Source organism: Neoarius graeffei, chromosome 9, assembly GCF_027579695.1.
Source record: "Neoarius graeffei isolate fNeoGra1 chromosome 9, fNeoGra1.pri, whole genome shotgun sequence".
Classification (NCBI taxonomy): domain Eukaryota; kingdom Metazoa; phylum Chordata; class Actinopteri; order Siluriformes; family Ariidae; genus Neoarius; species Neoarius graeffei.
Genome location: NC_083577.1, coordinates 94182963 through 94327141, shown reverse-complemented (window position 1 = coordinate 94327141; position 144179 = coordinate 94182963). Strand labels below are relative to the sequence as shown.

At 44.4% G+C, this 144179-nt stretch overlaps 1 protein-coding gene across 6 annotated transcripts; it reads right to left on the bottom strand.

Moving 5' to 3' along the window:
* Window positions 1-33839: 33839 nt before the first annotated feature.
* On the bottom strand, window positions 33840-114521 carry LOC132892100 (histamine N-methyltransferase-like). 6 transcript variants are annotated; one of them, XM_060930496.1, is made up of 8 exons: window positions 114324-114521; window positions 85640-85783; window positions 77489-77548; window positions 68842-68894; window positions 68129-68236; window positions 67782-67912; window positions 67009-67102; window positions 33840-34482 (listed from the first exon to the last, which is right to left on the bottom strand). In XM_060930496.1, the coding sequence occupies exons 2-8, from the start codon at window positions 85774-85776 to the stop codon at window positions 34127-34129; spliced, it is 939 nt and encodes a 312-aa protein (XP_060786479.1). In that variant the 5' UTR covers window positions 85777-85783; window positions 114324-114521; the 3' UTR covers window positions 33840-34126. The 6 variants fall into 6 exon arrangements, with proteins under 6 accessions (XP_060786479.1, XP_060786481.1, XP_060786480.1 ...); XM_060930498.1 differs by having other exon boundaries at window positions 114329-114521; XM_060930497.1 differs by having other exon boundaries at window positions 114334-114521.
* Window positions 114522-144179: the final 29658 nt, after the last annotated feature.

Genomic DNA, 144179 nt, shown 5'->3' with positions numbered 1-144179 from the left:
AGCCCATCAGGGTCACTTTCTGGGCAAGTTCCAAAAATCAAGTCTGGGTTCCAAAAATCAAGTCCCTGGGGCTCCAGGGGCCTTCCCCAGCCCATCAGAGTCACTTTTGGGGCAAGTTCCAAAAATCAAGTCTGGGTTCCAAAAATCAAGTCCCTGGGGCCTGGCCCAGGGCTCCAGGGGCCTTCCCCGGCCCATCAGAGTCACTTTCTGGGCAAGTTCCAAAAATCAAGTCTGGGTTCCAAAAATCAAGTCCCTGGGGCTCCAGGGGCCTTCCCCAGCCCATCAGAGTCACTTTTGGGGCAAGTTCCAGAAATCAAGTCTGGGTTCCAAAAATCAAGTCCCTGGGGCCTGGCCCAGGGCTCCAGGGGCCTTCCCTGGCCCATCAGAGTCACTTTCTGGGCAAATTCCAAAAATCGAGTCTGGATTCCAAGAATCGAGTCCCTGGGGAAAAAGGCAATTCTGGGGTCCAGAAGTCATGTCTCCTGTCCCAGCCTACCCCCTAGAGGCCAACAGACCCAGATCCTAGCCGATTATGCTAAGCTAGCCAAATTCACAGGACTAGATTCTTGGATTCCAACTTGCCATTACGGATGAATGGTTGTAATCCGTTGTGACCGCTAACATCGGTTTGCGTCCAAATCTGCAGTCCCGTCAATGGGGAGCGTTCCACAAATCGAGTCCATTCGCCTAACCCTAACCCTAACCCTAACCCTAAACCCTAACCAAAAAAAACCCCTAAATCCTAATTTTAACCCCAAATCCTAATCATAACCCTAACCTTAACCCCAAATCCTAACCCTAACCCCAAATCCTAACCCTAACCCCAACCATAACCCTAACCTTAACCCTAACCCCAACCACAAGGAACCCCAACGGGGTCTCGCAATAATAATTCAAATACACATGGTGGTACTTACCTGGCATCTGTGGGACGTCGGGGATGGGACTCGGGAAGGACAGTGCACAACACGTCCCTGGCCTAGGCTAGGACGTGGATCTTTGTGGAAACCCTAACCCTAACCCTAACCCTAACCTAACCTAACCCTAACCTAACCCTAACCCTAACCCTAACCCTAACCCTAATTAGGCGGAGATAGGACAATAGACTCTTAAGGTGGAATTGGATTCCACAAATCGAGTCCGAAATTCCGAAAAGCCATTAAACGGTTTTCCTGTGGGCTGGGTCGCTTTTTGGGATTTTGCAGAGGGTTATTACAGATTTTATGACACCCTTGGAATTAATTTTGGACCTCCCCACGATTTTATACCGCGATAAACCCCCTTATCCCAAGTTCAGCTGCAGTACCGTTCCATGACACCAGGTGGCTATTTCCCAGACTTGATTTGTGGAATTGGCCCAAAATGGGGAAATTCCACTGCAGGGCCATGCAGACTGGTCTCCCCTGCCGCCCTGCAGGGTCTGTGGCCCAGACTCGACTTTTGGAATTGGGACTATGTTTTTGGAATTGATACCTGGGATCCTGGGGGGAATCTGCAGTCAGGGGCACCTGGGACCTCCCCTGGCCGAGCTATGGGCCTCCAAAGTCGGGCTGGGGCCTCGGACATGACCGCCCGTGCTGGTTCCCTGGGTGGAGGTCAGGGGCATCTGCCTGCCAAGCCTGGGGCTCCTGGGACCTCCCCTGGCCGAGCTATGGGCCTCCAAAGTCGGGCTCGGGCCTTGTGTATAACCGCCACCTGAGTGGAGCCCCACGGGGAATAACGGCCCCTGGCGGGGGGCTGCCCGGGCCTTCGGGTGCTGGTTCCCTGGGGAGAGGTCAGGGGCATCTGCCTGCCAAGTCTGGGGCTCCTGGGACCTCCCCTGGCCGAGATATGGGCCTCCAAAGTCGGGCTCGGGCCTTGTGTATAACCGCCACCTGAGTGGAGCCCCACGGGGAATAACGGCCCCTGTCGGGGGGCTGACCGGGCCTTCGGGTGCTGGTTCCCTGGGGAGAGGTCCCAGGCATCTGCCTGCCAAGTCTGGGGCTCCTGGGACCTCCCCTGGCCGAGATATGGGCCTCCAAAGTCGGGCTCGGGCCTTGTGTATAACCGCCACCTGAGTGGGGCCCCACGGGGAATAACGGCCCCTGGCGGGGTGCTGCCCGGGCCTTCGGGTGCTGGTTCCCTGGGGAGAGGTCCCAGGCATCTGCCTGCCAAGTCTGGGGCTCCTGGGACCTCCCCTGGCCGAGCTATGGGCCTCCAAGTTGGGGCTCGGGCCTTGTGTATAACCGCCACCTGTGTGGAGCCCCACGGGGAATAACGGCCCCTGGCGGGGGGCTGCCCGGGCCTTCGGGTGCTGGTTCCCTGGGGAGAGGTCCCAGGCATCAGCCTGCCGAGTCTGGGGCTCCTGGGACCTCCCCTGGCCGAGCTATGGGCCTCCATGGTCTGGCTGAGGCCTTGTATAAAACAGCCAACTGAGTGGGGCCCCACGGGGGATAGCGTCCCCTGGCTGGGGGCTTCCCGTGCTGGTTCCCTGGGTGGAGGTCAGGGGCATCTGCCTGCCAAGTCTGGGGGTCCTGGGACCTCCCCTGGCCGAGCTAGGGGCCTCCAAGTTGGGGCTTGGGCCTTGTGTATAACCACCACCTGAGTGGAGCCCCACGGGGAATAACGGCCCCTGGCTGGGGGCTGCCCGGGCCTTCCCGTGCTGGTTCCCTGGGGAGAGGTCCCAGGCATCAGCCTGCCAAGTCTGGGGCTCCTGGGACCTCCCCTGGCCGAGTTATGGGCCTCCATGGTCTGGCTCAGGCCTTGTATAAAACAGCCAACTGAGTGGGGCCCCACGGGGGATAGCGTCCCCTGGCTGGGGGCTTCCCATGCTGGTTCCCTGGGTGGAGGTCAGGGGCATCTGCCTGCCAAGTCTGGGGGTCCTGGGAGGTCCCCTGGCCGAGCTAGGGGCCTCCAAGTTGGGGCTTGGGCCTTGTGTATAACCACCACCTGAGTGGAGCCCCACGGGGAATAACGGCCCCTGGCTGGGGGCTGCCCGGGCCTTCCCGTGCTGGTTCCCTGGGGAGAGGTCCCAGGCATCAGCCTGCCAAGTCTGGGGCTCCTGGGACCTCCCCTGGCCGAGCTATGGGCCTCCATGGTCTGGCTGAGGCCTTGTATAAAACAGCCAACTGAGTGGGGCCCCACGGGGGATAGCGTCCCCTGGCTGGGGGCTTCCCATGCTGGTTCCCTGGGTGGAGGTCAGGGGCATCTGCCTGCCAAGTCTGGGGGTCCTGGGACCTCCCCTGGCCGAGCTAGGGGCCTCCAAGTTGGGGCTTGGGCCTTGTCTATAACCACCACCTGTGTGGAGCCCCACGGGGAATAACGGCCCCTGGCTGGGGGCTGCCCGGGCCTTCCCGTGCTGGTTCCCTGGGGAGGGGTCCCAGGCATCAGCCTGCCAAGCCTGGGGCTCCTGGGACCTCTCCTGGCCGAGCTATGGGCCTCCAAGTTGGGGCTTGGGCCTTGTGTATAACCACCACCTGTGTGGAGCCCCACGGGGAATAACGGCCCCTGGCTGGGGGCTGCCCGGGCCTTCCCGTGCTGGTTCCCTGGGTGGAGGTCAGGGGCATCTGCCTGCCAAGCCTGGGGCTCCTGGGACCTCCCCTGGCCGAGCTATGGGCCACCAAGTTGGGGCTTGGGCCTTGTGTATAACCACCACCTGAGTGGAGCCCCACGGGGAATAACGGCCCCTGGCTGGGGGCTGCCCGGGCCTTCCCGTGCTGGTTCCCTGGGTGGAGGTCCCAGGCATCAGCCTGCCAAGCCTGGGGCTCCTGGGACCTCCCCTGGCCGAACTATGGGCCTCCAAGTTGGGGCTCGGGCCTTGTATCGAACCTCCAACTGAGTGGGGCCCCACGGGGGATAGCGTCCCCTGGCTGGGGGCTTCCCCAGCTGGTTCCCTGGGTGGAGGTCGGGGGCATCTGCCTGTAAAGTCTGGGGGTCTTGGGAGGTCCCCTGGCCGAGCTAGGGGCCTCCAAAATCGGACTTGATATCTGGAATCCTGGTGGAATCTGCAGTCAGGGGCTGCTCAGTTATACCATGGGCAGTTATAATATGGGCAGTTATACCATGGGCAGTTATACCATGGGATTCAGGCTAGGGCAACAACTTAGACAGGGTGGATGGACCAGGGACTCTTCCCCCTGTCCATGCCCGATTAGGAGAGCTCTCTGCTGGGAGGAGGAAGACTGCATCCCCCACTGGAAGTGCTGCTGCGCACCTGGTGCTGCAGAGAGGTGCCATCGGGATAAAGGGGATGAGTGGGCCTGGGAACCCATTGAGACTTGATTCATGGAATCCTGGGTCTACCGTCCCCCTGGCTGGGGGCTGCCCGGGCCTTCCCGTGCTGGTTCCCTGGGTGGAGGTCAGGGGCATCTGCCTATGAGGTCTGGGGGTCCTGGGAGGTCCCCTGGCCGAGCTAGGGGCCTCCAAATCGGACTTGATATCTGGAATCCTGGGGCTGGCGTCCCCTGGCTGGGGGCTGCCCGGGCCTTCCCGTGCTGGTTCCCTGGGTGGAGGTCAGGGGCATCTGCCTATGAGGTCTGGGGGTCCTGGGAGGTCCCCTGGCCGAGCTAGGGGCCTCCAAATCGGACTTGATATCTGGAATCCTGGGGCTGGCGTCCCCTGGCTGGGGGCTGCCCGGGCCTTCCCGTGCTGGTTCCCTGGGTGGAGGTCAGGGGCATCTGCCTGCCAAGTCTGGGGGTCCTGGGTGGTCCCCTGGCCGAGCTAGGGCCCTCAAAATCGGACTTGATATCTGGAATCCTGGGGGAACCTGCAGTCAGGGGCGCCTGGGAGCTCCCCTGGCCGAGCTATGGGCCTCCGAGGGTGGGCTGCTCAGTTATACCATGGGCAGTTATACCATGGGATTCAGACATGGCCAAAATTTTAGACATGGTGGATGGACCAGGGCACTCTTCCCCCTGGCCGTGCCCGAGGAGGAGAGCTCTCTGCTGGGAGGAGGGCGACTGCATCCCCCCCCTGGAAGTGCTGTTGCGCACCTGGTGCTGCAGAGAGGTGCCATCAGGATACAGGGGATGAGTGGGCCTGGGAACCCATTGAGACTTGATACATGGAATCCTGGGTCTACCGTCCCCCTGGCTGGGGGCTGACCGGGCCTTCCCGTGCTGGTTCCCTGGGTGGAGGTCAGGGGCATCTGCCTATGAGGTCTGGGGGTCCTGGGAGGTCCCCTGGCCGAGCTAGGGGCCTCCAAATCAGACTTGATATATGGAATCCTGGGGCTGGCGTCCCCTGGCTGGGGGCTGCCCAGGCCATCCCGTGCTGGTTCCCTGGGTGGAGGTCAGGGGCATCTGCCAATGAGGTCTGGGGGTCCTGGGAGGTCCCCTGGCCGAGCTAGGGGCCTCCAAATCGGACTTGATATCTGGAATCCTGGGGCTGGCGTCCCCTGGCTGGGGGCTGCCCGGTCCTTCCCGTGCTGGTTCCCTGGGTGGAGGTCGGGGGCATCTGCCTGCCAAGTCTGGGGGTCCTGGGAGCTCCCCTGGCCGAGCTATGGGCCTCCAAGGGCGGGCTGCTCAGTTATACCATGGGCAGTTATACCATGGGATTCAGACATGGCCAAAATCTTAGACATGGTGGATGGACCAGGGCACTCTTCCCCCTGGCCGTGCCCGAGGAGGAGAGCTCTCTGCTGGGAGGAGGGCGACTGCATCCCCCCCCTGGAAGTGCTGTTGCGCACCTGGTGCTGCAGAGAGGTGCCATCAGGATACAGGGGATGAGTGGGCCTGGGAACCCATTGAGACTTGATACATGGAATCCTGGGTCTACCGTCCCCCTGGCTGGGGGCTGCCCGGGCCTTCCCGTGCTGGTTCCCTGGGTGGAGGTCAGGGGCATCTGCCTATGAGGTCTGGGGGTCCTGGGAGGTCCCCTGGCCGAGCTAGGGGCCTCCAAATCAGACTTGATATATGGAATCCTGGGGCTGGCGTCCCCTGGCTGGGGGCTGCCCGGGCCTTCCTGTGCTGGTTCCCTGGGTGGAGGTCAGGGGCATCTGCCTATGAGGTCTGGGGGTCCTGGGAGGTCCCCTGGCCGAGCTAGGGGCCTCCAAATCGGACTTGATATCTGGAATCCTGGGGCTGGCGTCCCCTGGCTGGGGGCTGCCCGGGCCTTCCCGTGCTGGTTCCCTGGGTGGAGGTCAGGGGCATCTGCCTGCCAAGTCTGGGGGTCCTGGGAGGTCCCCTGGCCGGGCTAGGGCCCTCAAAATCGGACTTGATATCTGGAATCCTGGGGGAACCTGCAGTCAGGGGCGCCTGGGAGCTCCCCTGGCCGAGCTATGGGCCTCCGAGGGCGGGCTGCTCAGTTATACCATGGGCGGTTATACCATGGGATTCAGACATGGCCAAAATCTTAGACATGGTGGATGGACCAGGGCACTCTTCCCCCTGGCCGTGCCCGAGGAGGAGAGCTCTCTGCTGGGAGGAGGGCGACTGCATCCCCCCCCTGGAAGTGCTGTTGCGCACCTGGTGCTGCAGAGAGGTGCCATCAGGATACAGGTGACGAGTGGGCTTGGGGAACCCACTGAGGCTTAATATCTGGTATCCTGGGGCTGACGTCCCCTGGCTGGGGGCTGCCCGGGCATTCCCATGCTGGTTCCATGGGGAGAGGTGAGAGGCATCTGCCTCTAGGGTCTGGGGGGCCTGGGAGGTCCCCTGGCCGAGCTATGGGCCTCCAAAGTCGGACTCGATATCTGGAATCCTGGGGCTGACGTCCCCTGGCTGGGGGCTGCCCGGGCCTTCCCATGCTGGTTCCCTGGGGAGAGGTGAGAGGCATCTGCCTGTAAAGTCTGGGGGTCCTGGGAGGTCCCCTGGCCGAGCTAGGGGCCTCCAAATTGGACTTGATATCTGGAATCCTGGGGCTGGCGTCCCCTGGCTGGGGGCTGCCCGGTCCTTCCCGTGCTGGTTCCCTGGGTGGAGGTCGGGGGCATCTGCCTGCCAAGTCTGGGGGTCCTGGGAGGTCCCCTGGCCGAGCTATGGGCCTCCAAAGTCGGACTCGATATCTGGAATCCTGGGGCTGGCGTCCCCTGGCTGGGGGCTGCCCGGGCCTTCCCGTGCTGGTTCCCTGGGGAGAGGTGAGAGACATCTGCCTGCCAAGTCTGGGGCTCCTGGGAGCTCCCCTGGCCGAGCTATGGGCCTCCAAATTCGGGCTCGATATCTGGAATCCTGGGGCTAACGTCCCCTGGCTGGGGGCTGCCCCCCGTGCTGGTTCCCTGGGGAGAGGTCCCAGGCATCAGCCTGCCAAGCCTGGGGCTCCTTGGACCTACCCTGGCCGAGCTATGGGCCTCCAGGGGCGGGCTGCTCGGTTATACCATGGGCCAGTGCTACTGCTGAGGTTTACCATGGGCCAGCTCGACTGGCCAGCGGGGCTGAAGGTCCTTAATGCGGGGTGAGGAGGGCTTAAGAGTGGGTGCCCAGGACCGCCTGGTGCACTAGGCGTGGTGGACGGACCAGGGCACCTCCAAAGTCGGGCTGCTCGGTTATACCATGGGCCAGTGCTACTGCTGAGGTTTACCATGGGCCAGCTCGACTGGCCAGCGGGGCTGAAGGTCCTTAATGCAGGGTGAGGAGGGCTTAAGTGTGGGTGCCCAGGACCGCCTGGTGCGCCAGGTTAGGGTTAGCTGCCCGGGACTTCCAGGGGAGCCTGCCCCAGCCCTAACCCTAGCTCCCCCGCCCTGGGAGTAGGGTTAGCTGCCCGGGACTTCCAGGGGAGGCTGCCCCAGCCCTAAGTGGAGCTCCCCAGCCCTGGGAGTAGGGTTAGCTGCCCGGGACTTCCAGGGGAGGCTGCCCCAGCCCTAAGTGGAGCTCCCCAGCCCTGGGAGTAGGGTTAGCTGCCCGGGACTTCCAGGGGAGGCTGCCCCAGCCCTGAGTGGAGCTCCCCAGCCCTGGGAGTAGGGTTAGCTGCCCGGGACTTCCAGGGGAGGCTGCCCCAGCCCCGAGTGGAGCTCCCCCAGCCCGGGACTTCCAGGGAGGCTGCCCCAGCCCCGAGTGGAGCTCCCCCAGCCCGGGACTTCCAGGGGAGGCTGCCCCAGCCCCGAGTGGAGCTCCCCCAGCCCGGGACTTCCAGGGGAGGCTGCCCCAGCCCCGAGTGGAGCTCCCCCAGCCCGGGACTTCCAGGGGAGGCTGCCCCAGCCCCGAGTGGAGCTCCCCCAGCCTGGCACATCCAGGGGAGGCTGCCCCAGCCCTAAGTGGAGCTCCCCAGCCCTGGGAATAGGGTTAGCTGCCCGGGACTTCCAGGGGAGGCTGCCCCAGCCCCGAGTGGAGCTCCCCCAGCCCAGGACTTCCAGGGAGGCTGCCCCAGCCCCGAGTGGAGCTCCCCCAGCCCGGGACTTCCAGGGGAGGCTGCCCCAGCCCCGAGTGGAGCTCCCCCAGCCCGGGACTTCCAGGGGAGGCTGCCCCAGCCCCGAGTGGAGCTCCCCCAGCCCGGGACTTCCAGGGGAGGCTGCCCCAGCCCCGAGTGGAGCTCCCCCAGCCCGGGACTTCCAGGGAGGCTGCCCCAGCCCCGAGTGGAGCTCCCCCAGCCCGGGACTTCCAGGGGAGGCTGCCCCAGCCCCGAGTGGAGCTCCCCCAGCCCGGGACTTCCAGGGGAGGCTGCGCCATCCCCGAGTGGAGCTCCCCCAGCCCGGGACTTCCAGGGGAGGCTGCCCCAGGCCCGAGTGGAGCTCCCCCAGCCCGGGACTTCCAGGGGAGGCTGCCCCAGCCCCGAGTGGAGCTCCCCCGCCCTGGGAGTCGGTTCCTCCGCCCGGTACTTCCAGGGGAGCGAGGCCTGCCTCTGGCCCCAAGAGGAGCTCTCCCTGCTGGCTTGGGAGGCCTGTCCCACCGCTCGGTTTTACCATGGGCGTCAGAAGTCCGTGGGGCCTGGCCCAGGGCTCCAGGGGTCTTCCCCAGCCCATCAGAGTCACTTTTGGGGCAATTTCCCAAAAAGTGGTCCCAGTCCAAAAACCAAGTCCCTGGGGCCTGGCCCAGGGCTCCAGGGGCCTTCCCCAGCCCATCAGGGTCACTTTCTGGGCAAGTTCCAAAAATCGAGTCTGGGTTCCAAAAATCGAGTCCCTGGGGCCTGGCCCAGGGCTCCAGGGGCCTTCCCCAGCCCATCAGGGTCACTTTTGGGGCAAGTTCCAAAAATCAAGTCTGGGTTCCAAAAACCGAGTCCCTGGGGCCTGGCCCAGGGCTCCAGGGGCCTTCCCCGGCCCATCAGAGTCACTTTCTGGGCAAGTTCCAAAAATCAAGTCTGGGTTCCAAAAATCAAGTCCCTGGGGCCTGGCCCAGGGCTCCAGGGGCCTTCCCCAGCCCATCAGAGTCACTTTTGGGGCAAGTTCCAAAAATCAAGTCTGGGTTCCAAAAACCGAGTCCCTGGGGCCTGGCCCAGGGCTCCAGGGGCCTTCCCCGGCCCATCAGAGTCACTTTCTGGGCAAATTCCAAAAATCGAGTCTGGATTCCAAAAATCGAGTCTGGATTCCAAGAATAGAGTCCCTGGGAAAAAGGCAATTCTGGGGTCCAGAAGTCATGTCTCCTGTCCCAGCCTACCCCCCAGGGGCCAACAGACCCAGATCCTAGCCTACTATGCTAAGCTAGCCAAATTCCCAGGACTAGATTCTTGGATTCCAACTTACCATTACCGATGAACGGTTGCAATCTGTTGTGACCGCTTACATCGGTTTGCGTCCAAATCTGCAGTCCCGTCAATGGGGAGCGTTCCACAAATCGAGTCGATTCCCCTAACCCTAATTCTAACCTCAACCCCAAGAGGTACAAGCTGACTCCTAACCTTAATCCTAACCATAACCCCAATTCTAAATTCTAATCCTAACCCTAACCCTGTTGCCCAAGTGGAAGCCCAGATACCGTACTTCCACCTGCCCAATCGCACACTTCTTCGGGTTGGCTGTGAGACCCCCTCGCCTCAGCGACCTAAGGACGGCCCTCAGGTGTTGAAGGTGCCTTGGCCAGTCATTACTATAGATAACGATATCGTCGAGGTAGACGGCCTCATAGGTGGCGTGGGGGCGGAGGACCCTATCCATCAGCCGCTGAAACATAGCGGGCGCCCCAAACAGCCCAAAAGGAAGTGTGACAAACTGGTGTAAGCCGAACGGTGTGGAAAAGGCCGTTTTTTTCTCGGGATAATGGAGTCAAGGGGATCTGCCAATAACCCTTTGTTAAATCCAGTGTCGAGTAAAAGCAAGCTGTGCCTAGTCGATCGAGCAACTCATCAATACGAGGCATCGGGTACGCGTCGAATTTAGGCACCGCACTGACTTTCCTATGGTCTACACAGAACTAGACCGACCCGTCAGCCTTGGGTACCAAGACCACCGAGCTGCTCCAGTCACTGTGGGACTCCTCAACGATGCCCATTTCAAGCATGGCCTCGATTTCTTCCCGAACCACTTTTTTCTTGTGTTCAGGTAGCCTGTAAGGGCGGCTACGCACTACCACCCCTGGGGGCATCTCAATGTGGTGTTCTATGAGGTTGGTGCGGCCGGGCAGAGGCGAGAATACATCCGAAAACTCGGTCTGCAACTGGACAACCTCCGCGAGTTGGGTCGGGGAGAGGTGGTCTCCACAGGGGACCGGAGAGGTACGTGATGCCAATGCTCCCTTTTGAACCTCCGGCCCCAGCTCCGCCTTCTCCGGAACCACTGACACCAACACCACAGGGACCTCCTCGTTCCAGAATTTGAGCAGATTGAAGTGGTAAACCTGTAGCACCCCACCCCTGTCCATTCGCCTCACCTCATAGTCAATGTCCCCGACTCGCCGTGTGACCTCAAAGGGTCTGTGGATGCAATCAGTTAATTATTGATATTAAGTGATCAATCTCATTAAATCAGTCTCATTAAATTTGAAGGTTAATAATTAAAATGAATCAATCCCATTGAATCGTTTACTTTGACTCGTTTGAATTGAATCATACCATAGAATCAGTCTCATTCGAAGTGAATCATTTAGTGAATCGTTCAATGAATCGTTTAGTGAATCATTTAGTGAATCATACCATTAATCCTGGTGCTTAATAATAAATTACCAAACAGCTAAATTATGGTATATTTCCAAATTATTACAATCACTTACCACATTACATAACTTTTATATGCACCCTTTTGAATTCGAGGGAGATTGGGGACTTCATATCGTTCACACAAATAAACACAGTTTGTTTAATAAATGAATTTATTATAACAAAGATAAAAATAATAAATCAATATATACAAGCAGTGAGGTGTGTATATACATGTGTGGTGTGTGTGTGTATGGCCTAGCTTGTTGCTAGCTAAAACAAAAGAATGTTATCTAAATAGAACAAAGGACTAGCTCTGTTGCTAACGTGTGCTTGTGTGTGTGTGTGTGTGTAGGACTTGACCATGTTTTTAGCCTCGTGTAGCTAACTACACGTGGTGGAGGCCTAGATTAGCCTTGTGTGTTTGTTAGGCCTGGTGAGGCCTACTGAGCATGAGGTAGCTAAAGACAAAGGGAAGCTATCTAAAGTGTTTCAGGCCTGGTCAGGCCTGTTGAGCACGTGTTTTCTCGGTAACAAAAAGATTCCACACTCATAACATTACCAAACTCACTGAAGCCTTGATAAGGTCAAAATGTATGATAAGGAAATGAAGGTGTTAGTCAGAATAAGAAAGCATGCACAGCCTATCTATTAAACAATTGAGAGAACATAGAACCAAAATAAATCAACATGCTGCGTGTTTTAACAGTGTAACAATAAACCTGGGTTTAGATTCACACTATTTCAAATAAAAGCAAATTCCTAAGACTATCCTAATTATGCCCAAATGCCAAAATCTTACTTAATCCTGCCTTTAGCAAGATATGAAGAACTATTCGCCGGTGTAGTCTCGGGCCTCGCCGTGGGAGCACGTGAGCCGCTCGTGATGGAGGTGTAGAAACTTTTGGGTCCAGCGGAGCACTTGGGTGGTTCCCGTGGAAAGCAGAGGATTCTTGGTCCGAACCTCAGCGTTCGTGAGGAAAAGTCTCTGATCAGAATCAGATGCACAGCGCTTTTGAGTTAAAAAGGATTCAATCGCTTCTTAACTCTTAACTGCCTGGGCTGCAGTCGTGACATCACTTCTAATACAAGTAAACTGGTTGTAACTCAGGTTGAGTTTAAAGATCGCGCGACTCTAGAGTTTACCTTTGCCAAGGGTAAGAAAGAAAATCGTGCTGAGTGATGGATCTTGCAAGAAAGAAGACGTCTTTTTGGGTGGAGGGCATCCCTTTATGCATCCAGACTCCTTGAAAACTGGACGCGAGAGACAAAGATGGAAGCATTGTCCCATTGTTTTATGCTTCCTTGTATGATGACGTAGATGATCCCGCCCCGGTGTGACGTAGGTCAACGCGGAAGTAGGCTGATGGGAAATGTAGTTTCTTAAAGAGACAAAATGGCGGCATGATATCTACAGGGTCCTTCCAACTTAGTGACTAATTTGGAGCTCGATGTGGGCAACAGTACGAGTACTTTATCTCCTGGTGCGAACTCCCTGAGGCGCGTACCCTTGTCATACAGGCGGGTTTGTCGTTCTTGGGCCTGCCACAAATTCTCCTGGGTTAGGTGGGTGAGTGTGTGGAGTTTTGCACACAGGTCAATAATGTATTGGATTTAATTTTTACTTGGTGAAGGTCCCTCCTCCAAATTTTCCCGCAGCACATCTAGAATGCCACGCAGCTTACGCCCGTATAACAATTCAAATGGGGAGAACCCCGTGGAGGCTTGGGGGACCTCTTGCACTGAAAACAACAAGGGTTCGAGACACTTATCCCAATTACGTGTGTCCTCACTTATGAATTTTTTAATTATATTCTTGAGGGTGCGATTGAACCGTTTAACTAAACCGTCCATTTGTGGGTGATACACGCTGGTGCGGATCGGCTTAATACCCAACAACCTATACATTTCATTTAGTGTACGTGACATAAACGCGGTGCCTTGGTCAGTCAGAATCTCTTTCGGGATTCCAACTCGGGAGATAATGCAGAAGAGTGCTTCCGCAATACTGCGTGCTGAGATATTGCGAAGAGGCACTGCTTCCAGGTATCGAGTTGCATAGTCCACCAGAACTAATATAAAGCGGTACCCTCGTGTTGACTGATCTAATGGCCCGACGAGATCCATCCCAATTCTTTCGAATGGGGTCTCGATTAATGGGAGAGGGTGCAAGGGCGCTTTTGGAATGGCCGCTGGATTTATTAACTGGCATTCGCGGCACGCCGTACACCACCTACGGACATCGCCGTGAATCCCTGGCCAATAGAACTGGGCCATTATTTGGGCTAGTGTTTTATCCTGCCCTAAGTGTCCAGCCATGGGATTAAAGGGAGCCACCTGGAATACCAATTCCCGGCGGCTCTTCAGAATCAACAGCTGTGTGACTTGCTCTTTACGGGTTAGGGTTAGTAAATGAGGGATAGCAGCTGGTTTTCACACAAGCTGCTTAGGGGCATCACCAGTCAGGACTGCATTGACTACGTCATTGTGGGGGATAAATTATCTGCACTGACCAATCGGCAGACAGTCAAGAACCAGTCAGGGGACGGGCAAGGGCCTGCACAGGGCCAGTCACGGAAACGTGGAACAAATTCAATGGCTGCCACTGTAGTTTGAGTGTCCTGCATCACTTGGTATAATCTATCCTTCATAATTGCGAAGTAGGGGGAGGACGGGGTGGCGTTTGGCTGGAGCATTTGACCATCGATTACTCTCACTTGGTCAAATGCATGCCGCAGAGTCTCGTCTCGCAACTGCTCTAATGGAAAATCCGCGAGGGATTCCCCGATAGAGAAAGGAGGAGCCAGCGGCTCCTCACTCTGACACGGAGCTGACGTAGACGGCTCTGTGACAGCTGCTCCTGCCAACGCGACACCAGGTCCTCCCCTTATTAAACTATGGCAGGACCCACTCTTCACTAGGTGACTCATTAATTCCCCAAATCCCGGCCAATCCGTCCCCAAAATTATCGAGTGGGTAAGGCAAGGATTAACCGCCATCTTCACTATAAATTTTTCCCCTCGAAAAAAAATGTGGACTGACACTAAAGGGTAGTTGTGAACATCCCCGTGCACACACAACACCTTAACCAATTGGGCTCCCCCAATGCCTCGTCTTGCACCAGGTTTTGGTGGATTGAGGTCTGATTACAACCAGAATCCACCAACGCCTGATGTGTATCCCCTTGGATACTCACCGGTATGCGATACACTCCGGCCCGATCGAGGGCGGCTCCTGGCGCATCGGGGATCCGAACCACCACGCCCACCTCCATTACTGAGCACTGCTGTTGGAGGTGGCCCAGCTCCCCGTAGCACCAGCAAACCAGCCCGTGCTTCCTCTCTGCACTGGTGCTCTGGGGCTCACTCATCTGAGGGGGGGGAGAGACAGACACAGAAGGGAGAAACGGGAGGGCACCACGGGTGCGGCTGGCCGGCTGGGGTGGGGCTGGCCCCCGCCTCCACGGTGGGGGAACGGGGCGAGGATGAGACACAGGAGGAGAGAGAGAGAGAGAGAGAGAGAGAGAGATGAGAGGGGAGAAGAGGTTGTCTGCTGTCCTGCCGTCAGGACAGCCGCCAAATGGTCCTCCGCCAGCTCGACTGCCTGATCCAGCGACGCTGGGCGGTGGCACTGGACCCACTCTGCAGCTCCGGCTGGTAGACGCGTGATGAACTGCTCCAGCGCCACCTGGTTGATGATCCCCTCTGCGTCGCGGTTGTCGGCCCTCAACCACTGCCCGCAGGCGTCCGGGAGTTGCTGGCCAAACGTGAACGGACGGCCAACTTCCTCCAAGCGCAAAGCACGGAAGTGCTGCCGTTGTTGCTCGGGAGTGCGCCCCACACGCTGGAGGACGGCCCGGCAAAGGTCCGCGTAGGCCAGCTGGCAGTCGGCAGAGAGCTGTAGCGCAGCCAGCTGCGCCTCTCCCGTTAGCAGGGGGAGGAGGCGTGCCGCGCACTCTTCCACCGGCCACCCCGAGGTCTCTGCTACCTGCTCAAAGAGGGTGAGGAAAGCCTCGGGGTCGTCCTGCGGGCCCATCTTCGTCAGGGTGAAGGGGGACGGCCCCGCGCCGGTGGACCCCGCCGACGCGAGGAGGTGCCGGAATGCCTGTCGCTCTTCCTGCTGAGCCAGCACCAGGGCCTCAAACCACTGTTCCTGTTCCTTCCGGAGGGCGACTAGTGCCTGGTGCTGGCTTTATTGGGCCGTGATGAGGGCGTGGACCAGCTTGGCAAAAGGGGAGGACTCCATGGGGCTGTTCTGCTTCGGCGCTCCAAGTCCCGGGTTTCAGCACCACTGTAGCAGTTCGGATGGGTGGGTGGATCACAGACGGATGGCAGGCCAGAACTGAGTTCACAAAACCCATTTATTTTAGCTTTTCAGCCTTAACTGTACACATACACACACACTCCAGTCGTCTGGTTGGGGAGAGAGCCCTCTCTGCTCTCGCTCTCTTCCTTAAATAGGGCGCAGTCACTGGGGAAGACACACAAACACATTAATCAACCTCAGGTGCAGTGATTCTGCCACTTACCTTCCCCGACTCCACCCTCTGGTCACAGACCGATGCTTGGCCATGCCCCCGCTGCCACACACACCAGTTGATGAGTTGGTGTACCTCCTCTCTGTAGGCTGAGTCGTCGTCGTTGCTGATGAGGCCCACCACTGTTGTGTCATCTGCTAACTTGATGATGTGGTTCGAGTTGTGTCTGGCACAACAGTCATGGGTCATCAGTGTGAACAGCAGAGGACTCAGCACATATCCCTGGGGGACCCCAGTGTTCATGATGGTGGTCTCTGAGGAGAGTTTGCCAACTCTTACTGTCTGTGGTCTGTTGGTGAGAAAGTCCAGTAGCCAGTTGCATAGCGGGGTGCTGATGCCTATAGCACAGTTTATTCACCAGGTGTTGTGGGATGACTGTGTTGAAGGCGGAGCTGAAGTTGATGAACAGCATCCGCACGTAACTGTTTTTGTTTTCCAGATGAGCCAGGCTGATGTGAAGTGCTGTTGCTATGGCATCATCAGTGGAGCATTTGGGACGGTATGCAAACTGGAATGGGTCAAATGTGGTGGGTAGGCTGGATGTTATATGGGCCTTGACCAGCCTTTCAAAGCACTTCATCATGATAGGAGTGAGTACTATGGGCCGGTAGTCGTTCAGTGTTGTGGGGATTTCTTGGGTAGCAGTATGATGGTGGTGGTTTTGAAGCATGCTGGTAAAATGGCTTGGCTCAGAGAGGTGTTGAAGATCAGGAAGGTACGGTGTTTTCCCAACAATAAACCCTGGGTGACCTCTGAACTAAAAGCCCTATTAAACGAGAAGAAGAGGGTTTTTAAATCTGGCAATAAGGAGGAGATGAGGAGAGTGCAGATGGAGCTGAAGAGGGGGATAAGGAGAGGCAAGGACAGCTACAGGAGGAAGCTGGAGGAGCGCCTCAAGGGGAGTAATGCCGGAGAGGTATGGAGAGGCCTGAAAGCCATCTCTGGCCACACAAAGGACAGTGGGAGGGGCCCTGTATCTGGAGGCCAGGACTGGGCAAATGAGTTGAATATCTTTTTCAACAGATTTGACTGTGTTGCCCCACCCTCCCCCACTCACCATAGTCCTGACCTATTTGTGATATCACTCCACCCCCCCTCATAATACCCCTGACACTAACAGCTCCCTCCTCGCACCACATCATCCCCCTCCGCTCCCTGCCAGATCAATCCACACACTCCACCCCCGACCTCATTCTACAGAAGTCACACCTCGGCTACACCCCTCGCCTCTCCATAACAGCTGATCAGGTGTTGAAGAAGCTGAGGAGGATCAAGACGAGGAAAGCTGCTGGCCCTGATGGTATCAACTCCAGACTGCTTAAGGACTGTGCAGATCAGCTCTGTGGGATACTTCTGTACATCTTCAACCTGAGCCTCAGTCTGGAGAGAGTTCTACTTCTGTGGAAAATATCATGTGTGGTTCCAGTTCCCAAGACTGCACACCCCAGGGAGCTCAACCACTTTAGGCCAGTAGCTTTAACCAGGGATGAGAGTGGGTCCTGATGAAAAAAAGCAGAAAATCTGTAAAATGTCCTGAGGGCGCCGAAGGCACCCGAAGTAATAAGGGGGGTCCAGGGGGACACCCCCCATGAAGTTTTTTCAAAATGAGACCTTACACACCCTATTTCCTGCAGTCTGAGCTGTAGTTAATTAAAACACCTGATGCCTATTTTCATACTTATTGAAATAAAAACACTATTATATAGAACAATACGTATCAAAATTCAAAATAATATGTACATTTTATGGGGACTGGTTATTACTCATTGTCAACATCACTTGTTTTTCTAAAAAATGTCCATTAAAATTCATAGTTATTTACAGTTCCATTAATAATTCAAATTTTCATATATTCAATATATTGAATTAAATAAAAACAATTTATATATCTTATCAAGACTGACCTTTTCCTAATGTCCACATTACTTGTATATGATTTCTTCACAATGTCTAAACTTTAAAGTTATACAGTTATCAACACTGTCAGCTATAATTCAAATTATCATATATTCAATGTATTGAATCAAACAAATGCATATTTTATGGGGACTGTCTTTATCTTATTGTCCACATCACTTGTATGTTTTCTTCAAAAGGAAGAGCATGTGTCTATTCACACTTTTTACAGTTAAGTTGTTTACAGTTCCCAGTTATTTTTAAACAAATTTTCATTAGATAATTTAGAATTCTTCTTCAGCTTCTTGGCCAAAGCCAAAAGCTCATCAGTCCTCTCTTTTTTCCTTTTTCTTTCATTAGCCAGCTCATCCTGTGTTTTTACATGCTCTAACCTAGCTCTCTTCTGCTCTCTCTTACACTCCTCTCTTGCTTTCCTTTTGCTTTGCTAAACTTGTTTTTTATACCAGCATCAATTTCACGTACCTTTGCTTCATCTTGCTTGTCAATAGTATTCGGCATCTTGAGAAAACACACCGACTAGAGGAGTGTATTTTTGATATGCAGCTCACGAACATGTGTAAGTTTTGATAAAAGAAAGCGGATGTGGGTGTCTTTGTAAAAACTGTTTTGATTGGCTATTATGGTCTCAACATCGATGTTTTGACCAGTAACAATGTAGAGAACACGAATTTTACATCACATTCAACGAGATTAAACGAGACAAAAGATGGCGACTTACAAATAATGTGCAAACATTGTTGGAGTTAATTAAGTTTGAACAACATGAAGGAACATACCCCAACCCCCCGAAATTAATTAAAAAAAATTCTCAACAGATTTGGCATAATATAAAAAGGTTGTTTTTTACTCAGAAAAAGTGGAAATCCGCCGAAAAGCAGAAAACTCTCATCCCTGTTTAACGTCTCACCTGATGAAAATCATGGAGAGGATTGTTCTCTCCCACCTCTGACACCTGGTGAACAGTGAGATGGACCCCCTGCAGTTCGCATATCGACTGGGCATTGGTGTGGATGATGCTGTCATCTACCTGCTACACCGGTCACTTTTACACCTGGAGGTCACTGGGAGCACTGTGAGAGTCATGCTCTTTGACTTCTCCAGTGCTTTCAGCACAATCCAGCCATCACTGCTTAGGGGGAAGCTGGAGGGAGCTGGTGTCAACTGCTACCTGGCTGCATGGATCATCAACTACCTCATTAACAGACCGCAGTATGTGAGGCTCTGTGACTGTGTCTGATGTGGTAGTCTGCAGCACGGGGGCTCCACAGGGTACAGTGCTCTCTCTCCTTTCCTCTTTACACATCTGACTTCAGCTACAACACGGACAGCTGCCACCTCCAGAAGTTCTCAGATGATACAGCCATTGTTGGACGTGTGTCAGAGGGGGCCGATCTGGAGTACAGAGAGGTCATCACCAACTTTGTCGCCTGGTGCGAATTGAACCACCTGCACATCAACGCCAGCAAGACAAAGGAGGCGGTGGTCGATTTCAGAAGGACGGCTCCTCAAATTGCACCAGTGAGCATCCAGGGTTTGGACATTGAGATCGTGGAGGAGTACAAATACCTTGGTGTTCACCTCAACAACAAACTGGACTGGACAAACAACACAGATGTCCTGTACAAGAAGGGCCAAAGTCGTCTCCACCTGTTGAGAAGACGGAGGTCTTTTGGTCTGTGCAGGACACTGCTTAGGACTTTTTATGACTCTGTGGTGGCATCAGTGATTTTCTACACTGTGGTCTGCTGGGGCTGTGGAAGTTCAGAGAGGGACAGGAAGAAACTTAATAAACTGGTCAGAAGGGCTGGCTCAGTCTTGGACTGTCCTCTGGACTCCATTGAAGAGGTGGGTGAGAGGAGGATGTTAACCAAGCTGACATCAATTATGGATAACCCCTCTCACCCCCTACATGAGGCTTTGGGGGCCTTAAGCAGCTCTTTTAGTAGTAGACTGCTACACCTATGGTGTAAGAAGGAGAGATACCGCAGGTCATTCATACCTACTGCTGTCAGACTGTATAACACCCACAACTTGTAATGTAGCACCAATAACCTGTTTGTCATTATATTTGCACTACTTCACCACTACTACCTCTGCCATCTCTCATCAATGCAATTATTATGTGCAATAATATAGGTCTTAAACCATTTTTATACATACTTATATATATTATACAGAGTCTACCTGTAATGTGCAATTTTTTTCCGAGCCTCTCAATAAGGCAATATTTCTATACTTTTTTGCGGTAGATAATGCAAGTAGCCCTCTGTATTTAATCTTTCATTTGTCTAATTTTTATTTCAGTTTTATTTTGTTATCTATATGACATTTTCTTGCTACTGTAACACGTGAATTTCCCCAATGTGGGATCAATAAAGTGAATCTAATCCAATCTAATCTAATCTAATCTGTCTGTGAGAACATCTGTAAGTGAGTCAGCACAGTCTCTAAGCACATGCCCAAGTATATTGTCAGGACCAGCAACTTTCCTGGGGTTCACCTTTTGAAGGGTCCTCTGCACATCAGCAGGGTCCAGGTGAAGTGTTACATTGTCCGAGCAGTGAGGGGCTTTTGTTGGTGTGGTGGTCTTGTTTTCTTCAAACCAGCTGAAGAACCGGTTTGTTGATGTAAATGGTGATATTTCTGTACATACTGAGGTAAAGTTTGGTGTTCCACATTGTTCTGTCTTAGGCCCACTGCTTTTTTCTTTACACACACACACAGAGCGCCCCCCACAATTATTGGCACCCCTGGTTAAGATGTGTTAAAAGCCTTAAAATAAATTCAATTTTTATTGCAGAATCATAATCTCACACGGGGCGGCACGGTGGTGTAGTGGTTAGCACTGTCGCCTCACAGCAAGAAGGTCCGGGTTCGAGCCCCGTGGCCGACGAGGGCCTTTCTGTGCGGAGTTTGCATGTTCTCCCCGTGTCCACATGGGTTTCCTCTGGGTGCTCCAGTTTCCCCCACAGTCCAAAGGCATGCAGGTTAGGTTAACTGGTGACTCTAAATTGACTGTAGGTGTGAGTGTGAATGGTTGTCTATTGGGGCTTTTCCACTACCAACGCGGCTGAGTTGGGCTGTCGAGCTGAGTGGGGCTGTTGGGGTTGCATTTTGACTACAACCGCGCTGAACCGTGCTGGCTGGAAGTGGGTGGACACATTGGGTGGAGTTAGCAAAAGTGGGTGAACGTCATGTGATGTCATTAGGCGGTGCAAACAGTGACATCAGTGACCTTTTAAGCGGTAGTCTCACGACCCAGATAGTAAACAATAAACATGGAGGACACGGAGTCGTTAGTGTTGCTGGTCTTGGTGCTGTGGCTTGTTGTCACCGACAATGCCAACAGATACTGGAAAGAGCGTATAGATGAGATGAGGCGCATAATTTGTTGTAATTCTTCTCCTTCCGGGTTTACGGTGTTTACAGATGGTGGTTCCCAGCGTACTCGCGGGGCGTGTGTGGGCATGTGAGGACACTCCTCCTCACCAATCAGTGCACAGGGGAGTGTCTCCTCACGCCCCTAGCCCCACTCGGCTCGGTTTGGCTCACTTCAGACCCACTCCAAAACCGTGCGAGTTTTGGGTGCTGAGTAAGGCTGAAGTGAGCTCAGTCGTGCTGCTCTGAGGTAGTTGAAACGTGAGCTGTGTTGGGCTGAAGTGAGCTGAAGTGAGCTGAAAAAGGGTAGTGGAAAAGGCCCATATGTGTCAGCCCTGTGATGACCTGGCAACTTGTCCAGGGTGTACCCCGCCTTTCGCCCATAGTCAGCTGGGATAGGCTCCAGCTTGCCTGCGACCCTGTAGAACAGGATAAAGCGGCTAGAGATAATGAGATGAGATGAGATGAGATGAGATGAGATGAGATGAGAAATAAAAAAATCCCTGACTAAGAAATAATTATTTTTCATAAAATCACCTGTTCCACAATTATTGGCACCCATAACAATTCCTAGAAAATAAATGTAATTGAAGCATTTCTGTCATTTCTACTGTAGTTTATAAAGTTGATCAGAGTATCTAGGAACCTTTAATTAGTAATTCATCACAACCAGTTTCCCTGGGGTATAAATATCATGTGACACAGAGGCCTATTTCTCTTATCCACTCTTCAACATGGGAAAGACAAGAGAACACACCATTCAAGTAAGGCAGATGTGTGTCGACCTTCGTAAGTCATGCAATGGCTACAATAAAATAGCCACTTGCCTACACCTGCCCATATCTACAGTCAGAGGAATCATCAAGAAGTTTAAAACAACTGGACCAGCGGCAAACAAGCCTGGATGAGGATGCAAGTTTATCTTTCCACCATGCACAGTGAGGAGGATGGTAAGAGAAGTAAAAAGTTCTCCAAAGCTCACTGTTAGAGAATTGCATCAAAGATTAGCATCTTGGGGTCACAAAGTCTCCATAACAACCATCAGGCACTATCTACATGCCAACAAGCTGTTTGGGAGGCATGCACAGAAAAAGCCTTTTCTCACTTACAAGCATAAACGTAAACATCTGGAGTTCGCCAAGCAGCACTGGGACTTCAGCTGGGACCATGTGCTTTGGTCAGACCAAGATAGAGCTTTTTGGCAACAAACACTCTAATGCATCACAAAAGATGAGTATGCAGAAAAGCAACTCATGCCCACTCAGGGCTCTATATTAACTTTTGAAACCACTTGTCCTGTCGGGCAAGTTGAAAGGAAATTTACTTGTCCAAATGTGAAGTTGACTTGTCCAAAGAAATATTTGAGGAAAAAAAAAACCACACAAATAAACTATTTGTAACCCAACAATCTTTATTACCTCCACCAAGGAGGTTATGTTTTTGGTAGCGTTGGTTTGTTTGTTTGTTGGTTTGTCTGTTAGCAACAGTATGGAAAAAGTTATGAACGGATTGCTCTGAAATTTTTTCCAGAGGTGTGACTGGGCACAAGTAACAATCCATTAAATTCTGGTGGTGATCCAGATCATCTTCTGGATCCCGGATTTTTTTTAAAGGATTCTTGGCGGAGGTCTGCGCTCTCCAAATGCTTTTCTAGTTGCATTTGTTTCCAAATTCACAACATATGCATAATATATATGAATCAAAAGTAATCAATACTTGATATACTGAGGCAAAAGTTCAAAAATATAGTAAAACAGACTGATTGATACCATAATTCACCAATTATTATGCTGAAGTTCAGAAGCAATATATTCCAATAGAGTAGAAATTATGAACATAAAATTTTAAGAACAAAATAACTATACTATGAGATCCAGAAACACTAACCATTATATATATACACACACACAAATCAGTACTCTGCAGTTCAGTAACAAATATCACAAAGTAACGTTATCATAAAATTTATGACTTGATGAGATATCACTAGTTTGGACAAGAGAAACAAATAATGCTACAAATAAAAACTGATAACAAAATTGACTGATTAATACTGTAAATTACTGATTATTATACACTGAAATCTAGTTATCAAATGACAAGATAATATATCTTGTTATGAAAACCTCCACACCTCTCTTGACTCACAGATGAATGGATACAAATAAAGTTTCTATTCATCTTCATCTATCAACCCTTGAGTTCTGCGTGTTTCCAAACTAAAAAATTGGACTCCATCATTCATTAATTTATGAGAAATTGAAAACCAGAAAATTAAAAAATTATATTTTCATTTTTAAATTATTAACTTTGAATATACACTGAGTGCAGAATTATTAGGCAAGTGAGTATTTTGACCACAACATCCTTTTAATGCATGTTGTCCCACTCCAAGCTGTTTAGGCTTGAAAGCCTACTACCAATTAAGTATATCAGGTGCTGTGCATTTGTGTAATGAGAGGGGGTGTGGTCTAATGACATCAACACCCTATATCAGGTGTGCATAATTATTAGGCAACCTCTTTTCCTCTGGCAAAATGGGTCAGAAGAGAGATCTGACAGACTTTGAAAAGTCTAAAATTGTGAGATGTCTTGCAGACGGATGCAGCACTCTTGAAATTGCGAAGATGTTGAAACGTGATCACCGAACAATCAAGCGTTTCATTGCAAATAGTCAACAGGGTCGAAAGAAGCGTGTGGGAAAAAAAAGGCGCAAAATAACTGCACATGATCTGCGGAAAATCAAGCGTGAAGCTAACAAGCAGCCATTAGCATCCAGTTCTGCCATATTCCAGAGTTGCAACATTCCTGGAGTGTCAAAGAGTACAAGGTGTGCAATACTGAGGGACATGGCCAAGGTAAGGAAGGCTGAAAAACGACCACCACTGAGTAAGGCACACAAGATAAAACGTCAAGACTGGGCCAAGAAATATCTTAAGACTGATTTTTCTAAGGTGCTGTGGTCTGATGAGATGAGCGTGACTCTTGATGGGCCAGATGGATGGGCCTGTGGCTGGATCAGTAATGGGCACAGAGCTCCACTCCGACTCAGACGCCAGCAAGGTGGAGGTGGAGTACTGCTATGGGCTGGTATCATCAAAGACGAGCTGTTGGACCTTTTCCAGTTGAGGATGGACTCAAACTCAACTCCCAGACCTACTGCCAGTTCCTGGAAGAAACCTTCTTCAAGCAGTGGTATAGGAAAAAGTCAGCATCTTTCAAGAAGAACATGATTTTCATGCAGGATAATGCTCCATCTCATGCGTCCAAATACTCCACTGCGTGGCTAGCCAGTAAAGGTCTGAAAGGTGAAAAAATAATGACATGGCCCCCTTGTTCACCTGACCTAAACCCCATAGAGAACCTGTGGTCCATTATAAAACGTGAGGTCTACAAAGAGGGAAAACAGTACACCTCTCTGAACAGCGTCTGGGAGGCCGTGGTTGCTGCTGCACACAATGTTGGTCGTGAACAGATAAAGAAATTGACAGAATCTATGGATGGAAGGCTTTTGAGTGTCCTCATGAAGAAGGGTGGCTATATTGGTCACTGATTTGTTTTTGTTTTGTGTTTGAATGTCAGATATGTTTATTTGCAAATCTGGAGTTGTCATATCAGTGTACCTGGTGAAAATAAATAAGTGAAATGGCTACATATTTGGTTTTTATTAAGTTGCCTAATAATTCTGCACAGTGAAAGTTACCTGAACACATACATATTCTCCTAAAATGGCCAAAACTAAAAACGCCCCACTCTAACTTCCATACATATTCAGCTTTGATATTTATGAGTCTTTTTGGTTGATTGAGAACATAGTTGTTGTTCAATAATAAAACTAATCCTCAAAAATACAACTTGCCTAATAATTCTGCACTCAGTGTATATCCTCCACTGATTAATTGTTGTCTAATTATTCAGTGTGGCTCCTGTACGGTATTTAATGGTCAAAAAAGGATAATTAATAACTTCAAATAATCCATAATTATATCTAAATTATAGAGCCCTATGTTTCAAATCCCTAAACTCCCATTACTAATTAGTTCATTAATACAGCCGGTAACCTAATTAGCAGCCATTTGACAGCTTGGTATTTCATAGATAACTTTCCCCACTCCTACCTCACTCCGTCAATCCACACGCATGCAGGCGCACATTCCAAGCCCAGCCGATTCAAAGATGTGGAAATTACCACATACTCAACGTAAATATACAGTTGAATAATGATCCTGCCAACAGAAATGTCAACAAATCCACGTGTACGACGCGATTAAAACCAATCATAAACGACCGTTTACTTTTCAGCTCAAATACGCGAAGCGGTATTGGCCGGTTTCGCAGGTGGAATATTGCGCATGCGCACATCGCTCTTTCCGAATGGAAACATCCGGCGATTCACCAAAACAATATGGCAAGTGAGATGCTTCGGAAACCATGTGAATAAACTGATAAATTCGATATGTAACCCGAATATCGGCGTATTTTGGCACTTGTCCAATCGGACAAGTAACTGAGACGATGAACTTGCCCGACATACAGTATCACTTGTCCCGGACAAGCGGACAACCGTTAATGTCGAGCCCTGCCCACTGTGAAGTATGGGGGAGGATCGGTGATGTTGTGGGCTTGTTTTTCTTCCAAAGGCCCCGGGAACCTTGTTAGGGTGCATGGCATCATGAACTCTTTGAAATACCAGGACATTTTAAATCAAAATCTGGGTCGTCACTTGGTCTTTCAGGAAGATAATGACCCTAGACATGTGGCCAAATCTACACAAAAATGGTTCACCAGACACAAAATCAAGCTCCTCCCATGCTCATCTCAGTCCCCAGACCTCAACCCAATTGAAAACCTGTGGGGTGAGCTGAAGAGGAGAGTGCATAGGAGAGGACCCAGGACTCTGGATGATTTAGAGAGATTGTGCAAAGAGGAATGGTTGAATATCCCTCTCTGTATTCTCCCATCTTATGAAATGTTATAGGAGAATATTAAGTGCTGTCTTGTTGGCAAAAGGGAGTTGTACAAAGTATTAACATTAGGGGTGCCAATAATTGTGGCACATATGATTTCATGTAAAATAATTATTTCTTAATGTGGGATTTTTTTACCACTGAATAAATGCACTTGAATTAAAGGTTGGATTTTTCCAACCAGACAACCCTGTGGACACATTTCTCTCGGTTAACCCCACATCTAGAGGTATTATGTCTAACCTTTTCAATCTTATTTCCAAACTGCAGTGCTCCTCAACGGCAGCTATGAGATCTGCTTGGGAACAAGACTTGAATTGTACCTTTACCGAGGACACATGGAACTCGGTACTTGATCGGATACACTCCTCTATGTGTTCCCGACATGCACTTTTGCAATTCAAAGTAGTGCATCGTATTCACATATCAAAAACCAAACTAGCGTGACTGTTCCCTGATGTTGACCCTACATGTGATAAATGTCAGGGTGCACCTGCCTCACTTTATCACATGTACTGGACATGTCCTTCTTTAGGTAACTTCTGGTCGTTAGTCTTTCAGGCGATTTCAGAGACCCTTCATCACCGAATCGAGCCAAATCCTCTGACTGCTATTTTTGGCATTGCTCCAGATTTAGATGTGCCTAAAGCTCTGCTCAACTTTGTGGCTTTTGCCTCCTTACTAGCTCAACGAGCCATCTCACTTAAGTGGAAAGATCCAGCTCCTCCTTCTCATTCACACTGGCTCAGAGACATGATGTCCTGCATGAACTTAGAAAAGATCAGATACACTATCCGGGGATCAGAGAATAAATTCTACAGAATATGGCACCCCTTCTTAGTATTCTATGAAAAACCCACAACCAAAATTTCTGAGTAGCCCCCCCCCTCCTTTTTTTTTTTGTCGGGTTTCTCTGTTCACAATTTATACTGTATTCACTTATATTTCCTATGTACTGTTGTTGATGATTTTTATGTATTTTTTCTCTTTTCTTGCTCTGTCTATTCTCAATTTTGTCAATGGTTGCCCGTGTTTGCCCATGTTTGGGCATGAGACATGTTGTGACTCGGGTGGATGCTGTTTGGAAAAACAAAATTTACTTTCCTGTATGGTGACCGTATTATTCATGACTTGCTATCAATAAAAAGACCTTTGAAAGAAAAAGGAAAAGGTGCACAAGCAACAGAGATGACTGCAGCCTTGAGAGGATCATCAAGAAAAGTTGATTCAAGAGCTTGGGAGAGCTTCACAAGGAGTGGACTGAGGCTGGTGTCAGTGCATTAAGAGCCACCACATTACATTCATGGCATTTAGCAGACGCTCTTATTCAGAGTGATGTATAACATGTTGTGCCTTGCTCAAGTGCACTTCAGCCATTCCTGCTTGCCCCGGGAATCAAACCAGTGATGGGTCAGCCTTGGGCTAGGGTGCCCTTGAGTGAGATAACTAAACCCTAATTGCTCCCCGGGAGCTGTCGTGTAGCTGCCCACTGCTCTGGGTGTGTGCATGTGCGTGCGCATGTTCACTGCTTCAGATGGGTTGAATGCAGAAGATGAATTTCACTGTGCTTGAGTGTGCATGTGACAAATAAAGGTTTCTTCTTTCTTTCCCCAAAGCTACTTCTCTAACCATTCAACCACAGACAGACATCTCCAGGAAAGGGGCTACAACGGTCACATTCCTAATATCAAGCCACTCCTGAGCCAGAGACAATGTGGTCCAAAGTCCTCTTTTCAGATGAAAGTGAATTTTGCATTTCATTTGGAAAATCAAGGTCCTACAGTCTGGAGGAAGAGTGGAGAGGCACGGAATCCAAGTTGTTTAAAGTCTAGTGTGAAGTTTCTGCAGTGATGATTGGCTGCAGCTGTGTTTCTCTGAACTTATGGCTGGTTTTCTATCCAACAAAAATCTGAGGAATCCTACTTAAAATTCAAAATATTTGCTGCTGTTTGAAGTAAGAAGAATCTAATCAAATATCTACAGTAAAATTGTTGGCCTTTGTATTTTGTGAAGTGTTTCTGGGACTTTACTGCTCAATCTTCAGGCCTAGTAGGCGTTGATCATCAAACAATGCCACCTAAAGCTTCTAACTACACCACCGAGGAATATGTTACTATGGCTCAAGTGTGTGAATTATTGGATCAGCAAAAGGACTTTTACAGAACTTTGCTTGAACAACAAGAAAAAAGCTTCAAATCTTGTGTACAGATCATAGTTGATTCTTCTAATAAGAGGATTGATTATCTGTCAAAGCAAGTTTATGATTTTAAGGTGAGTCTGGAAATGACTCAAAAGGAATTTGATGATTTTAAAATCTCTTGTGGCACTTTGTCTAAGAACTGTAGTGAAATCAGGACAGATTTGGACATAATTTGTAAAAGTTTGATTTCAGTCTCAGACAAGACTGAATATCTGGAGGGACAGACAAGACGGCATAGTATTGTTGTGGATGGCATCAAAGAATCCATGAAAGAAAAGGTGTCTGAATCTGAAGAAAAAGTGAGAAAACTATTCAGTGAAAAATTACAGCTGGATCACTTGAAAATAGAGCTGGACTGGGCTCATAGAACTGGGAAGCCAGTGACACCATTAGAAAAGCCCAAACCCATTGTGGTCAGATTCCTGTGGCTGAAGGACAAACTTGCTGTTCTGGATAAAGCTAAAAACCTGAAGGGCTCCAGCATCTTTATTAATGAGGATTTTTCTGAAACTGTCCGACAAAGAAGGAAAGATCTACTCCCTGCAATGAAGGCAGCTTGAGAGAGAGGTGACATTGCATATTTGAGATATGACAAACTTATTGTTCATCCACCTATTCAAAACCCTCCACAATAAAGGAGGGCTAATACTCAGTAGTGCCCATCATGACTTATTTTACAGTACTCTGATTTTTTTTTATGACATATCCACAGTATATTACATTTACACCCTATGGACTACTGCAACACATCTGATTTTGATGACTATATTTTTAAGCCTTTTGATTCCTCTGAAATTGACTCTTACAGTTTTGATGTTGACCCAGATCTACATTTTTTTTTCATTTGATGCCATTAATCTTTGTAGATTTTATGTTGAAACTCAGTTTAATGACTTATGTGTTTCTCATCTCATCTCATCTCATCTCATCTCATCTCATCTCATTATCTCTAGCCGCTTTATCCTTCTACAGGGTCGCAGGCAAGCTGGAGCCTATCCCAGCTGACTACGGGCGAAAGGCGGGGTTCACCCTGGACAAGTCGCCAGGTCATCACAGGGCTGCTTATGTGTTTCTATGCCTTCTAATGTATTCTCCACTTTCCACCCAAATATAAGAAGTCTTCCTTGCAACTATGACAAATTTATTCATTATTTATCTTCACTTAAACATAATTTCTCTGTTATTGCCCTATCTGAAACATGGTTTACAGAAGATTCTAGAGAAATATTTAAATTACCAAATTATAATTCAGTTCACTACGTGAGAGAAAATAGATCTGGAGGTGGAGTACCTTTGTTTTTTCTTGGTGACTATGAATTTAAAGTTAGGGATGATCTCTCCCTGAAGTCAGTTAGGGTTGAGGTGGAATGTGTTTTTGGTGGAAAAAAATGTTATAGTTGGTGTTATTTATCGCCCACCTGATTTTACTGTCAAAGATTTTAATGAAAGTCTGTCCAGTTCTCTTCACTTGATAAACAAGGAGGATAAACTTTGTTATATTTTAGGAGATTTTAATATAAACCTCTTAAAAAATTTAGATACATTAACTACAGATTTTCTCAATATTCTTTATTCTAGTTACTTTTTTCCTCTTATTTATAAATCTACAAGAGTAAAGGAAAATTCAGTAACTTTGATAACATCTTAACAAACAACTTGAGTGAAGGAATGAAATCTGGGGTTTTGTATTTAGATGTCAGATCATTTTCCTATATTCCAATATTCTTTAATCAAGTCTAATAAAATTAAACAAAATAAGAGAAAGATGCACAAAAGAATTATGAGCAAGTCAAATATTTCTAAATTTAATGATATGCTTGCCAGTATTTCATGGAATGATCTATATAAAGAAAATAATGCTCATTTTGCATATCAAAATTTTATGAAAGTTCTTAGTTCTAGTTTCAATGAATGTTTTCCAATAGGCAGTTTTACTAGGAAATGCAGTCAGGATTTTAGTAAGCCTTGGTTTACAGTTGATTTGCTTAAGCTGCTGAGGAAAAAGAATAAACTGTACAGAAAATATGTCTCAAATCCTACACCTCTTACTCATGGTGTTTATAAATCTTACAGAAATAAATATACTCAGTCCATTAGATTTGCAAAAAAGAAATATTTTTGTGAAAAATTTAAGAGGTGTTCAAATGACACTAAAACCACATGGAAAGTTATAAATCAGTTGCTGCATAGAGAAAAAAAGACTCACTCAGAGTTACCTTCAATTTTTTTAGATGGTGTCAATTCTTTTAACAATTCATTTGATATAGCTCAAAAATTTAATGATTTTTTTTGTTAACATTGGTTATGAATTGGCTAATAAAGTTCCTGCTTGTTGTGGAAATCCATTGGATTTTATTACAGGAAATTATCCTTCTATCTCTTCTTTTAAGCCTCCTGATGTTCAAGAAATAAGTGACATTACTGATGAACTAAAAACATCTTCAGCTGGCCATGATAACATTTCTGCATTCCTTGTTAAACAGGTCAAGCAGTCAATTTTGAAGCCACTGGTTTATATTTTTTCTCTGTCTATGAAAACAGGCGTTATACCAGAGGATTTAAAAGTTGCCAAAGTTATTCCTCTGTTTAAAGCGGATGATCCGTGTTGTTTTAATAATTATAGACCCATATCTATTTTGCCATGTTTTTCAAAAATATTAGAAAAAAACTATTTACAAAAGGATTATTTTTCACCTAGATTCTAATTAAATTCTTTACAAACATCAGTATGGTTTCCGGAAAATCATTCTGCTTATATGGCTTTGCTTCATTTGATTGACAAAGTTACCTCTGCATTAGAAAATAATGAATTTACCTGTAGTATATTCATTGACTTTTCAAAAGCTTTTGATAGTCAACCATCATATTTTATTGAAAAAAATGCATAAATATGGTTTTTATGATTCTACATTTGAATGGTTGAAAAGCTATGTCTCAAACAGAAGACAGTTTGTTTGTATTAATGGATGCTATTCCAACAAAGCTACACTACTTTGTGGGGTCCCACAGGGGTCCATTCTTGGACCATTATTCTCATTTCATTATCTCTAGCCATTTTATCCTGTTCTACAGGGTCGCAGGCAAGCTGGAGCCTATCCCAACTGACTACGGGCGAGAGGCGGGGTTCACCCTGGACAAGTCGCCAGGTCATCACAGGGCTGACACATAGACAACCATTCACACTCACATTCACACCTACGCTCAATTTAGAGTCACCAGTTAACCTAACCTGCATGTCTTTGGACTGTGGGGGAAACCGGAGCACCCGGAGGAAACCCATGCGGACACGGGGAGAACATGCAAACTCCGCACAGAAAGGTCCTCACCGGCCACGGGGCTCGAACCCGGACCTTCTTGCTGTGAGGCGACAGCGCTAACCACTACACCACCGTGCCACCCCTGGACCATTATTATTTCTTATTTATATTAATGATTTAGGGCGGCACGGTGGTGTAGTGGTTAGCGCTGTCGCCTCACAGCAAGAAGGTCCTGGGTTCGAGCCCCGGGGCCGGCGAGGGCCATTCTGTGTGGAGTTTGCATGTTCTCCCCGTGTCCGCGTGGGTTTCCTCCAGGTGCTCCGGTTTCCCCCACAGTCCAAAGACATGCAGGTTAGGTTAACTGGTGACTCTAAATTGACCGTAGGTGTGAATGTGAGTGTGAATGGTTGTCTGGGTCTACGTGTCAGCCCTGTGATGACCTGGCGACTTGTCCAGGGTGTACCCCGCCTTTCACCCGTAGTCAGCTGGGATAGGCTCCAGCTTGCCTGCGACCCTGTAGAAGGATAAAGCGGCTAGAGATAATGAGATGAGATGAGATTAATGATTTATCAAATGTCTCAAATATTCTTTCTCCAATAATGTTTGCAGATGATACAACTTTAGTTCATTCTCATTCAAATTTTAATTCTCTGATTAAAAATGTTAATGTTGGTTTAATTACATATGCTGCATGGTTCAGATTAAATAAGTTATCTCTGAATATAAAAAAAATCTAATTCTATAAATTTTTTGTGGTAAAAAAATCATATTCTAAGGACTTTTGTAAAGTTACAATTCAGTCTGTTGAGATACCTCAAGTCTCAACAACAAGATTCCTGGGAATCTTTGTTGATGAGAGTTTGAGTTGGAAAGCATGTATTGACTGGGTTAGCAAAAAAAAATACATAAATCTATCGGTATAATTAGGAGGATTAGTAATCTTGTTACCCCAAACTGTCTTATACTTTTATTATAGCTTAATTTATCCATATCGTTCATATTGTAATATAGTTTGGGCAAGCACTTTTCCTACTACACTTCACAGAATTTTGGTCCTGCAGAAACGTTTTGTTAGGATGGCAACCCGATCTGAGTCATATGCCTCATCTGTACCTCTTTTTCAGAAACTTCAGATACTATTATTTATGATATCAATATCTCTCAAATGTGTTTTTATTTATAAGGTATATTTAAGTCATGAAAAATTTCCAGAGCACTTTAAGACTTAATTTAATTCACAGATTTATTTTTATTCAACTCGACAATCTTTTGATCTTCATCCTCCAAGATTTCTTACGTGCAAAGGACAATTTACTATTAAATTTAGGGGTTCCAAATTATGGAATAGTTTTTCCCATTTGGCAAAGAACTGCCTCTCTATAAAATGTTTCAAAAGATGTTTAAAAGCCCATTTAACTGCTGTTTTGAAATTCTAATTCATACATAACGCATTTTTATTTCATTGTTCATATTTTTATTTTTAGCTATTTTTGTTTGTCATTATAACTTCTTGTTGATGCTATACATTTTATTATTAGTTTATTTTATGTAGTTATATTCTTTGTATGTTAATTTTCTATTCTTTATAATTATGAAATTTTAACTATAGGTGGAGGCTTTTAAATAAGCCCATTTGGGTTTTTTGCCTCTCCCTGCACTTTATATTATTGTTTATTTTTTATGTAACTTTAATTGTGCAAAAATTAAAGAACTGAAACTGAAGTGATTTAGGGTGCTGTGTCATCTGCTGGTGTTGGTCCACTGTGTTTTATAAAGTCCAAAATTAATGCAGCTGTCTACCAAGAGATTTTAGAGCACTTCATACTTCCATCTGCTGACAAGCTTTATGATGTCGATTTCCTTTTCCAGAAGGACTTAGCACCTGCCCACAGTGGCAAAACTTCGACCAAATGGATTGCTGACCATGATATTACTGTGCCTGACTGGCCAGCCAACTCGCCTGACCTGAACCCCATAGAGAATCTATGGGACATTGTCAAGAGGAAGATGAGAAATACCCGACCCAAAAATACAGATGAGTTGAAGGCCGCTATCAAAGCAACCTGGGCTTCAGTAACATCTTAGCAGTGCCACAGGCAGGTTGCCTCCATGCGACGCTCCATCAATGCAGTAATTTGTGGCAAAGGAGCCCCAACCTAGTACTGAGTGTATAAATGAACACACTTTTCAGAAGTTCGACATTTGCGTTATAAATCATCAAATTAATCAAAATTAAAACAAAAAAGGCTTGAAATATTTAACTTTGTGTAATACACAAGTTGTTTTAATTAAATTACAAAAAATGTTCACAATATTCGAATAATTTGAGATGCACTAGTACACATTAAAGTGACTTCAAAATCTATTAATATATCCATAGTAAATTGTGTATATTTGATAAAGTTCTTGTAAACCCATCAAATATGTAAAGTAATTCCTACAAATATTGAGCCTTTGAAAAGGCATTCAGCTAAAACTAACAGCTCATTTGCTATGTGGCTGAATCATTGATAACTCCAGATATTTTGATTAAATCTTTCATTTTTTGATAGTCTGTAAATATCATTGACCATGACCAAAAAAAAAAAAAAAACACCGAAACACACAACTGTTTATAACTGATGGCACAATTTTTTCCCCAATTTAATTGGATTAGTTGATTTTTTTGCCAAATACAGTCACAGTCCTAATTTATAAACCATAATTTACAGTCCAACCAGTTTAAGAAGGATTGCTTTTCATATTCTATGTTGCAATTAAAGCAAATACAATATTTGTATTAACAATTTACAGACATCAGACAGCTAGTGACAGATTTGCCTAAGGTGCTAAAGTTAAAATCTAAAAAAAATTAATTCATGAAATGTTTTTCTTAGTGTGTCTTTATGATTTGGTACTATGGGGTGAGCACTAAGGCCTCGAGATTGTTGTTGAATATAATCCTCCCATCCACCTCTCGGCTGCAGTCGGGGTGTTTGAGGAGCTCCAGCACTCCGGCCTTCAGCTCTGGGGAAGCGGTCTTACTGAACTCCATCACCTCGGTCAGGAAATCCAGCAGCAGCTCTCCTTTCTCATCTCCAGCTGTGAAACACTCTGTGATGTCCAGCTGAGATGGGAGTGTGTGGCTCTGGTAGGGGATTCCTTTAGCATCCAAGAAGTTCCTGATGTCTCCGGTTGTGATGCACTGACTGATGTCACTCTTGCACAGCTGAGCTTGATAGGTTCTCCATAACCTGCCCCAGCCACTCTGTCCTGCAGGGGGCACAGTGAGTTAGTAAAGATTAAGGTAATTTATACATTCCATTACCATTTTATAAAATGCACTCTTGCTGACTCGCCCTCCTCATTTCATCTTGAGTAGATCACGGTTGCAAATGTAAGGGGCATCATTTTAAATCACTGGCTCTTTGCTGTTTTTACTTGGAGGAAAAAAAAAAGATGACTGCCCCTTTAGCTTTTTTTTTTTGAGTGACTCGTTGCATAGCCCGACGTGAAAAGGTGGAGCTCCGACACAAAATGTGTAAAAGACTGGCAGGTCTGAAGTGCACATTTATGTTCCACAGCTGAAACACACTACAAGAAGTCATGAAAGGAAAGTCAGTCAGTCAATGAGGGCTATTTTGAAAAACGGACATTTCACAGCTTAAGACCCTTGATTTCTTCACTACCACACCCAATTGATCTGTTGCTTATTAGACAATTACCATTTAGCTAATTCGATAGAAAGGCACACAGGGGCAGAACATGCATGGGTAGACCTGCAAGACTGCAGCTGTGAACCACTGCAAAGTCAGGGGAAAAATATCTTTTTAAATGAACATACAAGGTTATTGATTTTTACTTTAAGTCCCAAATGTCATAAGCACAAACAGTTACACTTGTGATAAATTTCCATTAAAGATGTATTTTCCAAGATGTCATCAACTGCACCTTAATGCACACATCATTAAATCACATAAGCATCAATAAATTATTTTATTAAATCCTTTTTTTCATTAAATATTATTTTACTGAAAAATTGAAAGGCACAAGTCCAGTGATGCATCTAAATTATAGCAAATTCACATTAATCACAAACCACACAAAACAGACAATGGGGTAGGTTAAAAAAAATTGTTTACAAAAATATACAGTACCAGACAAAAGTTTGGACACTCATAGCATCATCATCACCACTCATAATGGTGGTCATGCTCTTGATCTGATACTAGCACTCAGATATAAATCACACTTCCACAGTCTGAAGTTACCTCAGATCATCTCATTCGAAATGTCTTAGGAATAACATATGCACCTTGCCATACTACTGTGTCAAACGTAGTCACGTTAACTACTGCACAAAGTTTTATTAATAATCTCCCGGAGTTATCAACTTTGATTGGCTCACCATCAGACCCCACAGAATTTGATCAGGCAACTGAATGCTTAGAATCAAATGTTTCACTATACTTTAGATAACGTAGCTCCACTTAAAAGATTAATGTTTGGGGGGGGCCTGGTATAACGATTACACATGCACTTTAAAACAGACCACCCAAAAATTAGAACATAAATGGCATCAAATGAGGATGGGTTCCTTTCTGAGTCGGGTTCCTTTCAAGGGTTTTTCCTCATGTCATCTCAGCGTTTTTGATTGTCGCCATCGCCTCAGTCTTGCTCATACAGATAAATTTATATGTTCAAAATTTACATACTTCTGTCAAGTGGCCAAAAATGTATATTGTTAAAAGCGCTACACAAACAGAATTCACACACACATTCTCTCCCTCTCTTACTGAAGAGCTCCTGTAGCACAGTCTGCTGAAAAATTTAATGCCAACACCTTTCTGTTTTAACCAGCATTAACTTTTTCAGCATTTTGTACTACAGTAGCTCCTCTGTGGGATTGACCCATATAAGCTAGCCTTTGTGCCCCATGTGAATCAAGGAGGCTTCGACACCCATGACCCTGTCGCCAGTTCAAGTCAAGTTTATTTGTATAGCGCTTTTAACAATAAACATTGTCTCAAAGCAGCTTTACAGAATTTGAACGACTTTAAACATGAGCTAATTTTATCCCTAATCTATCTCCAATGAGCAAGCCTGTGGCAATGGTGGCAAGGAAAAACTCCCTCAGACGACATGAGGAAGAAACCTCGAGAGGAACCAGACTCAAAAGGGAACCCATCCTCATTTGGGCAACAACAGACAGCATAACTATAACAGTTTTAACATGAAGTCAGTTTCATTGATGTTATAACTCTTCATTGATGGAAACTTGAGTGCAAAACTGTTCATGACAACTGCAGTCCTAAAAAGTTAGCAAGTCAACTGTAGTTCTCAGCCATAAAAGCATTATTGTAAGTGTCCAGAGCGTCCTCCAAGTGTGACTTTCAACTGTCCACATGAGGCCGTCCTCCACAGGAGCGATGTGATGAGCCTCCAACCAGACACAGGGCACCAGGATGGATCAGGCAGGTCCGAGGAGCAGAAGAGGTCAGCACCTCGATCCCAAGACCGACATGTAACTCAAAAGGGACAGATTTTTTTTTTGGGGGGGGGGGGGGGGGGGGGCACAGGTTGTTAGGTATACCCAATGTCACCTGAATAAGTAGGAACAGTATACATATTGCACTAAATTTAATTTAGCATAGCTGAAAGGGGAGAGCCAGAAGGTAACACAGGCATGAGGGAGCCCCGGGACATAAAGCAGCCAGCCACTACACCGTCAACAAACTCAAGTGAGCAAGCGAGTGGGGCACTGACAGCATCCATACATCCCAGCTTACCAAAACGCTATGTCTGACGACCCTCCAGATCTACTCCTTTACCTCATAAACCAGTTCACCGGTTGTTCTTCCTTGGACCACTTTTGGTACAAACCACTGCATACTGGGAACACCCCACAATATGTGCCATTTTGGAGATGCTCAGACCCAGTCGTCTAGCCATCACAATTTGGCCCTTGTCAAAAGTTGCTCAGATCCTTATGCTTGCCCATTCTTCCTGCTTCTAAACACATCAACTTCAAGAACTGACTGTTCTCTCACTGCCTAATATATCCCACCCCTTGACAAGTGCCACTGTAATGAGATAATCAAATGTTTTTCACTTCACCAGTCAGTGATCATAATGTTATGGCTGATTGGTGTATACAATTTTGTATTTTTTTTTTTTAAACAGAGACAGTGCACAATAAAACATTAACCTTGTATAAAACAAGAAGAGATGCATTTTACCAGGTTTTAGCAAGTTGCTATTTTCCACCTGTATGTATATACAGTGTCTTGTAAAAGTATTTTCCCCCTTTGTGTTTGCCTTGTTTTGTCAGATTACAAGATTTTTGGGGGGTTAGCACCATTTGATTTACACAACATGCCTACAACTTTAAAGGTGAAAATAGTTGTTTTTTTATTATTTTTTTTTATTGTGACACAAATGATAAGATTTAAAAACAAACAAAAAATCTGGAGTGTGCATAGGTATTCACCCCCCCCAAATCAGTACTTTGTAGAGCCACCTTTTGCTGCAATTATAGCTCCAAGTCTCTTGATGTATGTCTGCATTAGCTTAGCACATCTAGCCACTGGGATTTTTGCCCATTCCTCAAGGCAAAACTGCTCCAACTCCTTCAAGTTAGATGGGTTGCGTTGGTGTGCAGCAGTCTTCAAGTTCTGCCACAGATTCTCAATTGGATTGAGGTCCGGGCTTTGATTAGGCCATTCAAAGACATTTAAAAGGTTTCCCTTTAAACCACTCCAGTATAGCTTTAGCAGTGTGTTTAGGGTCATTGTCCTGCTGGAACGCGAATCTTCATCCCAGTCTCAAACTTATGGCTGACTCAAACAGGTTTTCCTCCAGAATTGCCCTGTATTTAGTTCCATCCATCTTTCCTTCAGTCCTGACCAGCTTTCCTGTCCCTGCAGATGAAAAACATCCCCACAGCATGATGCTGCCACCACCACACTTCACTGCAGGAATGGTATTCTCAGGGTGATGGGTTTATGCCACACATGGCATTTCCCATGATGGCCAAAAAGATCAATTTTAGTCTCATTTGACCAGAGAATCTTCTTCCATGTATTCGGGGAGTCTGCCACATACTGTTGGGCAAACTCCAAACATGTTTTCTTCAGCAATTACTTTTTTTCTGACCATTCTTCCATAAAGCCCTGCTCTGTGGAGTGTATGGCTTAAAGTGGTCCTATGGACAGATACTCCCATCTCTGCTGTTGATCTTTAGAGCTCCTTCGGTGTCTTTGCTGCATCTCTAATTAATGCCCTCCTTGCCTGGTCTGACAGTTTTGGTGGGCGGGGCCTTCTCATCAGGTTTGTAGTGGTGCCATATTCTTTCCATTTTGCTATAATGGATTTAATGATGCTCTGTGGGATATTCAAAGTTTGGGATATTCATCATCACCCAACCCTGATCTATACTTCTCCACAACTGTATCTCTGACCTGTTTGGAGGCTCCTTGGTTTTCATGTTGCTTGCTTAGTAGTGTTGCAGAGTCAAGGTCCTTCCAGAACAGGTCGATTTATACCAGACATCATGTAACAAATCATGTGACACTTTGATTGCACACAGGTGGATCTTAAATCAACTAATTATGTGACTTATGAATTTAATTGGTTGGACCAACTCTTATTTAGGGGTTTCATATGAAAAAAGGGGGTGAAGACCTATGCATACTCCAGATTTCTATTTTTTCATCTTATTGTTTGTCACAATAAAACAACAACTTGCACCTTTAAAATTGTAGGCATGTTGTGTAAATCAAAATGGTGCTAACCTTCCAAAAATCCATTTTAATTCCAGCTTGGAATCTAACAAAACAAGACAAACACAAAGGGGGATGAATACTTTTGCAATAATTTTATACAGTGTCTTGCAACACACACACACACACACACACACACACACCAGAGGTGGACAGTAAGTACATTTACATGAGTACTGTACTTAAGTACATTTTTTGAGTATCTGTACTTTACTTGAGTTTTTTTTAAACTTATGACTAACTAACTTCACTACATTTGAAGGGCAAATATTGTACTTTTCACTCCACTACATTTCTATTAAGGTCCTCGTTACTAAGAAGCAGCTTTGAAAGTGAATGTTTTTTTTCTTTTCTAAAACATGATTGGTTTTTTCACAGGTGACACAGAGACAGCTTAAAACTGAGGAACGTGTAAAGGACTTTAGACACTGGATCTTTATTAACTTCCTTCTACTTAACTCTGACCAGACGGAAGTAGGTTTTCTGATTACACAGTAACTCTGTATGGCCTTTGTTTCTTCACATGCAGCAGTAAAACACCTTATGGAGTTTCTTTTGAAACTCATATCGATAATATTACCCAGATAGCTTTATCTGATCTCAGAAATATTGCTAAGATTCTTATCCAGCACTCGGCCTATCAGCACTGGTGCCCCCCAAGGGTGTGTGCTCTCCCCACTGCTCTTCTCCCTTTATACCAACGACTGCACCTCAAGAGACCCGTCTGTTAAAACTCCTGAAATTTGCGGACGATACAACGGTCATCGGCCTCATCCGAGATGGTGACGAGTCTGCATACAGACAGGAGGTTGAACAGCTGGTCTGGTGGTGCGGTCAGAACAATCTGGAACTGAACACGCTCAAAACTGTGGAGATGACAGTGGACTTTAGGAGGAGCCCCTCCACTTTGCTGCCCATCACCAACAACACTGTGACTGCTGTTGAAAGCTTCAGGTTTCTGGGTTCCACAATCTCTCGGGACTTGAAGTGGGAGACCAACACAGTCACTATTATCAAAAAGGCTCAGCAGAGGTTGTACTTTCTGCGCCAGCTCAGGAAGCTCAACCTGCCTAAGAAGCTGCTGACACAATTCTACACTGCCATCATTCAGTCTGTTCTTTGCTCTTCCATTAATGTTTGGATCGGTCACCAAACAGGAGAACAGACTGCAACGGACAATAAGGTCTGCAGAGAAAATTATTGGTGTCAACCTGCCCTCCATCCAAGACCTACAGTGGGGCAAAAAAGTATTCAGTCAGTCACCAATTGTGCAAGTTCTCCCACTTAAAAAGATGAGAGGGGCCTGTAATTTTCATCATATGTATACCTCAACTATGAGAGACAAAATGAGAAAAAAAATCCAGAAAATCACATTGTCCGATTTTTAAAGAATTTATTTGCAAATTATGGTGGAAAATAAGTATTTGGTCAATAACAAAAGTTCATCTCAATACTTTGTTATATACCCTTTGTTGGCAATGACAGAGGTCAAACATTTTCTGTAAGTCTTCACAAGGTTTTCACACACTGTTGCTGGTATTTTGGCCCATTCCTCCATGCAGATCTCCTCTACAGCAGTGATGTTTTGGGGCTGTCGCTGGGCAACACGGACTTTCAACTCCCTCCAAAGATTTTCTATGGCATTGAGATCTGGAGACTGGCTAGGCCACTCCAGGACCTTGAAATCCTTCTTATGAAGCCACTCCTTCGTTGCCCGGGTGGTGTGTTTGGGATCATTGTCATGCTGAAAGACCCAGCCATGTTTCATCTTCAATGCCCTTGCTGATGGAAGGAAGTTTTCACTCAAAATCTCATGATACATGGCCCCATTCATTCTTTCCTTTACACGGATCAGTCGTCCTGGTCCCTTTGCAGAAAAACAGCCCCAAAGCATGATGTTTCCACCCCCATGCTTCACAGTAGGTATGGTGTTCTTTGGCTGCAACTCAGCATTCTTTCTCCTCCAAACACAAGTTGAGTTTTTACCAAAAAGTTCTATTTTGGTTTCATCTGACCATATGACATTCTCCCAATCCTCTTCTGGATCATCCAAATGCTCTCTAGCAAACTTCAGATGGGCCTGGACATGTACTGGCTTAAGCAGGGGGACACGTCTGGCACTGCAGGATTGGAGTCCCTGGAGGCGTAGTGTGTTACTGATGGTAGCCTTTGTTACTTTGGTCCCAGCTCTCTGCAGGTCATTCACTAGGTCCCCCCATGTGGTTCTGGGATTTTTGCTCACCGTTCTTGTGATCATTTTGACCCCACGGGGTGAGATCTTGCATGGAGCCCCAGATCGAGGGAGATTATCAGTGGTCTTGTATGTCTTCCATTTTCTAATAATTGCTCCCACAGTTGATTTCTGCACACCAAGCTGCTTACCTATTGCAGATTCAGTCTTCCCAGCCTGGTGCAGGTCTACAATTTTGTTTCTGGTGTCCTTTGACAGCTCTTTGGTCTTGGCCATAGTGGAGTTTGGAGTGTGACTGTTTGAGGTTGTGAACAGGTGTTTTTTATACTGATAACGAGTTCAAACAGGTGCCATTAATACAGGTAACAAGTGGAGGACAGAGGAGCCTCTTAAAGAAGTTGTTACAGGTCTGTGAGAGCCAGAAATCTTGCTTGTTTGTAGGTGACCAAATACTTATTTTACCGAGGAATTTACCAATTAATTCATTAAAAATCCTACAATGTGATTTCCTGGATTCTTTCCCCCCATTCTGTCTCTCATAGTTGAAGTGTACCTATGATGAAAATTACAGGCCTCTCATCTTTTTAAGTGGGAGAACTTGCACAATTGGTGGCTGACTAAATACTTTTTTGCCCCACTGTTTCCTGACTCTGGACAGGTATAAGGGCAGGTAACATCTCTGCGGACCCATCACACCCTGGTCACAATCTGTTTAATCCTCTCCCCTCAGGGAGGCGATATAGATCATCTCATTCTCATTATCTCTAGCCGCTTTATCCTGTTCTACAGGGTCGCAGGCAAGCTGGAGCCTATCCCAGCTGACTACGGGCGAAAGGCGGGGTACACCCTGGACAAGTCGCCAGGTCATCACAGGGCTGACAGACACAGACAACCATTCACACTCACATTCACACCTACGGTCAATTTAGAGTCACCAATTAACCTAACCTGCATGTCTTTGGACTGTGGGGGAAACCGGAGCACCCGGAGGAAACCCACGCGGACATGGGGAGAACATGCAAACTCCACACAGAAAGGCCCTCGCCGGCCACGAGGCTCGAACCCAGAACCTTCTTGCTGTGAGGTGACAGCGCTAACCACTACACCACCGTGCCGCCCGCGATATAGATCACTGTATGCAAAAACAACCAGACACAAGAATAGTTTTTTCCCGTCAGGCTGTCTCTGTGATGAACAGCTAAAATCCAGATTCATATATCAGTAATATCACTTGTAAAATATCTGCACACTCATACCGTAATTCTGTGCACACTGTATACTTTATATTTATCTATTCCATACTTGACTTACCTGGATTACTTTGCACTATGCAGCCATTTTTTTCTTTGTTTGTTTGTTGTGTATACGCTTTTTATCGGTTTTATACTATGAGAGCTAAGTGAAACCGGAGTCAAATTCCTCGTCTGTGTCCACATACCTGGCAATAAAAGTGATTCTGATAAGAAATAATGTCCCTACATGATGCAGAAAAACTAGTTCATGCTTTTGTTACCTCTAGATTGGATTATTGTAATGCCTTACAGTGTGGATGTTCCAATAAGTGCATAAACAAGCTCTAGTTAGTTCAAAATGTAGTAGCAAGAGAAGATATGACCACATGGCTCCTATCGTAACCACACTGCATTGGCTCCCAATCAAATTTTGCATTGATTGTAAAATACTACTGTTGACCTTTAAAGCACTGAATGGTCTTGCCCCACAGTACCTGAGCAAACTTCTGGTCCTTTATGTCCTGCCACACCTACTTGGATCAAAACGTGCAGGCTATCTGTTGGTACATCATATAGTAAAGGCTACATCAGGGAGCAGAACCTTTTCTTACAAAGTTCCATGGTTATGGAACAGCCTTCCAAGTAGCATCTGGGACTCAGACAGACACAGTCTCAGTGTTAAAGTCTAGGCTGAAAACATATCTTTTTAGTCAAGCCTTTTGTTAATAGTTTTTTTTTGTTTTGTTAGGTAAAGGGGAACATCTGGAGGGTCCTCAGGCATAGTGTTTTGGTAAACTGGGATGTATGGATGCTACTGGCCCCCCACTCACACATTCACTTGGGTTTCTTGATGGTGGAGTGGCTGCTGCTTTATGTCCCAGGGCACCCTCATGCCTGTCTTAAGGCCCGGTCACACAGCGCTTTACGGCTTTATCACGGCCAAAACCCGTCAAAAAGTGCTCTCCCGTGAAGCAGACGATATTGTTCGTGTTGATGTCGAAGTTAAGACGTGTTACAGTCGATATACAGACGTGACAGGACGCAGGGGAAAATCGGAACGGCGTCGGACGCGGCAAAAAGTTTTGGACTGCTCAAAACTTTAGACCGCGGACAACCACGGCCGGCACACGTGGTAAAGACATGCAACACAGGTGAAAAACACGTGATAATCAGTGTCCCGGCCGTTATTAAAACTTGGGGAGATGTGGTAAGACGCGAAAGTTTGGCGGTCTATCACGGGCAGAGCACGGTCATCGGACGGGTGTTACGCGTTGGTATCACGGGATATAGCGTGTGTTTAGCGGCTTATCACTGAGAAATGGATTTTTCCGCGTACATAGCACTGTCTAAGCCCGTTAAACGACGTCTCAAACAAGTTCTAAATTCGATTGATCACTGTCTAATCACTTCTGCATCACTTCTGATTTGCGGCATGTAAATACCGTAATTTTCTGAGACCTCGGCACTTGCAGTCTAGATGTCAAGGGGTGAACATGAACTCTCAATGCTGTGATGTCCTCATCTTAATGCTCCAGCACCAACAGAACCAACTGATACAGGCTCAACATATGCGCAGCAAGCCGCTCTTCCAACGACGCTGAGCCGCGGTTACCCGTGATTTGGCAGTGCTATGGCAGTGAAACAGCCGCCGACGGCCATACCCCGTACAAAGCACGGCAAAGCCAAAATTGACCAAAAATTACCACTTACGACCACGTCCACCAGATTTTTGTATCTTTTTGTACGTGATATAGACGCGGAGTGCTGTGTGACCGGGCCTTTACCTTCTGGCTCTCCCTTTTAGTTATACTCTCATAGTTAGTCTTGCCAGAGTCTCTGCTTGCACTCAACACACAATGTATACTGTTCTTAACCATTAGGTGACACTGGGCATACCTCACAACCTGTCCTCCCAGTCTCTTCCTCTGTCTGTCTCTCTGTCAAGTTACATGTTGATCCTAAAACACCAGTGGTGCTGACTACTTCTGGTCTTCAGACCTGCCTGATGCATTCTGATGCTTTATGTCTGGCTGGAGTCTCATCACATTGCTCCTGTGGAGGACAGCCCCATATGGACTCAACTCAACTTTATTTATATAGCACTTTAAAACAACCATAGTTGAAAACAAGGTGCTGTACATAAAGACATAAAACAATTAAAAGCAATGAAATAAATAAAACAGACAGTCGAACAGTTGTTTCATTGTTTTTAAAAGCAATTAGAAACAAAACAATAAATAAAAGCAAACCATAAAACACTAAAACAAGAGCAGAGTCTCATGCGGAGTTAAAAGCCAAGGAGTAAAAATGGGTTTTAAGACTAGTTTTAAAAATGGACAGTGAGGAAGCTTGCCTAATGTGCAATGGTAGCTCGCTCCATAATTTTGGAGCAGCAGTGGAGAAAGCTCTGTCCCCTCTGAGCTTCCATTTGGACCTCAGTACCTCCAGGAGCAGCAAGTCTGCTGACCTGAGGCACCGAGCAGGAGCATAGGGTTGAAGGAGCTCAGAGAGGTAAGGGGGGGCGAGGCCATTTAAAGACTTAAAAACAAATAAAATAATCTTAAAATGGACTCTAAAGTGCACAAGCAGCCAGTGGAGGGAGGCTAGGATGGGAGTTATGTGCTCCCTCTTACGTGCTCCAGTTAGGAGGCGAGCGGCTGTATTTTGCACCAGCTGGAGACGTGCGAGGGAGGACTGGCTAACTCCAAAATAAAGTGCATTACAGTAATCCAGCAGAGATGTTATGAAGGCGTGGATTACTGTCTCAAAGTGCATTTGTGCAAGGAAAGGCTTCACCTTTGCCAGCTGCCTAATTTGAAAGAAGCTAGACTTCACTACGGAACTAATTTGCCGATCCAATTTAAAATCACTGTCCATCTTAAAACCCAAGTTTGTGACTGTTGGCTTTACATAGTCTACCAAAGGGCCCAAATCAACGGGCAAGGGTTCACAAGAGTCAAAAGTCATACCTGGAAGATGACTCTGGACACTTACAGTTTTGCTATGATGGCTGAGGACTGCAGTTGTCATGAACAGTTTTGCACTCAAGTTTCCTTCAATTAACAGCTGATGACTTCAACAAAAGGCACTTCATGCTAAAACTACAATGAATTTCCTGGTTACACAGTTGTACATTGTGACTATATGGGACACATTTTTTAGTATCTGTACTTTACTTGAGTATTTTTTTTTTTTTAAACTTATGACCAACTTCACTACATTTGAAGGGCAAATATTGTACTTTTCACTCCACTACATTTCTATCAAGGTCCTCATTACTATGAAGCAGCTTTGAAATTGAATGTTTTTTTTCTTTTCTAAAACATGATTGTTTTTTTCACAGGTGACACGGAGACAGCCTATCAGTAATCACTAGGGTCACGTCACATCCATAGACTGTATAAAATCAAGTTCAATGATTTCTCAGCATCATTAATTGAACATGATGGTAGAATGGAAGGAAGCAGTTCTTCTGGAGAATGCACACACCCAGGGCCATACCTAGAAACCATGTTTCAGTTTTCTGAAAGGATTAAAGATTCATTTCGTTTTAAATGTTTGTTTTGTTTGCCTAAAATGAGCCACATCACGGCCTACAAAAACTCACCATCCAACCCACTGAAGCATATTGAGGTATGTAAATGTTTTATTCCAAGAGAAAGCTTGCAACGAAGTTCTGTGCTTTTAGAGCTATGGAATCAATTTTGTGCCAAAATGTTCATACAATACTTTTGAAATATCAAACAAAAATGACAAATCAAAATACAAGAAAAGAAAAAAAAAATTTTTTTTAGACTGGCAAACAAATTATTCATGTAATCGTGCAAAATATCAGTCTATTACTCTTCAGAAACCTTTTATTTTTGTTCCGCGTCTTTCTCAGTTTTGTTTGACGTAATTTATTTTGGTTGCGATTCCAGCTTTCTTGTTTGCGCTCCCTGACTTTTTGCTTGCAGTTTTGGCACAAACTTCACGTGTGGGTGGGCTGTCCAGGAATGCATTCCCATTGGGTAACTTGTGTTTGACTGACAGCTACGCTCAGCCATTCCCTACTCGGATTCTGGCGGACTGTTTGACAAGTGACCGATCCATTGACGGTAAACAAGGATCGAGTGGACTTCAGTGGTGACTATGATATTGAATTTACACTTTGTTGAATTAATTCAATATCATAGTCGCCACTGAAGTCCACTCGATCCTTGTTTACCGTCAATGGATCGGTCACTCGTCAAACAGTCCGCCAGAATCCGAGTAGGGAATGGCTGAGCGTAGCTGTCAGTCAAACACAAGTTACCCAATGGGAATGCATTCCTGGACAGCCCACCCACACATGAAGTTTGTGCCAAAACTGCAAGCAAAAAGTCAGGCAGTGCAAACAAGAAAGCTGGAATCGCAACCAAAATAAATTACGTCAAACAAAACTGAGAAAGACGCGGAACAAAAATAAAAGGTTTCTGAAGAATAACAGACTGATATTTTGCACGATTACACAAATAATTTGTTTGCCAGTCTAAAAAAAAAATTGACTTGTTTTTCTTTTTTTTGTATTTTGATTTGTCGTTCTTGTTTGATATTTCAAAAGTATTGTATGAACATTTTGGCACAAAATTGATTCCATATAGAACTAGCGATAATGTTGCAATAACTATGCAGTCTGGTTAGTCAAAGGACTTTCTATGGATTTGCTCGCCAAGTTGCCATAGCCTTGTCCATGGCTAACATTTATGCATAGCTAGTTAACTTGGACACTGTTACTATGTAAAAACAGAGTTAGGCTAACATGAATAACATTAACTTATCTGAAGTCCTTTCAGAAATATGTTTTAGCATAATCTTGCCAAATAAACAATGTAGAAATCTTTCTTTTCTAGGAGCCTTAACTACCAAATATGATTTTGAGTTTGAAAAGAGTTTGCTAGCACATCAGGTGGAGTTTCACTGACTAGCTAGCTTAACATTAAACCACCATGATGGCACAGCATGTGTTCATTTTGTGAATTCACATTTCTGTCTTTGCTCGGCATTAGGTTTTGTAAGAATTGTGGCAATAATACAACGATGCATTGACAGAAAACGTACTTTTAATACTTAAGTATTTTTAAAAGCAAGTAGTTCAGTACTTTAACTTAAGTAAAAATTTGACTGTACAACTTTCACTTGTATCGGAGTAACATTTGACCAGTGGGATCTGTACTTTGACTTAAGAAATAAAAGTTAGGTACTTTGTCTACCTCTGACACACACACACACCTGAATTAGAATATCGTGAAAAAGTTCAAATATTTTCCATCAGTTATTTAAGAAAGTGAAAATTTCATAGATTCTAGACTCATTACACAAAATAAAATGTTTTAGCCATTTTTCTATTTTAAATTTTGATAATTATGGCCTACAGCAGAAAAAAAACCGTCAATATTAGAGAATATTTCATTTTGAGTTTGAGTAAAACACTATAAATCATGTGTGTCTCTTGGTCCATTTCAGTACAGACAACCACAAAATAGGGAAGACTGCTAACTTGACAGTTGTCAAGTCAAGTCTGTTTGTATAGCGCTTTTAACAATAGACATTGTCCCAAAGCGGCTTTACAGAATCTGAATGACCCAAGACATGAGCCAATTTTATCCCTAATCTATCCCCAATGAGCAAGCCCATGGCGATGGTGGCAAGGAAAAACTCCCCCAGACGACACGAGGAAGAAACCTTGAGAGGAACCAGACCCACAAGGGAACCAATCCTCACCTGGACAACAACAAACAACATGACTATAACATTAACAGTTTTAACATGAAGTCAGTTTCGTTGATGTTATAACTCTTCATTGATGGAAACTTGAGTGCAAAACTGTTCATGACAACCACAGTCCCAAAGTTAGCAAGCCAACTGTAGTCCTCAGCCACAAAAGCATTACTGTAAGTGTCCAGAGCGTCTTCCAAGTGTGACTTTCAACTGTCCATATGGGGCCGTCCTCCACAGGAGCGATGTGATGAGACTCCAACCAGACATAGGGCATCAGGATGGATCAGACAGGTCCGAGGAGCAGAAGAGGTTCAGCACCTCGTTTCCAGGATTGACATGTAACTCAGAGGGACAGATGGGGGGGAAGAAGAGAAAACACAGGTTGTTAGGTATGTCCAATGTCACCTGAATAAGTAGGAACAGTATACATTTTGTGCCGAGTACAAGCAGGGACTCCGGCAAAACTAACTAAGAATAGAATAGAATACCTTTACTGTCACTATACCCATGTACAATGAGATTAAAAGCAACTCCAACAACAGTGGAAACAGTGTGTAGAAAAGAAAAAAGACAGAATAACTAAAAGGAGAGAGCCAGAAGGTAGCACAGGCATGAGGGAGCCCCGGGACATAAAGCAGCAGCCACTACACCGTCAGCAAACTCGAGTGAGCAAGCGAGTGGGGGACTGACAGCATCCATACATCCCAGTTTACCAAAAAAAAAAACACTGTCTGAGGACCCTCCAGATCTACATCTTTACCTCATACACACCATTAACAAAAGGCTTGACTAAACTGATATGTTTTCAGTCGAGACTTAAATGCTGAGACTGTGTCTGATTCCCGAACACTACTTAGAAAGCTGTTCCATAACTGTGGGGCTTTGTAAGAAAAGGCTCTGCCCCCTGATGTACCCTTCACTATACGAGGTACCAGCAGATAACCTGGACCTTTTGATCCGAGTAGGCATAGTGGGTCATAAAGGACCAGAAGTTCGCTCAGGTACTGTGGTGCGAGACCATTCAGTGCTTTGACGGTCAATAGTAGTACCTGATTGGGAGCCAATGCAGTGTGGATAAGATGTGGTCATATTTTCTAGTAAGGACTCTTGCTGCTGCATTTTGAACTAACTGGAGCATGCTTATGCACTTATTAGAACATCCAGACAGTAAGGCATTACAATAATCCAACCTGGAGGTAACAAAAGCATGAACTAGTTTTTCTGCGTCGTGTAGTGACATTAAATTTCTTATCTTAGCAATATTTCTGAGATGAAAGAAAGATATCCGGGTAATGTTATCAATGTGAGTTTCGAATGAAAGACTGGGGTCAATAATCACCCCGAGGTCTTTTACTGCTGCACGTGAAGAAAGAGAAAGGCAATCCAGAGTTACTGTGTAAGCAGAAAACTTACTTCTAGCTACATGTGGTCCGAGTACAAGTACTTCTGTCTTGTCAGAGTTAAGCAGAAGGAAGTTAATAAGCATCCAGTGTCTAATGTCTTTTACACATTCCTCAATTCTATTAAGCTGGTGTCTCTCATCTGGTTTTGCAGAAACATACAACTATGTGTCATCAGCATAACAGTGGACACGAATACAATGTTTACGAATAATATCACCCAGAGGTAACATATATAATGAAAAAAAAAAAGCAGTGGACCCAAGACAGAACCTTGTGGAACACCAAACTTTACCTCAGTATGTCGAGAAAAATTACCATTTACATCAACATACTGACAGCGATCGGTTAAATAAGAGCTGAGCCAGGAGAGGGCCGTTCCCTTAACTCCCACAACATTTTCTAGTCTATCCAGAAGAATGGAATGATCAATGGTATCAAATGCTGCACTAAGGTCAAGCAACACAAGCAGCAAGACACAGCCCTGATCAGACGCCAACAGTGTTGTTTACTACTTTAACCAGAGCTGTCTCTGTGCTATGATGAGGTCTAAATCCTGACTGATGCGTTTCATGGATGTTATTCCTATGTAAATATGAGCATAACTGCTGTGCCACAGCTTTTTCAAGGATCTTGGAGATAAAGGGGAGGTTTGGTATTGGCCGATAATTGGACAGCTGACAGGGATCAAGGTCAGTTTTTTTTAACCAGGGGTTTGATAACTGCTAGTTTAAAGGATTTGGGTACATAGCCAATCGTAAGAGAAGAATTTATTATTTTTAGAAGTGGTTCAATTACTTCAGGTATTATCTGTTTGAATAGACGTGTAGGTAAGGGATCTAGTACACAAGTTGAGGCTTTTGATGCAGAGATTAATGAAAGTAATTCAATTTCTCTAAGGGGAGTAAAACATTCTAATTGCTGATCTGATACAGTTATATTGTTAACATCAGCGTCACTTACATTGTCTGACCTTAAATTAGTAGTTTGAATTTTTTGTCGGATATTCTCAATTTTGTCATTAAAAAAATTCATGAAGTCGTTGCTACTACATACTGCAGGTGTGCATGTGTCTATAGTGGACTTACTCCTGGTTAATTTTGCTACAGTATTCAATAGGAATCTAGGATTATTTTTGTTATTTTCTATTAGGGAGGAGAGATATGTTGATCTAGCAGCACTAAGAGCTTTTCTATACATCAGGAAGCTCTCCTTCCAAGCTAATTTGAACACTACCAGTTTTGTTTGACGCCATTTACGTTCCAATTTTCGAGTGGTCTGTTTTAAAGTGCGAGTGTCATCATTATACCAGGGTGCTAATTTTTTCTCTCTGATCTTTTTCCTTTTAAGAGAAGCTACATTATCTAAAGTATAGCGGAACATCGACTCTAAGCATTCAGTTGCCTGATCAAGTTCTGCAGGGGCCGACAGTGGCCCAATCAAAAGTTGATAACTCTGGGAGATCATTTATAAAGCTCTGTGCAGTAGTTGACGCGAATGTACATTTAATACAGTAGCGTGGTGAGGTGCATATATTATTACTCAGACATATTTTGAATGTGATGAGATAATGATCTGAGATAATTTCAGACTGTGGAAGTATGACTATATTTTCTATGTTTAACCCGAATGTTAGTATTAGATCGAGTGTGTAACCACCATTATGGGTCAGTCCTATGACATTCTGATTAATCCCTACTGAATCTAGAATGGACACAAACGCTGTTTTCAAAGGGTCTTTTGGGTTATCGAAGTGAATATTAAAATCTCCAACAACTAAAGCTTTGTCTAAGGAAATAACCAGATCGGAGATAAAATCTGCAAATTCAGAAAGAAACTCAGAATATGGCTCCGGGAGCCTGTAAATAATAAGTAACGGAATTAACTGGGTAGACTTTTTTTTTTCGAGGCTACATACATTATAGTAGTATGAAGAACTTCAAATGTATTAAATTTATCACCAGGTTTGTGTGTTACACCTAGGTAATCATTATAAATAACCGTGACGCCACCTCCTCTGCCAGTTAGACGAGGCTGGTGTATATAATTGTATCCAGGAGGACTAGCTTCATTTAATGTTATATATTCATTTGGTTTAATCCATGTTTCTTTTAAACACAATACATTAAACTCCTAATCAGTAATGAGTTCATTAACCATTCGTGCTTTAGAGATCTAATACAACCCCGATTCCAAAAAAGTTGGGACAAAGTACAAATTGTAAATAAAAACGGAATGCAGTAATTTACAAATCTCAAAAACTGATATTGTATTCACAATAGAACATAGACAACATATCAAATGTCGAAAGTGAGACATTTTGAAATTTCATGCCAAATATTGGCTCATTTGAAATTTCATGACAGCAACAGATCTCAAAAAAGTTGGGACAGGGGCAATAAGAGGCTGGAAAAGTTAAAGGTACAAAAAAGGAACAACTGGAGGACCAAATTACAACTCATTAGGTTAATTGGCAATAGATCATTAACATGACTGGGTATAAAAAGAGCATCTTGGAGTGGCAGCGGCTCTCAGAAGTAAAGATGGGAAGAGGATCACCAACCCCCCTAATTCTGCACCAACAAATAGTGGAGCAATATCAGAAAGGAGTTCGACAGTGTAAAATTGCAAAGAGTTTGAACATATCATCATCTACAGTGCATAATATCATCAAAAGATTCAGAGAATCTGGAAGAATCTCTGTGCGTAAGGGTCAAGGCCGGAAAACCATACTGGGTGCCCGTGATCTTCGGGCCCTTAGACGGCACTGCATCACATACAGGCATGCTTCTGTATTGGAAATCACAAAATGGGCTCAGGAATATTTCCAGAGAACATTATCTGTGAACACAATTCACCGTGCCATCCGCTGTTGCCAGCTAAAACTCTATAGTTCAAAGAAGAAGCCGTATCTAAACATGATCCAGAAGCGCAGACGTCTTCTCTGGGCCAAGGCTCATTTAAAATGGACTGTGGCAAAGTGGAAAACTGTTCTGTGGTCAGACGAATCAAAATGTGAAGTTCTTTATGGAAATCAGGGACGCCGTGTCATTCGGACTAAAGAGGAGAAGGACGACCCAAGTTGTTATCAGCGCTCAGTTCAGAAGCCTGCATCTCTGATGGTATGGGGTTGCATTAGTGCGTGTGGCATGGGCAGCTTACACATCTGGAAAGACACCATCAATGCTGAAAGGCATGTCCAGGTTCTAGAGCAACATATGCTCCCATCCAGACGACGTCTCTTTCAGGGAAGACCTTGCATTTTCCAACATGACAATGCCAAACCACATACTGCATCAATTACAGCATCATGGCTGCGTAGAAGAAGGGTCCGGGTACTGAACTGGCCAGCCTGCAGTCCAGATCTTTCACCCATAGAAAACATTTGGCGCATCATAAAACGGAAGATATGACAAAAAAGACCTAAGACAGTTGAGCAACTAGAATCCTACATTAGATAAGAATGGGTTAACATTCCTATCCCTAAACTTGAGCAACTTGTCTCCTCAGTCCCCAGACGTTTACAGACTGTTGTAAAGAGAAAAGGGGATGTCTCACAGTGGGAAACATGGCCTTGTCCCAACTTTTTTGAGATGTGGTGTTGTCATGAAATTTAAAAATCACCTAATTTTTCTCTTTAAATGATACATTTTCTCAGTTTAAACATTTGATATATGTCATCCATGTTCTATTCTGAATAAAATATGGAATTTTGAAACTTCCACATCATTGCATTCCGTTTTTATTTACAATTTGTACTTTGTCCCAACTTTTTTGGAATCGGGGTTGTATTTAATAGCCCCACCTTTAGATCAAAAGGTGCTGGCAGTGGCTGTACAGTCAGTATAATCCAATTTTATATTGATTAGGTTACTGGAACAAACTCTCTGAATATTTCTACGTTTTTATTGAGCTCGGGGAACAGACACAGTCTCAATGTAGTGGACCCTGACTGACGACTCTGTGCAGCTAGCAGGCAGTCAGTTTAGCCTGTTCGTCTGCTCCCTGGCCTTGGCTCTAGATTGTCAGAAATTAACTAGGCCTGTTCTGAGACTATGACCTATGCTGCAAGAAATGAGAGCAGCACCTTCCCAAGTGGGATGGATACCGTCCCACCCTAACAGGCCAGCAGTGCCCTCAAAATTAGCCCAATTACCTATAAAGCCCACACTGTTTTCAGAGCACCACCTGGACAACCAGCAGTTCAGGGACCATAACCTGCTGTAAGCTACATCGCCACACCACATTGGGATGGGGCCAGAGCATACTACAGCATTAGACATCGCCTTTGCTAATTTAAACACCGCTACAAAGTTACTCTTGGTAACCTCCGACTGACGAAGGTGTAGATCATTAGCTCCAGCATGGATAACTATCTTTGAGAACCTATGCTTGCCTAGGACCCTAAGATTACCTGCCATGTCCAGCGCCCTGGCTCCCGGTATACACCTGACTAAAGCTGCTGGTGCCCCCTAAAGGTGGAGCTAATTTCACATGCTGTATGATAGAGTCCCCTATAACCAGAGCTCTTTCAGGTTTCTCAGCGGGTGCATCACTAAGGACAGCAAACCTGTTCGACACGTGATGTGGAGAGGAGTGGCGCTCCTGTGGGCGAGCCTCAGCGGTAACTTTGGCTCTAGGCTTATGCCACCGAGTCGTCACCCATTCGCCCTGCTGTGAGGGCTCCAATGCTGGAGTTGGGGGATTACTAACTCCACCTAGGGCATCCAGACTTTCCCCTACAGAAACTGCACTGTTCTCATTCTCACTGGCCTTCTCTAAAGCCTGGATATGCGCTTCTAGAACTGCAATTTTCTCCATCAGAGAGCTAACTAATCTGCACTTATCACAAATAAAGCCATCACTAGCAATGGAGGAAGAATGACTAATGACTAGGTTGCTCCGCCTACTCAAGCGAGTAGGATGCTTCTTTGCTTTGCTCCTGTTTGATCTTTATTTTACTTTTTCACTTAATTTCCACCATTTCTTCATTTTATTTTTCACCTTTACAAGATAAGTTAGCTTTTAAAACAAAATGCCAGGGGGCAAAAAATCCAGGAGATCCTGTAGAAAATGCACGGAACTAAAACAGAGGATTTCTATCCTGGAATCAAAGATTGACGCCCTGCCAAAGACAGACGAACTAAGAGCAATATCTCACGAAAGGAGTACAGAAACAGTGGCTGAGAATGCAGAGATTGCACCCCGACAGGCCGATGGCATTGCAGATCGAGTGGATGAATTCATCGATCTAACAGGGCAAAATATGAGTACAGAAAACTGGCACATGATGGGTGGCAGGCCCAAAAATAAAAACAGAAGAGTAATTACCTCAACACCAGTTCGTTCTGATACTATGCAATCCATGCTCCACAGCCATGCTATTAGAAATAGAGCCAGGTCTACAAACTACAATAGGATTTACAGTCCTATGGAAAATCCACAGCCCATAAGGCTTCAGAACAAATTTGAGTGCCTCAGGGATGTGGAAGCAGAATTTTCAGGCAGACAAGCACATCATAGAAAGAGATTGCACCACAACTGAAGAGCTGTGGGAAGAGACAAAAAGCAGCTCGTAATACCACCTGATCCCACAACCCTTGTTCTTGGTGATTCCACTGTAAGACATTTAAAAGAACATGGGATGATTATTTGCTGCCTTCCAAATGCATCCATCTCTGACACCAAAGACAGCATTTTGAAACTCGTATCCAAGCATAAAACTATCAAACGTATTGTTGTGCATGTGGAAGCAAATGATGTTTTCAGAGAACAGCTGTTTGTCCAAGATGATTTCAGAAAACTTTTTTCTGACCTTTATAAGACTAGAATACAATCTTTTATCAGTGGCCCACTCCCTGCAAGGGGAAGTTTTGGGTTAGGGTTAGATATCTGAGCTCCGTATCAATGCGCTGCCGAAGCGCGCAGAAGGTGTTACTACGCCTGTCATTATAGTGCGGACTTTCCATAGCATAGAAAATCGCTACGTTTCAATTTGTGTAACTGAACTTGTTTCATATCACTGGTCATATAAACCTATGTCAACAGGAAAAACGCGGAAGAGTTTGGTCGCATCTAACTACAGCCCCAAAAAATACCGTTGGCCATACTGAGCCTAGCTACATTGCTAACAGGAGTGACAGCGCGTCTGACTGTGTCTGACTGACTGGGAGGTCGCGCAAAGCTCGGATAGGTACGGAGCAGCTCGTCTCAATTCAGATAAGAGCATATTTCATTATGGAAGTACGGTGGACTGTTCCTTTAACACCTGGCTTGGAAAAACTTGTTTTTTTATTTGGTATAAACTTCATAGACAATTTTAACCTTTTCTGGAATCGCAGAGAATTCTTCAAGCCAAATAGCACTGAACTCAGCTGGATTGGGACCAAAGTTTTGGCTGATCACTACAGCCTCTCTCTCCAGCATGCATTCTTTTCTCAGCCAACATTGAGCAGAACTGCTGATAAGTGCTCACAGACTGACCCAGTTACAGATATCAACAATACCTCTGCAAAGCCAAAACAACTACCCATGCAAGCACAGCAGAGATGCTTCAACAAGGACACACAGCCATCTGGGGCAGACTGCCAAGAACCATCTGGGGCAGACTGCCAAGGACATCAACAATCACATGGAGAATGTGAGCATGTTGTTAACAATGGGCAGCCACAGATATCTGCATCGCCCATCCAGATTGAGGACTTGACCCAAGACAATCATGCCAAGGCTGCATCATCCATATCTCAACCCCATGCAAGTATCACAGAGACCGTCAGGGAGACAGTCACCACAGAGACAGTCATGGAGACACTCACAAAGACCTCACCAAAGTCCCAATCTCAGTCTCGCTCTTCTGACTTTGTTGTACCATCTCCGTCTCCCCCCTGCATGGATTTCCCTAAAAGTATGCAGAGACTGCTGCCAATGGCTGCACTCTCTTTTTCCAGCCCAAATAATTCGCGACAAGCAGTGTACCCAGTTCATCAAAAATCAACCAACAGACTGAATTGTGTTCGCCCAGGACTTTCAGCTGGCTACCAATCTTTTTCACCATCTAAAAAATACATGACATCTCCAATCCTTCCCCCTCCCAACCTCATGGAACATACAGAGTCTCTTGTATGATGTGCTGTGGGTCCCTGCATTGGGTGTAGTTTTGAAAACAAGCTGAGACCCAGTATGCCTATGCCATTCTCTATTCCTGTGTTGATAAGAAATAGAAAACATAGAGCATATTTAACCCAGGGGATAAACCAGTCTAGTCTCCTTCCTGTTTCAAAACAACATCAGAGTGCCCAAGTGGATATTACTTCTAGACTTTCTGTAAAGCTAGCTCTTCTGAACGTTAGATCACTTTCAAACAAGTCATTTTTAATTAGTGATCTTATTTGCAAACACAATCTTGATTTTTTGCTTCTAACTGAAACATGGCTGGATCAAGCAGAGTGCTACCACCCTTATTGAAGCTGCTCCCCCAAATTTTAATTTCATGAGTGCTACCCGACAGGGGAAAGGTGGAGGGATCGCAAATATATTCAAAGCCTCTTTTCAATGTAAACAATCCTCACTTGGTGATTTTACATCCTTTGAACACTTATGTGCACTTGTTACATGCTCTCCTAACATATTGTTATTAACTATTTACAGACCTCCGAGACATTCAGCCAGAGTTTTTCTGGAAGAGTCTGGTGAACTGTTGTCAGTCATTTGCTTAGAGTTTGACTGTATTATATCTAGGGATTTTAACTTGCATGTAGATAATCCTGAAAACACTTATGCCAGAGAACTACTTGCACTTATTGACAACTTCAACCTAGTACAACATGTACAGGGGCCGACCCACTCTCGTGGTCATACCCTTGACCTCGTCATCACATGGTCTTACTGTTTCTACTACTGTTGTTGACCTGGCCTTATCTGATCATTTCTGTGTTTTCTCTGATGTTTCTATGGCCCTGTCCACACGGCAATGGATTCAGGTGACTCCGATACAATTGCTTATCGTTTAGGCCTGGCGTCCACACGGCACCGGCGTTTTGGGTGCCCAAAATGCAATCTTTTTGAGAACGGGTTCCAGAGTGGAAAGATCTGGCAACATTGCTGTTGTGAAGTCGTCTGGATGAGTAGAACGGATTTGTTTACGATGACGTCACAACCACACGACTGAGAGTGCTTCACGCCGGGTAGAAGTGTAACGAACTCGATGCGAGTTGTCAACAAATCCTATAACTTGGTTCATGAAACACGCTTACAAAATATTTTCACTGTGAATATTTATTGTGTAATGGTGCAAAGTGAGAGAGAGAGTGAGAGACTCTGCCCTTAGGGCAGAGTCAATCCCGCCAGCAAAAATAGGGAAAAAAAGGAGCGATCTCACCTCTTCAGATGTTGGTTTAACTCCTACAATACATTCCTCAAAAAGGGCATAGAAGAGCAAATTAATCCATCAACATGTAGCATTCAATTTATTCCGGACCATTAAAGACGCCGCCTTCCACGTAGAATCATACGTCATCCTCGCCGCCATATTGGATAGGTCAAAGCGGAGAATAAAGATTCATGTGCTGCGTTTAACTGTACCAACAGGTTTACCCTCCAAACGAGATCACATGGGATTACCTTTCACAGGTGAGAAACAACAAATTAATCCATCAACGTGTAGTATTCAATTTATTCCGGACCATTAAAGACGCCGCCTTCCACGTAGAATCATACGTCATCCTCGCCGCCATATTGAATAGGTCAAAGTGGAGAATAAAGATTCATGTGCTGCGTTTAACTGTACCAACATGTTTACCGTCCAAACGAGATCACATGGGATTACCTTTCACAGGTGAGACTGGAAAAATACTTTTCATTGTATTTGGTCATTATAATGTAATTTTACAAACAGATTTTCCTGACTTTGTGGCTAATATGAAGTCTCGCGCATAATAGTTTATGCGCATGCGTCCTTACTTCTTCTATTGTTCTGGTGTCTCCGAAGGGACCGTCTTACAGCGCCCCTAGAGGTGTGGCATGTGTATTGCATCATTTTCAGCAAGCGTTGCGTTGCCATATGGACCTGATATTTTACTGATCGTTGCCCATTTGGACGCGATATATTTTTAAATAACATCTCGTTGCCGTTGTCGTGTGGATGTAGCCTATGTCTCCTCACATTCAGAACAGCTCAACGACTATGGGTAGGAGAGTCATAAATGACAACACGTGTTCTCTTTGAGCAAGCTCTCTCTCGGATCTCAACCAAAATGTCAGACTCTGTAGATGATTTACTGGAAATTTTTAATTTAAATATGACCCAAATTATGGATGATACTGCTCCATTCAAAATCAAAAGAGTCAATGACAAGCAGAAAGCACTATGGAAGCAATACCCAGCTGTTAAACTGCTAAAGAGAGAATGTAGAAAGACTGAAAGAAAATGGCGCAAATCTAAACTTCACATCCATTATCAAATCCATAAAGAGATGCTTTGTAAATATAATTATGAAATTCGTAAAGCAAGACAGTCTTTCTTCTCCAACATCATCAACAGGAATATGAACAATGCCAGTGTGCTATTTTCAACAGTAGAGAAGCTAACTAATCCCCCACCACAATTAGCACCTGAACTTCTCTCAGTTAATAAATGCAATGAGTTTGCATCCTTCTTCAAAGGTAAAATTGAAAAAATACAGCAGAATATTGCTCATAATATATCTCAGTTGCAAATAATTGAAAAGCTGCAATCACCAGTGACACAGATAAACAATTTCAACACAATGTCAGAATTTTGTTTAATTGATTACGAGACTCTTGAAAAAACTGTACAAAATCTCAGTTCCTCAACATCTGAATTGGACATTCTGCCCACCAACTTTAAGTCTGTTCTTCACCTCATAATTACAGATGTGCTTCAGATCATAAATACATCCCTAGAAACTGGCATTGTTCCTGTGTCCCTGAAAAAAGCCGTTGTAAAGCCCCTACTTAAAAAGAATAATCTGGATGCTTCAGTATTAAACAACTACAGGCCAATATCAAATCTACCATTCATTGGGAAAATCCTTGAAAGAATTGTCTTCAATCAATTAACTGCCTTCTTGATATCAAACAGCTGTTTTGATAACTTTCACTCAGGATTTCGTGCCAATCATAGCACTGAAACAGCGCTGAGTAAAGTTATAAATGACATACGTCTTAATACTGATGCAGGCAAAACATCAGTCCTGGTGTTACTGGACCTCAGTGCAGCTTTTGATACTGTTGATCACAACATACTGCTGATCACAACATACTGCTATATCGACTTGAACACTGGGTTGGGTTGACTGGTAAAGTTATCAATTGGTTAAAATCATACTTAAAAGAGAGAAGCTTCTTTGTTACCATGGGAAATTGTACCTCAACATCAATGTCCTTGACCTGTGGTGTCCCCCAGGGGTCGATTCTTGGACCATTACTATTCAACCTTTATATGCTCCCACTTGGACAAATTATCAACAACAACTCAGTTCTGTATCACTGCTATGCAGATGACACCCAAATTTATTTTGCTCTATCACCTAATGATTATGCCCCCCTTGAATGTCTCTACCAGTGTATCGACCAAATCAACAACTGGATGTCACTAAATTTTCTTCAGCTGAACACAGATAAAACAAAAGTAATTCCATTTGGGGAAAAAAGATGAAAGACTCAGGATTACCACTATTCTTGACACAAAGGGGATTAAAACAAAATAAATGGTTAAAAATCTTGGTGTTTTCATTGACAGCGAGCTAAACTTTGACAGTCACATGAAAGCAATCACTAAATCGGCATTTTATCACCTAAAAAACATTTCCAAACTAAGAGGACTTATGTCAAAAAACGATCTGGAAAAACTTATACATGCCTTCATATCTAGTAGGGTTGATTACTGCAATGGCCTTTTCACAGGCCTGCCAAAAAAGACCATCAAACGACTTCAGGTGATTCAAAATGCAGCGACTAGGGTTCTCGCATGAACAAAAAGAACAGAGCACATTACTCCAATTCTAAGGTCCCTTCACTGGCTTCCAGTAAGCTACAGAATTGACTTTAAAGCATTGCTGCTGGTGTACAAATCTCTAAATGGTACAGGGCCCAATTACCTCTCTGATATGTTGCAGCGGCCTAACCCAATCAGATCTACCAGATCGCAGCAGCAAAATTTACTGGTAAAACCTGTTGTTAAAACAAAGTGTGGTGAAGCAGCTTTTAGCTACTATGCAGTACAGCTATGGAACCAACTCCCAGAGGACATCAAAAATGCTCCTGCTGTTGGCAGCTTCAAATCTAGACTAAAGACCAAGCTGTTTTCAGATGCTTTCTGCTAACTGATAAATATCATCATCTTTACATGTTTTAAACTTTACTTAACTTTTATTCTATTTTATTCTGCTGTTTTTACTGAACTTTTACTTCATTTAATTATTTTATTTCTACTATTGTTTAATTCTTATTTTTTCCCTCTCTTCTTCCCCCTTTATTTTATGTAATTTTATTTTCTATTGTTTACTGTTTTGCCTTTACCTCTGTAAAGCACATTGAACTGCCACTGTGTATGAAATGCGCTATATAAATAAACTTGCCTTGCCTAAATGTAACCGCTGTCTGCGTTGTGTTGTGTTTCTGTGACAAAGGCTGACACTTTCTCACTGTTTGAATGCACTTTTATTGCCTGTAAGACAGCAAGGAAACCCACTGGTTGGTCACGTTCATATATAGCAGTTTCTCGGCACAGCATGGGCTCAATCCTCACGTACTGGTCAGATTATTCATAAATAATAATTAATAAACATAAACCCAAACAAACATATGTACCTGTAAGACAGCAAGGAAACCCACTGGTTGGTCACGTTCATATATAGCAGTTTCTCGGCACAGCTTCATGGGAAGAAGTTAGCAAATATTAGCTTAGCCTTTGAGCTAAGGTAGCTAACTATCGTATCAATATGTAACAACAATACACAACCAATTTGACTCATTCTGTTAAGTGCAATGTGTTCGCCACCTTCTTAAGTATAATATAATTTTAGCTGTGTTATTGCATTATGTTATTTTCACAGTTTCAGTGCAGTGCTGCTGTGCTTTGAGTAACCTACCATGGGCTCAATCCTCACATACTGGTACTGAGGTGACGTCACAGCCAGTATTTATATGCTGAGGGAAGCCATGGCAACCAGTGAGTGTCCATGATACATATTGTATGTAACAGCAAATCTTATTGCTTGTCACTGTGTCAAGTGGAATCAACAGCTAAAATCTGTTACATAAACATCCTGCACTCAGCACATTGAACAGGCTGAAGGTGTGCCATGATGAAAAGATTCACGTACCTTAATCGAAGATCTGTTGATATTAAAGCAGATCCGATGTGGATGGCCTCCGCTTGTGGTCTTTACGCAGGAGGAAAAAAAAGAAAAGTTGTCCAGAAGACGATCATCGACACCCTCCACAAGGAGGGTAAGTCACAGAAGGTCACTGCTGAAAAGGCTGGCTGGAAAAGGTGCACAAGCAACAGGGATGACCACAGCCTTGAGAGGATTATCAAGAAATGTTGATCCAAGAACTTGGGAGAGCTTCAAAAGGAGTGGATTGAGGCTGGAGTCAATGCATGAAGAGCCACCACGTGCAGACATCTTCAGGAAAGGGGCTACAACTGTCACATTCCTAATATCAAGCCCGTCCTGAACCAGAGACATCGTCACAAGTGTTGTACCTGGGCTGCAGAGAGAAAGAACTGGACTATTGCTCAGTGGTCCAAAGTCCACTTTTCAGATGAAAGTAAATTTTGCATTTCATTTGGAAATCAAGGTCCAAGAGTCAGGAGGAAAAGTGGATAAACACCTTGGATTCTGTGTCTTATGATCAGTGTGAACTTTTTGCAGTCTGTAATGATGTGGGCTGCCAGGTCATCTGCCGGTGTTGGTCCACTGTGTTTTATCAAGTCCAAAGTCAACACATCCGTCTACCAGGAGATTTTAGAGCACTTCATGCTTCCATCTGCTGACGAGCTTTATGGAGATGCCGATTTCCTTTTCCAGCAGGACTTAGCACCTGCCCACAGTGCCAAAACTACTACCAAATGGTTTGCTGACCATGATATTACTGTGCTTGACTGGCCAGCCAACTCATCTGACCTGAACCCCAGAGAGAATCTATGGGCCATTGTCAAGAGGAAGATGAGAAAACACCCGACCCAAAAATACAGAGGAGCTGAAGGCTACTATTGAAGCCCAGGTTGCTTTGATAACACCTCAGTAGTGCCACAGGCTGATGGCCTCCATGCCATGCCACAAAGACAGTAATTTGTAGTAAAGGAGCCCCAACCAAGTACTGAGTGTAATGAATATATGAAAGTTGACCTTTTTAAATTAAATTATGACTTTTTCTAAGATGTTCTAATTGTTTGAGATGCATTAGTATAAGAAGCACATCATCCGCCGTGCCAACAGCATAGTCCAGGACAAGTTCCACCCATCACATGCACCATTCTCCCTCCTGCCATCTGGTAGAAGGCAGCCCTGTCAGTAATGACAGGTAACGATTTTGCCCCCAGTAAACATGCCATCACTACTTGCAGGGGCTTTTTTTAAATTAAATAAAAATTTTCCTTGTATTTTTGTGTTACATGCTTTGTTTTTATTAACTTAGAAAAGCGATCTTTTTAGGACAAGAATTGTGTTATGACAACAGGTCATTGTTTACTCATATCTGTGCAAATACTGCACATGCATCATCTCCCAGAGATAGATTTACACTTCATAAAAGGTGAAGTCTGTTGATTCGCTTATTTTGTTGCCAGTAAAAATCATATGGTTTGATTGAGATCTCGGTTGTCATTAATGAAGTACAAAGTTAATCGACAAGTTAAAATTACAATTTGTGTTAGCTTCTGTTCAGATTAATAGAATTACAATTGAATAGTACTTTCAGTAATATTTTTGCATTAATTGTTTAATAGTAGTATAAATACATAAATCATTAAGAATAATCGACACTGACTCCAGTTTTATCTCAAGTTCTTCATTTAAAATATTTTATCATTCTGACTGTTAAAACTTACTAAACATTTTAGTTCCACAAGATCTCTCCATTTTCTTTGTTGTTGTTATTCTTAGGGTTGCCATTTTCCTACTGAAGCCTCAGCCTCTTTTAAGATGGTCTCAACCTTCTCAATAATAGTTGTGATAATTCAAGAATTGGGGGCAGCCATGGCCTGAAGGTTAGAGAAGCAGCCTTGGGCCCAAAAGATCGCTGGTTTGATTCCCAGGACCATCAGGAAAAATGTGAGGGGAGTTGAGTGAATGAACAGCACTTTCCCCTCCCTCTGTATCATGGCTGATATGCCCTTGAGCAAGACACTTAACCCCCACCTGCTCTGGGTATGTGTGCACACACGCGTGTGTTCACTGCTTCAGATAGGTTAAACACAGAGGAGGAATTTCACTGTGCTTGAGTGTACATGTAAACAAAAATAAAGGCTTCTTCTAATTAACTACATACAAGTTGAGCCATGATTGACCAAAAAACTTGAACATGGGTCAAACTGGCATGAAATCAGAGAGGTTTTACTTGCATTTTCTATTTTTCACATCCTAGCCACCTAAATCATGAGATCAAGAACAACATTTTATTTCCCCTGAGATGCAAAATGTTGCATTCTGGATCAGTCAGTCAGGATGCACCATTTTAGATCTATATTTAAAAAATTTCCAGGTGAAGACCCCCAGACCACCTGCCTTTTTTTTTTTTGCATCACAGTGGTGGGGCTTTGTTTACATTTTGGGACAATGCCTACTACACTTTTCCAAATGCCCCCATTCCAAAAATGTTATTGACAGGGCTTAGAAGGTACCGTAGCATCTGAACCATCACTGGCAGACACTGCAATAGCTTCTTCCCCTCGGCTGTCAGAGTCCTGATCTCACTGTTACCCCTGAAATACTGTCTGGATGTTCCAATAAGTGCATAAATAAGCTCCAGTTACCTTAAAATGCAGCAGCAAGAGTCCTTACTCGAACTAGAAAATATGACCACATCACCCCTGTCTTATCCACACTGCATTGGCTTCCAATCAAATTTCATATTGATTATAAAAAAATACTACTATTGACCTTTAAAGCACTGAATGGTCTCGCGCTACAGTACCTAAGCGAACTTCTGGTCCTTTATGACCCACCACATTTATTTAGATCAAAAGGTGCAGGCTAACTGCTAGTAGCTCATATAGTGAAGGCTACATCAGGGGGCGGAGCCTTTTCTTACAAAGCCCCACAGTTATGGAACAGCCTTCCAAGTAGTGTTTGGGACTCGGACACAGTCTCCGTGTTGAAGTCTTGGCTGGAAACATACCTGTTTAGTCAAGCCTTTTGTTAATGGTGTTTATGAGGTAAAAGGTATAGATTTGGAGGATCCTCAGACAGAGAATGTTTTGGTAAACTGGGATGTATGGATGCTGTCAGTCCCCCACTCACTTGCTCACTCAAGTTTGTTGACAGTGTAGTGGCTAGCTTTATGTCCCAGGGCTCCCTCATGCCTGTGTTACCTTCTGGCTCTCCCCTTTTAGTTATGCTGTCATAGTTAGTTTTGCTGGAGTCCCTGCTTGCACTCAGTGCAAAATATACACTGTTCCAACTCATCAAGTGACATTGGGCATACCTAACAACCTGTGTTTTCTCTCTCTTTTTCTCTTCTACTCCTCAGAACCTGCCTGATCCATCCTGATGCCCTACATCTGGTTGGAGTCTCATCGCATCGCTCCTGTGGAGGACGGCCCCATGTGGACAGCTGAAAGTCACACCTGGAGGATGCTCTGGACTCTTACAGTAATGCTTTTATGGCTGAGGACTACAGTTGACTTGCTAACTTTAGGACTGCAGTTGTCATGAACAGTTTTGCACTCAAGTTGTCCATCAATGAAGAGTTTATAACATCAACGAAACTGACTTCATGTTAAAACTGTTAATGTTATAGTCATGTTGTCTGTTGTTGCCCAAATGAGGATGGGTTCCCTTTTGAGTCTGGTTCCTCTCGAGGTTTCTTCCTCATATCGTCTGAGGGAGTTTTTCCTTGCCACAGGCTTGCTCATTGGGGATAGATTAGGGATAAAATTAGCTCATGTTTTAAGTCGTTCAAATTCTGTAAAGATGCTTTGCGACAATGTGTACTGTTAAAAGCGCTATACAAATAAACTTAACTTGACAGTCAAAAGTCACACTTGGAAGATGCTCTGGACACTTACAGTAGTGACTTTATGGCTGAGGACTTCAGTTGACTTGCTAACTTTAGGACTGCAGTGGGCATGAACAGTTTTGCACTCAAGTTTCCATCAACAAACAGCTGATAACTTTAACAAAACAGACTTCATGTTAAAACTATAATGAATTTCCTGGTTTCACAGTTATACTTTGTGACTATACAGGACACAACTATAGAAGCGAGTCATTTATAAATCACATTATCTGTTATCACCCAAATGAGGAGGGGTTCCCCTCGAGGTTTCTTCATGTTGTCTGAGGGAGTTTTTCCTTGCCACAAGCTTGCTCATTGGGGATAAATTCGGGATAAAATTAGTTCGTCTTTCATTTTCTATCAAGCTGCTTTGCGACAATGTCTATTGTTGAAAGTACTATAAAAATAAACTTAACAGCATTTTTAAGTCAAGCTCAAATACAAACATGTCCATCATAATCCCTGCTAATGCTAGCCACTTGGCCATCATGAGAAAACCTGGACAAAGCTCATAATTGTTCATAATCTTCCAGGTTGCATTAGCCAGCTAGAATGAGCTACCCTGACAAGATTTCTGAGACGAGATGTCCTAGCAGGCATTAACAACATAATGATGTAGCTTTTTTCCAATTAAATAGTAGATATTAAGGCTGAGACTTTATAGTAATTTTTGGCTGTGAAGAATAAAACATTACAACTTAAAACAATAAAACTTCGACACTGTCCAAGTGTAGTACCACATCTCTATTTTAGAGTTACAGGTCAAATCACCAAGGCCTCCATGTTGCTATTTGAACATGACCCTGCCATTCACCTCCTGGCTGCACTCGGAGCATTTGAGGAGCTCCAGCACTCCAGCCTTCAGCTCTGGAGAAGCACTCTTACTGAACTCCAGTATGTCAATCAGAAAATCCAGCATCAGCTCCTTTCTCATCTCTGGCTGTGAAACACTCAGTGATATCCATACTAGACACAAAACTGTGGCTTCTGTAAGGGATTTCTTTGGCATCTAAGAAGCTCTTAATGTCTGCAGTCGTGACACAGCAGCTGTGCACCTGATCTTCATAGCTTCTCATCCCACCCACCATCTCTTGCATGGAAAGTAACAAACAGGCTAGCTCTGCAATACCTGCCTTACGGTTTATTTTTAATTCACCTTGTGCCTCATGAACGAGTTACTGCAAAAAATAAATCTGTGGATGTGGTGTGGGTACCTGAGACCAGGATGATGAGGAGTTTGCCATCTTTGTGCAATAAGCTTCGGAAGAAAGAAACTGTTGCCTCCGGATCACTCACATAGTACAGCATCTGTGGAGCAACACAAATGTGACCAATCATCATGTCCTGCTAAGCATTTTAGTGTTTACTTTAAATTTCCTAGTACATCTTAACGCTACAATACAACACTGTGGAGAGACTTATGAATCTTTTTTTTTTTAAATCATTAATATATATTATATAAAACAGAAAGCCAGGCTGTGTGCTGTTGAGCCTGGTCATGATGACTGTGTTAGCCAATTGTTTTTTTTTTTTAATATTCAGTTGTGCTTTGTCAGCTCATTTGTATGGTTGAATTGTTTTCTTTGGCTGTTTGCTGACTGTTGCTACTTCAACAGAATATTACACTAGGTGTTATTTTGTCACTTGTTCATTTGGCACTAGAACTTTCTCGTCTAGAAGTTCAGCACTTCTTGTATCTGACCTTTGCACTTCTTGTACATTGCTCTGGATAAGAGCATCTGCTAAACGCCTATAATGTAATGTAGCAATAAAAATTTTAAAAACCTCATACACTGAAACATTTAATAGTACTTTAAAATTAACAAATTCAACACTGCTATATAAAGAACTATGCATATTTCCTTAGAAACATTTATAACAAAGCAAATAATTAAATTAAAGAATAGTGAGTTGTTTAGAAAGCAGTGAGCTACAATAAAATAATTTTATTTAAACACAGCTTTGGCGATTGAGTTTATGTACGAACCTGAATCATGTGGATGAAGTCCATCTTCCGGTCAGTGTTTCTTTGCTTCCAGTCGCGTTCGAACTCGGATGCCGTCATCTTATTAAACCTGAAGGTGATGTGATCAAGGCCCAGTGTCTTTGATACTAAATCTGAACAAGTTTGATATCAGTACAGTACAAACAGCCTATAATCCAAACAACACACCATACACCCTATAGCACACACCCTAACAAGTTCACAGCACATACCCTAAATGTTTAATGTATGTTGTATTAAAACCTAGTTAACATGAAACACTGCTCGCATGATAGACACATCATGACCCAGATAAAGAATAATAATGACCAGATATGCGAGTGTATAACCTTTATATTTATACAGCATGTCTCCATTGGGTTCCACCACCTCGTACTCCACTTTGGCCTCCGGATATTTAGCATGCAGCTGTGTGAGGATTTCCACATCGATCTCTCCTGCCGATGGGGAGTGTCACATTTATACAGTGATAGAACTATAATAATATAATCTATATTATAAAGACAAATGTTTTCCTGGGAAATATGCCACTCATATTTTTCATATGAACTACATCCAGGACATGGAGAAAGACAACCATAATATTATTTCTCAATATGTCACACATGAGGAAATCAGTGGATTGTTTTGATAAATTTGGGTACTTTGTTTGTGAATGCGTCTATATAATAAAAAGAAAAAAAATCACACATTGGCTTGAAGATATGAAGTTTATCTTCTTGTGTTGAAAAACTCGCATTTTTCATACAAAATACATTGTGGATCTGAGTGACATATGTCCCGATTTCTCACTCCGATGACGTCATCGGTTCAAAATTAAAATTCTTTAGACTAACTTGTGCATTTTTCATGTGTCCATATAATATAAAGAACATTACACAGTGGTGTGAAGATATGAAGCTTATCTTCTCGTGTTGAAAAATATATCACTTGTTCACCTCGTTCACTTGTGAGATATATATTTTTCCACCATTAAAAGATAAACTTCATATCTTCATGCAACTGTATAATATCCTTATAAATAATAATAGAATGTTTATACCTGATCCACATCCCACTCCCATCATATTCAGTGTGGCTTTTCCTGCTCCAACACTGAGAGAGAGCAAGAGAGTATTATCATAACACTGGCACCATTTCCTGATTTAAAGGAGTACGCCACCCCCAGGTGAAATTGAGTCAGTCCCTGCAGTCCCTAGAGTTGGATGAGTGAGCCAAAGCGTTTTGTAGCCGACCCAGCCATTGCCCTGATCTAGAAACGCCCCGGTTAGCTTTAGCTTAACATAGTCGCTGTAATCCGGCGTGTCCAGCTAGCATGTCGTTGCAAAAGTGAATCAAATAACTCAAGATTTTTTATAATTATTTCTCATGACCTGTACATTCACATTGAGTACACATATCAATGCAAATTAACACGAAGGGATTTACTAGACCAATTTATATATGGAACTATTTTCGGCCACAGCACAGGCAAAGCACCGCTGCAGGCGCAAAGACACCACGCAGCACCTGATAACCCTCAACTTCCGTCAATACACCAGCGTGACTACTAAGTTCTCTGCTACTAGCAGTGTTGCCAGATACTGCTGATGTTTTCCAGCCTAAAATATGTTCAAAACCCACCAAAATGCACTTGAAACCACCCAATCTGGCAACACTGGCTACTAGGCTGACACTGACAGGTGCTGCGCAGTGTCTTTGCGCCTGCAGCGGTGCTTTGCCTGTGCTGTGGCCGAAAATAGTTCCAGATATAAATTGGTCTAGTAAATCCCTTCGTGTTAATTTGCATTGATATGTGTACTCGATGTGAATGTACAGGTCATGAGAAATAATTATAAAAAATCTTGAGTTATTTAATTCACTTTTGCAACGACAATGCTAGCTGGACACACCGGATTACAGTGACTACGCTAAGCTAAAGCTAACTGGGGCGTTTCTAGATCAGGGCAATGGCTGGGTCGGCTACAAAACGCTTTGGCTCACTCATCCAACTCTAGGGACTCCAGGGACTGACTCAATTTCACCTGGGGGTGGCGTACTCCTTTAAGTCATCCTCAACATTAACACACTGCACAGTTTAGCATGAATCTTGGATTGTAGTGTCTGAAAGATTTTATTCAAAGAGCTGACACAATATCACTGTCTTTTCTGATACCATTAAAACCTTGAATTTCATCTATGATCAATACTTTGTTTTAACTACAGCTTAGAAGCACTTCACTTAAGATCTAAAATCAGCAAACTCAAACCATTCCAAAACAAACGCAAGACTTCGAGTTGTAGCTTACACTACGTTCAGACTGCAACCTGAAACGACCCATATCCGATTTGTTGTGAAATCCGATTTTTTTGTTAGGCCGTTCACATTACCAATTATATGAGACTTGTATGTGATCTCCAATATGAACGGAAAACGACCCAAAAGTGTCCCGCATGCGCAAATTGACACGTAATAAGCACATCTACGTAATACGTAAACAAAAAAAAGCGCACTCTTCAAGTTTAATGATTTCTTTTGTTTGTTTGTTTGTTTGTTTAATTATCTGGTTAGTGTTAAAGTGTGAGGTCTCGTGTGTGTTTTTGTTTTTGAACTGAAATGAAAACGTGTAGCCTGGTAACGAGGGTTGACTCCTAAATGTCTCTCTAATTTCTATACAAGTGCACTACATGTTACTAGGAAGTAATGGATTTTTAAACTCTATATAGTGCACTCGAGCTTCAGTAGGCAGTCATTTGGGATACGGCCGCTGTATTACCAAACTCTTAATTCAGGCTTAATAATTTGCACATATTTATTTTGTCATATTAATAAACTTTTTCTACATTTTTATAAATATTTATTTAGATTGTTTATAGCCAGCTGAATTCTGCAACTTCTCTCAGCGCTGGCTCAAGGTGCAGAAACACCAGTGCAGTTTGCTATGGAGATGAGGCGAGACCTGGCGATGTGGTTTTTGTGGCGGCGGTGGAACTCACACAATAATCTGATTAATGTGGGCAGCAGACTAATGAGACCGAAGGTGTCAAATTACTGGAAATTTCCAGAACACTCTTATAATCTTGTAATACAGGATGGTTTAAGTTATAAATCAGTTATAGAAACTGTTTTATTTAATCAGGCTAACAGATAAACATCCAGGTCCCTACCAAATCCACCATTAGCTTGATCAATTCTATAAAAGTCTATTTAAATTCTGAAAACTGTACAAATGTTGTTGTTTTCCACCAAAGAGGTGGGATTAGCCAACGCAGAATAGTGACGTTTGTCTCTTGTTGATGACGTGTAGGTCGCATGAATGCGACCTGTCCGGTAAGATTGCAGGCGCATGTGAAAATATCGGATATGCATCGGATTTAGGACCACATATCCAAGCGGCCTGGGTCGCATGTGAAAAAAATCGGATCTGTGTCGTTCAGATTGTCAATAACAAATCGGATACAGGTCGCATATGGGCAAAAAAATCGGATATGGGTCGTTTCAGGGTGCAGTCTGAACGTAGTCTTTAAGTCAGAAAATTCAGACATCCAGCTTTACTTCTGGCAGTTATAAAGTGCTTACACTGGAGACTCCTTCCATACATGTTAAATAAGCATCACCTCGAAAAGTTACCACATCAGTGATCACACGATTTTTAATTTCAATTTATGTAGAGCATCTGCCGTACAAGTCCCTGTGCATGTGCTGTTACTCAGGAAATGATAATGTATTAGCTGTAATTGAAGTTTGTCCTATTTTTTTTTGTTTCATAATCATGCACAAACACTTCTTCCCTATTTAAACCATTTTAACTAAGTGAACACTGAGCAGAGTTGTGTTGAGTTCATACAGGAAGCACACCCTCACATGCAACATCAAATCATCATCATGATCTTCCTGCTGTTCCTGTTAGGGGTCTCCACAGCAAACAATGTCCCTCCATATCCTCCTGTCCTCAATATCTTCTTCAGTCACATCAACCATCCTCATGTCCTCATTCACCACATCCATGAATCTCATCTTTGGTCTTCCTCTTTTCCTTCTACTTGGCAACTCCATCTCCAGCATCCTTCTCCCAATTTGCCCCTCTACCATATCCCACAATCCACTGCACAGTTGGGAACTTCCAGTGGCCAGCCCTAGGCTGCTGATAATGGTACAAAAACCAATATTGGGCTAGATAATCAGTTTCAACATTCAAATATCAGATGCAAGCTGAAATGTGATGTTATTAGATTGCTTTTATATGTCTAGTTACTGGTTCCATGGTATTTTTCATCAGCACAGAAGCTTTTAAATCGCCCACACAGCCCTTTCACTCTCTGCATTGTTTACATGAAATATATGTTCCAACTACTCAGCACTATAACCCTGGCCAAAAACATTAAGAGTGTACATTTACACTGATGACAAATTGTAATTGTCAATCATTTCAAGCAGTACTAATCTTGAAAAAAATCTGAGAGACCATGTAAACCTGTAATAATATTTGAACATCTGATATTTGAACATCAAAACTGATTATATAGCCCAAGATTGTTTTTTGTACCATTATCAGCAGTCTGGGGCTGGCCACCAGAAGTTCCCAACTGCACAGTAGATTGTGGGATATGGTAAAGGAGCGAATATAACCCTGGATCTCTCCTCTGTATGTGTCCAAACCATCTCAATCTCATCTCTCTCACTTTGTCTCCAAGCTGTCCTACATGTGCTGGCCCTCTAATATCCTCATTTCAAATCCTGTCCAACTTTGTCACTCCCAATGAGAATCGCAACATCTTCAACCTCCAGTTCAGCCTCCTGTCTTTGTCAGTGCCACTGTCTCCAAACCATAGAACATCTCTGCTCTTACTACTGTCTTGTACATTTTCCCTTTCACTCTTGCTGATATCCTTCTGTCACAGATCACTCTGGACACTCTCCTCCATCCATTCCAACCTGCTTCCACTCTGTTCTTCACATCTCTTCCACACTTGCCATTATTTTGTATAGTTGACCCCAGATATTTGAACTCCAGTGCTTTGACCACCTCTATTCCTTACAGCTGTACCATTTCACTGTCCTCATCCTCATTCATGCACTCTGCCTTGCAAAAGTATTCATCCCCCTTGTTTGTCCCGTTTTGTTGCATTACAAGCTAGAAATCAATGGATTGGGGGGGGGGGGGGTTTAGCACCATTTGATTTACACAACATGCTTACTACTTTAAAAAGGTAAAAAAAAATATTTTTTAAATTGTGAGACAAACAATAATTAAGATGAAAAAACAGAAATCTGTAGTGCGCATAGGTATTCACCCTCCAAAGTCCATACTTTGTAAAGCCACCTTTTGCTGCAATTACAGCTGCAAATCTCTTGGGGTATGACTCTATTAGCTTAGCATATCTAGCCACTGGGATTTTTGCCCATTCCTCAAGGCAAAACTGCTCCAACTCCTTCAAGTTAGATAGGTTGCAGTGGTGTACAGCAATCTTCAAGTTATGCCACAGATGCTCAATTGGATTGAGGCCTGGGCTTTGACTAGGCCATTCTAAGACATTTAAGTGTTTCCCTTTAAACCCCTCCAGTGGAACTTTAGTAGTATGTTTAGAGTTATTGTCATGCTAGAACGTGAACCTTCGTCCCAGTCTCAAACCTCTGGCTGACTCAAACAGGTTTTCCTCCAGAATTGCCCCATATTTAGGGTCATCCAACTTTCCTTCAGGCCTGAGCAGCTTTCCTGTCCCTGCAGATGAAAAATATCCCCACAGCATGATCCTGCAGTGAAGCATGGTGGTGGCAGCAATGGTGTTCTCAGGGTGATGGGTTTGCGCCACACACGGCGTTTCCCATGATGGCCAAAAAGATCAATTTTAGTCTCATCTGACCAGAGAATCTTCTTCCATGTGTTTGGGGAGTCTGCCACATGCTGCTGGGTAAACTCCAAATGTTTTTTTTTTTTTTTGCTTTAAGAAATGGCTTTTTTCTGACCACGCTTCCATAAAGTGCCACTCTGTGGCGTGTACAGCTCAACGTGGTCCTATGGACAGATACTCCCATCTCCACTGTGGATCTTCACAGCTCCTTCACTGTTATCTTTAGGGTCTTTGTTGCATCTCTGATTAATGCCCTCTTTGCCTGGTCTGCGAGTTTTAGTGGGTGGCCTTCTCTTGGCAGGTTTGTAGTGGTGCTATATTCTTTCCATTTTACTATAATGCATTTAATGGCTGGCTGGCGGGCGGGCGGACGAAGTTATCAATGAAGTTATCCGGGTGAAGTTATCAATGTGAGTTTCCAATGAAAGACGGGTCAATAATCACTCCAAGGTCTTTTACTGCTGCACGTGAAGAAACAGAAAGGCCATCCAGAGTCACTGTGTAATCAGAAAACTTACTTCTAGCTGTATGTGGTCCTAGCACAAGTACTTCAGTCTTGTCAGAGTTAAGCAGAAGGAAATTAATAAGCATCCAGTGTCTAATGTCCTTAACACATTCCTCAATTCTATTAAGCTGGTGTCTCTCATCAGGTTTTGCAGAGACATACAACTGTGTGTCATCAGCATAACAGTGGAAACTAATACAATGTTTACAAATAATATCACCCAGAGGTAACATATATAGAGAAAAAAAAGCAGTGGACCCAAGACAGAACCTTGTGGAACACCAAACTTTACCTCGGTATGTCTAGAAATATCACCATTTATATCAACATACTGATAACGATCAGTTAGATAAGACCTGAGCCAGGAGAGGGCCATTCCCTTAACTCCCACAACATTTTCTAGTCTATCCAGAAGAATGGAATGATCAATGGTATCAAATGCTGCACTAAGGTCAAGCAACACAAATGGCGAGACACAGCCCTGATCAGACGCCAACAGTAGGTCGTTTACTACTTTAACCAGTGCTGTCTCTGTGCTATGATGAGGTCTAAATCCTGACTGATACATTTCATGGATGTTATTCCTATGTAAATATGAGCATAACTGCTGTGTCACAGCTTTTTCAAGGATCTTGGCGATAAAGGGGAGGTTTGATATTGGCCGATAATTGGACAGCTGACAGGGATCAAGGTCAGGTTTTTTAATCAGGGGTTTGATAACTGCTAGTTTAAAGGATTTGGGTACATAGCCAATCGTAAGAGAAGACTGTATTATTTTTAGAAGCGGTTCAATTACTCCAGGCATTATCTGTTTGAATAGATGTGTAGATAAGGGATCTAGTACGCAAGTTGAGGCTTTTGATGTAGAGATTAATGAAAGTAATTCAGTTTCTTTAAGGGGAGTAAAACATTCTAACTGATGATCTGATACAGTTATATAGTTAACTACAAGGTCACTTTCATTGTCTGACCTTAAATTAGCAGTTTGAATTTTTTGTCGGATATTCTCAATTTTGTCATTAAAAAAAATTCATGAAGTCGTTGCTACTACATACTGCAGGTGTGCATGTGTTGATAGTGGACTTATTCCTGGTTAATTTTGCTACAGTATTAAATAGGAATCTAGGATTATTTTTGTTATCTTCTATTAGGGAGGAGAAATATGTTGATCTTGCAGCACTGAGAGCTTTTCTATACTTCAGGAAGCTCTCCTTCCAAGCTAATTTGAACACTACCAATTTTGTTTGATGCCATTTACGTTCCAATTTTCGAGTGGTCTGTTTTAATGTGCGAGTGTCATCATTATACCAGGGTGCTAATTTTTTGTCTCTGACCATTTTCCTTTTTAGAGGAGCTACATTATCTAAAGTATGGCGGAACGTTGACTCTAAGCATTCAGTTGCCTGATCAAGTTCTGCAGGGGCTGACAGTGACCCAATCAAAGTTGACAACTCTGGGAGATCATTTATAAAGCTCTGTGCAGTAGTTGACATGAAAGTACGTTTAATACAGTAGCGTGGTGAGGTGCATATATTATTACTCAGACATAGTTTGAATGAGATGAGATAATGATCTGAGATAACTTCAGACTCTGGAAGTGTGACTATATTGTCTACGTTTAATCTGAATGTTAGTATTAGATCAAGGGTTGTGACCACCATTATGGGTCGGTCCTATGACATTCTGCTTAATCCCGACTGAATCTAAGATGGACACAAACGCTGTTTTTAAAGGGTCTTCTGGGTTATCGAAGTGAATATTAAAATCTCCGACAACTAAAGCTTTGTCTAAGGAAATAACCAGATCTGAGATAAAATCTGCAAATTCAGAAAGAAACTCAGAATATGGCCCTGGGGGCCTGTAAATAATAAGCAATGGAATTAACTGGGTAGACTTATTTTTTGAGGCTACATACATTATATGAGTATGAAGAACTTCAAATGTATTAAATTTATAACCAGGTTTTTGTGTTACACCTAGATAATCGTTATAAATAACCACAACACCTCCTCCTCTGCCAGTTAGATGAGGCTGGTGTATATAATTGTATCCAGGAGGACTCGCTTCATTTAATGCTATATATTCATTTGGCTTAATCCATGTTTCAGTTAAACAAAGTACATTAAACTCCTGATCAGTAATGAGTTTATTAACCATTAGTGCTTTAGATGTAAGAGATCTAATATTTAATAGCCCCACCTTTAGATCAAAGGTGCTGGCAGCAGCTGTACAGTCAGTATGATCTAATTTTATATTGATTAGGTTACTGGAACAAACTCTCTGAAAATTTCTACCTTTTTGTTGAGCTCGGGGAACAGACACAGTCTCGATGTAGTGGACCCTGAGTGACGACTCTGTGCAGCTAGCAGACAGTCGGTTTAGCCTGTTCGTCTGCTCCCTGGCCTTCGCTCTGGATTGTCAGAAATTAACTAGGCCTGTTCTGAGACTATGACCTATGCTGCAGGAAATGAGAGCAGCACCTTCCCGAGTGGGATGGATACCGTCCCGCCCTAACAGGCCAGCAGTGCCCTCAAAATTAGCCCAATTATCTATAAAGCCCACACTGTTTTCAGAGCACCACCTGGACAGCCAGCAGTTCAGCGACCATAACCTGCTGTAAGCTACATCGCCACGCCGCATTGGGATGGGGCCAGAGCATACTACAGCATTGGACATCACCTTCGCTAATTTAAACACCTCTACAAAGTTACTCTTAGTAACCTCAGACTGACGAAGGCGTATATCATTAGCTCTTGCATGGATAACTATCTTTGAGAACCTGTGCTTGCCTAGGACCCTAAGATTACCTGCTATGTCCGGCACCCTGGCTCCCAGTATACACCTGACTAAAGCTGCTGGTGCCCCTAAAGGCTGAGCTAATTTCACATGCTGTATGATAGAGTCCCCTATAACCAGAGCTCTTTCAGGTTTCTCAGCGGGTGCATCACTAAGGAGAGCAAACCTGTTCGGCACGTGACGCGGAGAGGAGTGGCGCTCCCATAGGCGAGCCTCAGCGGTAGCTTTGGCTCTACGCTTATGCCGCCGAGCCGTCACCCATTCGCCCCGCTGTAAGGACTCTAATGCCAGAGTTGGGGGATTACTAACTCCACCTAGGACATTCAGACTTTCCCCTACAAAAACTACACTGTTCTCACGCTCACTAACCTGCTCTAAAGCCTGGACACGCGCTTCTAGCACTGTAATCTTCTCCGTCAGAGAGCTAACTAATCTGCACTTATCACAAATAAAGCTAATAAAGCTATCACTAGCGACGGAGGAAGAATGACTAAACATCCTGCACTCAGCACACTGAACAGGCAGAAGGTGTGCCATGATGAAAAGATTCACGTACCTTAAACGAAGATCTGTTGATATTAAAGCAGATCCGATGTGGATGGCCTCCGCTTGTGGTCTTTACACAGGAGGAGAGAAAAAGAAAAAAAAAAAAAAAACTACCCTTCAGTGTCAGTCCACATTCTATTTCGAGGGGAGAAATTTAGTGTAAAGGCAGCAGTTAATCCTCACCTTACCCACTCGATAATTTTGGGGACTGATTGGCCGGGATTTCAGGAATTAATGACTCATTTAGTGAAGAGTGGGGCCTGCTATAATTTAGCCGGGGGAGGTCCTGGTGTGTCATTGGCGGGAACAGCTGTCACAGAGCCATCTACGTCATCACCACGTCAGAGTGAGGAGCAGCAGGCTCCTCCTCCCTGTCTCAGGAAATCCCTCGCGGATTTCCTGCTAGAGGAGTCGCGAGACGAGACTCTGCGGCATGCGTTTGACGAAGTGAGAGTACTCAATGGTCAAATGCTCCAGCCAAACGCCACCCCATCCTTCCCCTATTTTTCCATTATGAAGAATAGATTATACCAAGGGTGGCACGGTGGTGTAGTGGTTAGCGCTGTCGCCTCACAGCAAGAAGGTCCTGGGTTCGAACCCCGGGTCCGGCGAGGGCCTTTCTGTGTGGAGTTTGCATGTTCTCCCCGTGTCCGCGTGGGTTTCCTCCGGGTGCTCCGGTTTCCCCCACAGTCCAAAGACATGCAGGTTAGGTTAACTGGTGACTCTAAATTGACCGTAGGTGTGAATGTGAGTGTGAATGGTTGTCTGTGTCTATGTGTCAGCCCTGTGATGACCTGGCGACTTGTCCAGGGTGTACCCTGCCTTTCGCCCGTAGTCAGCTGGGATAGGCTCCAGCTTGCCTGCGACCCTGTAGAAGGATAAAGCGGCTAGAGATAATGAGATGAGATTATACCAAGTGACGCAAGACAACTCGATCACACAACTTTTGATCCCAAAGAGCCACCGGGAATTGGTATTCCAGGCGGCTCACTTTAATCCCATGGCTGGACACTTGGGGCAGGATAAGACACTAGCCTGAATAATGGCCCGGTTCTATTGGCCAGGGATTTGCGGCGATGTCCGTACGGCGTGCCGGTTAGTAAATCCAGCGGCCATTCCAAAAGCGCCTTTGCGCCCTCTGCCATTAATCGAGATCCCATTCGAAAGAATTGGGATGGATCTAGTCAGGCCATTAGATCAGTCAACACGAGGGTATCACTTTATTTTAGTTCTGGTAGACTATACAATGCGATACCCAGAAGCAGTGCCTCTTCGCAATATCTCAGCATGTAGTATTGCGGAAGCACTCTTCCACGTCATCTCCCGAGTTGGAATCCCCAAAGAGATTCTGACTGATCAAGGACATAATAAAAAAAAAGTTTGCACACGAGGAAGCAAGCGATTGGGATAAATGGCTCAAACCCGTTATTCGCAGTGCGAGAGGTCCCACAAGCCTCCACAGGGTTCTCCCCGTTCAAATTATTATATGGGCGTAAGCCGTGTGGCATCCTAGATGTACTATGGGAAAATTGGGAGGAGGGACCTTCAACGAGCAAAAATGAAATTCAATACGTTATCAACCTGCACGCAAAACTCCACACACTCACACACCTAACCCAGGAGAATTTGCGGCAGGCCCAAGAACGGCAAATCCGCCTGTATGACAGGGGTACGCGCCTTAGGGAGTTCACATCGGGAGATAAAGTACTTGCGCTGTTGCCCACGTCAAGCTCCAAATTGATCGCCAAGTGGCAAGGACCCTTTGAGGTCACACGGCGAGTCGGGGACGTCGACTATGAGGTGAGGCGAACGGACAGGGGTGGGGCACTACAGATTTACCAACTCAATCTGCTCAAACTTTGGAACGAGGAGGTCCCCGTGGTATTAGTGTCGTTGGTTCCAGAGAAGGCGGAGCTGGGGCCGGAGGTTCAAAAGGGAACATTGACATCACTTACCTCTCCGGTCCCCTGTGGAGACCACCTCTCCCCGACCCAACTCACGGAGGTTGCCCAGCTGCAGACCGAATTTTCGGATGTGTTCTCGCCCCTGCCCGGCCGCACCCGCCTCATAGAACACCACATTGAGACGCCCCCGGGGGTGGTAGTGCACAGCTGCCCTTACAGGCTGCCCGAACACAAGAAAAAGGTGGTTCGGGAAGAACTCGAGGCCATGCTCGACATGGGCATCGTCGAGGAGTCCCACAGTGACTGGAGCAGCCCGGTGGTCTTGGTTCCCAAGGCCGACGGGTCAGTCCGGTTCTGTGTGGACTATAGAAAAGTCAATGCAGTGTCTAAATTCGATGCGTACCCAATGCCTCGTATTGACGAGTTGTTGGATCAACTAGGCACGGCTCGCTTTTATTCGACACTGGATTTGAAAAAGGATTATTAGCAGATACCCTTGACTCCATTATCCCAAGAAAAAAAACAGCCTTTTCTCACACCGTTTGGCTTACACCAATTTCTCACACTTCCTTTTGGGCTGTTTGGGGCACCCGCTACGTTCCAGCGGCTTATGGACAGGGTCCTCTGCCCCCATGCCACCTATGCGGCCGCATACTTAGACAATATTATAATCTATAGTAATGACTGGCCGCGGCATCTGCAACACCTGAGGGCCGTCCTTGGATCGCTGAGGTGAGCGGGTCTCACAGCCAACCCGAAGAAGTGTGCGACTGGGCAGGTGGAAGTACGGTATCTGGGCTTCCACTTGGGCAATGGGCAGGTGCATCCCCAAATTAATAAGACAGCAGCGATTGCAGCCTGCCCGAGGCCCAAGACCAAAAAGGGGGTGAGACAGTTCCTGGGGCTGGCTGGCTACTATCGTAGGTTTATATCCAATTATTCGGACATCACCAGCCTGCTGACTGCTCACTAAAAAGGGGGCACCAGATCCGGTCCACTGGACGGAACAATGCCAGCGGGCTTTCTCTGAGGTGAAGGCTGCATTGTGTGGGGGGCCACTGTTACACTCCCCTAACTTTTCTCTCCCCTTTATGTTGCAGACGGACGCGTCGGACAGAGAGCTGGGGGCTGTTTTGTCCCAGGAGGTGGAGGGGGAGGATCGCCCAGTGCTGTACATCAGCAGAAAGCTGTCGGTGTGTGAGGGATGCTACAGCACGATAGAGAAGGAGTGCCTAGCCATCAAGTGGGCGGTCCTCGCCCTCCATTACTACCTGCTGGGACACCCTTTCACCCTCTGTTCGGACCACACGCCCCTCCAGTGGCTCCACCAAATGAAGGATGCCAACGCGTGGATCACCTGTTGGTATCTGGCACTCCAGCCCGTTAACTTCAAGGTCCCCACAGGCTGGGGGCACAGATGGTCGTGGTGGACTTCCTCTCCCGCCAGGGGGGGGAGTTGGCTGCAGGCCGGACAGCTGCCTGGCCTGAGTCGGCCGATGGGGGTATGTGGCAGCGGGGGCGTGGTCAAGCATCGGTCTGGGAACGGAGGGTGGAGTCAGGGAAGGTAAATGGCAGAATCACTGCACCTGATGTCAGTTAGCCTGTGTTTGTGTGTCTTCCCAGTGATCACGCCCTATAAAAGGAGAGAGAGAGAGCAGATGAAGGGAGCTCTCTCCCCAACCAGACGACTTGTGGGTCTGTGCGTGTCTATGTGGCTGGGAGATTATAAGTCACTGAAAAGTGCAAAAATAAAGAGTTTTGGAAACTCAGTTCTGGCCTGCCATACTTCTGTGCTCCACCCACCCGTCCAAAGTTCTACAATCATATTTTCACACAAGTCCTAAAAGTAGATAAAGAGAACCCAGTTAAACAAACGTGACAAAAATATTATACTTGGTCATTTATTTATTGAGGAAAATGATCCAATATTACACATCTGTGAGTGGCAAAAGTATGTGAACCTTTGCTTTCAGTATCTGGTGTGACCCCCTTGTGCAGCAATAACTGCAACTAAACGTTTGTGGTAACTGTTGCTCAGTCCTGCACACCAGCTTGGAGGAATTTTAGCCCATTCCTCCGTACAGAACAGCTTCAACTCTGGGAAGTTGGTGGGTTTCCTCACATGAACTGCTCGCTTCAGGTCCTTCCACAACATTTCCATTGGATTAAGGTCAGGACTTTGACTTGGCCATTCCAAAACATTAACTTTATTCTTCTTTAACCATTCTTTGGTAGAACGACTTGTGTGCTTAGGGTCGTTGTCTTGCTGCATGACCCACCTTCTCTTGAGATTCAGTTCATGGACAGATATCCTGACATTTTCCTTTAGAATTCGCTGGTATAATTCAGAGTTCATTGTTCCATCAATGCCAGCAAGCCATCCTGGCCCAGATGCAGTAAAACAGGCCCAAACCATGATACTACCACCACCATGTTTCACAGATGGGATAAGGTTCTTATGCTGGAATGCAGTGTTTTAATTTCTCCAAACATAACGCTTATTATTTAAACTAAAAGTTCTATTTTGGTCTTATCAGTCCACAAAACATTTTTCCAATAGCCTTCTGGCTTGTCCACGTGAGCTTTAACAAACTGCAAACGAGCAGCAATGTTCTTTTTGGAGAGCAGTGGCTTTCTCCTTGCAACCCTGCCATGCACACCATTGTTGTTCAGTGTTCTCCTGATGGTGAACTCATTAACATTAGCCAATGTGAGAGAGGCCTTCAGTTGCTTAGAAGTTACCCTAGGGTCCTTTGTGACCTCGCCAACTATTACACACCTTGCTCTTGGAGTGATCTTTGTTGGTCGACCACTCCTGGGGAGGGTAACAATGGTCTTGAATTTCCTCCATTTGTACACAATCTGTCTGACTGTGGATTGGTGGAGTCCAAACTCTTTAGAGATGGTTTTGTAACCTTTTCCAGCCTGATGAGCATCAACAACGCTTTTTCTGAGGTCCTCAGAAATCTCCTTTCTTCATGCCATGATCCACAAACATGCGTTGGGAAGATCAAACTTTGATAGATCCCTGTCCTTTAAATAAAACAGGGTGCCCACTCACACCTGGTTGTCATCCCATTGATTGAAAACACCGGACTCTAATTTCACCTTCAAATTAACTGCTAATCCTAGAGGTTGACATACTTTTGCCACTCACAGATATGTAATATTGGATTATTTTCCTCAAGAACTGGGTTCTCTTTATCTACTTTTAGTACTTGTGTGAAAATCTGTTCTTGTTTTCGGTCATATTTATGCAGAACTATAGAAAATTCGAAAGGGTTCACAAACTTTCAAGAACCACTGTATGCACACTCCAGATCTCTGTTTTTTCATCTTACTGTTTGTCACAATTTAAAACAAACAAACAAACAAAAAAAAAACTATTTGCACCTTTAAAATGGTAGGCATGTTGTATAAATCAAATGGTGCCAACCCCCAAAAATCCATTTTAATTCCAGCTTGAAATGGAACAATACAGGCCAAACACCAAGGGGGATGAATACTTTTGCAAGACACTGTACTCCATCTTGCTCCTACTGACTTTCATTCCCCTTCTCTCTAGTGCAGACCTCCATGTCACTACAGATCATCTGCAAACATCATTGTCCATGGAGCCTCTTGCCTGATGTCATCTGTCAACCTGTCCATTACCATCACAAACAAGAAAGGGCTTAGGGTCAAGCCCTGATGCAATCCAACATCCAGCTTAAATGCCTCCATCATTCCCACTGCACATCTCACTGCTGTCACACTGTCTTCATACACATCCTGCACCAATCTCACATACTTCTCCGCCACTCCTGATTTCCTCATGCACCACAACTCCTCTCTCGGCACCCTGTCATCTGCCTTCTCCAAATCCATAAACACACAATACAGCTCTTTCTGGCCTTCTCTATACTTTTCCATCAACATTCTCAAAGCGAATACTGCATCTGTAATACTCTTTCCTGGCATGAAACCACATTACTGCTCACATACGCATCTCCACCTCTCCTCTTAGCCGAGCTTCCACTACTCTTTCCCATAACTTCATGCTGTGGCTGGTCAGCTTCATGCTTTGGTCATTACTGCAGTACTGAACATCTCCCTTGTTCTTGAATATTGGTACCAGTATAATACTACTCCACTCCTCAGGCATCCCCTCACTTTCCAAGAAGATCTTACTTCTCTGCCACTCCTGATTTCCTCAAGAAGTACCACAACTCCTCTCTCAGCACCCTGTCATCTGTTCAACAATCTCCTCAAAAGGTCAACTGCCATCTCTCCTAAGCATCTCCATGCCTCCACTGGTATATCATCTGGCCCAACTGCCTTACCACTCTTCATGGCTCTTCTTACTTCCTCTTTGTTAATCTGCTGTACTTCCTGATTCACCATCTCCACCTTGGCCAACCTTCTCTCTTTCGTTTTCTTCATTCATCAGCTTCTCAAAAGTTCTCTCCATCCACCTTCTCAACACACGCTTCACTTGTCAACACATTTCCATCTGCATCCTTTATCAGCCGAACCTGCTGCACAGCCTTCCCCGCTTGATCTCATTGTCTTGCTAATCAGTACAGGTCCTTTTCTCCATCCTTAGTGTCTAACCTTTCATATAGTTCATCATATGCCGTTTCCTTTGCCACTGCTCTCTTTGCTTTCCTTCACATCTTGTATTCTTGTCTGCTCCCTTGAGCTTTCTTTTTATCCCAGTTTTACTTTACGAACTTCTTCCTCCTTATACTCTCCTGGACTTTCTCATTCCACCACCAAGTTTCACTGTCTTCCTTTCTTTGTCCTGATGTCACTCCCAGCAACTTCCTAGCTGTCTCCCTCACCACTTCTGCCACAGTTGTCCATCTAATGCCTCTTCTTATTAGGAAGATAATGAGACTGAAGTTACAGCACATGGTGGAGGATTTGATTCCCCTCCCTTATATAGAGGATGTGCAGTCACGTGACCCGCACGTGTGTACTCCGCCCACTCCGGCATATTGGACGGCATCAGGATAGTTTACCTTTCGCGAGCGTAATGGATCCAGGGAGTAATCCCCAAGAAAATTCGGAAAATACCCCATCTACATCGTGCGATTACTTGTCTAAGTTTGTTCAGCATCTTGAAGGTGACGTGAGGCAGCGTTACATGGAAAAGTGTTCCAGGTTGGGGATTGCAGATCCGTACAACTTGCCGCAATCCTTGTTCAGGGAAATTCGGAGCTGCGGTGCCGGCGATTTGCCCGATCTGGCCTACCACGACATTTACAATTTTCTCGTTAATCGTGAAACGTGTTACACTGGCAAAGCCCTCAAAGCTTACAAGAGCCTGGAAGCTTATAAATATTTTGTTGCGGGATGGGTTTCTCAACTATACCTCTGGAAGTTCCCGAAGAAGAATGTCTACTTGATAACCTCACGGGTAAGTGGCATTAAGACGTTTATCAAAGAGACTATGCAGGATGTTTTATCTTAAGAACGCTCGAAATTTAAACTCAGTTCCAGATAATGACAGGGTTGTAAATATGTATGTTTTGTCTGAAAAACAGGAAATCAGAAAGCTGCGCACGTTTGCGCAGCTTCCGCGAAAACGTGGGCAGCTTTCTAATTTACTGTTTTCTTCTCATACTTCCTATTTTTCATGGACTGTAAGGCATTTGCTTATTTAGTAATTTTAATACAGAATTTACTCTGATTAAATTATTCAGACACTCCAACACCCCCCCCAAAGAAAAAAAATCGGGTCTGCGCGATTCAGCTGTGAAAAAGGCGCATCCGCCGTTTGCATCCCTGTTTAAACTCATAGGTTAACCGACTTTAACCGGCTAATGAGGCTCGGTGGTCGGTCAAGATTTTTTTTTAGTTTTCGCCATCCCTACTATGGATTGGCCTTTCAAAGGCATATATGAGCCAAAAAGATAAAACATTGTCATAGACTAGGCCAGGGTAGTAGGGCTAGGCATAGCCATTTTAAACTTTAGATACTGTCTAGTTTCTAAGTATGCAGTTATCATTCAATCTGAAAATCAACTTAACAGATGTACTAGGAGTATTGAATTAGAAGATTGCACCAAATGCTGAACAAGATATAACCATTCTCGAAAGATCTACTCCCTCCCCCACACTTGATAATTAGAACGGGTTCGTCTAAGTTCTATGCACGGCCTTGCCATCCAAAATGGCAGATAATTACTATCACGTGACCTCGTGACGTCATGTGCACGCTCTCTATACTGTGACCCGTGTGTGTGTGTGTGTGTGTGTGTACACAGACATACGCAGTCAGGATTTCTGGAAGTGTGCTATGGATGAAGTCTCTCATACTCTGGTGTTCAGACGAGCACTCCAGAAACAGCTCGAACACCTTCAGGTATCTGGAGTAATCATCCACCAGGCTTCTGATCTGAACTGCCATCTTTTTCCTTAAACACAGAGAAACAATTTTAATTAAAAATCTTAAAAGACTCTTACAGGTCATTCGTTTTTACACACACACAAAGGATTCGCTAATGGAACAATAATGGCTGTCAAAATAGGGACAACCATGGAAACCCAATTTTGACAAGCTATCGAACTAATTTCCCCTCATCCTCTGACAAACTACTGCTAATTTTTTAGTGTAATGCACGATCATATTACCAAATGTTAAAATCCGCAATATAAGTAATAAACATTATTATTATTATTATTATTAATCATTTTTTTCAAAACTTGGTGCCAATAAGCATAACTTTATTTTTTTGCTGCAAGTGCTTTAAATAAGCAATATTAGGACGAGAAATGACAGCAAATTGTGTGTTTCATTTGATGTCCATTTAACTATGACCTAAAAATCAGCATTCAAGGGGATTCCCCATGGAGTTAAATTGTTTGTTTTGTTTCTTAAGTCAATTAAGTATTCATTTTTTTAACCAATGTTTTTATTGAATTTTTACATATAAAAACATTCACACAGGAAAACACAATAAATGTCAAATAAGATTAATCATAGTCTGTTCACACACGGGGGGGGGGGGGGGGGGGGGGAAACCAACCCCCACACAGCACAGCAGCATCACAGTGATGGGGTTTCTTGACACCCAAGAAAGTCCAGTATAGGTTTCCACATTTCTTCAAATTCTCCTGCCCGTCCTCTAGTTATACAAGTCAGTCTTTCCAGTACAACACGAGATGCCATCTCCCTCACCCATAGATTTATTGAAGATCCTTCCATCTTCCTCCAGAATAGTGCTACCATCCTCCTGGCCTGCAGGAGTCCGAAGTCAATTAACATGGTTGTTAATTTTACAACAGTCAAAGTCTTTTGGATATACAGTGGTGCTTGAAAGTTTGTGAACCCTTTAGAATTTTCTATATTTCTGCATAAATATGACCGAAAACATCATCAGAGTTTCACACAAGTCCTAAAAGTAGATAAAGAGAACCCAGTTAAACAAGTGAGACAAAAATACTATACTTGGTCATTCATTTATTGAGGAAAATGATCCAATATTACATACCGTAAAATACCAAATAATAGCCCGGGCGATTATTTGTCTCAATCACGTAAGAGACCCGGCGCGTATTAGAGACTAGGCGGCTATTTGGAACAGGCGATTAATTCCTTCTTCACAAACACCTTCCCCAAAATCTACCTCAAAACGGGGGAAAAAAAATCACTCAGATAGGCCTACTTTTAACCAGTATAACTTACAGTTTGTTTAGAGTTAGATTACAGATAGCACGGTGCCGACTTCGGGGAATTTTGAAGACGCAGAATGCATCTTCGCATGGCACAGTCGGGGTGGATAAAGGATAAATCACACACCTTTTCCTGTTAATGACTAGTTAAGCGCATGCTTTACAAAATAATCAAGAAACCACACCATTGTCTGTGCGCAGCACTGTGATTTAATTACTCTGCAAAGTTATGGTCACTTGCTATCACCCTCACCCATGCAGCCTCCACCCTTTGCGCTTCGCGATGTCTGTCAATCTGAAATTGCATGGAGGGCGCGACGTTGAAGCAACATAATTAGGGTGCGAAGTGTCAAACCAAAGGGTTTTTTCTTATGCTGAAAAATAAGTGACCTGCAGTGGCTACATACTGTCATCTTGCATCACGTTTCTCTCCAAGACGTCTCCCTATTTGGCCGATATGAGCCTATTCCCCGAGTGAGTTGGTACGGTGGCTCGACCCCGTAGAAAACTTAAAGTTCGGATGAAAGTTAGTTGAATAGGTTACTGACTTGTAGGCCTACATGTTGCCTGCCTGACGCGTGCTTCTGCCCAACTTGCACGACAGATTACTTGTTGAAAAGGCCCCTTGGATTAGATTGGCCGTGAGCAGACTGAAATGCATGTTAGAACGCTCTCACCTTTTTTGTAAAGCGTCTTCCAGATCCGAATGGGTAAGGGCAAGTGAAATGGTATAAGGTCTTTAATAAAACTCAGTGTGTGCTTTGACGCATGCATTCGGCAATTTAGGTCGTTTAACAGAAGCAGCAGTCCAACCTTGGAAACCCGCAGTCCTCAATGTCACCACACACGCTGGCTTTCGTTGGGTATACCCAAAGGGGTGGCTAAGACATCTGTCAAAAGTTACGGAGTTGCATTCCTCAAGAAATATTACGGTAGACCAAGATTATAACATTGAAATGGCATGTTTATTATCACGTAACAAAATGTTGTAAACAGTATTATAGAAATAATTTCATTCATTCATATTGTTTCGGTAGAAAACTATGCAATGCAAAATCGTTTAAACACCAGAAAACCAGAAAAATGCTGGGCCTCAAGATTCTAGATAGAACGTTCGGACGCTTTTTTTTTAGACCCCGGCGAGTATTCGGAACCGGCCTTTATTTGTCACAACACACGCGTACACCCGGCCGTTAAAGGGAACTCGGCGGTTAATTGGAACTCGGCTATTATTTGGTATTTCACGGTATTTGTGAGTGGCAAAAGTATGTGAACCTTTGCTTTCAGTATCTGGTGTGACCCCCCCTTGTGCAGCAATAACTGCAACTAAACGTTTCTGGTAACTGTTGATCAGTCCTGCACACTGGCTTGAGGAATTTTAGCCCATTCCTCCGTACAGAACAGCTTCAACTCTGGGATGTTGGTGGGTTTCCTCACATTAACTGCTTGCTTCAGGTCCTTCCACAACATTTCGATTGGATTAAGGTCAGAACTTTGACTTGGCCATTGCAAAACATTAACTTTATTCTTCTTTAACCATTCTTTGGTAGAACGACTTGTGTGCTTAGGGTCGTTGTCCTGCTGCATGACCCACCTTCTCTTGAGATTCAGTTCATGGACAGATGTCCTGAAATTTTCCCTTTAGAATTCATTGTTCCATCAATGATGGCGAGCCGTCCTGGCCCAGATGCAGCAAAACAGGCCCAAACCATCAATCACCATGTTTCACAGATGGGATAAGGTTCTAATGCTGGAATGCAGTGTTTTAATTTCTCCAAACATAACGCTTCTTATTTAAACCAAAAAGTTCTATTTTGATCTCATCCATCCACAAAACATTTTTCCAATAGCCTTCTGGCTTGTCCACGTGAGCTTCAACAAACTGCAGTCGAGCAGCAATGTTCTTTTTGAAGAGCAGTGGCTTTCTACTTGCAACCCTGCCATGCACACCATTGTTATTCAGTGTTCTCCTGATGGTGGACTCATGAACATTTAACATTGGCCAATGTGAGAGAGGCCTTCAGTTGCTTAGAAGTTACCCTGGGGTCCTTTGTGACCTCGCCGACTATTACACACCTTGCTCTTGGAGTGATCTTTGTTGGTCGACCACTCCTAGAGAGGGTAACAATACTCTTGAATTTCCTTCATTTGTACACAATCTGTGTCTGTGGATTGGTGGAGTCCAAACTCTTCAGAGTTGGTTTTGTAACCTTTTCCAGCCTCATGAGCATCAACAATGCTTTTTCTGAGGTCCTCAGAAATCTCCTTTGTTCGTGCCATGATACACTTCCACAAACGTTTTGTGAAAATCAAACTTTGATAGATCCCTGTTCTTTAAATAAAACAGGGTGCCCAGTCACACCTGATTGTCATCCCATTGATTGAAAACACCTGACTAATTTCACCTTCAAATTAACTGCTAATCCTAGAGGTTCACATACTTTTGCCACTCACAGATACGTAATATTGGATCCTTTTCCTCAATAAATAAATGACCAAGTATAATATTTGTCTCATTTGTTTAAGTGGGTTCTCTTTATCTACTCTTAGGACTTGTGTGAAAATCTGATGTTTTGGGTCATATTTATGCAGAAATATAGAAAATTCTAAAGGGTTCACAAACTTTCAAGTACCACTGTATGTCTAGTACACAGTTTTGGTTGGTATGGCACTTGTACTCCAGCTATCTCAGATACAGTCTGGGCAATTGACTTCCAATATTTTTTTCAATTTAGGACAATCCCATACACAGTAAAACAGGGTACCTTTTCTTTCTAAGCATTTGATACAAGCGTCTGGGACATCAGGGGACCAGCGATTCAGCTTGACCGGGATAATATAAGTTCTCATCAGCCATTTGTATTGTAGCAACTTCATTCTTGTATTAATTGATTGTTTTTGAGCTTTAAGACAAGCTTTTTTCCCCCCCAGTCAGCTTCTTGTATGCCCTCTTGAACATCCAGTTTCCATGCCTCTAGTCTATCTAGAGTTGATTCTTTATCGTATATTATCAAAACTATGTAAAATAAAGAGATCTGACCTCTCCCCTTTAAATTTAGAAATCTAAGAGTAATATGTCCCTGATGTGGGTGGAGTACAGAAGCATAGCAGGCAGGAGTTGATGTTCTCACACACTTTATTTTTCTTATTTTCTTGCTTTTCAGCTTTACTCACTCACTGCTTACACACAGTCACACATGCAACGCAACCACACGTGCTCTGGTCAGGAGAGACTCGAAGATTTTCAATATGTGATAGTGGAGGTTCCAATACTATATGCCTATGTTTTGATAATATAAAATGTTTTAATTGCAAGTATTTAAAAAAAAAAAAGTGTTTTTTTCAGTACATGTCTGATATAACTGATCAAAATGTAAGAAAGTTGCCATTCACATAAAAGGTCCTCGATTTTCTTCAGACCTTTAAATCAGCCCAAATTTTGAAACCCCCCCCCCCCCCCATCTGCTTTTCCTGCCCTAAAGTACAGGTTACCCCATATGGGGAAAAACAAGAGATGAGAGGGGTATCTAACCGTGCTGATGTGCTTTATACCAGATGTCAAGAGTATTTTTGAGGAATGGGTTCAGTCGTTCTCCAAGTTTCTTGGATCTGCAGAGTATAGATATAATTTTATTGGGAGGTTTGGTACTGATGTCTGCTCAATAATTCACCCAGGGTAGAGGAGCCTCCATTGAGAAATCAAACATTGCAGAGCACAGCTGAGCAGACTAGTAATATTTTAGATTTGGAAGCCGTAGCCCTCCCCTTTCATAAGGCAGGCAAGGTAGCCCGAGTCTCAATCTAGGTTTCTTATTATTCCAAATGAACTTACTAAAAATAAATAAATAAATAAATAAATAAATAAACTGTTAAGGTTTTCAAAAAATGGTTTTGGTAGTGGAAGAGGGAGTGACTGAAAAAGGTATAGGAATTTAGGTGATGTATTCATTTTGATCATATTTATCTAGCCAAACACTGACATGGGCATTATCTTCCATCGATCCAGTGTCTCCTGTATTTCATTGATTAATGGGTCATAGTTTACTGGGACAATTGTTTTAATTTCAGGGGTAATTCTGACACCAAGGTAAGCAGATCCTTCCTTTGCATTAATGAAAGAGGTTTTTATAACTGGTTTCAGTCTGTCTTCTTTGTTCAAAAATAGTATTGATGATTAAGTTGTTAATATAACCAGAGAAACATCCAAACAATTCAATCTCTGGCATTAAATTGGGAATACTCCGAAAAAGGTTTATTAGAAAAAGAATTACATGGTCAGCATATAAGGATATTCGATGTTCCCGTTGTCCTAGTTGTACACCTGACAGGCCCATATGCGTTCTAACTGCCATTGCCAAAGGCAATATGGCCAATATAAATAGCATCGGTGACAAAGGACATCCTTGGTGTGTAGATCATTCCAAGATGACTGCTTTAGAAACTATTATTTGTTAAGACATTGGCCATTAGATTTGTATATAAAATCTGAATCCATCTGAGAAAGCTCTTTCCAAATCCGAATCTGGGCAAAACATTAAATAAATAGGACCATTTTATCCTATCGAGCACCTGTCGGGCATCCAGTGATATTACTGCTGTGTCCTTAGCATCAAGGATTTCATGAATTATATTAAGGACTCCTCCAATATAATAAAAATAATAATAATAAAATTCTTAATTTCCCTGAGGGAACCCACCCAAAGGGATCAATAAAGTTTTATCTAATCTAATATTATGAAATCCTTGGCATTTTTGCACAAAACCATTCTGATTGTTATGGACTAGATGTGGGATATAAGGATCTAATCTCCTTGCTAAGGCTTTACAAAGTATTTTTGTGTCTGAGCCCAATAGGCTTATTGGGCTGAATGAGGATCGTTCTGTAGAAGGCTTGCCTGGTTTCAAGATGAACGTTATCATTGCCAACCTTGGGGGGGGGGGGGGGGGGGGGGTTTCCATTTCAATAAGATTCATTGTACATATTTAAGAGTGGAACAAGTCATTTTTCTTGAAACGCTTTGTAAAATTCAATCGGTAGGCCATCAGGTCCTGGCGTTTTACCACTGTTAATATTTTGTATGGCCAATGATCTCTTCAGCTGTTAAACCACCTTCCAAAACTTTTTTTGCATCTTCTGTCAGCGTCTGGAACTGAAGCCGATTAAGAAATGCATCTCGTTCTTCTGCAGCTTGGGGGCATTCTGATTTATATAAACGCTCATAAAATTCTCAAAAAATGTTATTAATTTCCATTGGCTCTACTATTAGATTTCCTGAAGGAGTTACTACACTGTTAATTGCTCTGACTGCATTTTTTAAATTCACCACACCAAAAGTTTTCCAGCCTTTTCTCCCTGATCATAGCAAGATAGTTTGTGGTTGAAACATTCTGCAGCACTACCAAACAGATAATTTGTTATAATTAGCTCTCAGAAAGTAGTAGATTTCTTTGATTTGTTACATTGTCCCTTTCATTTAGCTCTGTCTCTAACTTTTTAATTTGTTTTTCCAAAGTCTTCCTTTTTGTTTTTCCTTGTTTGGCCTTGGAGGTTGTGTAACTTTCAATTTCTCCCCTAATGTAAAACCTTGAATGCTTCCCAGCTCATGCTACGGTAGCACTAGTGTGATCTGTATTAAACTCAAAATAGTTCTCTGTCTTAGTTCCCACAAATTTTACAAAGTCTGGGTTTTGCAGACATCTCACCTGGAATTGCCAGTTAGAGTGTATGAATAAGTTTTTCTCTAAAAATATTTAAAGAAACAGCAGCGTGGTCGCTTATTACTACAACCCCGATTCCAAAAAAGTTGGGACAAAGTACAAATTGTAAATAAAAATGGAATGCAATGATGTGGAAGTGTCAAAATTCCATATTTTATTCAGAATAGAGCATAGAGGACATATCAAATGTTTAAACTGAGAAAATGTATCATTTAAAGAGAAAAATTATGTGATTTTAAATTTCATGACAACACCACATCTCAAAAAAGTTGGGACACGGCCATGTTTACTACTGTGAGACATCCCCTTTTCTCTTTACAACAGTTTGTAAACGTTTGGGGACTGAGGAGACAAGTTGCTCAAGTTTAGGGATAGGAATGTTAACCCATTTGTGGCAGCGGGGGCGTGGTCAAGCGTCAGTCTGTGACCGGAGGGTGGAGTCAGGGAAGGTAAGTGGCAGAATCACTGCACCTGAGGTCTATTAACACGTGTTTGTGTGTCTTCCCCAGTGACCGCGCCCTACTTAAAGAGAGAGCGAGAGCAGAGGGGGAGCTCTCTCCCCAACCAGACGACTTGTGTGTGTGTGTGTGTGTGTGTGTGTGTGTGTGTGGCTGGGAGAATTAGAGAGCGACTGAAAAGTGCACAATAAAAGAGTTTTTTTGTTTTTTTTTTTAAACTTAATTCTAGCCGGCCGTAATTCTGTGCTCCACCCACTCATAAGAACTGCCACAGTGGTGCTGAAAACCGGGATCGGGGCACAGGAAAAGAACAGCCCCATGGAGTCCTCCCCCTTTGCAGACCTGGTCCACGCCCTCGCCACGGCCCAGCAAAGCCAGCACCAGGCACTTGTCGCCCTCCGGAAGGAGCAAGAGCACCGGTTCGAGGCCCTGGTGTTGGTGCAGCAGGAAGATCGACAGGCGTTCCGGCACCTCCACCGCCGCGGGCCCTTCTCCCCTCACCCTAAGATGGACCCGCATGATGACCCCGAGGCCTTCATGCAGGCAGCAGAGGCCTTAGGCTGGCCGATGGAACAGCGCGTGGCGCGCCTCCTCCCCCTGCTAACGGGCGAGGCACAGCTGGCCGCGCTACAGCTCCCCGCCGACCGCTCTACGCGGACCTTCGCCAGGCTGTCCTCCAGCAGGTGGGGCGCACCCCCGAACAACAGCGACAGCGCTTCCGCACTCTGCGCCTGGAGGAAGTCAGCCGGCCGGCGGTGGATGAGGGCCGACAACCGCGATGCCGAAGGAATCAATCAATCAGGTGGTACTGGAGCAGTTCATCGCACGGCTACCAGAGGCCACCGCCCGGCGTCGCTGGATCAGGCCATCGAGCTGGCGGAGGACCGTTTGGCGGCTGTTCCGACTGCAGGACAGGGGACATCCTCTTCTTCCCTCCGTCTCTCCCCCCCTCCTCCTGCGTCTTGTCCTCGCCCTGTTCCCCCACCGCAGAGACGGGGGCCGGCCCCACCCCAGCCGGCCCGTCGCACCCGCGGTGCCCTCCCGTTTTTCCCTTCTGTGTCTGTCTCTTCCCTCCCTCAGGTGAGTGAGCCCCAGAGCGCCGGTGCAGAGAGGAGGCCCAGGCCGGTTTGCTGGTGCTGCGGGAAGCCGGGCCACCTCCAACAGCAGTGCTCAGCCATGGAAGTGGGCGCGGTGGTTCGGATCCCCGACACGCCAGTAGCCGCCCTCGATCGGGCCGGAGCGTATCGCATACCGGTGAGTGTCCAAGGGGATACATATCAGGCATTGGTGGACTCTGGCTGTAATCAGACCTCAATTCACCAAAGCCTGGTGCAATACGAGGCATTGAGGGGAGCATAAGGGGTGAAGGTGTTGTGTGTGCACGGGGATGTACACAGCTACCCTTTAGTGTCGGTCCACATTCTTTTCCGAGGGGAAAAATTTAGAGTAAAGGCAGCAGTTAATCCTCGCCTCACCCACTCGATAATTTTGGGGACTGATTGGCCGGGATTTGGGGAGTTAATGAGCCATTTAGTGAAGAGTGGGTCCTGCCGTAGTTCAGCAGGGGGAGGTCCCGGTGTCGCATTGGCAGGAGCAGCTGTGACAGAGCCGTCTACTTCATCTCCGCGTCAGAGTAAGGAGCAGCAGGCTCCTCCTCCCTCTCTTGGGGAATCCGTTGCGGATTTCCCGTTAGAGCGGTCACAAGACGAGACTCTGCTGCATGCATTTGACCAAGCGAGAGTAATCGATGGTCAAACGCTCCAGCCAAATGCCACCCCGTCCTTCCCCTATTTTTCTATTAGAAGGCTAGATTATACCAAGTGACACAGGACACTCAGACTAAAAAGAGTGTTAAGTCAAAGGGGAGAGAAACATTCCTCTAAGTTACATACAGATGTGTCAGACAGGGGGCTGTTTTGTCCCAGGAGGTGGAGGGGGAGGACCGTCCAGTGCTGTACATCAGCAGGTAGCTGTCGGTACGTGAGGGGCACTACAGCACCATCGACAAAGAGTGCCTCGCGATCAAGTGGGCGGTCCTCGCCCTCCGTTACTACCTGCTGGGACGCCCTTTCACCCTCTGTTTGGACCACGCGCCCCTCCAGTGGCTCCACCACATGAAGGATGCCAACGCGCAGATCACCCGTTGGTATCTGGCACTCCAACCCTTTAACTTCAAGGTAATCCACAGGCCAGGGGCACAGATGGTCGTGGACCATCTGACGTGGAAGTCAGATGGACTTCCTCTCCCGTCGGGGGGGGGGGGAGTGTCGGCTGCAGGCCGGACAGCCGCCCGGCCTGAGTCGGGCGGTGGGGGTATGAGGCAGCGGGGGCGTGGTCAAGCGGCAGTCTGTGACCGGAAGGCGGAGTCAGGGAAGGTAAGTGGCAGAATCACTGCACCTGAGGTCTATTAACGTGCGTTTGTGTGTCTTCCCCAGTGACCGCGCCCTACTTAAAGAGAGTGTGAGAGCAGAGGGAGAGCCCTCTCCCCAACCAGACAACTTGCGTGTGTGGGGGGCTGGGAGAATCAGAGTGCGACTGAAAAGTGCAAAATAAGTTTTTTTTTAACTTAATTCTGGCCTGCCGTCCTTCTGTGCTCCACCCACTCATACGAACTGCCACACCATTCTTGTCTAATGTAGGATCCTAGTTGCTCAACTGTCTTAGGTCTTTTTTTGTTGTATCTTCTGTTTTATAATGCACCAAATGTTTTCTATGGGTGAAAGATCTGGACTGCAGGCTGGCCAGTTCAGTACCCGGACCCTTCTTCTACACAGCCATGATGCTGTAATTGATGCAGTATGTGGTTTGGCATTGTCATGTTGGAAAATGCAAGGTCTTCCCTGAAAGAGACGTCATCTGGATGGGAAAATATGTTGCTCTAGAACCTGGATATACCTTTCAGCACTCATGGTGTCTTTCCAGATGTGTAAGCTGCCCATGCCACACCCACTAATGCAACCCCATACCATCAGAGATGCAGGCCATTTCAATTGCCTGATGGCTGCGACAATATTCGCCCCGTTGTTATGCGGGCGATCTTTTTCTCCTCTATTTTCCATTCGGCAAGTGTCTCGCGCAATGCGTCTTCTAAATTGTCCGCTGAATGTGTCTCTGGCATGAAACTCGTCTGCAGGCATTTGGACTGCATTGCCCACTCTCGGTCCACAGAATGTACGGTAGCTGACATGTAGGGCATCATGTTGCAGCTGGACCACATATCCGTTATCAAGGCCAAATATTCCACATCACCTAGCGCTTTTTTTCTTTACGTGCCAAAGCCTCGGATGAGTATCTAATACTTTTAATAATAATAATATATTTAATAATGTGGTATTAAAATCCCCCCCCACCCACGATATGATCGTCCATCACGATGTTTGCACTGTAAACATCGTCGATGCCAATTAAGGGGACATCGCACAGCCCTATGACACAGGGCTGACCACAGAACAGTTTTCCACTTTGCCACAGTCCATTTAAAATGAGCCTTGGGCCAGAGAAGACGTCTGCGCTTCTGGATCATGTTTAGATACGGCTTCTTCTTTGAACTATAGAGTTTTAGCTGGCAACGGCAGATGGCACAGTGAATTGTGTTCACAGATAATGTTCTCTGGAAATATTCCTGAGCCCATTTTGTGATTTCCAATACAGAAGCATGCCTGTATGTGATGCAGTGCCATCTAAAGGCCCAAAGATCACGGGCACCCAGTATGGTTTTCCAGCCTTGACCCTTGCGCACAGAGATTCTTCCAGATTCTCTGAATCTTTTGATATTATGCACTGTAGATGATATGTTCAAACTCTTTGCAATTTTACAGTGTCGAACTCCTTTCTGATATTGCTCCACTATTTGTCGGCGCAGAATTAGGGGGATTGGTGATCCTCTTCCCATCTTTACTTCTGAGAGCTGCTGCCACTCCAAGATGCTCTTTTTATACCCAGTCATGTTAATGACCTATTGCCAATTGACCTAAAGAGTTACAATTTGGTCCTCCAGCTGTTCCTTTTTTGTACCTTTAACTTTTCCAGCCTCTTATTGCCCCTGTCCCAACTTTTTTGAGATGTGTTGCTGTCATGAAATTTCAAATGAGCCAATATTTGGCATGAAATTTCAAAATGTCTCACTTTCGACATTTGATATGTTGTCTATGTTCTATTGTGAATACAATATCAGTTTTTGAGATTTGTAAATTATTGCATTCCGTTTTTATTTACAATTTGTACTTTGTCCCAACTTTTTTGGAATCGGGGTTGTATAATACCAGCAATTTCTAATCTTTGACTAATTTGTGTCAAGAGAACTACAAATCAATCAATACAAGACCAAGATCTGCATGTACTCGAGTGACAAAAGTATTCCATTTTACCAGGGTTCCTTTCTCTCCATATTTCAACCAGATTTAAATCTACCAGATATTGTTTTAACAGTTTTCTAGTATGTGCCTTAGAGGTGTCAGCCTGTAGAATGAGCCATTGCTGGGTTTAAAAGTGCAATTAAAAGTCCCCTCCAGTGATGTAAAAGCCCTGTAGAGTGGACACAGTGAGAGAGAGAAAAAAAAATTTTAGGCTTATCCTCACTGGGGTCATAAATACTAAGTTTAACTTGAAGGGAAGAACTTCCAGCTGGATCTTGGACTGTTTTCATAGTTTGGAAGGTCAAGTTAAGTCAAGTTTATTTGTATAGCGCTTTTGTCGCAAAGCAACATTACAGAATTTGAATGACTTAAAACATGAGCTAATTTTATCCCTAACTGATCCCCAATGAGCAAGCCTGTGGTGACGGTGGCAAGGAAAAACTCCCTCAGCTGACATGAGGAAGAAACCTCGAGAGGAACCAGACTCAAAAGGGAACCCATCCTCATCTGGGCAACAACAGACAGCATGACTATAATATTAACAGTTTTAACATGAAGTCAGTTTCGTTGATGCTATAACTCTTCATTGATGGAAACTTGAGTGCAAAACTGTTCATGACAACTGCAGTCCTAAAGTTAGCAAGTCAACTGTAGTCCTCAGCCATAAAAGCATTACTGTAAGAGTCCAGAGCATCCTCCAGGTGTGACTTTCAACTGTCCTCATGGGGCCGTCCTCCACAGGAGCGATGCGATGAGACTCCAACCAGACACAGGGCACCAGGATGGATCAAGCAGGTCCGAGGAGCAGAAAAGGTCAGCATCTTGATCTCAGGACCAACATGTAACTCAGAGGGACAGATTTTGGGGGGGGGGGGGGGGGAACAGGTTGTTAGGTATGCCCAATGTCACCTGAATAAGTAGGAACAGTATACATATTGCACAGAGTACAAGCAGGGACTCCAGCAACTAACTATGGCAGCATAACTAAAAGGGGAGAGCCAGAAGGTAACACAGGCATGAGGGAGCCCCGGGACATAATAATGCAGCAGCCACTACACCGTCAACAAACTTGAGTGAGCAAGCGAGTGGGGACTGACAGCATCCATACATCCCAGTTTACCAAAACACTATGTCTGAAGACCCTTCAGATCTACACCTTTACCTCATAAACACCATTAACAAAAGGCTTGAGTAAAACAGATAGGTTTTCAGCCTAGGCTTAAACACGAAGACTGTGTCTGAGTCCTGAACACTACTTGGAAGGCTGTTCCATAACTGTGGGGCTTTATAAGAAAAGGCTCTGCCCCCTGATGTAGCCTTCATTATACGAGGTAGCAGCAGATAGCCTGCACCTTTTGATCCAAGTAGGCGTGGCGGGTCATCGAGGAGCAGAAGTTCACTCAGGTACTGTGGTGCGAGACCATTTAGTGCTTTAAAAAGGTCAATAGTAGTACTTTATAATCAATATGAAATTTGATTGGGAGCCAATGCAGTGTGGATTAGACAGGGGTGATGTCATATTTTCTAGTTCTAGTAAGGACTCTTGCTGCGGCATTTTGAACTAACTGGAGCTTGTTTATGCACTTATTGGAACATCCAGACAATAAGGTATTACAATAATCCAACCTGGAGGTAACAAAAGCATGAACTACTTTTTCTGCGTCGTGTAGTGACATTAAATTTCTTATCTTAGCAATATTTCTGAGATGAAAGAAAGCTAGCTGGGTAATGTTATCAACGTGAGTTTCGAATGAAAGACTGGGTTCAATAATCACTCCAAGGTCTTTTACTGCTGCACGTGAAGAAACAGAAAGGCCATCCAGAATTACTGTGTAATCAGAAAACTTACTTCTAGCTGCAAGTGGTCCTAGTACAAGTACTTCAGTCTTGTCAGAGTTAAGCAGAAGGAAGTTAATAAGCATCCAGTGTCTAATGTCCTTTACACATTCCTCAATTCTATTAAGCTGGTGTCTCTCATCAGGTTTTGCAGAAACATACAACTGTGTGTCATCAGCATAACAGTGGAAATGAATGCAATGTTTACAAATAATATCACCCAGAGGTAACATATATAAAGAAAAAAAAAAAAAAAGCAGTGGACCCAAGACAGAACCTTGTGGAACATCAAACTTTACCTCAGTATGTCTAGAAATATCACCATTTACATCAACATACTGATAGCGATCAGTTAAATAAGACCTGAGCCAGGAAAGGGCCATTCCCTTAACTCCCACAACATTTTCTAGTCTATCCAGAAGAATGGAATGATCAGTGGTATCAAATGCTGCACTAAGGTCAAGCAACAAGACAGCCCTGATCAGACGCCAACAGTAGGTCGTTTACTACTTTAACCAGAGCTGTCTCTGTGCTATGATGAGGTCTAAATCCTGACTGATACATTTCATGGATGTTATTCCTATGTAAACATGAGCATAACTGCCGTGCCACAGCTTTTTCAACGATCTTGGAGATAAAGGGGAGGTTTGATATTGGCCACTAATTGGACAGCTGACACGGATCAAGGTCAGTTTTTTTTTATAACTGCTAGTTTAAAGGATTACATAGCCAATCATAAGAGAAGAAGTTATTATTTTTAGAAGTGGTTCAATTACTTCAGGTATTATCTGTTTGAATAGACGTGTAGGTAAGGGATCTAGTACACAAGTTGAGACTTTTGATGCCGAGATTAACGAAAGTAATTCAGTTTCTTTTAGGGGAGTAAAACATTCTAATTGCTGATCTGATACAGTTATACTGTTAACCACGGGCGCAGATAGAGGGGGGGACGGGGGGGATTCGTCCCACCCAGATTTAAATTCACCTCGTTTGGTCCCTCCCACTTATAGGGAGGAAAAAATGTCTATGCAGTCTTTCTTTGCATAAGGCAAACCTCACGGAAAAATCAAAAGTCTAATTACCATTCGGTTTATTGAGGTGCACAGTAGTATATACATAGTTGCAACTGCGCAGACTGCACAGGTTGCGAGCTCGAGCTTGGTTGCTATGGTTACAAGTTTGACAGGCATATCGGGGACAGCTCCTCCTAGTTCAGGACCCCAACACGGCATGATGAAGGGTGCCAAAAGACAGAAAACGATTGCATCGTTTAAAAAAAAAAAAAAACAACTAAGTAAACTGTGCCTTACTTTATCATATCACCTTGCAATTTTTTGATAGTCTGTTCAAAGTAATGTCGTAGTGAAAGTAAAATCGTACGGAGTAGAGATGCCTTTCTGGTAGCCTCCTTCTTTCAGTGGTAGCCTGTAGATACAGTGCTCAGAAGGCAGTTTTAATGTTTAATCTGGCGTTCCCTGCCATAATTTCAGCGAGCATATTGTTTCATAAGGAAACTTTGCGAAGAGTTGTTGACTGACTGCCGCTCACGCAACACACAGGCATAGTTAGAAAGTCAGGATGCACTGGTTTACACTTTATACACACACACACACACACACACACACACACACACACACACACACAGCCCAGGCTCTCGCTATGTTTAACAGTTGGAACTTAGCGGTTTTAAAACTAGTTTTGCAGTTTTGCAATTTCTGTGCGTGATGATAATGTGTAAACTTTGGATTTCCATAGGCTATGTTAAAATGTTATCATTGTCCTGGCCTGCAGGTAGTTCCTGGTGATGGCAGTGAGGGAGGTGAAATAACATGTATACACTACCGTTCAAAAGTTTGGGGTCACCCAGACAATTTTGTGTTTTCCATGAAAAGACACACTTATTTACCACCATAAGTTGTAAAATGAATAGAAAATATAGTCAAGACATTTTTCTGGCCATTTTGAGCATTTAATCGACCCCACAAATGTGATGCTCCAGAAACTCAATCTGCTCAAAGGAAGGTCAGTTTTCTAGCTTCTCTAAAGAGCTAAACTGTTTTCAGCTGTGCTAACATGATTGTACAAGGGTTTCCTAATCATCCATTAGCCTTCTGAGGCAATGAGCAAACACATTGTACCATTAGAACACTGGAGTGATAGTTGCTGGAAATGGGCCTCTATACACCTATGGAGATATTGCACCAAAAACCAGACATTTGCAGCTAGAATAGTCATTTACCACATTAGCAATGTATAGAGTGTATTTCTGATTAGTTTAAAGTGATCTTCATTGAAAAGAACAGTGCTTTTCTTTCAAAAATAAGGACATTTCAAAGTGACCCCAAACTTTTGAATGGTAGTGTGTGTATATATATATATATATATATATATACACACACACACACAAAAAAAAAAATGGAATCATTTGCTGACAGCTCAGTCCCCCCCAGTTCAAAAATCCTATCTGCACCCCTGCTGTTAACTACAGGGTCACTTACATTGTCTGACCTTAAATTAGTAGTTTGAATTTTTTGTCGGATATTCTAAATTTTGTCATTTAAAAAAAAAAAATTCATGAAGTCGTTGCTACTACATACTGCAGGTGTGCATGTGTCTATAGTGGACTTATTCCTGGTTAATTTTACTACAGTATTAAATAGGAATCTAGGACTATTTTTGTTATCTTCTATTAGGGAGGAGAGATATGTTGATCTAACAGCACTAAGCGCTTTTCTATACTTCAGGAAGCTCTCCTTCCACACTAATTTGAACACTACCAATTTTGTCTGATGCCATTTACGTTCCAATTTTCGAGTGGTCTGTTTTAATGTGCGAGTGTCATCATGATACCAGGGTGCTAATTTTTTTTTTTTTTTTGTCTCTTACCATTTTCCTTTAAAGAGGAGCTACATTATCTAAAGTATAGTGGAACGTTGACTCTAAGCATTCAGTTGCCTGACCAAGTTCTGCAGGGGCTGACAGTGACCCAATCAAAGTTGATAACTCTGGGAGATCATTTATAAAGCTCTGTGCAGTAGTTGACGTGAATGTACGTTTAATACAGTAGCGTGGTGAGGTGCATATATTATTACTCAGACATAGTTTGAATGAGAGGAGATAATGATCTGAGATAACATCAGACTATGGAAGTATGACTATATTTTCTACGTTTAACCCGAATGTTAGTATTAGATCGAGGGTGTGACCACAATTATGGGTCAGTCCTATGACATTCTGATTAATCCCTACTGAATCTAAAATTGACACAAGCGCTGTTTTTAAAGCGTCTTCTGGATTATCGAAGTCTCGTCTTCGTACGCTTATCCGGGGCCGGGTCGCGGAGGCAGCAGTCTGAGCATGGAAGCCCAAACTTCCCTTTCCCCAGACACCTCAGCCAGCTCCTCGGGAAGAACACCGAGGCATTCCCAGGCCAGCCGAGATACATGGTCCCTCCAGCGTGTCCTGGGTCTTCCCCGGGGCCTCCTTCCGGGCGGACATGGCTGGAACACCTCGCCAGGGAGGCATCCAGGAGGCATCCAAAAGAGATGCCCAAGCCACCTCAGCTGATTCCTCTCGATGTGGAGGAGCAGCGGCTCTATTCCGAGCTCCTCCCGAGTGACTGTGCTTCTCACCCCATCTTTAAGGGAGCGCCCAGCCACCCTGCGAAGGAAACTCATTTTGGCCACTTGTATCCACGATCTTGTTCTTTCAGTCATTACCCAAAGCTCATGACCATAGGTGAGAGTCAGAACGTAGATCGACTGGTAAATCGAGAACTTCACCTTTTGGCTCAGCTCCTTCACCACAACGGACCGGTAAAGCGACCGCATCACTGCGGAGGCTGCACCGATCCGCCTGTCGATCTCACGCTCTATCCTTCCCTCACTCGTGAACAAGATCCCAAGATACTTAAACTCCTCCACTTGAGGCAGGACTTTTCCACCAACCTGGAGAGGGCAAGCCACCCTTTTCCGGTTGAGAACCATGGCCTCAGACTTGGAGGTGCTGATTCTCATCCCAGCCGCTTCACACTCGACTGCAAACCGCCCCAGTGCATGCCGAAGGTCCTGGTTTGAAGAAGCCAACAGGACAACATCATCTGCAAAAAGCAGAGATGAAATCCTGTGGTTCCCAAACAGGATTCCTTCTGGCCCCTGGCTGCGCCTAGAAATTCTGTCCATAAAAATTATGAACAGAACCGGTGACAAAAGGCAGCCCTGCCGGAGTCCAACATGCACTGGGAACAGGTCGGACTTACTGCCAGCAATGCGAACCAGACTCCTGCTCCATTCGTATAGGGACCGGACAGCCCTTAGCAAAGAGCCCCGAACCCCATACTCCCGAAGCACCCCCAACAGAATACCACGAGGGACACAGTCGAATGCCTTCTCCAGATCCACAAAGCACATGTGGACTGGTTGGGCAAACTCCCATGAACCCTCGAGCACCCTATGAAGGGTATAGAGTTGGTCCAGGTGTTCCGCGACCAGGACGAAAACCGCATTGTTCCTCCTGGATCCGAGGTTCGACTATTGGCCGAATTCTCCTCTCCAGTAACCTGGAGTAAACCTTTCCTGGGAGGCTGAGAAGTGTGATTCCCCTATAATTGGAGCACACTCTCCGGTCCCCTTTCTTAAAAAGAGGGACCACCACCCCAGTCTGCCACTCCAGAGGCACTGTCCCCGACCGCCACGCGATGTTGCAGAGGCGCGTCAGCCAAGACAGCCCCACAACGTCCAGAGACTTGAGATACTCAGGGCGGAGCTCATCCACCCCCAGTGCCTTACCACCGAGGAGCTTGCAAACCACCTCAGTGACTTCGGTTTGGGTAATGGACGAGTCCACCTCCGAGTCATCAGCCTTCGCTTCCTCAATGGAAGACGTGACAGTGGGATTGAGGAGATCCTCAAAGTATTCCTTCCACTGCCCGACAATGTCCCCAGTCGAGGTCAACAGCTCCCCACCCACACTGTAAACAGTGTTGGCAGAGTACTGCTTCCCCCTCCTGAGGCGCTGGATGGTTTGCCAGAATTTCTTCGAGGCCGACCGATAGTCCTCCTCCATGGCCTCACCGAACTCCTCCCAGTTCCGAGTTTTTGCCTCTGCAACTGCCCGAGCTGCAGCACGCCTGGCCTGCCGATACCCGTCAGCTGCCTCAGGAGTCCCGGAGACCAACATGGCCCGATAGGACTCCTTCTTCAGCTTGATGGCATCCCTTACTTCCGATGTCCACCACCGGGGTTCGGGGATTGCCGCCACAACAGGCACCGGAGACCTTGCGGCCACAGCTCTGAACAGCCGCGTCTACAATGGAGGTAGAGACCATGGTCCACTCAGACTCAATGTCCCCCACCTCCCTCGAAGTGAATATTAAAATCTCCAACAACTAAAGCTTTGTCTAAGGAAATCACTATACCTGAGAAAATCTATAAATTCAGAAAGAAACTCAGAATATGGCCCCGGGGGCCTGTAAATAATAAGTAACGGAATTAACTGGGTAGACCTATTTTTCAAGGCTACATACATTATATTCATATGAAGAACTTCAAATGTATTAAATTTATAACCAGGTTTCTGTGTTACACCTAGATAATCATTATAAATAACCACAACACCCCTTCCTCTGCCAGTTAGATGAGGCCGGTGTATATAACTGTATCCAGGAGGACTCGCTTCATTTAATGCTATATATTCATTTGGCTTAGTCCATGTTTCAGTTAAACAAAGTACATTAAACTCCTGATCAGTAATGAGTTCATTAACCATTAGTGCTTTAGATGCAAGATATCTAATATTTAATAGCCCCACCTTTAGATCAAAGGTGCTGGCAGCAGCTGTACAGTCAGTATGATCTAATTTTATATTGATTAGGTTACTGGAACAAACACTCTGAATATTTCTACCTTTTTGTTGAGCTCGGGGAACAGACACAGTCTCGATGTAGTGGACCCTGAGTGACGACTCTGTGCAGCTAGCAGACAGTCGGTTTAGCCTGTTCGTCTGCTCCCTGGCCTTGGCTCTGGATTGTCAGAAATTAACTAGGCCTGTTCTGAGACTATGACCTATGCTGCAGGAAATGAGAGCAGCACCTTCCCGAGTGGGATGGATACCATCCCGCCCTCTTGCGTCATTATTGTATGATGCATATATAACTTGTATATCCACAAACTCTCGTGGTTACGAGAGGACTAGCCCCCCCACTGTAACCCTAGCTACGTAATAGGCAAGAGGCCGAGGGCTACGGAAACGGAGATCGGTGCCGCCTAATGCACCATATGGTGCGAGAATGACTTATAACTTGGCCAGGCCATCTATTCCTTACTAGCCTAACATCAGAGAGAGTCAGATGTGCTTCTTGCAAAAAAAATTATTTTTGATTTTAGTTGCTTAATCCTATTCATAACCTGATTCAGTTTGGTTAACTACCTTAGTCCCCCGACATTCCAGCTCATAACTTTATATAACAGATATTCTGGATTAGACCTGTCGCGATATTCGATATACCAACTTAACGTACGGTAAATGAAAATGAACTCGGTAATTTTTTTTTACTGCAATTTTGGCATTTACGTGCTATACATCTACAAAGAGAAGTCACCAGAGTATTAGCTTGACCCATTGCCTGAATAAAACATGCTCTTTGTCAGAGGCGGGGCCTCCCAGCATGCAACAGTTATCCAGCCAGGGTATCCACTGAATGGGAAAAGACAACACGTTGCTCCGTTGTACAGACCATAGGTGTAGAATTGGGTATGGACGTGTCCCTACCAATAGCAAGCGACGGCTGATAGGTCCCTACCAATATTTCTGATAGAAAAGAAAAAAGTTAAAATAAAAATCACGCTCTGTGCACGGTACACAAATGGTTACTGTAGGTTTCCACTGGGCGAAACACCACGCAAACCTCGCTCAGGAATATTCGCTCTGGGAGCGTGGTCATGAAAACAGCAAGCAAATTTGGTTACCATGTCAATTAGCAAGTGCGGTTGCAGTGCAATGACCAGCTGCTAGCTAGCAAACTGTCCTTGAGGAACATAACGTTAGATTAGGTTGTAAAATGAATCAGTTAACAACAGTTCGTATTCAGTGTGTAAAAACGACAACATACGAATATGACTAAGTTTGTGTGGCATGTAAATAACAATCCAACTTGATACAACTGGTGCTCATTAAAGTCAAAAAGACATTAAATCATATCAAATTCTCCAAATGTTGGCCAATATTGCACCTAGTCTTGCTTGTGAAGTGCCTGTAAACTTTAGCAGCCCGCTAACCCTTAATTTGAAGTGCTTCAGTTAAGACCTGCAGAGCCCTGACCAAGTTCGGGTAACATGACACATGTAAACAACAACAACCCGATGGTGACGTGGACATTGTTCAAGGCCCAGACACCTTTTAAGCAAATCACATTTTCACGTAATAAGCAGAACAGCCTCCACCTTCTTGATCAGAAATGTTTGGTGACTCCGCCTCTCTTTTGAAAACATCACATACCGAGTCCACACATCCGCTGAACTGATTGGTTTTCGAGGCAGTTCATTTGAAAGCGTTGGCCAAAAACTCCTCTGTAGAACCCTGTCCCTTCCTCCTTTCCCTCCCCTCTCTGGGCTCAAGAAGACAACAAAAGGGCAATAACAGCCAATCAGAATTCAGATACATTCTGTTGCCAAGTAAAATTGTAACCTTTCAACATGTCAAAAAAAAGTTCTCGAGCCCTCGTCCTGTTTTACCGTTAGATCAATCACGTATCAGCTTAAACTGGCATTCTAAAACTAGTTAAAGATCTCACAGAAGAGAGCCGACTCCCCCTGCCAGCCTCATGGAATGCAGTGTTTAAGGCTCCGGATGTGTTTTATTTCCATTTATGAGGGAAAGGAACATACACCCTCCTGACAGTCAGTGCGTTATTCGCTTGTAAAACACATTTGCAAACTGGTAGAATGAGTTAATCATCACATGCAAGATTTGCAATTAAATCAAATGAAGTGCACATTATTATTATTATTATTATTATTATTAATAATAATGAATTACTACAGTTCTGAACTTCAAATTTTAAAAGTCTGGACTTTGGAGAGATGATGGATACTCTTTTGGTGGAACACAACAGAGCAAAATATTGTGACCCTCTAATGTTGACCTGAAGTTGGCATTGGGTTTTTATCCCTACCAGTGTTAATACCAAACCTATGCCCTTGCCTACATGTTCTCATTCTAATCGTCGTTACTTTTATCCAAATGACAGCTGGCAATACGTTGTTACTTTGCACTTTTTGTTTATCTGGGTACTAATCTTTGAGAAACTGGATTGGCAGAATGTTGCCTGTGAAGAAAAGAATGTCTTTTTATTACCCTGTGCTAAGTTAACATTTACTTAAGTGCAATTTTTAAGAGCCACAGATTGCATTTTATTTATTGTTTTTGTTGTGAGTGGTTTTGTTTGATTGTTGTTTTATTTCTTTGTTATGTATTTATATATATTTTTATGTTCCACTGTTGAATAAGTTGACTTCATTAAAAAGTTTACTGTTCTTTGAAAGGGTGTATTTGCATGATCATTATTATTTTACTAGTGGCATAAAATTGTCTTGAAAAGACGTCAGCAATAATATCATTTACCGCAAAAATTTCTGAGACAATATATCGTCCAACAAAATGTGTCATCGTGACAGGCCTATTCTGGATGTTTGTTTGTTCCATATGAAGTCCATTATACAAGAAATAGTAAAAAGCAATGTTACTGTTGTTTGCACGACTTCACAAGGAAAAAAGAAAAACATACATTTATGCATGCAAACAAACATTTGAGCACTTAAACACCTGAATCCCCCCTCCCTTGTTCAGTATAAAGAAATTAAGGGGCTCGTGCTGATCCACTTTATAGAGGAGCAGCTAAACTATGTAAATCCAACTCAATAAGCAGCCAGTGGTGCCCACCAACCTTGCACCTTATTATAATTTAAAACATTACCGATTCAATCCATATTACATGAGGATGAAAATAAAAGTAGCCACCAAACTGTGTTCCGATATCGTCTGTTATGAATGTTCATTCCAACCTACAGCGTCTCATCTCAATGGAATTAAAGTTTCAACCGAAAGCAATGCTGTGGGTAATAAAAGGATAAGCCCAGAAGCCTAAACTATTTGGCGGCAGACGCGACCTCCTTATTACTGTACTGTATCTACTAAAAAAGGGCTTTAGTGTCATTTCTAATGATAAAAACAAAAAAATGTCTGAGATTCAGAAAGTGCAGGTTTATATATCAGGTAGTTTTCATCGATACAGTAATTAAGTGGTTGTGATTCTCATCATACTCTTACTCAGACCACTCAGGTGTGTCCTCTATGGAAATCCTTCACTTCTTTGGGTGATGAAAGCAGGTGTATTTTCCCCATTGTGGAGAACCCTCATTTTGCAAGGATTATACTGAAACCCACGGAAGGTTCCCTTTTCGACGAACACTCTTCTGATTGTGTTAAATTCAAACCGTTGCCGCATAGTTTCAGCTGAGAAATCTTGTGTGAAGAAGAGCTTGTTCCCCTCATATCGGATGTCGCGTTGTTTCATGGAACAGAAGACAAACTCCCAATCTTGAAACTTCAAAAACCGAATGAGAACCGCTCTATTATGTTTCGGCTTTGGTGGTGCTAGAGTTCGGTGGACTCTCTCCAGGACAAAAGAGCTGTTAGCGTCCAGCTCCAGCCAGCATGTCCTGTACGAACTCCAGCAATGGTCGGCTGCCTTCGGCACCCTCCCGGAGACCAAACAGCCTCAAGTTCTTTCTACAACTTCGGTTTTCCAGATCTTCAGTCTTGGATTCCAGATAAGCAATTCATTTCATGACATTGGCAAGTTCAGTCTTGTTCTTCTCCAATTGCTCCTCTGCTGACATTATCCGGTTTTCAACCTCTTCCATCCGTGCGGTATCGGCAGCAACGTTTTGCTTCACCTCCGTCATCTTGTTTTCCAGGGTGGTGACCAAGCTAGCCACTTTACCCAGGCGGTCATCTATGCTGTCCAACTTGGACCCAAATCATGCAAACTCAGAATGAAAAGACTTCAGTTCAGTCAGCACCACCGTTAGCTCCATCACGTTGCTAGTAGCTTCCACATCCTCTTTAGTCGATGAGATGTTGATTTTCGATTTTTGAGGACCACGTTTTCATGCGAAAATATCAATCTTTAATTGGAGACATTTTTGAAGCACCTCAGAGTTTTGTAAAGATTGTCTTTATTGACTTCAGCAGTGCATTCAACACCATACAACCCCACCTGCTGGTATGCAAGCTGGTAGATCTAGGCGTTAATCCAAGGCTTATCATGTGGATCAACAATTTTCTTCTAAAGCAAACCCAACAGGTCAGGTTTAATCAGACTATCTCTTCCATGAGTTACATCAATACTGGTGCACCGCAGGGCTCTGCGTTGTCCCCTATACTTTATACACTTTACACCAATGAGTGCCGCGCTTTCGACACCAGACACTCTTATTTTAAGTATGCGGATGACGCTGCCCTGGTAGGATTTTTAACAACAGGGAGTGCATCAATGGCCAGCTTTGAGGAGGAAGTGGGGAGCTTCATAAGCTGGTGCTTTGAAAACCATCTTACTGTAAATGCAACCAAAACTAAAGAAATGGTTATTGATTTTAGACGTAATACAGAAGTAGTACCCCACACAGTCGTCAATAACACATCCATTGAAAGAGTTAACACCTACAAATATTTAGGGATTGAACTTGATGATCAGTTGAAGTTTGACAAATGTGCCACTTCTAAGGTAAAAAAAGCTCCAACAGAGAATGTTTTTCTTAAGGAAGTTACGAAGTTTTAATGTTGATGGATGTATTTTACAGTTGTTTTATAGGTCTGTGCTTCAGAGTGTCTTGTCCTTTGGACTGATCTGTGTCTTTGGCAATACGCGTAAACATGATCAGGATAAATTACAACGCATTATTAAGAATGCCAGTGGGATAATTGGGTGTAATCAAGTATCAGCTGTCCAGCTATACAAAGACATTATACTACATAAAGCTGAGAGTATTCTCAGGGATCCAACCCATCCCCTATACAATAGATTCCAGCCAAGCCAACATGGCAAGGGGAGACTGCTGCAAAGGAAAATAAGAACTACCAGGTTCAGTAAGTCATTTGTCCCCACTGCAATCAGGATTGTAAATGAAGGGCAAAGAACTTGACAGTACTGTGTGTGCGTGTGTGTGTTGGGGGGGGGGGGATGTGAAAGACCAGTATGTATCAATTGGATTGCTGATGTATGGGGTGGGGTATTTATTATTTGTTTTATGTTTTAAATCTTGTCTACCTCTGTGTATGCACTGACCACTTGAATTTCCCCTTGTGGGATAATAAAGTTAACTTTTTGACATAATTTCAGTTCGACTGGTACGTTCAGTTTAGAATAGAATACCTTTGTCACTGCACAAATGCACAACAAAATTTATTTTCATTATAGTAACACAAAGCCGCTGCATACGTATGCGCTGCCACTCTTGGGCATGTCAGTCCAAGCCGTCCCATGTTAACCTAACTGCATGTCTTTGGACTGTGGGGGAAACCGGAGCACCTGGAGGAAACCCATGCAGACAGACACGGGGAGACCATTACTATTCAACCTTTATATGCTCCCACTTGGACAAATTATCAACAACAACTCAATTTTGTATCACTGCTATGCAGATGACACCCAAATTTATTTTGCTCTATCACCTAATGATTATGCCCCCTTGAATGTCTCTACCAGTGTATCGACCAAATCAACAACTGGATGTCACAAAATTTTCTTCAGCTGAACACAGATAAAACAGAAGTAATTCTATTTGGGAAAAAAGATGAAGGACTCAGGATTACCACTATTCTTGACACAAAGGGGATTAAAACAAAGGATATGGTTAAAAATCTTGGTGTTTTCATTGACAGCGAGCTAAACTTTGACAGTCACATGAAAGCAATCACTAAAACAGCATTTTATCACCTAAAAAACATTTCCAAACTAAGAGGACTTATGTCAAAAAACGATCTGGAAAAACTTATACATGCCTTCATCTCTAGTAGGGTTGATTACTGCAATGGCCTTTTCACAGGTCTGCCAAAAACGACCATCAAACGACTTCAGGTGATTCAAAATGCAGCGGCTAGGGTTCTCACACGAACAAAAAGAACAGAGCACATTACTCCAATTCTAAGGTCCCTTCACTGGCTTCCAGTAAGCTACAGAATTGACTTTAAAGCATTGCTGCTGGTGTACAAATCTAAATGGTACAGGGCCCAATTACCTCTCTGATATGTTGCAGTGGCCTAACCCAATCAGAGCTACCAGATCGCAGCAGCAAAATTTACTGGTAAAACCTGTTGTTAAAACAAAGTGTGGTGAAGCAGCTTTTAGCTACTATGCAGTACAGCTATGGAACCAACTGCCAGAGGACATAAAAAATGCTCCTGCTGTTGGCAGCTTCAAATCTAGACTAAAGACCAAGCTGTTCTCAGATGCTTTCTGCTAACTGATAAATATCATATCTACATGTTTTAAACTTTACTTAACTTTTACAGTCTCTGCATGTTTTAAGATTGTTAGGTTTATATAAGTATTATTCTTGACCAAGAAGGCAGTAATTTATTTTTGTGACAAAATTAAGGATTAATTTCTGTCAGTTAAAATGACCTTATGTCTCGGCTGGACATTGTTTGGGAACATTTTGCTTGTTTTGATATGAAATGTGTATTGTTGATCAGAGATGTGTTTAGATGGCGACAGGGTCTGCGATGATATCACGCACACCCACAATGGCCTTTGATATCACACACAACCACAGCTGCACAAAGAGTTAAGACTTTATATTTTTAAGATCCTTTATTATTTTGGACTATTGCATATACTATGGCAGTGATTTAGATTTAATTGTTAGATCTAAGATGCATTCAATGATTTAAGTTAGTTTTATAGTTTTAAGTTAGTTTTGTAATTGCAGAGTATGGTTTGGGATTGTTAAAGACATATTCTTCTTTGTTTATGTTTCTTATGACTGTCTTTGTTTAGGTTTGTTCTTATTTTTTGTTTACTTTCTTATAACATATGTGTTTAATTCCATCACCATCTTAAGTACATATTGCCCTATGTTATATCTGACCTGAAGGGGTGTACTTAAGCAATGACCTTTAAAATCTGTCTGTACCTTGCTATCATGTCATATGATCAGAAATATGTTATGTTATGATTTACACACACACACACACACACACAACTGATAGAGATTATTTGACCTGCCCCAAGATCAAGCTGCTCACTTGCACGCAAGTCAAACACACACACATACATCTGAACATTCCATTAGAACAGTGATGTAATTATGATGTCACACACACACACACACACACACAAATACAGATATCAAAATGATGTCACTCACTCACACCCCCCCCATAGACACACACACATACACACATTCATGCACACACACACACACAGATATCGAACAGTGATGTCATTTACACACAGATAACACTCGTATATAATAACCCTCTGTATTCTTGTCCAATTGGGGGAACTTGCGAATAAAGATGTGAACTACATTGGGGTTCCTGTCTTTCTTGGCGACTGACCTCCCCAGAGCTCTGGGCGGGACGAGGGTGGGGGTCCCGAGAAATAAGTTGACCGTTTCCGACTGGGTGAACCCCAACAAAACTTTACTTAACTTTTATACTATTTTATTCTGCTGTTTTTTTACTGAACTTTTACTTCATTTTATTTCTACTACTGTTTAATTCTTATTTTTCTCTCTTCTTCCCCCTTTATTTTATGTAATTTTATTTTCTATTGTTTACTGTTTTGCTTTTACCTCTGTAAAGCACATTGAGCTGCCACTGTGCATGAAATGCGCTATATAAGGCAGCTGGGCCATAGAAGGTTCACGCTGCATGCTGCACGCTACACGTTCACGTGAAGAACCGGACCCTGGGCCATTAAACTTCATGCTTGGATGTTCACGTGTTGCGTCTGTTCTACTTTGACCGAGTAACCAACAATATGGACTCTTCGGATGACGACGATTGCCTCATTCTGCTTTTACTGAGACAGAGGAAGAGAAAAAGGAACAGAATTTGGAGCCGAGAACACTTCCTTCTGAGAGAAACCCGTGGTGAATTTCACCGAACATTCTATAAGCTGCTTGACAATCCCGATGAAGAACTATTTTTCAATTATACCATTCAATTATATTTTTCTTTAGTTTTCCCCTGAAAGCATAGAGTTATCTCCCTAGACCTGTTCTGATTGGCTGGCGCGGCGGTGACCGGAATTTCCATCTTCACGCCTAGAAAAAAGTGTGCATGTTCATTTCTCGCTTCACGCGTGAAGTGTGCAGCATGCAACGTGAACGCCGTTCTACTGCCCAGAGCAAGTCATGCAACGTTTGTCCACTTTTCTTTACACGCGTGTAGCGTGCAGCATGCAGCGTGAACCTTCTATGGCCCAGCTGCCTAAATAAACTTGCCTTGCCTATTCCACAACTACAGCATTTGATTTATTCATTATTAAAATGACATGGTATAAAGATACAATAATCCATATTCTAGCAAGAACCACTCAACTAAGCAAAGAGAAACAACATCCATTACTTTAAGACATGAAATGATTTTTAATCCATAAAAATATTGAATTAAAAGTTGTGTCCAAACTTTTGACTGGTGCTGCACATGCACAACGCTGCGGGAGGTGAAGGCACGTGCGCATACACACGTTATATAAACACCCGAATTTGTGTGCGAGCGCGCGCTCTCTCACAATAATACAACACTGAGCCATGTTTATTTCCGCGCGCGCGCAGTGAGTGTGAGCATGCACCGTGCACGCGCGAACTAGAGAAAAACAAACGAATGGAACATAAATGAGGACTCACCTCACCTCACTTCACTTCACTTCACCTCTTACTTGTCTGTTTTTTATTCCTCTTCACTCGTGCCTGCTGCTGTACAAATGCAGAGTCTTGATCTTCACCTCTACTCTCTGTCCGTGATCTTTGAAGCCACAACCCTGACCGCGTGAACTGCTCAGCTGTGTTTCATTCCACACACATCACGCACCCTTGATGACTAACCCTTACTGTTTATCCTGGGAGGAAACCATGACGTCATCTTAAGGGCTGCACTCGTAGCATTCTTCAGCTCAAAGGGAAAAAAGAGGAAATATATACATATATATTATATATTTTTTTATTTTTCTGGATCTAGCTAGCAGAACAGAGTAATACATTCCAATCTATAGTTAGGTATGTGAGCACAATTTTAAACATGATTAAATGCTAAGAATCATGAGAGGGAAGTCTGGGCTGCTCTGCTTAGGCTGCTACCCCCACCATCCGGATAAGCGGTAGAGGATGGATGGATGGATAAATGCTAAGATCATGGTAAACTGGGATGTATGGATACTCTCCCCCCCCCCCCCCACACACACACTCACTTGGGTTTGTTAACAGTGGAGTGGCTGCTGCTTTATGTCCCAGGGCTCCCTCATGACTGTGTTACCTTCTGGCTCTCCCTTTTAGTTATGCTGTCACAGTTAGTCTTGCTGGAGTGCCCGCTTGCACTCAGCACACAATGTGTACTGTTCTTACTCTTTAGGTGACACTGGGCGTACCAAACAACCCGTGTTTCTCTCTCTCTCTCGTTACATATCAATCCTGAGGTTGGCCTTTGGACCTGCCTGATCCATTTATTTTAAGCCTTTATTCATCGTATGTACATTAGAGCACAATGAAATTCTTTCTCTGCATTCAACTCATCTGGTTGAATGCAACCCATACCGTGCAGTGCCACAGCACCCGGGCAGCTGTTGGAGGGTTAGGTGGCTTGCCTTGCACTACAGGCATTTGGTAACCTTTTGGTCCCAAAGCTGCTTCTCTAGGCCATGGCTTCTGCATCCTGTTACCCTACTTCTGCTTGAGGTTCTGATCACTTCGCTCCTGTGGAGGATGGCCCCATATGGACAGTCGAAACTCACACTTGGAAAATGCTCTGGATACTTACAGTTTTGCTATGATGGTTTAGGACTACAGTCACCATGATAACTTTAGGACTGCAGTTGTCATGAACAGTTTTACACTCAAGTATCCATCAATGAACAGTTGATAACTTCAACAAAATAGACTTCAAGTTAAAATTATAATGAATTTCCTGGTTCCATCATTGTACTTTGTGACTATAGACTCTTTTCACTCACATGACCTTCGTAAATGCAACCGCCATTTTGGACATGAAGAAATAACGGTTTATGGCACAGACCCTTTCGGTTCGCGCTCATCTAGCTGTTACAATGACTGCTTAGACTGCAACAATAATACCTAACACACATTTAAGAGGATACTTAAATACAGAGGAACTTCTGCTCCTCTATGACCCGCCACGCCTACTTAGATCAAAAGGTGCAGGCTATCTGCTGGTACCTCGTATAGTGAAGGCTACATCAGGGGGCAGAGCCTTTTCTTACAAAGCCCCACTGTTATGGAACAGCCTTCCAAGTAATGTTCGGGAATCAGACACAGTCTCAGCATTTAAGTCTAGGCTGAAAACATATCTGTTTAGTCAAGCCTTTTGTTAATGGTGTTTATGAGGTAAAGGAGTAGATCTGGAGGGTCCTCAGACATAGAGTGTTTTGGTAAACTGGGATGTATGGATGCTGTCAGTCCCCACTCGCTTGCTCACTCGAGTTTGTTGACGGTGTAGTGGCTGCTGCTTTATGTCCCGGGGCTCCCTCATGCCTGTGTTACCTTCTGGCTCTCTCCTTTTAGTTATGCTGTCATAGTTAGTTGCCAGAGTCCCTGCTTGTACTCAGTGCAATATGTATACTGTTCCTACTTATTCAGGTGACATTGGGCATACCTAACCACCTGTGTTTTTCTTTCTCTCCCCCCCACCCCAAATCTGTCCCTCTGAGTTACATGGAGTCAAGAGGAAATCTTTTGGTGGAGACGGTGGGGACCTCGACTGGCTATCGTAGCCTGCAGGGAATCGGCCGTCAGACATTCTGTCGCATGTCCCAGACCCGGTGAAATGTAACTGAATTGTCTTGGCCAGGCCTAAGGGTCCCATCTGCATCTCATCATTGCTGAGGAGTGTGCTCCCATCACCCAATCAAGCATCCAGCCAGAGCAGGTCATGATATATTTTTTACCATATTAACATGCCATTGTGTGTTATGCCTGATGTAAAGACTCTCGTCTCTGCGAGCCTACCACACAGATTTAATACTTGTCATTTTTAGGGCATACCTAACAATGTGTTTTCTTTCTCTCTCTCTCCCCCCCCATCTGTCCCTCTGAGTTACATGTTGATCCTGGGATTGAGATGCTGGCCTCTTCTGCCCCTCGGACCTGCTTGATCCATCCTGGTGCCCTGTGTCTGGTTGGAGTTTTATCGCCCCACTCCTGTGAAGGATGGCCCCATGAGGACAGTTGAGGGTTATACCTGTTAAAACTGTTAATATTATAGTCAGGCTGTCTGTTGTTGCCCAAATGAGGATGGGTTCCCTTTTGAGTCTGGTTCCTCTCGAGGTTTCTTCCTCATGTCGTCTGAGGGAGTTTTTCCTTGCCACCGTCGCCACAGGCTTGCTCATTGGGGATAGATTAGGGATAAAATTAGCTCATGTTTTAAGTCGTTCAAATTCTGTAAAGCTGCTTTGCGACAATGTTTATTGTTAAAAGCGCTGTACAAATAAACTTGATTTGATTTGATTTGATTTAAGTATCCGTCGTAAAGACGTGAAACTCGTCGAGTGACGAGTGTGTTCATTGATAAGCTAACACAATCTAAAAGTAGACATACCATCACACTGCCCTGGCGCTGTGTACAGTTTACTTTCTATGGTTTGTGCACTCACTATTTGCCATTACTTTCTCCAACCCAGTGTTCGAACTATGCCGATATTTTTTGGGGGTCCCTGCGCTTGCGCTTGTCTCAGAGTGTGGATCTCCAAACACATGAGAAGCCTATCTTACGCACATATCACGCGGACTCCACACCTCCACACATGCATCGCGTCTGAAGTCATAACTCATCAGGGGAAATCGTGTCCGCATTGGCATGTTCGAAAAACAACCTCGCGTCAACAATGATACCACACGCAAGAAGAAAAAAACAGTCAGGCTACTCAACACATCTGATCCACAGCAGCACCAAAGCATCACTGGAAATCATGTCAACAACCAATCTTCCATTTCAGCACGCGTCAACAAACAAATGGCACCACAAACATGAACGAATCGGTCAGGCTACCGATTCCAAACCCACAGCAGACGAATAATTAAATGCATCTTACCTTAAAGCAGAATCGACCATAAAGGAAGTCTGTTGGCACACTTCCTTTCTACTAGTTTGTGTCCCCAACCTGGCAGCAGCAGTCGTTGTCATATCAGTTTATTTTATCTTTGATGTAAACACAACACTTTGGATATGCAAATGCTTCCCGTTACACACAATTGCTATGTCAATAAACATCATTTTGCCAGTATTTTAGAGACCATCCATCTTCTCCGTCGGTCAGCATCTGTCGGGATCCGATAAAATGATAAATCTTGCCTTGTGTGTTGATGGTTACTACATCCAGGTGCACAACAATATAATGGCATGATGGAAGTCTTGCTGAAAGTAAAAACTTTCTTTGATGGCTATATTCCTTTCGATGCTTCGCCGTCATTCCTCGTTGTTGGCTGTGGTAGACTACTGGTAGTTCATGTCCAAAATGGCGGCCGCATTTGTCGTGACGTCACGTGGGAAGGGTCTATATAGGACACAGTTATAGACGTGAGTTATTTATAATCTGTTATCACCCAGATGAGGATGGGTTCCCTTTTGAGTCTGGTTCCTCTCAAGGTTTCTTCCTCATGTCGTCTAAGGGAGTTTTTCCTCACCGCTGTCACCTCAGGTTTGATCATTAGGGATAAATATATTTATTAGGGATAAAATTAGATCATATGTTTAAAGTCTTTATTTTTCTGCAAAGCTGCTTTGCAACGTCTGTTGTTAAACACGCTGTACAAATGAACTGATTTGACTAAAACAAATAGTACAGATAGAAAGTTTGAAAAACCCTTTATAATCATACAAAGATCAAGTTTATAAGTTGAGTAAAAAAGAGATAATTTGAGTCGTGCATTAATTAACACTATTTTGTCCTTTGTTTTACATTGAATTGAAGACAAAACCTGTGACCTGAAGCCTAAAAGTAAGAATTTTTTTGTCATAACTTTTTACATTTTTTGAGATCTTGACTAGCCTAATAAACTGCCTTATGTAAGAAAGTGAAGTTTCTTTCAAGGTTTTGTTGTGGAACATTCAGGAATCATATTTCCTTGTAATTATTTATGTTCTTGGGCCCTGAAACCAAATTTTGCAGGTAATAAAACTCATGTGGTCTTCATTCAAATTCATTGAAACTTCATTCACTTGTATTTAAGTATATAAGCTAAAAGTCTATTATAGTTTAAAGACTGAGTTTAGTCACCTTCAGCAAAATCAAGGATTATGTTATTACCCCAAAAAGCAACAAGCTCACAATCACAGTGGTTGAAACTGGAACTAAACAATTTGAAATTGAGTCTGTGCTTATGGTGTGATCAATCAATCAGAATCCTCAGAATTCCACAAAACAAGCCAGTAGTTGTTACTTTTCTGGGAACATCATTTTTTTAATCACAAATACTGTGAGCACAGATCTACAGGTGGAGTAGTTGGCTATGTAAAACCTAATTTAAAAAAATAAAAATGAATACAACCCTAAATCAGAAAAAGCTTGGATAGTATGATGAAACTGAAATTAAAGCTGAAAACAATGATAATCTTTGATCTGTATTGCACTGAAAACAATACAATAGTAGAATATTTGATGATTTACCTGATGAATTGTTTGTTTGTTTTCAAAATAAACACATTTCAATTTTGATTCTTGCAACACATTTAAAAAAAAGTTGGGATAGTAAAGCATTTACCACTTTATAATGTTTCTATTCCTTCTCACAACACTTAAAATATGTTTAGGGACTGAAGACACAAAGTGATGAAGCATTTCAGTTGTTATTTTGTCCCATTTTTCCTGCAACCAGGTCTTAAGGTGTGCAACAGTACGGGGTCATTACTATCATGTTTTTCATTTCTAAATTCTCCACACATTCTCTACTGGGAACAGAGGGTTACAGCCATGCCAGCCAGCCAAAGAGGTCATTGTTGAAGAATGGAAAAAGATTGATGTTGCAAAATGTCACCAACTTATTCATTCCATGCCTAGATGACTTGGTGCTGTCATTAAAAATAATGGAGGCCATACAAAGTACTAGATAGTTTTTGTTGTGGGGTGTACTCATTTTTGCACCACCCTAATTTGAGTAAAACTGAAAAAATGTGTAATCTAAGTTATATTATTAACCTTACTTTTACGTTATAAGTTAAACAGATGTTATATTACACTTTGTCTTGTCAACATTTTGGAAATTGTTTGTGTTCATTGAGATATTGTTTAAAATGTTACTTTTCGGGCGGCACGGTGGTGTAGTGGTTAGCGCTGTCGCCTCACAGCAAGAAGGTCCTGGGTTCGAGCCCCGGGGCCGGCGAGGGCCTTTCTGTGTGGAGTTTGCATGTTCTCCCCGTGTCCGCGTGGGTTTCCTCCGGGTGCTCCGGTTTCCCCCACAGTCCAAAGACATGCAGGTTAGGTTAACTGGTGACTCTAAATTGACCGTAGGTGTGAATGTGAGTGTGAATGGTTGTCTGTGTCTATGTGTCAGCCCTGTGATGACCTGGCGACTTGTCCAGGGTGTACCCCGCCTTTCGCCCGTGGTCAGCTGGGATAGGCTCCAGCTTGCCTGCGACCCTGTAGAAGGATAAAGCGGCTAGAGATAATGAGATGAGATGAGATGTTACTTTTCAAAGGGGGTGTACTCATTTATGCTGGCCACTGTACTTTACACAAAAGTAGTTGCCTTAAATGCTTTTATTGCACAGAAACAATACAAGTATGAGTGATTCCCAGAAAAACACTGACCTCTGAACTTCTGTTAACAGTTTTTTAATTCAGGTCCTTTTTTGGGGTACCCTCCACAGAATCACCCAAAACCAAAACAGTAACTCCTATTAAAATCATTGTGAAAGGACTTTCTTTGTTTGAAACACAGACTTCTGATTGGCTACCCAATATGGAACTTCCCATTGGCTAAAACATATTCCCCACTATTTTTCAAAAGAAAGCAGACATACTAGCATTCATCTTATGGCATTGTAAGGGTTTTATTACTTAATGATGAGTCTGTGTTTGTCCCATGAAATGCCTTTATAATGATAATCAGTGGTGGAGGACACAAGATGTCCAGGTGGTGTCCAGGTGGTGCTCTGAAAACAGTGTGGGCAGTGTGGACAGATAATTGGGCTAATTTTGAGGGCACTGCTGGCCTGTTAGAGCAGAACGGTATCCATCGCATTCAGGAAGGTGCTGCTCTCATTTCTTGCAGCATAGGTCATAGTCTCAGAACAGGTCTAGTTACCTTCTGACAATCCACAGCCAAGGCAAGGGAGCAGATGAACAGGTTAAACTGACTGTCTGCTAGCTGCACAGAATCGTCACTCAGGGTCCACTACATCAAGACTGTGTCTGTTTCCCGAGCTCAACAAAAAAGTAGAAATACTCAGAGAGTTTGTTCCAGTAACCTAATCAATATAAAATTAGATCATACTGACTGTACAGCTACCACCAGCTATTAAATATGAGATCTCTTACATCTAAAACACTAATTGTGAATGAACTTATTACTGATCAGGAGTATAATCTACTGTGTTTAACAGAAACATGGATTAAGCCAAATGAACATATAGCATTAAATGAAGCTAGTCCTCCTGGATACAGTTATATACACCAGCCTCGTCTAACTGGCAGAGGAGGAGGCGTCATGGTTATTTATAATAATTATTTAGGTGTAACACAAAAACCTGGTTATAAATTTAATACATTTGAAGTTCTTCATACTAATACAGGGCTTTACATTAGCACTTGCCCACCCGCCAAATGTGGGTAAAATTGGGCTTTGGCAGGTAATGACTTTAGTCTCACTAGCCACTTTGGCGGGTGGTTTATTTTGTGGTATGACAATATATTTTAATTGTAGTTTTCTCTGAAGGCATCTGATTGCAATGTAATATTATGCGCCTACAACTCCCATGAGCACCTGCATAAACATTCTGACACAGCATGTTAGAATTGTTTAGAATGCTCGTTAACGGCTCAGATTAAATCAGTGATACGGTAACCTGCGGTTAATGAACGAAGCAACAAAGTTGCTGACGACTGACAAGCGCATTATGTGGCGGCATATAACTGGAGTTTCAAACTCTGCTGCTCAGGAAAAAAAGGGCAGAGATGAGCAGGGCCGGAGCAGCATTTTAAAATCACCAAGGTCCGTGATGTGCAAAGCCCGCGCCAAAAAATGTTCGACATATTTAAATGAGAGGGTGAATTACACGCCACACAAGAGATCTATTCCTGAAATTACTTTTAATGGTGTTTGAACTGAATATCATCAGTTTTGAAAAAAAAAATCATGTATGTGGCAAGAGTAAGAATAATTTAAGCTTGTTTAATGGTTTGATCTGGCCCAAGCAATGAGGACAAAAGATACCCTCACCATGTAGCCTATGGAACTGAGATACATTAACAATCTGGCATCCGTTACACCTACACACAAAAACATTCTGGGAAAAAAAAATCAGTATACACCACCATGTTTTAGATTAGATTAGATTAGATTAGATTAGATTAGATTAGATTAGATTAGATTAGATTAGATTAGATAAAACTTTATTGATCCCTTTGGGAGGGTTTTCCTCAGGGAAATTAAGATTCCAGCAGCATCATTACAGATAAACAGAGAAAAGAAATAGAGAAAACTTCTAGATAAATTAAAATAAATTAAGTATTTACATATACAAATATAAAAAGAATAAGATATGGGGAAGAGAGGAAGGGGGAGGGGGAAAAGGGTGGGGAGAAGGGGGGGTGGAAGAAGAGATATTGCACTTTATATTGCACATTGTCCGGTATTGCTTATTGTTAGGCTAGGCTACTGCTCATTCCCGTCCTCTGTCCTCCTGTTACCCCTCCTCACCCCAGAGAGGAGTTATACAGCCTGATGGCATGAGGGACAAAGGAGTTTTTAAGTCTGTTCGTCCAGCACTTGGGAAGGAGCATTCTGTCACTGAACAGGCTCCTCTGGTTGCTGATGACGGTGTGCAGAGGGTGACTGGCATTGTCCATGATGTTCAATAGTTTGTCCATAGACCTCTTCTCTGCCACCGTCACCAGAGAATCCAGCTTCATGCTGACCACAGAGCCGGCCCACCTGATCAGTTTGTCCAGCCTGGATGTGTCCTTCTTGGATGTGCTGCCCGCCCAGCACACCACGGTGTAAAACAGGACACTGGCGACCACAGACTGATAGAACATCCACAGGAGTTTCCTGCAGATGTTAAAGGACCGCAGCCTCCTAAGGAAGTATAGCCTGCTCTGTCCCTTCCTGTATAAGTGTTTGGTGTTGCAAGTCCAGTCCAGCTTGCTGTCCAGCCACAGCCCAAGGTACTTGTAGGACTCCACAGCCTCCACCTCAACTCCCTCGATCAGAACTGGTCGTGACCTTGGTCTGGACCTCTCAAAGTCAATGACCAACTCCTTGGTCTTCAAGGTGTTGAGCTGCAGATGGTTCCTGTGTTAGGACTGGGACTGTTTTGGCCTATAGAGGCCACTGTTATTTCCTTTTCTGGTCATGTTTGTTTTGGGCCTCTAGAGGTCACCACTGTGTTCTGTGTTTTGTTTTTGTCTTATTGCGTGTTTCCTGCCCTGCCCTGCCCTGTCCTTAATTAGTTTGTGTATAAATACCCCTCTGTTTGTTCCCTTGTCATGGAGTCTTTTTCCTATGTTATGCTGTTAGGCAGCTGGGCCATAGAAGGTTCACGCTGCACGCTGCATGCTGCACGCTACACGCTACACGTTCACGTGAAGAACCGGACCCTGGGCCATTAAACTTCATGCTTGGATGTTCACGTGTTGCGTCTGTTCTACTTTGACCGAGTAACCAACAATATGGACTCTTCGGATGACGACGATTGCCTCATTCTGCTTTTACTGAGACAGAGGAAGAGAAAAAGGAACAGAATTTGGAGCCGAGAACACTTCCTTCTGAGAGAAACCCGTGGTGAATTTCACCGAACATTCTATAATCTGCTTGACAATCCCGATGAAGAACTATTTTTCAATTATACCATTCAATTATATTTTTTCTGAAGTTTTCCCCTGAAAGCATAGAGTTATCTCCCTAGACCCGTTCTGATTGGCTGGCGCAGCGGTGACCGCATGCATTGACTGGAATTTCCATCTTCACGCCTAGAAAAAAGTGTGCATGTTCATTTCTCGCTTCACGCGTGAAGTGTGCAGCGTGCAGCGTGCAACGTGAACGCCGTTCTATGGCCCAGAGCAAGTCATGCTACGTTTGTCCACTTTTCTTTACATGCGTGTAGCGTGTAGCGTGCAGCATGCAGCGTGAACCTTCTATGGCCCAGCTGCCTTAGTGCTAGTTCCCTCTGTCCCATGTACCTTGCCTGTGTCTTTGTATTCTTGGTTTTGTTGCTTTCTTTTGGACTTTGTGGATTTTGTTTTTGACCTTTTTGATCTTCTGAGCGTTTGAGTTTTTGCCTTTTTCTTATTTTGGATTTTGGACTTTGTTCCTTTGGATATTTTTATTTTTGGTTATCTTCTGAGCTTTGGATTATTCTTTTTGTTTTTTCCCTTAGATTGTACATAGTGTAAATAAACTGTTTTTGATACTTTTCTACTTCCGCCTCATGCCTCTGCACTTGAGTCATCCCCCTGGTGGCCTAGTGGGGGTTTGCTGAATTATCACACCAGCGAACCAGGTTCGAATCCCAGCAAAACCCTAACAGAAAGACTCCGTCATGACCGACTCAGCAGAGGCTTCTTCATCTGTCTACCCGGCCAACCTTCAGGGAATGATGGCTGCTTTAACACACCTCGGATCCACCATGGACACTCATGGATGGACTCTCGCAAGCCAATGTGAGACCCTTGCTCGCCACGAGGTACTGCTTCAGCAGATTGGGAGAACCCTGGCACAGCTGACTTCTCTGCCCCCATCTCCTCCACCTGATTCTGCTCCTGCTCCACCATCTGCTCCTGCTCCAGTGCCTCCTGCCATGCTGCCTTCTTCACCTCGCGAACCCAGCCGTCCTGCACCACAGAGGTATGACGGCAAGCACAGTGAGTGTCGAGAGTTCCTTACCCAGTGTCAACTCACCTTTGAGCTTCAGCCTACCACCTACACTACGGATCGCCGCAAGATTGCCTTTGTGATAACCTTGTTAGCTGGTAAGGTGTGAGCCTGGGCTACAGCTATCTGGCAGGGACAGGGACCTGAGTGCTCTGATTTCCAGCTGTTTACTGAGGAGATGCTGCGTGTCTTCGATCAAGCAGACATCAGTAAAGACGCAGCCAGAAAGCTCATGTCCATCCGGCAAGGGGGAAGCGTCGCAGACTATGCCATCTTGTTCCGGACACTCGCAGCAGTAAGTGGATGGAACGAGACTGCCCTGGTATCAGCCTTCCACCATGGTCTGTCTGACCCCATCAAAGACAGTCTGGCTTCTATCGGATGCCCAAGTGACCTCGAAACACTGATCTCACATTCTACTCATCTGGACAACAGGATGAGAGAATGCCGCCAAGTCCTGAGCCTCCCCGGCCTCCCTGCCTCTACCTGGAGCCTGTCTACCTCCTCCAGTGACTGTCCAGAACCCATGCAAGTGGGCTGTACTCGCCTCTCCGCATCTGAGAGGGAGTGTAGAAGGAGGGACAAATGCTGCATCTACTGTGGCAAGCCTGGTCACTTCCGAGCATCATGTCCCGAACTCTCGGGAAAAGGACCGCCCTGTCCAGCCAAGGGAGGGTTGTGACGGGGCCTACCCTCTCTCCCGGACTCCCTGGCCAAGGAATCTACATCCTGGTCTCCATCTCCTGGGGTGAGTCCATCCACTCTTGTCAAGCTTTGTTAGACTCAGGGGCGGCTGGAAACTTTATGGATATTCACTTCGCCCAAAGTATCAATGTCCCGACTGCACCTCTTGAAGTCCCACTGTCTGTGTCTGCCCTGGATGGCCAAGCCTTAGGTGACAGAAGAGTCACCCAAGTAACTTCTCCAATCTTCCTCCAGTCTCAAGGTCACAAGGAAGAAATATCCCTGCACCTGATTCCTTCACCTGAGTTCCCAGTTATTCTAGATCTTCCTTGGCTTACCCGCCACAGCCCTCGTATAGACTGGGTCACTAGCCAGGTTGTGGAGTGGGGTCCTGCTTGCTATGCCTCTTGTCTGCTCTCTAGCTCTCCTGTGTCTCCTGCCGAGCCTCCTGATCTCACCGAGTTATCTCAAGTTCCCACAGAGTACTGGGATCTTAAGGAAGTTTTCAGCAAGAGCAGGGCCGCCGTTCTTCCTCCGCACCGGGCCTACGACTGTGCCATTGACTTGCTCCCTGGGACTATCCCTCCTCATGGCAGACTGTTTTCCCTCTCTCAGCCAGAACGCAAGGCCATGGAGGAATACCTCAAAGACGCCCTGGTCTCTGGGTTCATTCGACCCTCCACCTCACCCGCTGGTGCCGGCTTCTTCTTTGTCGGCAAGAAGGATGGGGGGCTCCGACCATGTATTGACTACAGGGGCCTGAACAAGATCACTGTGCGCAACCGATATCCCCTTCCGCTGATGTTCACAGCATTCGACCTGCTCCAAGGCGCCACCGTCTTCACTAAGTTGGACCTACGGAACGCATACCACCTCATCCGTATCCGACAGGGAGACGAGTGGAAGACTGCCTTCAACACCCCGTCTGGGCACTACGAATACCAGGTGATGCCCTTCGGACTCACCAACGCACCAGCTGTTTTTCAGGCCCTAATCAACGACGTCTTGAGGGACATGATTAACCTATACATTTTTGTCTACCTCGACGACATCCTTATCTTTTCCAAGACCATGCAGGAGCACTGCCAGCATGTCCGCCAGGTTCTCCAGAGGCTACTACAGAACAATCTGTTCGCCAAGGCCCAGAAATGTGAATTTCATGTTCCCGAGGTCTTCTTTCTGGGTTTTGTTGTACGGACAGGCCAACTCCAAATGGACCCAGCCAAGACCCTGGCCGTCTGGGACTGGCCCACTCCCAAGTCCGTCAAAGAGGTTCAGCGGTTCTTAGGATTTGCTAACTTCTACCGCAAATTTATCAGGAACTTTAGTTCTGTAGCAGCACCCATGTTGGACCTCACCAAAGGGACAGGTGGATCTTATGTCTGGTCTCCTCAGGCGGAAAAGGTGTTCAAAGACCTCAAGGACCACTTCTGCACAGCACCCATTCTGGTCCTCCTGGACACCTCCCAACCATTCATTGTGGAGGTGGACGCCTCAGACAGTGGTGTCGGCGCAGTGCTCTCTCAACGTTCGCAAGGAAAGCTGCACCCCTGCGCTTACTTCTCCCACCGCCTGAGTCTTGCGGAGTCCCGGTACGATGTGGGGGATCGAGAACTGCTAGTGGTCAAACTGGCCCTTGAGGAGTGGAGGCACTGGCTGGAGGGAGCGCAACATCCATTCCTGGTTTGGACGGACCACAAGAACCTGGAGTACCTCCAGCAAGCCAAGAGACTGAACCCACGACAGGCTTGGTGGGCCCTGTTTTTCAGTCGGTTTGACTTCACCCTATCGTACCGCCCCGGCTCCAAGAACACCAAACCTGACGCACTGTCCAGGCTGTTCTCTGACACTAACAGGGAGAGTGAAGTCGGGCCTATCATCCCTATATCCCGGATTGTGGCTCCTGTCCGCTGGGGTATTGAGGAGACCGTTCAACAAGCTCAACGCCGGGACCCTGATCCTGGGATGGGGCCACTGGGCCTCCTGTACGTCCCTCGTCAAGTCCGGGCCAAGGTTCTCCAGTGGGGTCTTCCCCTCTCACCGCCCACCCAGGAGCTCAGAGGACCCTGGACTTCCTGAAAAGACGCTTCTGGTGGCCTAACATGGAGAAGGAAGTGAGGTCATTCATCCTGTCCTGTGAGGTCTGCACCAGAACCAAGAACCCGCGACAGCGTCCCCAGGGTCTCCTGCATCCTCTGCCTATTCCCCGGCGTCCCTGGTCCCACGTGGTGGTCGACTTCATCACGGGTCTCCCTGAGTCTCAAGGTAACACTGTCATATTGGTCATAGTGGACAGATTCTCCAAGGCCTGCCACTTTATTCCACTGTGCAAACTCCCCTCTGCCCTTGACACTGCTAAATTGTTGTTCACTCATGTCTTCCGAGTTTTTGGTCTCCCTCAGGACATCGTCTCTGACCAGGGGCCCCAGTTCTCCTCCTGAGTATGGCACGGCTTCTGCAAGAGCATCGGGGCCACTGCCAGCCTCTCCTCTGGGTTCCACCCCCAGTCCAACGGCCAGACGGAGAGGCTCAACCAGGACCTGGAAACCACCCTGTGAGGCCTGGCTATGGATAACCCGACATCATGGAGCACCTGGCTGCCATGGGCAGAGTACGCCCACAACACCCTGCAGTCATCGGCCACCAAGCTGTCGCTGTTCCAGTGCCAATTCGGGTTCCAGCCACCTCTGTTCCCGGACCAGGAGGAGGATGCTGGGGTGCCCTCGGTCAACCATTACGTGAGACAGTGTTGCAAGACCTGGAGCAAGGTCAGGAGGACACTCATCCAGACCTCCAGTACCAACCAGACTCAGGCCAACCGCCATAGGAGACCTGCCCACACTTTCCGCCCTGGGCAGTGGGTTTGGCTGTCCACCAAGGACCTTCCGCTGCAGGTGGAGAACCGCAAGCTTGCTCCTCGCTACATTGGCCCCTTCAAGGTTGTACGCAGAGTTAACCCTGTCTCTTACCGGCTCCAGTTACCACGTACGCTAAGGATCAACCCCACATTCCATGTTTACCTGTTGCGGCCCATACTGACGTCCATGTATGCCCCTGCCCCAGGAACCCCCCGCATCTTCCAGGGTCAGACTGTGTTCACCGTGCACCGCCTGCTGGACTCCTGCCGGGTTCGCGGGGGCCTCCAATATCTTGTGGACTTGGAGGGCTATGGCCCTGAGGAGCGCTGCTGGGTCCCAGCTCGGGACATACTTGATAAAGAACTTTGTCGGGACTTCCATTGGGCCCATCCTGATTGTCCTGGGAACGTCAGGAGACGCTCCTGGGGGGGGGGGTCCTGTTAGGACTGGGACTGTTTTGGCCTCTAGAGGCCACTGTTATTTCCTTTTCTGGTCATGTTTGTTTTGGGCCTCTAGAGGTCACTACTGTGTTCTGTGTTTTGTTTTTGTCTTATTGCCTGTTTCCTGCCCCGCCCTGTCCTTAATTAGTTTGTGTATAAATACCCCTCTGTTTGTTCCCTTGTCACGGAGTCTTTTTCCTATGTTATGCTGTTAGTGCTAGTTCCCTCTGTCCCATGTACCTTGCCTGTGTCTTTGTATTCTTGGTTTTTGCTTCTTTCTTTTGGACTTTGTGGATTTTGTTTTTGACCTTTTTGATCTTCTGAGCGTTTGAGTTTTTGCCTTTTTTCTTATTTGGATTTTGGACTTTGTACCTTGGGATATTTTATTTTTGTTTATCTTCTGAGCTTTGGATTATTCTTTTTGTTTTTTCCCTTGGTTTATACATAGTATAAATAAACTGTTTTTGATACTTTTCTACTTCTGTCTCATGCCTCTGCTCTTGAGTCATCCCCCTGGTGGCCTAATGGGGGTTTGCTGGATTATCACACCAGCGAATCAGGTTCGAATCCCAGCAAAACCCTAACAGGGCTACAGTGACAACCAAAATCAGCAAGATGTACGATGGCGAAAAGAAAAACAAATTTGAGATTTTGGTGGAGGATTCGCCCAACTGTGTTGCTATTGAGGTATTTCACTCATGTGACGCTGCCATTTTGGACGGCACGGCTCGAATCAGTTTGAATGCAAGGAAGGCGACAAACGAAAAACATAAAAGAAAAAGGAGCGAGATGCAGAAAACATCACTATCCAGTGACATAGAGCATTTACAGGGCGAGCAGAGGGAGAGGTATTTGCAAAAATTGAGGTTAGCAGGCTTAGAGAACGACGTTTACCTGCTTCCACCAGGATTGTTCACTGACGTACGGAAGTACACGAAGCCCTCATCTTTACCTGACTTCGGCCCACATGATCTGTATACCTATGTCATTAAAAACCCATCACCATACACAGGTATTGATCTGAAAGCGTATAAGAGTTTGGATACCTACAGATATTTTGTGTCAGGCTGGGTAACATGCCTACATCAGCGGGTCGTCCCTGGAGCCGGTGGTCGCCATCTTATTACAGCTAAGGTTTGTTCACATATTCATTTACTTTCGGTCCTCAGGATAAACAAAATGTTATTAAATGTCATTGAAATAACTTCTTAGTCTGTTGAGACATGGCCCGTTATAAATTTGCTGTTACCAGGCAATGATGAAGAACTGTATTATTAGGGTTGGTGTAGTTGTAGCAGTGTATTAGCAACTAGCTGTTAGCACTAGCTAATGTCAACAACTAGCTAATGTCATAGCTAGTATGTTACTGTAGCAATGTTTACGTTCAGTCATTTGGATGACTGTTAAAACCTTTCAGTCTCAAGTTTTTCCTTTACTGGATTTACTAGTTTACTGAGCTAGCGCGCTCGGGCAAGCTGGGAGCTAGCATGCGTGCTAGCCTGCCGGCCGGCGCACACACTAGCTCAGTAAACTAGTAAATCCAGTAAAGGAAAAACTTGAGACTGAAAGGTTTTAACAGTCATCCAAATGACTGAACGTAAACATTGCTACAGTAACATACCAGCTACTGTTGTTGACATTAGCTAGCTTGACATTCAAAATGGCGGACACCGGGGCGTCACGTGACCCTGTGACGTCAGGTGAAATACCTCAATAACTGGAGATCACTGGACCTCAGCTGGCAACCACAGCTATTTGGGGCTGACTGGACACTTTATTGATGGTGAGTGGAACCTCAACTCATTTGCGTTGACCGTCATGAAAACAGAAACCAGGCACTTTGCTGTTGAATGTGCCGAACAGTTCCTCAAGGTGGCAAATGACTGGGGAATTGAAAACAAGATATCCACCATCAATACAGACAGCGCAGCAAACATGCTGGCTGCTATGAGAGCCCTTCCATACAAGCACATCGCCTGCAATGCTCACATTCTCCAGAGGACCATCACGGTCTGCCTTGATAGCAGTGGGTTTGCTGGTGTACTAGCAAAGTGCGGCAAGATTGTTGGCCATTTCAAACAAAGCCCTGCAAGTACCACAGAACTTAACCAGCAACAAGTAGCACTTGGAAAAAAGAGCGAGCAACTTATACAAGATGTACCGACCAGGTGGAATTCAACACTTGCAATGGTCTCACGCCTCCTACTCAACCGAGAGGCTGTCCAGGCTATGTTGGACCAACAGAACAACCACAGATTGGTCATGCCAACTGAAGCTGAGTGGGGGAAACTGCAGAGGCTGGAGGTCCTGCTTGAACCATGCAGGTAAGCCCAAATAAACATCCATCTCATCTCATTATCTCTAGCCGCTTTATCCTGTTCTACAGGGTCGCAGGCATCCTATCCCAGCTGACTACGGGCGAAAGGCGGGGAATACCCTGGACAAGTTGCCAGGTCATCACAGGGCTGACACATAGACACAGACAACCATTCACACTCACATTCACACCTACAGTCAATTTAGAGTCACCAGTTAACCTAACTTGCATGTCTTTGGACTGTGGGGGAAACTGGAGCACCCAGAGGAAACCCACACGGACACAAGGAGAACATGCAAACTCTGCATAGAAAGGCCCTCACCGGCCATGGGGCTCGAACCCAGGATCTTCTTGCTGTGAGGCGACAGCACTAACCACTACACCACCGTGCTGCCCAGATAAACACCCATCCATTTTAATTAAATAAACCACTGTCACATGTGTAATCCAAAAATGAATGAACATTAGGTAGTTACTTTTAAGGGCAATTAAATTGGAAATCAGTTACACTTTAATTTAAATTTCCAGCTAAATTTATTTTGCAAACTTATCCACCTCTGCAGGTATGTGACTGAGCTGCTGGGTGGTGAGGCCTATGTCTCTTGCTCTGTAGTGCTGCCTGCTTTTCGCCATATGGACTGTGTCATGGACATCACTGATGATGATCTAGCCTATGTGGTGAAGTTCAAGAATGCCTTCCAGAAGGACCTGGCAGCATGGTGAGCTGATGCCAACGAGACATGGTTCAAGGTGGCCACAGCACTGGATCCATGTTTCAAGGATTTGAAATGTCTTCCAAGAGAAAAGAGGGAACAGGTAAAGACTATAAGGATAAGCTGGAATAATCTGTCCAATTTATCAAATCAAACTTTATTTATATAGCACTTTTCACACATAAGAAATGCAACACTTCTTCAAAAATAAAATAAAACGGCCCACTGCACTTTAATGACAATTATTCATTCATCCACCATCCATCTATTCATCCATTCATTCAGGTGTGGACCAGTCTGGAGAACATACTCCAAGCAGCAGAGGCCAGAAGAGCAGCTACTCTCCAGCCCTCCGCAGAGGATGATGAACCAGCTCAGAAGAAGAGGAGGAGTGGTCTCCTGCTGGGGTCTGACTCTGACTCAGAAGAAGATGGAATGGAGTCTGGAGAGCTCCAGTGCTACAGAGCAGAGCCCAGCATCAGTATTGATGACTGTCCCCTGCAGTGGTGGTATGCTCACTCAGGAGCCTATGAAAAGCTGTCAGCCCTAGGACGCAAGTACCTGGCCTCCCCGGCAACCTCCGTATCTTGCGAGAGACTGTTTAGCTTCACAGGCCACATAGTGCAAAAGAAAAGGGCAGCCTTGATCCCAGAAAATGTGACCAAGCTGGTCTGTCTCAGCGACTGGCTGAAGAAGAAATTAGACATGAAGTCAGCATAGCTGCTGTGTCCTCTGTAGCCTACTAGAAGTGATTGCTTGATGTTATTTCAGCACTTTATTTTGTGATGATGAACAATGTTATTTTTGATGTGCTAACTTACAGCACTGTGATTGATGGGTCAGTTTTATTTATTTAATATTATCTGAAGCAGAGGAAAAGCAACAAGTTCAGTGTTCAATACTTGTATTGCTCAGAAAAGTGTTCTTACTGTTTTTTGATATGTTAACTTACAGCACTTTATATGGGCCTGATGGGCCTTTATATGGGCCTTTTATTTTATTTTTATTTTCTAATTATTTGGAGATTGACAACAGCAATATTCCCTCCCTGGTGGTCGAAACTAAAGGTTGCAGGCAGCACTTGAGACTAGTCTCAAATACAGAGGAATGTAAATGGCTACGACTGCATCTGTTCAAGTCTGTTAAAAACAATAAATGACTTTATAAAGCCACTTTTTTGTTATATATCAATCTTTTGATCTGCCACAATAATGTAATGAATTTAAATGAAAATACTTCAAGTTGAGGGCTTTTCTCAGTAATTTTTAGGTGAGATTAAAAAAAGAGATTAATTAGATCAATTAATTACTGATCGTAATTAATTAATCTCTCAATTTTTTTAATCTCTTGACAGCACTAACTTATAGTAATGCTTTTATGGCTGAGGACTACAGTTGACTTGCTAACTTTAGGACTGCAGTTGTCATGAACAGTTTTGCACTCAAGTTTCCATAAATGAACAGTTTATAACTTCAACAAAACAGACTTCATGTTAAAACTGTTAAAAATGTTATAGTCACATTGTCTGTTATCACCCAAATGAGGATGGGTTCCCTTTTCAATCTGGTTCCTCTGGAGGTTTCTTCCTCATTTCGTCTGAAGGTTTTCCTTGCCACCGTTGCCACAGGTTTGCTAATTGGGGATAAATTAGGGATAAAATTAGCTCATGTTAAAGTCATTAAAATTCTGTAAAGCTGCTTTGCGACAATATCTATGGTTAAAAGCGCTATAAAAATAAACTTGACTTGACTAACTTGACATGATGATCACATACACACAAGCTCCTCTAAACATTTAGTACTCAAAGTGTACTTAGACTCAGCTTAAAGGAGCTTAATGTTAAAATACTTCCTAAGTATGACAATCATAAATTCATGTGAACTAATACAACAATTTCACCACAATCTCAATTTCTTCATGATCTCAAAAATAATTGTAGCGAACTAAAACATTTGTGCATGGGACTGTGTGTGTGTGTGTGTGTGTGTGTGTGTGTGTGTGTGTGTGTGTATGAGTCTGGGGGTGTGTGAAGCCCATAAAATATTGAAATGGGAGAGCAGTCTTGGAGGCTTCACACCTCCACCGAACAACGGTGGATTCTACTGTCTGGCCCTTGCAACCTGGAGCCATGTCATCAAGATAAAAAGATAACTGGGGCAAACCTAGCACCTACTGATGCCCCAGAGACTATGGAAACCCTGAAACTCTAAACAGCAAGCTTAAGTCAAAATTCTCTCACAGCTGCAGTTGTCATGAATGGTCTAGCACTCAAGTCTCCATCAATGAACAATTGATAACTTCAACAAAATAGACTCCATGCTAAAACTATAATGATTGTCCTGGTTGCGCAGTTGTACTTTGTGACTTCATAGGACACAGTTATAGAAGCAAGTTATTTACAACCCCGATTCCAAAAAAGTTGGGACAAAGTACAAATTGTAAATAAAAACGGAATGCAATAATTTACAAATCTCAAAAACTGATATTGTATTCACAATAGAACATAGACAACATATCAAATGTCGAAAGTGAGACATTTTGAAATTTCATGCCAAATATTGGCTCATTTGAAATTTCATGACAGCAACACATCTCAAAAAAGTTGGGACAGGGGCAATAAGAGGCTGGAAAAGTTAAAGGTACAAAAAAGGAACAGCTGGAGGACCAAATTGCAACTCATTAGGTCAATTGGCAATAGGTCATTAACATGACTGGGTATAAAAAGAGCATCTTGGAGTGGCAGCGGCTCTCAGAAGTAAAGATGGGAAGAGGATCACCAATCCCCCTAATTCTGCGCTGACAAATAGTGGGGCAATATCAGAAAGGAGTTTGACAGTGTAAAATTGCAAAGAGTTTGAACATCATCATCTACAGTGCATAATATCATCAAAAGATTCAGAGAATCTGGAAGAATCTCTGTGCGTAAGGGTCAAGGCTGGAAAACCATACTGGGTGCCTGTGATCTTCGGGCCCTTAGACAGCACTGCATCACCTACAGGCATGCTTCTGTATTGGAAATCACAAAATGGGCTCAGGAATATTTCCAGAGAACATTATCTGTGAACACAATTCACCATGCCATCCGCCGTTGCCAGCTAAAACTCTATAGTTCAAAGAAGAAGCCATATCTAAACATGATCCAGAAGCGCAGACGTCTTCTCTGGCCCAAGGCTCATTTTAAATGGACTGTGGCAAAGTGGAAAACTGTTCTGTGGTCAGACGAATCAAAATTTGAAGTTCTTTATGGAAATCAGGGATGCCGTGTCATTCGGACTAAAGAGGAGAAGGACGACCCAAGTTGTTATCAGTGCTCAGTTCAGAAGCCTGCATCTCTGATGGTATGGGGTTGCATTAGTGCGTGTGGCATGGGCAGCTTACACATCTGGAAAGACACCATCAATGCTGAAAGGTATATCCAGGTTCTAGAGCAACATATGCTCCCATCCAGATGACATCTCTTTTAGGGAAGACCTTGCATTTTCCAACATGACAATGCCAAACCACATACTGCATCAATTACAGCATCATGGCTGCGTAGAAGAAGGGTCCGGGTATTGAACTGGCCAGCCTGCAGTCCAGATCTTTCACCTGTAGAAAACATTTGGCGCATCATAAAACGGAAGATACGCCAAAAAAGACCTAAGACAGTTGAGCAACTAGAATCCTACATTAGACAAGAATGGGTTAACATTCCCATCCCTAAACTTGAGCAACTTGTCTCCTCAGTCCCCAGACGTTTACAGACTGTTATAAAGAGAAAAGGGGATGTCTCACAGTGGTAAACATGGCCTTGTCCCAACTTTTTTGAGATGTGTTGTTGTCATGAAATTTAAAATCACCTAATTTTTATCTTTAAATGATGCATTTTCTCAGTTTAAACATTTGATATGTCATCTATGTTCTATTCTGAATAAAATATGGAATTTTGAAACTTCCACATCATTGCATTCCATTTTTATTTACAATTTGTACTTTGTCCCAACTTTTTTGGAATGGGGGTTGTATAATCACACTATCTGTTATCACCGAGATGAGGATCGTTTCCCTTTTGAGTCTGGTTCCTCTCAAGGTTTCTTCCTCATGATGTCTAAGGGAGTTTTTCCTCACCACCGTCACCGCAGGCTTGTTCATCAGGGACAAATACATTTATTAGGGGTAAAATTAGATCATATGTTTAAAGCTTTTATTTTCCTGTAAAGCTGCTTTGCGACAATGTCTATTGTTAAAAGTGCTATACAAATAAACTTGACTTGACTAAATGGCACTTTTGGACAGAGTTAACATAAGGCTTCCTTTTTGTACAGTAAAGCTCTGTATATAAGCCGTATTGTAGTGCTCGACAAAGGTTTGTCAAAGTAATCCCAAACCCATGTGGTTCTATCAGCTACAGATGATTGACAGTTCTTGATGCAGTACCATCTGAGGGATTGGAGATCATGGGTGTTCAGCTTAGGCATGTGCTTTTACCCTTTACACACCGAAATTCCTCCAGATCCCTTGAATTGTTTAATTACATTATGCACCAAAGAAGGTGAAATATTCAAATCCCTTCCTATCTTTCTTTGAGGAACAGTGTTTTTAAATATTTCAGCAAGTTCCTCATGCATTTGTTGATAAACTGGAGATCCTCGGCCCATCTTTGCTCCTCAAACAGTCAACCTTTCCTGGGTACTGATTTTGTACCAAATCATGATTACAGTCACCTGTTGTCATCCCTGGTTTCAAATCACATCATTATTTAATTGTTTTACCTCATTACTCTCAACTTTTTTTGGACTGTGTTGCAGGTCTGAAATGCAGGAATGAATTTATATTCACAAATGAAATGAAGTTGACCAACAAAACATGAAATATCTTGGGTTCATACAGTCTGTAATGAAATATAAGTAAAAGTCAATCGAGAAATTACTGCTTTCTTTTTTATTTGCATTTTCCAAACTGTCCCAACTTTTTCTGATTCGGAGCTACTATCATATCTATAGATGGAGTAGTTGATGATGTAAAAACCTGATTTTCAAGTATGAAATGCTTTTAAGTCTTTGTTTACACTTTTTTCAGTATTGAATCAGAATGCAATCTGTTTTGGATGAGTGTGTGGTTCTTTGTCATGAATCATGTCACTTTGTTTACCAAGCTAGTTACACTAGATTACTTACTGTAATGAGTGTGTAAGGATCATTATGTAGAACAGGAAGATATCAGTTTAAACAACACTTCAAACTTGTAACTTCTTTTATATGGTCCATATTTCAAAATCAACTCTAAGTGTTACTTATCAACAACTCCTGAGTAATTAAACTGTATTAATACCAACAGGACAAAGTACGCAGCTGATATAACATCTGGAACACAACACTATGTCATCAGTAATGTGTGTGCTAAGCTACAGGTTAATTAATAACCAAAAGCTATATTCAGAGTCAGAAGATATTTTAAAAATATATTTGATTATTTCTAGTCAAGTTCTTTCCCCCACATATCAATACACTATTGTTACACAGTTGTTGCTATGATTAGGTCTCTGCTAGAATGTCATTGTAACAGTTCTAACGAAGGGGTGGAGCACAGAGGACGGCAGGACAGAGATGAGGTTTGTAAATGAGGCTTTTATTGCTACACTTTTCAGTGAACAACTTCCCACTCAGACACACACCCACACACAACTGGCGTCTGGTCTGGAGATGAGCCCCCTCTGCTCTCACTCTCCCTCCTCATATAGGGCGCGGTCACTGGGAAGACACACAAACACAGGTTAATTGCTCTCAGGTGAAGTGATTCTGCCACTTACCTTCCCTGACTCTGCCCTCCTGTCACAGACCGGCGCTTGACCACGCCCCCACTGCCACAGTCATATTGTTCCATGAACTACAATCTGCTGGAGCTCTTCCAGTGAAACCCATAGGAATAAATCCTGAGAATAATGTTCTAGTTCTTTCTTATCCACAAGGTCAGGCCCAGCCCTCATACAATAAAGGCAGTAATAAGCACCCAGGCACCTGATAGCTCTGTGAAAAACCAGGTCACTGGGCACATGAATATCATTCTAAGGATCAGAAAAAATCAGAGCTCACAAAATAATAAAACTCTCTCTGCCCCCTTCCAGAAAGTAATCAGTGCCTTCCTTCACAGTGGAAGGCTGCAAACCCCCATGGTCCACAAGACTAGGTTTGCCCACAGAGTAGGAACCCTGCCTTTTTAAGTGATGTTGCTGGTGAGCACTATGAACAACTTCCTACTGTGAAATTTACCACTGGCAGGACCATTTATCCTTTGTCAATACAGGAGCTACTTGCTCCTCTTTTAGTGCACAGCAAAATATTAGCACTGTTTCATGCTCCAGTGTTAAGTCTATGGTTCTATCTTAGGCCCACTGCTTTTTTCTTTATATATGTTACCTCTGGGTGATATTATTCATAAGCATGGTATTGGTTTCCACTGTTATGCTGATGACACACAGTTGTATGTTTCTGCAAAGCCAGATGAGAGACATCAGCTTAACAGAATTGAGGAATGTGTAAAGAACATTAGACACTAGATGCTTATTAACTTCCTTCTGCTTAACTCTGACAAGACTGAAGTATTTGTACTAGGACCACATACAGTTAGAAGTAGGTTTTCTGATTGCACAGTGACTCTGGATGGCCTTTCTCTTTCTTCACGTGCAGCAGTAAAAGACCTTGGGGTGATTATTGACCCAAGTCTTTCATTTGAAACTCACATCGATAACATTACCCAGATAGCTTTCTTTCATCTCAGAAATATTGCTAAGATAAGAAATTTGATGTCACGACACGATGCAGAAAAACTAGTTCATGCTTTTATTACCTCCAGGTTGGATTACTGTAGTGCCTTACTGTCTGGATGTTTCAATAAGTGCATAACCAAGCTCCAGTTAGTTCAAAATACAGCAGTAAGAGTCTTTAAGAGAACTTGAAAATATGATCACATCACCACTGTCTTATCCACACTGCACTGGCTCCCAATCAAATTTTGCATTGTATATAAAATACTACTGTTGACCTTTAAAGCACTGAATGGTCTCGTGCCACAGTACCTAAGCGAACTTCTGGTCCTTTATGACCTGCCACGTCTACTTTGATCAAAAGGTGCAGGCTATCTGCTGGTACCTCATATAGTGAAGGTTACAAAGGATCACTGGAGGAATGGTACCTTTCTGGTTGGCCACTAGCTTGGCATCCCAGACTGGTCTTCCCTTATCCAGCGGCATGTGATGCACAATATATGGCCAATTTGTCATCAGCAAGTGGCCACAACAACTAGGCTCTCACATGTCGCAGACCACATGCTGTGGCTCTTCACACTGCCCCTAGTTGTTAGCAGAATGCAGTGGATCTAAGGGAATAAACCCCCAAAACAAATCAGGACCAGTCCTTGCTTGGGTTAACCCACTGATCCTTTCATGTCAGCCTTTCTGACCCAGGCCTGGTGATTTGTGTTTTGTTATGAATCCACTCCAGAACCTGCTCATTGAGGAACACAAGTACGGAAGAGGGCAGCCTACTTGCTCACTACAATGGGGCTAGCAACCCCTTGCAGTGGTACATAGCCCACTACAGACCCACATAAGCAATCACATCACCAACACCTGAGCTGTGGATCTGCGCAGTGTAACAACAAGCATGACAGACCCTGGGTAAAGCCTCGTGGACCCTGCGGCCCCAATCAGCCCAGATCTGCTCACAAGGATCCCAAACAAGTTAAACTAGCTTGTTGGAATGTCCGGACTATGTCCGATGCAACTTCTACCAAATGCCAGGCCCCAGAGCGCTGATCAGCTTTAGTAGCCTTGGAGCTCAAGTGCCTTAGTATTGACATTGCCTGTCTCAGTGAATGTTGGATACCAGGAGAAGGCGAGTTTGTCAAAGGAGACTACACCTTCCTTCACTCAGGAAGACCACTAAATGATACAAAGCTTGAAGGAGTCGCCATTGCCATTAATAATACCCTCCTCCCCCTTGTGATTATCTGGAAGGGAATTAGCCCCAGGGTGATGAATTAAACTGGACAAATTCATTGCCACAGTTATAAGCATATATGCCCCAACCTTCAAAAGACCACCCGAAGAGAAAGCTCTGTTTTATGACCAGTTGTTGGAAGTATTAACATCAACTCCCAGACTCGACAGAATTTTCCTACTTGGCGATTTCAATGCTCGTGTAGGAACAGGCTTGGAAGCTTGGTGAAATTTGACAGGCTGCCATGGTCTTGGTGACATGAACGAACAGGGCACCTTGTTGCTTGATTTGTGCACCCGTTTTGGCCTTTGCATTACCAACACACTCTTTTCTCATGTGGATATTCACAAGGGAACATGGCAGCATCCAAGATCTAAAATATGGCATCTCATCGACTATATTATTGTTAGACAACATTACAAGAGTAATATCATAGAGTCAAGAATTCGCCGCAGTGCTGACTGCTGGACTGACCATAAAATGGTGTATGCTCACCTTAATCTTCATTTCCATCTATCAGCACAAAAACAGAAGAGCAACTTGCCAAAGCGTTTCAATGTAAGCAAATTGAAAGACCCAGCTATAGCTGAACAGTTGCAAGAGACCATCTGTCAAAACCTACCAAGTAACCATGCTGAAAACCAGTCCCTTGAGGAGCAGTGGGAGAATCTTCATGATAATCTATATGCCAGTGCTAAGATCACCGTCAGCTTCCAAAAGTGCAACCACTGGGACTGGTTCGATGAAAATAACCCCACAATTATGAACCTCCTGCACTGAAAGCAAGATGTTTTCCAAGCTGTCCTCGGCAGCGACACCCAGGAAAAGAGAGAACGCTATACACAAGCCAGAAATATCTGCCAAAAGAAGTTTCGCCATCTTCAAAACCAGTGGAAGCTGGATTGTGCCAAAGAAGTTGAGCAGCATGCAGAAAGGCATGACTCTAGATCCTTCTTCTAATTGGTCAAATTTGTATACCAGCGGCGCCAAAGCAGCATCTGCCCCATCAATGATGACCAAGGCAGCCGGCTGACCATCTTGGCTCGCTGGAAACAGCATTTCAGTGATCTGCTGAATCAACCTGGAACAGCAAATACTAGCATCCTCGATGAGATAACACAGGAAGAACCACTCAGCGAACTCACAATACCCCCAACCATCGAGGACATTAAGTTAGCCCTCGACCATCTGGCCAACAACAAGGCCCCTGGCCCAGACAGTATTCCTGCAGAGGTCCTCAAAGCAGGTGGACCAGCCCTTCTCACAGAACTCCGGGACCTCCTTCTTTCCATCTGGGAGGAGGAGAGGGTGCCTCAAGATCTGAAAAATGGTAACATCATCATCATCTTCAAGAAGCAATGCTGCTTTAACTGCAGTAACTACTATGGGATCACACTTCTATCTGTCATCGGCAAGCTACAGGTATTTGCTTGCATCATCTTGGACAGGGTGTGGCCTTGCATTGAGAAACACCTCCCCGAGGCACAGTGTAGCTTTAGAGGCAGCCGCGCGACCAGTGCTATGATGTTTGCTATCCAGCAGCTTTTGGAAAAGTGCCAAGAACAACATCATGAACTGTGCGTAGTCTTTGTGGACTTAGTAAAGGCTTTTGACACAGTTAGCAGGCCCCTTATGTGGGCACTACTGCAGAAGATTGGAATCCCTCCCAAAATAGTTAACATCATCCAAAACTTTCATGACAGTATGGAAGTGAGAGTACTGGTTGGTGGAGAATTCACTGTATCTTTCAATGTAACCAACGGCCTTCATCAAGGATGCATCCTAGCTCCCATGCTGTTTATCCTCTTCTTCTTGTTTGTCCTACAACATGCCCATAAATCCATCAGGGAGTTCGGTGTGGAGATAAAACACAAGCTCGACGGCAGGCTTTTCAATCTTCAGGGACTCAAAGTTAAGTCAACAGCGACTTCAAGACTCAACAACTTTCTCTATGTGGATGTTGCTGCATTGGCTACCAGAACTATGGAGTCCTTACAGGAAGGAATTAGCATTGAATAAGTCTTGCAGGGCCTGGGGTCTGACAATCAGCAAGCCTAAGACAGAAGTAATGCATGTTCAGTGTGACCAACCACCCATCATCACCATCGATGGGTCTGAGCTAAAACGAGCCCAAACATTTACATACCTTGGAGGCAATCTGTCTGACGATGCAAGCCTCGACTCAGAAATCCAGCGATGAGTGTGCCGCAGTGCAGCTGCGTTTAGTGCACTTCGAACTAGGTGCTTCAACAGAAGGGGGCTTACCCTGTCTACCAAGCTGACTGTATATAAAGCCATTGTTCTACCCTCACTCCTCTGTGGATCCAAAACGTGGCCAACGTTAGCACATCACATCCAAAGACTAGAAGTATTCCACCACAGATCGCTTCGGCAAATAGTGAATGTCAAATGGTGGCAGCGTGTGACAAACCGGGAGATTTTAGAATGTGCCAACTCCACTACCATCGAGACTATGCTTCGTAATAACAGACTTCGCTGGTTGGGCCATGTCTCATGGATGAGCAGCTCCAGAATACCCAAACAACTGTGTGACAGTTCGTATGGGTGGGTGGAGCACAGAAGGATGGCAGGCCAGAACTGAGTTCACAAAACTCTTTTTATTTTCACTTTTCAGTGCAAAACTTTGACTCTCCCAGCCACACACGCATGCACACACACAAGTCATCTGGTTGGGGAGAGAGCCCCCTCTGCTCTCGCTCTCTCTCCTTAAATAGGGCGCGGTCACTGGGGAAGACACACAAACACATTAATTAACATCAGGTGCAGTGATTCTGCCACTTACCGCCCCTGACTCCGCCCTCCGGTCACAGACCGACGCTTGACCACACCCCCACTGCCACATACCCCCACCGCCCGACTCAGGCCGGGCGGCCTTCCGACCTGCAGCCGACTCCCCCCCTTGACGGGAAAGGAAGTCAGCCACGACCATCTGCGCCCCCGGCCTGTGGACCACCTTGAAGTTGAAGGGTTGGAGTGCAAGATACCAACGGGTGATCTGCGCGTTGGCATCCTTCATGTGGTGGAGCCACTGGAGGGGCGCGTGGTCCGAACAGAGGGTGAAAGGGTGCCCCAGCAGGTAGTAACGGAGGGCGAGGACCGCCCACTTGATCGCCAGGCACTCCTTCTCAATCGTGCTGTAGCACCCCTCACGCACTGACAGCTTCCGACTGATGTAAAGGACTGGGCGGTCCTCCCCCTCCACCTGCTGGGACAAAACGGCCCCCAGCCCTCTGTCCGACGCATCCGTCTGTAACATAAAAGGGAGAGAGAAGTCAGGGGAATGTAAAAGTGGCCCCCCACACAGTGCAGCCTTTACCTCAGAGAAAGCCCGCTGACACTGCTCCATCCACTGGACCAGATCTGGCGCTCCCTTTTTAGTGAGGTCAGTCAGCGGGCTGGTGACGTCTGAATAATTAGGTATAAACCTACGATAATAACCAGCCAGCCCCAGGAACTGTCTCACCCCCTTTTTGGTCTTGGGCCTCGGGCAGGCTGCAATCGCTGCGGTCTTATTAATTTGGGGATGCACCTGCCCGTTGCCCAAGTGGAAGCCCAGATACCGTACTTCCACCTGCCCAATCACACACTTCTTTGGGTTGGCTGTGAGACCCACCCACCTCAGCGACCTAAGGACGGCCCTTAGGTGTTCCAAGTGCCTCGGCCAGTCATTACTATATATGATGATGTCATGCAGAAAGGTGGCCGCATAGGCGGCATGGGGGCGGAGAACCCGATCCATCAGCCGCTGAAACGTAGCAGGCGCCCCAAACAGCCCAAACGGAAGTGTGACGAATTGGTGTAACCCAAATGGTGTGGAAAAGGCCGTTTTTTCTCGGGATAGTGGAGTCAAGGGGATCTGCCAATATCCCTTCGTCAAATCCAGTGTCGAATAAAAGCGAGCCGTGCCTAGTCGATCGAGCAGCTCGTCAATACAAGGCATTGGGTACGCGTCAAATTTAGACACCGCGTTGACTTTCCTATAGTCCACACAAAACCGGACCGACCCGTCGGCCTTGGGTACCAAGACCACCGGGCTGCTCCAGTCACTGTGGGACTCCTCGACGATGCCCATTTCGAGCATGGTCTGAAGTTCTTCCTGAACCACCTTTTTTTTGTGTTCGGGTAGCCTGTAAGGGCGGCTACGCACTACCACCCCCGGGGGCATCTCGATGTGGTGCTCTATGAGGTTAGTGCGACCGGGCAGGGGTGAGAACACATCCGAAAACTCGGTCTGCAACTGGGCGACCTCCGCGAGTTGGGTCGGGGAGAGGTGGTCTCCACAGGGGACCGGAGAGGTACGTGATGCCAATGTTCCCTTTTCAACCTCCGGCCCCAGCTCTGCCTTCTCCGGAACCACCGACACCAACGCCACGGGGACCTCCTCGTTCCAGAGTTTGAGCAGATTGAGGTGGTAAACCTGTAGCACCCCACCCTGTC

What these genes read in the sequence shown, in the direction of transcription:
- LOC132892100 (XM_060930496.1), bottom strand. Translation starts at nt 85,776, where the DNA reads ATGGCAGTTCAGATCAGAAGCCTGGTGGATGATTACTCCAGATACCTG. An exon ending in TCAACAGATCTTCGTTTAAG is followed by an intron (nt 68,895 to 77,488) that starts GTACGTGAATCT and finishes GCTCTCTCTCAG; the next exon opens with TGTTGGAGCAGGAAAAGCCA. An exon ending in ACTTCATCCACATGATTCAG is followed by an intron (nt 67,103 to 67,781) that starts GTTCGTACATAA and finishes GTTGCTCCACAG; the next exon opens with ATGCTGTACTATGTGAGTGA.